This window comes from Lygodium microphyllum, chromosome 7, assembly GCF_053477565.2.
Source record: "Lygodium microphyllum isolate KBCC chromosome 7, Lygodium_microphyllum_v1.1.10, whole genome shotgun sequence".
Lineage (NCBI taxonomy): Eukaryota > Viridiplantae > Streptophyta > Polypodiopsida > Schizaeales > Lygodiaceae > Lygodium > Lygodium microphyllum.
The window spans coordinates 38209313-38353491 of record NC_141141.1 but is presented as its reverse complement, the minus strand read 5'-3'; the positions used below and the strand labels follow the sequence as shown (position 1 = coordinate 38353491).

The window sequence follows — 144179 nt, the reverse complement described above, 5'->3', positions numbered from 1 at the left end:
GTTAAAGCCAAGGTCCAACTGACCTAGTCTTAAGGGATGAGAGTGCAAAGAGGGTGTAGCTTACACCTAATGCAAGTGATTGGGATCCTACGGTGATTGTGAGCAGTGAATGTCTTAAGGTGTAGAAGCCTGGGGCGTAAACCTAACAAGAATCATACAGTGGAGGGGCTTGCTTGAGCTGCTGTCCAAACACACACTGTACACACAACAGGAAGCTCATTCAAGAACACAAGAAGAGATATGGAGGCCAAAACATTTTCTTGTTGGTTTTTTATTCTTCTTCTACACACTATACAATATACACAAAGTATAGATAAGATACAACATAAAGGAACGTGGCCTACTAAGTCAGAAAATGCATACCTAACTATATTAATTGACTGGCACTATAACTATGCCAATTGTAGGTAGGTGCAACAAACTAAATATAATAAGTGATAAGCAGTGGCCATGTGAGGATCATAATGACCACCGATGTGCTAAGTGTAGATGTATAGACCCATCTAGCCAGGTGGTCCATCATCAATATCCATACAGGTTGAGCTTGCCATCTCCACACTCCCCCTCAAGGTCAACTCTATCTCTACAACTCCAAGTAAGCTTCAAAACTTTCAAAGATTCTCTATACCCAATGCCTTTGTGAAAATGTTAGCTATCTAATCTTGTGTGCTGACATATACTAAGTTAATCTCTCCTGCAAGTACCTTCTCTCTCACAAAGTAGCGGTGCATCTCAATGTCTTTTGTCCTAGCATAGAACATAGGGTTCCTAGCTAGTTGTATGCTACTCATGTTGTCATAGTGAATGACAATTGGACCATCTTTTTGCACATCCAAATCACTCAATAGCATTTGCAGTCATACCACCTCACATGCTACCATAGCAACACCTCTATACTCAGCCTTTGTACTCAATAAAGTAACTATAAGTTGCTTTTTGTTGCTCCATGTAACTACTATACTACCAAGGAAAAACATTAATTTACTAGTAGATCTTTTGTTGGACAAGCTACTAGCCCAATTTGCATCTGTGTAACCAAATACATGTACATTCTTACCTACCTCATAAAAATTTCCATAATGCAAAGTGGACTTCACATACCTCAATATGCGTCTAACTGCATCCAAATGAGGCTTTCTAGGCATTTGCATATACTAACAAACAAGGACAACAACATAGCTCAAGTATGGCCTTGTGATAGTCATGTAAATCAAACTCTCTACTATCCTCTTGAACGTAGTAGGATATATTATACTTGGATAACATATCTAAGCCATATTGCCTTTGGGATAGCTATATACCATCATTATATCTGATCACCTCAATACCAAGAAAGTATCTTAGCTCACTCAAATCCTTCATCTCAAACTTCTTCTTCAAAAAGTCCTTCGCTTGAGCAATCCCACTATCACTATCACTTGTAATAATCAAGTCATCCACACAGATGACTATGATGACCAAACTTGCATCTCCCCTTCTCACATAAAGTGAGTGATTAGCATTGGAAATATAAAAGCCAATATTGACAAGATACTCTCCAATCTTGTTAGATCATGCTCTAGGTGCTTGCTTCAGCCCATAATAGAGTGCCTTCTTTAACCTACATACATACATGGGATGCTCTAAATCCCCATAACCTACTGGTTGCTCCATATACACCTCTTCTTGCAATTCACCATGCAAGAAGGCATTCTTAACATCCATTTGCTGCAAACTCCAACCTTTGGCTACTTCCAAGGCAATCACACATCTAACAATTTCCATCCTAGCAATTGGAGTGAATGTCTCTTCATAATCTATGCCATACATGCAAGAAGGCATTCTTAACATCCATTGCCTGCAAACTCCAACCTTTGGCTATTTTCAAGGCAATCACACATCTAACAATTGCCATCCTAGAAATTGGACTAAATGTCTCTTCATAATCTATGCCATATTTTTAAGCATAGCCTTTTGCAACCAGCCTAGCCTTATACATGTGCCAACCTAACCATCTGCATTATGCTTGACTTTGTAAACCCACTTACAGCCAATAGCTTTCTTACCCTTAGGTAAGGGTACAAAATCCCAAGTCTAATAAGACTTCTAATGCAACCATCTTCTCATTCATTGTTGCATTCCAATTAGCATGACCAACAACATCCTCAAAGCAAGTAGGCTCAACATCATCAACTTCCTTCACCATATAAGCATAATGGTGAGCTGCATAAACTTCAAAACCAAAACTTTTAATAGGTATCTGACCCTACTAGACCTGTATACCACTCGATCACTCAGGAGCCTTTACATTACTATATGCTCTTTGTATACTTGGTATCTTGACTGAAGGAATACTAAGGCTATGTGATTCTTGCTTTTCTTTCTGCACATAGCTATCATGATCATGATCATAATCTAATACATCACCAATAGATGCATACCAACTACTAATCTCATAAAAAATAACATCCGTGCTCACTATGAACTCACCTATGATAGGGTTATAAAATGATACTCTTTCTACTCTAAAGAGTATCCAATAAAAATACATTTTTTAGTCTTCAGATCAAGCTTCTTTCATAGCTCATTTGGCACATGAACATATGCAATACAACCAAATAGTTTTAAGTGCGATACATTGGGCTTCTTGCCTATAAAGTATTCTTCGAGGGCTATCTCACGAACTACAGTTGTGGGAGTTCTATTCATAATATAGATAGTAGTATAAACAACTTTAGACAAAAAATGCTTTGGCATATTCTTTTCAGCCACCATCAATGCTCGTGCAACTTCTACAATATGCTTATTTTTTCTTTTTGCAACCCCATTTCGCTGTAGGGTATACCTACAAGTAAATTGTCTCTTTATCCCATGAGATCTCAAGAAGCCACTAAACACATTAGAGAGGTACTCTCCCTCTCTATCTACTCTCAAGCACTTAACTTTCAAGCCAATTTCTATTTCAATAGCTGGCTTGAAAGATTTGAAGTGCTCAAATACATTATTCTTTTCCTTCATAAAGTATACCCATAGCTCCTTGAAAAATCATCAATAAATGTGACAAAGTATTTGTTGCCACCAAGAGATATATTTTGTATAGGTCCCAAACATCTATATGCACAATATCAAGTATATTTTTGCTCACATCTCTATCATGTAAAAAGGGCTGTCTTGCTTGCTTAACAAACTGGAATGCTTCATACACTTTTCAAAATTTTGCAACTTTAAAAGCATGCAACTTTGTAACCAATCCTTTGGACTTCATTAATTTCATCCTTTGTATATTTGCATGTCCAATACGTTTATGTGATATTTCAATGTTTGCAACCACTCCTTTTTTTTAGCATACATTGCAAGAATTCCAACATCTAAAGTGAGTATGCGGCCAACTACTCTACTTCCTTTTGTGAACAACTTACACGTATCATTAAAGTCTCATACAAAATAACCTTTTGCATTAAATTGAACTTGCAACCCTTGCTTTACCATTTAGCTAACAAACACTATATTCTTTATGATTGATAGCACATGTAATACATCTAACAGACTCTATGTTTGGCTATCATGCGAAGACAAGGAAACCTTTCCAATGTGTGAAATTGGGTGGTATGAATCATCACATGTCTGCACATAACTTGGATTTTGCAAGTCCTACATCTCTCCAAACCATTCAAAGGACGGGTCATATGATTAGATGTGCTTGAATCAACATACCATACATCAACATGTGTCCCTTTTCCTGTAACAACATTCATCATATGCTGCATAACAAATAGACACTCATTTTTGTCTTCATTCTGTCGTGAAGACAATGCATAATTTCCTTGCTACAATTTGCCATTGCGGATTTCATCCTTCTTAGCATAACAATGGGCTACAATATAACCTGTTTTGCCACAAAATTGGCAAACGATAGTAGATTTTCTAGAACCTCTGCTCTACCATCAAGCTCTTCCTCTAGAACTCCCCTTGTCTCTCTAAAGTTTCCACGGCTTCTTGAAACTTGCATTTTACCAAATTTTTGATTTAACTTGTTTTGCTGGTTATTACTAGCACATCCCATACCATGACCTCTCAAATAGGATCTACCACGTCCCCTTCCTGAACTTGAGTAAAATGCTTGGACTTGTTCACCATTTCTTTTAGATGAGTCACCCAGGATATTGATCTCTTCGGTAATCCCATGAGAGAGACTAACTCATCATAATCTGAAAATGGCTTCCGTACATATATAGAAGTGACATATGATTTCCAATCATTATTAAGGCTACCCAAAGTAGATGAAACCAAATCATCATCATTAGGGATTGCATCAATCATTGTTAAAGAATCTGTAATGCTCATCACCTTCAAAACATACTCATTGACATACATTTTTCCTTTCTTCAAGGTATTCAACTCTTGCTTGAGTTAAATCTTTCGTGCCTTTGTATTTATTGAAAACATGTTCTCAAAAATTATCAAAGCTGCATGAAAAGTTTCTGCTTTCCTGGTAAATCCCAGTATAGTATTATCAATGACTGCAGATAGCTAATAAAACCTTTTTGTCTTTTACATTCCATTCTTTCCATGCCTTTAATTCATTTGAAGTTGCAGGGATACTCACCTCTGGCTCCTTTTCTTCACATGAAATGAACTCATAAAGGCTCTTTCTAATGAGAAAGTTCGTTACACGGAACTTCCACGAAGGGTAATTGTTCTTTCCAACTTCTCAATGATGGGATTTCCACTATTCTCTACCATTATCACAAAAATGATACAAAATAGTAAGCAAGCCTTCTGCAACCTTTCACAACTAGTGCACAATGATACACTAAGCAACTTTTTCATTGATTACTCAACAATACATGTAATCTACAACCTGTTTGTAGATAAAACTTATGTTTGCTTCTTGGCAAACACCTCAAAAATTACAGATTTGAAATCTACAACTTGTGTACCCATGTTTAATTGATACAATCAAAATCATAATATACTTTGAAACAATTGTCCGCAACCTTACGGCTCTAAAACTCGGCTCAAAACGGCCTCAAAGGCTCAAAAAAGCAGCGGGCAAGCCTTAAAGGGCTTATTTGCAGAGTATACAATGCTTTTCTCACACAACAAATCTCATAGCAATCTAAGATTTTCACTTTGCCCTGCTTTCGGTAAATCCACAGGCACTATCCAAGAGAGAGAGTGGAAGAATGGGAGAGAAAAATTTTGAATTTTCATTGAAAAAGGGCTTATTATCTTTTCTTGGGTTTCGAGAATCAATATTTGTATTTTTGGGCAGCACCCATTGAATTTGCCATTGATCCTCAAACCATGCTGGCTTCTATCAGTCCTTATCATCCATATGATCCGGTCACAATACAATTGGTCTCCATTCCAATCTCTTCCCATTAACTTTGTAGGTAGGTGCAACAAACTAAATATAATAAGTGATAAGTCAATGGCCATGTGAGGATCATAATGACTATCGACGTGCTAAATGTAGACATGCGGACCCATCTAGCTAGGTGGTTCATCATCAATGTCCACACATGTTGAGCTTGCCATCTCAACAAAACCTTGTGTCTTATGCCTACATGCAATGAAGATTATTTCGTGAAGACAAAAAAGGTTGGTGCTCTCAGCAAAAGGCTAATGCACCTCAAGTAAGAGGCTTGGAATGTATCATAAGAAGGACTTAGTGCACTTAGAATGGTGTTTTGTATCGCCCTATCTTAGCATAAGAAGTAATAAGACCTAAACTAAACAGTGTAGACATGCTTAAGTGAAACTCCTATTTGCCTAAATATGTTAGTGATACATGTCTATCTATCATTAGGAGAAATATGGACTCTCTTTTTTGCCCCTTAAGGGGTTCCTCTCACTCTTTCTCTCTAAAAAGAGATTCCAAAATAATATTAGAATAAGAGATCTACAATCAAGCAAATCTCATATTTGTATTTTCAATAGATTTCAACTATTATTTTATTCTCAAACTGTAAGATAAGGTCACTTTTTCTCAAAATCCTCATAACTAAAAAAATACAATTCGATTTTTTGTAAAAATTGAGTGAATCATTAACATACGACTCTTTAATGCCCTCGTGACTTTTCAACATGAAAAGAGAGAGAGAGAGAGAGAGAGAGAGAGAGAGAGAGAGAGAGAGAGAGAGAGAGAGAGAGAGAGAGAGAGAGAGAGAGAGAGAGAGAGAGAGAGAGAGAGAGAGAGAGAGGGGGGGGAAAGAGAGAGGACTGTGTGAGATGAACTAAGAAAATAAGTGATAGAGTGACAGAGAGTAAATCAGGGTAGAAGATAAAATGATGTTATTGTTCTCCACTAGCTAAGCTTCTGTATAAATGTGTTTAAATATCTTTGATCAATTGAGAGAGAGAGAGAGAGAGAGAGAGAGAGAGAGAGAGAGAGAGAGTATTTTGGATAGAACAGAAGATAAGATTGGATGTTGATTAGAGGTAGATCAAAAGCTAAGATTACAGGCAGATTAGGGGTTGATTAGGGTCTATCATGACTGAAATTAAGAGAAAGAGACAAGATCCAACTGGGTAAAAAAGAACACAGATATAGTGAATCAAAGGGGTATAATTGTATAGCTACATGTTGTTGGATTCATGCTGACATGCAGCTCCCAGATATTTAGACATTCTTGCTATTGATCAGAAAATTGGCATCGGCTCCTTAGCTTACTATTAATAAAAGGGGTGTAATTTCCAAAAGAACTATAGAAAGAGATGATGCAATAAGATACATGATGCAACAAGAAAGAAATGTAGGAAAAAAAAATGTGGACATTTGGATTGATGGGTGCATTTATCCACCCGATCTAGTCACTCAAAGGCCATCGCAATTTGAAGGGCTTACATCATTTGTAAAGTTCGTTTGTGAAGGCAATGAAGGATTGTATGGATACACATGCAGACTTGTCACACAAGGATTAGTAGGGGTTCATCAAGCCTTGACAAATATGCAAACAAGATTACAAGGGAATATGCAATCTTTGATGGAAAATGATAGATTATTGACTGAGAAGGATAGGGAGAACTAGAGCCTACAACAAGAAATGTCTATCATTGAAGATGTTATGCAAGCTACACACATGCAAAATATGGAGTTACAGTCTAAAGTTATGGACTTGGAGAAGGAGAATCGAAACATACAGAGGAAACTCACAAAAACTTTGGAGATTAGGCCTACTTTAGAAACCAAAGAAGCACGTCGGCACATCTGATTAGTTAAACTAATTCACCAATTAACCAAAGGAAGTGGACAATATCATAGACAGATATATGCTCAATCTACTACAATGAGAAATATGTTCCCTCATGTAGAGAATGATACTATTGCCAAAGTTCTAATAAGCAAGGATATGGTCAAAAATGCATTGGAAAATCGTAAATTCAGGGACATTGTAGATGGTGTCGCAAGTGAACATCTTAGGGACGTGAGCAACTTGTTTACTGCTACAAATGATCAGGGATTATGTGACAAGGTGGAAATGAGTTCTGAGTCATATAGTATGCTTAATCAACAATTGGATACAGGATTTAAGCAAGTCTTCAAAACTAAGCAAGTAATGCGTCTGCTAAAACCATTTCACATGAAGAAGGCTTGAAAACAACTAAATGAGAAAGCTTTAGAACTAATTGGTGAGCCAATGGATTTGGAAAATACACACGTATTGAAGTATGGTTCCAAAGAAGTTGCATTTGTATTGAATGCATCCAACAACTTTGTATTGGATATATGTAGGGTTCAGATTGCTATGGTCAAGTTCTACAATATGTCTATGGAAGAATGTAGAGGCAAGCTTAAGTTTGTCCTCAAACTTGATGAGAGTGAGATTATTAAGGGGAAAAAACTTAAACATGTGAGTATAACACTTATGAATCGATCATTTGATCCCAACATCAATGAAAACCATCTTTTATACTTCAATGTATGAAAGATAGTTAGAAAATGAAATATGGTAGCTTGCAGCATTTGAAGTACCAAAGGAGGACCATGAAGTACTTAAAGTTTTTTTAAACCTCACTAATATACCCAATGTTATTCAATAGCAAAATAATGGAGCAATTTTACACTCGAGGGGTTGGGGGACTATCAAATTGAATGGCATCTTGCAAGTGATTTAAAAATATTGAAGTGTATGCTTGGTTTATCAAATGCAGTGAATGCAAAATTTCCATGCATATACTATATGCAAACTAAGAAGAAAGAGAAAGATGGAAAGAAAGAACGGCTTGCTAAGGCAGGACAACAAGGTGCTTCAACACGTGATCAAAAAGTCATGAGAAACGGAATGCTAGTTTCAATGGATCCAAACTGGCACCCTATTTTGGAAATACCACTAGCAAGGGTTCACTTTTGCACATTGCACTGCTTGGTTAGAATAATTCAGAAGCTACTATATGAACATATATGATTTGCATACAAGATGCAACTTGTGTCAGAATCTGATGCTACATGCAAGAAGGTAGCACAAGTCCTCTCTGAAGCTGGATTGCATAGGGGCCAAGTAGAAATAAAAAAGAATGAGAAAAAAATCAAGAAAGAGAGGAAATATCCCTTGTAAACCATGCTTTGGTGGACCCAAGGCTAGGAAGTTTATATCTCCACCTCGAGATGAGGAAGGCAATATACTTGTAAAACAACCAAAGAAGCATGAAGCCTGGAAAAATTTGCACCTTGTTGTTCCGGATTGGAACAATGGGGGACGAACAAGGATTGCAAAGGTAGAGGTGTGGATACACCTAGATAGATTAGCAACTCTCTTACAAAAGTTGAGGTTTAGGGATGATGATACCAATACGTTTAAAGAGACAGTTGCTAAATTTCATAAGTCCATGGTGGAGGCATGGACTACAAAAAGTATAACACATTACATGGTCACTATTGTCATCATTACAAAAAAATATCATCATTTTGAATTAGTTTGTGTTTCTAATCTCTCTTATTGTGCAGCATATACTTGAAGCACATGGTCTATACTTTGTAGATCAAGGAAGTTTGGCAGTATGGTCAACTCAAGGTATGGAATGATCTCATTGGCAAGCTTGCTGTGCTTTTCAAAAGGCAATTGATCATGGAGGTGGCATCAATGATTCCAATTCTATGAGGAAATTATTACAATGGTGGTATAGGAGATTAGAGATACGATATGAGGAAAAAGAAAAGAAGTCCAAAACCTCTCAAGAAGAATTTATAAGTAGGGTAATATATGAAGTGAGAAAAGCAAGATATGAAAACAGCACAGCTAGACAACATCACATAGAATGGTTGGCAACCCAAGAGAGAGATGGCAAGAAATGGAGACCTAGATAAAGATAATACTTTTGATGCATTTAGAGTCCACGAGAGAGCATAGGTACCCAGGCTATGACACATCAATACTCCTATCTTTAACATGAGATGTCTTGAAAATTTTGTTTAAAATTTTGAAGGTTTGTCACTATGTTTTTCAGAGTTGATTCCGAACTATGTTTTTTAATTTTAAAGTTCATTTACACCACAGTAAGTTTAAAAGTTTTGCACTTAAGTCAAGTCTCTCCTTTCATTTTTTCCTAGTACTCTTCACTCTACCCTCCACCTTTCTATCCTTCATCATCACAACCATGGCACGTTCTAAGCTTCCTATTAAGAAGGCACCTGTAAGAGCAAGAGCTCAACACTCTTCTGAATCTAGTGAGCGTACTATGAGTGACAAAGGTTCCATGGTGGCCGACAATGGTGGCCCTATTGCAGCTAATAATGGTGGTGCTACTATGTCCAAAAATGTTGGCCCTAGTGTGGTCAATAATGATGCTTTGCCATTGTCTAGAAATGGTGGTCCACATGCTCTAGTTGCTCCACCTCCCACTACTGCTCCAGCTGGTAATACATGTCATTCAACACATAAGAAGCAAAGATGGAGACCAAGCACAATTGCGCTACGTGAGATAAGGAAATTCCAAAAGAGTGACAACTTGATTATTCCTAAGGCACCATTCTCTAGGTTGGTGCGAGAAATACTGCAAGATCTGCAGTTAGGGCATCATCACAAGTTCTTTTCAAGGAACCATGCAAGGAATGTGGGGCGATGGTCAAGCCAATCCTTGCTTGCTCTCTAAGAAGCAGTTGAAAGTTACTTGATTGATTTAATGGGTGATTCTCAACTTTTAGCCATTCATGCCCGACGTATCATTATTAAGCCCATAGATATGATTCTTTTTTGTAGGATCGGCAACAACAAGGATGCATTTAAGCTTAATGTCAACAATATGCTTTGAGAAGCTACCTTGTAATTGGATCTATGTTTTTAGCTCAGGTTTGGTTGTAAATTGTAAGGAGCTTAATTTTGGTTTATCTTTCCAGTAGACCTTCAAGTGTTTGATAGCAGTGGTCTACAAAATGGAGCTAAATTTTACCTAGCTCTAGTTGTACTTGGTGTAATACACTATCTACCATGTATTTTATGGTTTCGTAATGCCAAATCTGATATTTGATATTCTATTTTTCCATGATTTGCATTGTGCGCATTTCCAAGTTTCTAATTTTGAAAGTAGTTTTATTGAGAATAAATTCAATTCACAATCACGCACACATCACTGATCAGTTGTATATGGACTGATGCACTATATCTTTACTATATTTAGTGTTTTGGCAACACTATATCCGATATGTAATATTCCATTTGACCCATTACTTATTTTTTATGAATTTTTAAGTTTCCAATATTTCATGTAGTTTGGTTGACAACACATTTAATATGCAGTTGCACACACTCAGTGTGGTGGTGAGTTTTTCTGTTAATCAATGAAGTATAATCTAGTTAATGCATTTTCAAAAAATGATTGAATTGTCAGCACCAAGCAAGCGGCCTGAAGACACCCCCTAGAAATCCTATGCAGAGGCCACCTCCCCCAACTCCACCACCACCACACCAGCATCACAAGCGTCGATGGAAGCCATGCACAGTGGCTCTTTGTGAGGTCTGCCATTACTAGAAGACCACGCACCTTCTGATACCAACAGCTCCATTCCAGAGGCTAGTGCGTGAGATTATGGATGACATACTCAATAACAACAGAAGGAGGCAAAATCTATAAAATCATTAGGCGCATCACGCACCATGATACAATATAACTCTTCTTCCCTTAGCTCCAAAATTTCTAGTACATCATGCATAAGTAAATATTCCACCTCCTTGATGATGATAGCATGAAGAGAAGCGAGGAGTGGCTCATCGCTTGTCGGCATCTCAACATGGCAAGGAGATGGGTGCATAATGGCTAAGCTGCCTCTACTCTCGGATCGAGTATGATCTCCTCAGATTTCCTCTCAAAATACTCCAGTTGTGGCCAAGAGGGTGTGTCGATGTCTTCCTCACTATCCTCTTGCACATCAATGCACAAAACATATATGGCAAATGTTGCATCGTGCTCGATGAGATCCATCATGGCATGGTCCTGGGATGAGGTGGCCACTACTCTGGCACAGAGATGCTGCCCCACATGTACGAGGGCTTGATTTATTACCTTTGCATGGCTTGATCCAGCACGTAAACTATATAATAAATCTATGGGGACCCATCTGAGAGCAGAGTCGGGAATAGAGCAGGTGAGAGGGTTTGCCGCATCACAAAACGATGCCAGTATACTAGAGCTAGGGTCTATGGCAGAAAGCGAGCTCTTTAGATTCAAGGTCATGCAAAACCTAGGGTATATATGGTCTCCTATGTGTGTGTAGTGTGTGGAGCTAATCCATGCAGCGAAGGCGGGAGTGGTAGCCATGGCACACAAAGAGAGAAGAAAGGAGAGCACAAGTATAGGGAAGTAGAGAATGAAAGTGAAAATGAGTTTGGAGTTATAGCTTTTATGTATTTAGGGTTTTAAATAAAGGTTTTGTTAAAACCCTAAAGTTTCAAATTAAAACTCTTACCTTAGTTTATTTATTTCAATACTTTAAAGTAACTTTTAAAATTTCTCATACAAACAAATGCTTTGTTCTACATTATTATATCCTCGAATATACTTGGATCGATGAGTATATTCAAGTCCAACTACAGAAAATATAAAAGATATTTAAGAAAAGAAATATAAAAAACCTTCAAAATTCCTTGGATCCAATTTAATATTTAACTTTAAAAAATAATTAAAAGAGATGGGCTACAATATATCATTATGCAAAGACAATATTGCATAAATTATAGAACTCCAGCTTGCAATTTAATTATGATTTTAACCAGCACGATTGATTAATTACAGTATGTACTATCGCACGCTTGGATCATAGTAAACTAAGATTATCTAAATTGAAAGTACTTAGAAGTTTTAAAAAATTTATATTCATTCTTTATAAAAAAAATTACATGGATTCCACTATCTCAAGGATATGTGGATAAGCACATTATTTACATGTCATGGATTGCTCACTATGAATTCTGACTTTTCTATTAATTAACTTGAAATAGAAGTTGCAGAGGGTCTCATTGGAGATTAATTGAATTTCTTGTCTCAGAAAAGAAATGGGCCAATGGCTCTCTACGCTGACCACAAAAGGATTATGACCATTCCACAAGATAACCACATCTATGAGAGTTGTATGTGTCTCATCTCGGGTATCTTGATCCAAGCTGATCCACTCTCCTCACAAAAGTCGCCATCTTCTATATTGAAAGCAAATGTACAGAGTTTGTCTAGCGATGAAATACCTATAATAATAAATAATAATGATAAGTAAATGCGAATAACACAACAATTCATCTAAGCAAGACCTATTCCAATTAAATAAAGGCATTCAAAGTAGTAAAAAAGATTTACCTGAATGTGAGATCAGATTGGTTAACCTTGCACTCAAATGTCTCATCAAAATGTGTTCTTTTGACTTGCCAAGACTCACCCAATAGCTCACTCATCCATTCCTCGAATGGACACTTGCATTGATAAGTAATCTTTGTTTTCTTCAGAACATCACATGAACCAAACAAATGTGCAAACAATGAGAATGGAATAAACCAACTAAGATGCACATCTTTGGAGCTTGTGGTGGGTTTCATAACACTATTGATGTCAGATTTTATCTTGGACTTACATGCTCCTGACAACTCCAAGCTACCAATCAACCATTCACCACTAGATAGTGGCAGCAATGGGACATGCTACAATCTCTAGCTTTCGACTACATATAATGAATTATAAAAAAGGATATTTTGAGTGCAAGTTGACTTTTAGAGTTATTATCATAGATCAAAGAACCTATGTCTTCATGCCAAACATGTATCTTGTTGCTCAAACATTCCACATTCTGCCATTCATGCAAAGTTGATGGATATAGAGATGTCAGTAAAACAAGATTGAATTAGAACATTGCAAAGATTTTTAAAAACAACTTTGATGTAAAAGAATAAATAATGATAAAATTTAAAAACTTACTGTTTTGTTTATAATTTGCAACGTAGTTCTTGTCGTGTGCAAAGATTTGTTTGTGCGTATAAACATGTTGGATCAACACTTTTGTTACTGTACTTGTTTCATTAAACACTTTTCTGAACTCTAAAATTCTACCTTTTCAATGTTTGCTAGGGTTTGTAGTATCCTTATGCCTAACCTTGAAACTCCCTCGAGTACTTGGGTGCATCAAAATCCAATTCAACTTATAGTACTTATCACAAATCCAATTACCGCCACTATCTTTCCTATTGAAGATCTCCACTGCAAGTATGTTACTGATGTTTTTTCTTTTGTGAAGACATCTATGATAACCAAATAGAAAAGTTACCTATCAACATGTGTATAATTTGCAAATTTTCTCTCCAAATGAAATGAAATTTAAATGGAGTAATTTAAAAAAAAACATTGTACTTGTAATTCTTCTCACAAAGAAGCCCAGAGATGTTGAATAAGAAGTTGACTTATAACAAGATCATTGTTCCTTCAATAGACAAATTCCTAGAGTACAAAGACAAAAGAAATATTGAGTCAAAGCATACATATAACTTACATAGGCTTTGTCCAAATGAGTTGAAACTTAACCATGGAGCAACAGAAAAAAGTGCCAATATACCTAAAGAAGCCCAAAGATGTTAAAGAAGTTGAGTTTTTACAAAATCATTGTTCTCCACCCTCAAAGACTCTTGGAGTGAAAAAACAAAGGAAAACTTAGTATGTGTATAGCTTGCATACATTTTGTCCAAACGAGATAAAATTTAACTTTGGAGCAGTAAAAAAACAAGACAACATACCTGTAACTTTGTTTACAAAGAAATCATAAGATGTTGAAGAAGAAGTTGAGTATTCAAAAGATCATTGTTCTTGACTGTAAGAGACTCCTAGAGTACCAAAACAAAAGAAATTACATGTTAGAGAATGCACCTGTAAAGTTTTGTGAAGAAAATCTTAGGGCTTTGGTAGAACAAGCTTTGCTCTCATAAAACACGTGAAACTCACTCTGTGTTTGTGTAGAGGAAATGAAATTTCATAGGGTTACAGATAGGACAAGCAACAATGAGACTGTAAAATTTTGTCAGGAAAAAAGAAGCAGGAAAAGAGATATGATAAATTTGAGTTCCACCTAAGAAAGAGGGGGAAACTAAAAAGGGGAGAAATGAAAAGTCAAACATAAAAAAAATAAGAAAATGAAAATTCGAGTCACAAACTTTCAGAAAGTGTCAGCATTGTATTCCTCACATTTCCCATGATTTTATTATTGAGGGAAGATTTGGGCCAAGATATGGCTAGAAGATTCATGTTACATGAATTTGGAATCCCAGCTCTCTCATTGGTTAGGCCTATAGTTGTTTATTCACTCCTTAAGGGGCAAAAAAGAGAGTCCATATTTCTCTTAATGGTAGTTCTTATGTGTGGAAAGAAGCATGCTTTTGTGTAGAATGTATCCTTGGAGAAGTGATGAGAATAAACTCATAATCCTAAGGTAATGTGTTGCTGTCTTTTGTGCCTAGTGCAAGGGTGAGGGTGCTGTAAGTAGGCTAAGTGGTTTTCTCAACAAAAGGCCTTATTTGAAAGTATAAACTTTAATGTGCATTTGGCTACCCTATTGTGCTAAGAATGCTCTAAGATGACTATATGCAACATGCCTTAGTAATTAACTGTGTGTGGGAAACTACTTTATGATAGTGCATGTGGTGCCTTAGACTACTTTTGGTACAAGGGGGTGTTCCTATGCACCAAAGATAGTTGTGTCATATACCTAAGTGCACCTAAGGGTTCCTAGCAACTTGTGAAATATTTGAGTTTCTTCATATGTGTGTGAGGGGTGTGCTCGTGCACATAGGGTGAGTCCTAAGAGGTTAAATGTCTCCTAGGAGGTTAAAGGCCCTATCCTAAAGTCATGGTTGCCTCCTCAAGCCTTGTGACCTACATGCACTTATGAGGTATGGTGCTTCGTAACACAAGAATGTGCCCCAAGTGGAATCCATGCCCCTTTTGTGCACTCGGATGGCCTTAGCCTTAGATCTTATCTAGTGATGTGTGCCTATAGGTTTGCAAGGATGAGCTTAAATGTATCTACTTTGTGAGGTCCAAAGTGTCCTTCCCTTGTGTCATAGAAGGGATATTCCTACGTGTGTGACTATCCTATGACTTACAAGACTAACTTACAAATACGTATGTGACTAATGTACTAATGATGATAGGCATGGGCTAGTTGATGATGTGCCATACACGATGACTTCTAGCCATCTGATAAGACCATGTGGATGGTCATGCAGAGGGGGAGCGAGTGATGACCAAATGACTCTTATAAGGTGGAGGGCCTAATGTCGATAGGACCACGTCACATGAAGGGACGCATTGTCCATTCGTTGTTGAGGACACAGATCCCAAGCTTCTCATTTTGTCATTTAGTGGACCCCTTGCAAGCTTTCTACAAACCAAATTCGATCATTCCAATCTCAATCTGATGAATAAGTTCCCCCTAATTGAGCCTTCCTAAACTATCCACATGTGTTTCCAAGCATGTACATCACTAGTACACATGATCGATATCCTACTGATTCCATCCACACTCAACCAGACGAGCCTCCAATTCTACTACACATTAGGAAGGCCAATATTTGGAAGTCTTTAAAGATAATCTTTAAGTTCTGTGATATGCAAGTATGGAATACATATAACTAGCATGTTTTTGAAACAATGTCACACGAGTTCAAAAAGTCAATGGTTAGTGCATGGATAGATCAACATATTACCTACTATATGGTATGTTGTATTTATAAAATTTGATAAAGTTCGATTGTTTAATTGTAAGTGGAGTAATAATCCATCCATTTTTATTGTTTGACAATACACTATATATATAATCACATCCCTTGGTTTGCCAAGGATTATGGTAGTCTATTTGTGTAGTCAACTCAAGGAATGGAGAAAAATCATTATTAAGCTCATACTAGTTTCTACCATATAAGACATGGTGGAGGAGCAAAGAAAGCTAACAATATAGAATAATTACACCAATGAACCTACAAAAAGCTTGTCCCCATGGAGCTAATAAGAAATAAGCACTAAGAACATTTGAGATTAACAAAGAAATACAACATGGGTGCAACGTTTAGAGAGACAAAGAAGAAAGGAATCTTGACAAAATTCTAATGCAAAAATGAAGTATACAATGTGCTAACAAACCAAACAAAGATAAGAAAAGACTTGGACACTTGTAACCAACAGTTCCTTACGAGTCTATGCACACTAAAATACTTGATGAGTTCTGTAGATATCTTGACACAATGGAACACTTAAATTTTCTAAACATCTCTCTATAAAATACATATTTAAAAAAAAACATTGTTCTTGAGTAATGCAACAATACAATGATCAAGCTCATTTCTTACTCTTAGCCTCTTTGAAGATGGCCTAGCTTTATTATGCGATTGTTTTAATAATTATTACTTTAGTTTTTCTGATCATAGTACTCAATTACTAAAATTGATCTACATCTATGTAGGCCTATTTTTCTATATTTGGCAAGCAAATTTGGATCCATAGTTTCCCACATTGATTGAAAAGGTGCATATGCTAAATGATATCTACCTTGTTATACATGAAAACCAAGGCCTTAATGAAAATTTGTAGAGTTTCTTGCTTTTATAAGAATGCTATCTTCTCTAATTCCATCTAATAAGATACCCTCCAAGATATCTTAATGGAGTCTTTAATGTAAAAAGAGAGAACTCTGCAATGTCCCTTAAGAACTTGTAATGAAAAACAATAAATTTGGAAAGATGAACTTTTTGATATAATGTTCTAATGTAGAGTCCTTGCCTAAACCTCCCTTGCAATTACCAATTGCACATCCAATGAATCTATCCTTAAATACAACAAGCTCGAAAGTAGCAATATACTTAGTGAATTATAGCAAAGTTCTTATAATAATTAATATGCTGTCCAAATGAACATAGCTTGAAACAACATATTGGGCCTATAACGAGGTGTTTAGCGATGCTTATAGTCTAGGACCCCCCCCCCCCCCATCATCGTTATTAGCATCACCATAGAATTGTCACCATAGCATCACTATTAGTGACATGAATAGAGATATTGATAGTAATGCCAATAGCAATGGTTGTAGCATATTAGCGATACAAATAGTGAGAGTTACAGTAAACTTAATGACTGTTGCAACAAAAAAAGAAGAAGGTGGCAAGCCTCATTTGGCTAAGAACCATAGTAAAGAATTGTTTTATACTCATCATTGTATGAGATTGTGCATTTATATGAACATATCTAATCCATTTCATATCGGCATATATACGAAATAATATATTTCTTGATACAACAAAAAGTTCAATGGAAAAGTGATTGATGAAATAATATTTTTTTGGGTATTATAACTAGAAGATTAGTTTATAAAAGCCCAATTTGGCTTATACACAATATTTTTGGATTGAAAGCTACCAAATCCTAACGTGTATGCCTTATTGGTGTATGTGGGGCTTGCTTCGTAGGAAGTGCTTATTTTGGATAAGGATTTAGATCTCCTTGTGGATGATGTATACATTGTACGTGGGATGGGCGTAATGTTTTGCTCCTTATTATACCCCTCCATCTTTGCTTGTAATATTTGCTAAATATATAAGTCATCCATGTCACAAAGCAAAATAGCCCCTATAATAAGATAAACAAGAATATGTCCCTCCATTTGTATATACAAACATAATGAGATAATCAAAAGTTTAACAAATAGGAAAATTAATTAAAAACTTAAGCACACTAAATATTAAAATAAGGACCTTTGGATAAAAGACCTTAAACATGACCAAATACAAGTCTACATTCTGCCATAGTAAAGAAAGAGAAAACAAGTTAATACCACTTTTGGAAAGGCTTGCTCATGTTGTTCTATGCTTTCCTTCCTTTCTTGTACACATCTTTCTAATTTCTTGAAAGCTCTCTCAACCACATCTCTCATACTAGTCCATATCTCTCAAGCATATCTCTCAACCAAGACATGAGATAGTACATAAACAATGTGAGTCATTGGTTGTGTGGGCACTTGCATTGGCCCCCCCTTCCCATTGGTATACTTGCTATGGATGTATGCATATGAATGATTGACCAAAGGGAAGGGAGCAAAGGTATAGACATAAAATAATACCAAATATAAATTATGAGGTCAATTAGTGGAATAAAATAGTAATAATTAAATTGACTTATATCAAATGACCAAAATCTCATAAATGAGACACCATCTCCCTCTCCTCTCACAGCAACGAGTACCGAACAGTCGTTCCCATGGCTCTCTCTCTCTCTCCCCCCTCTCTCTCACTCTTTCCATCACTTTATCGTAATCTCCCTCCTTACTCTCTTACCCATGCTCTTTCCCTTTTACTTATTCTCTTTCTCCCCCTTACCCTATTCCATTCTCAAGTATAAGAACTTGATAGTGGTAATTATAGCTACAAACATAATATCCCGGTACCTAGGATTATTATCCAAGTGAATCATAAATACTCAAAGTGACAAGTATGTACAATCGCTTCCTTGTGCAATCATCTTACCATTGATGGTCTTAGGCTATATCTACTAGAAGAGGATGAGTCTATACAAAGGTCAATCAAAATGTAAGTCCGTAATGCCCTTCAAATCCACGCTATAACTGTTGTTAATGATAGAAAAATGTCACAAGTTATCTTGTATTTTTTGCAAAGAAGCTATAATAATGTTCAAGAAGGGCCTTGCATTTAGATGAGTAATTGTAACATTTACTATCTTGTTTAGCCATATATAACTATCCTCTAATGAGAGAGGACCTCCCATAAGGAAATTATTGCACACATGTGCTAAAATGAGTGTCCAAGAATATATAGATGAAAATCTTATCTACAAGTTGAGTATTGAGAGAAGGTACTAGCCTTTGACTACTAAAATATGTTTCCAACCTTATTTAGATGACAACCTTATCTACAAGCTGAGTATTGAGAGAATGTACTAGCCTTCAAGAATTGTGATGAGAGCCTTGAAGGAAGGCACAAATGCTGCTTGTATTGCATTATCATTACATTTTCAAACTCTACATGTGTAGACATTTTGGAAATTTCTATATGATAGTTTTGATCTATAACAAGTAATGATCATTTATCAAAATGGTTCCATATGTTTAATAAACTTTGAACACATGGTATAGTTTTAATAAAATATTAGTTTCCATTTTAGATTGGAATTGCCTAATAAAAATTGTAGTAAAACCTCTTTAGATGGAGTCCTCTCTTAAACATTGTAATTTTGAGCAATCTCCATCATATTCCCACAGTGAAAACTTGTATAGTCTTCAAAAGATAGGGTTTTGTCTTTAATAAGGGATCATAAGAATAACTTCTTGTTCCAATAGGGAAAGAAAGATGATCCCATCATGTAGCTTCAAAGTTACTTCAAGTTTTGTTAGCATTTTTATCAATGAGGATAAAATTATTTTAGCTAGTGATCCCCTTGCAAAAGGATTTGCATTGTGATTGCTAGTGATAGGTATCACAAGGGTGTGTTTTATTCCTTTGTAGTGAAATAAACCTTTTGATTTTCATCTTAAACTCGAAACTCCTTACTCGAGAGTGAAGTCCTTGTTTAATCTCTCCAAGAGAAATTCAAAATTTTTTATGTTGCTTCAAATTGTTGTTGACATATCGAGCTCCACTCGTGATACGCCAGGGTGACCGTTGTGCATTTATGTCACCGACGTGTTAGTTGCAGACGCGGTTGGTACACCGCCCATGAATAATAGCTACATGATAGCTATCCTTATCTACTCTAGTTCGTGGCTCAGTTAGTATGTCACCTTAGTTAGTTGAGTTTGGTTTTGAGACCCATATATAGGGTTCTTCTATTTCCTTGTACTTGAGTTCTTTTGGCTTACACAACTAAGAAGAGGAAAACTGTTTTTCAGCCTCCACCCTTGTGTGTCTTCCCCCATTGTGCAAGCAAGAAAGCTTCAAGCGAGACTCCTTCCTTCTCTCCCACAATCTTGACATGGTATCAGAGCCTTGTTCGTGGTAAGGAGCTCAAGAAAGCAAGCCAAGCTCGCGGTGGTCTGGTAAGAGGAGCAGTGTTGCTTTCATTTCCTGTTTTGGGAGCAGATCTCTGCAGGTAGTACAGCCGGAAATTGCAGGAGTGCATTGTCTCAGGTTGAGACGCCCTTCGCGGTGAAGCAAGAGGGCAGTATATGCTGCGGGACAGGGCTTTAGCCCTTGGCGACCTTGTTTTTTTGATTTGAGGCCATTTCGGGGCCTGTTTTGCAGACGGAAGTTTTCTGCACGCACTCAAGAAAAGGCTCAGTTTTATGCTGTGCGACCACTGTTCTACAGGTCGGTGAAAAGTTACTGTAGAAATTGCATCGTATGCTTGTGCGCAGAGACATTGGGAGTTTCAGAATCATCCTTGGTTCCTGTTTATGCAAAATCGTCACTAGGAAGTGACTGTGTGGTCAAATACCACTTTCGCCAGTTTTGCAGATTTGCCCTTGTGAGGGTGAAGCTGTGTTTTTTGCAGTGACAGAATTTCTTGCAGTATTCTGTAATGGCGTCTGATTCTCTTTCACAGATTGTCACTGAAAAGCTTGACAAGAACAACTTCCAGGCATGGAAGTTTAGAATGACGAATTTCCTTATGGGAAAAGGATATTGGGAATTTGTTGCAGGAAATGAAGAAGAACCAGTTCTTCCTGATGTTCCCAATCAACAACAAATGCAGGCATTTAAAACATGGCATGAGAGAGCCAGGAAAGTTATGTATTGGCTGTCTATCAGTATTTCAGACTCTATGATTGTGCATATTCAGGATGCAAGTACGCCAAAGGAGGCATGGGATACTCTGTCAAAGATGTATAGCACAAATACGCAAGCCAGGAAAATGCAGCTCAAGCAAGAGTTGCATAATGTGCAAAGAGAAAGTATGAGCATCAACGACTACCACATGAAGGTGAAGAAGATTGCAGATGCACTTGCTTCCATTGGGTCGCCAGTGGAAGATGATGATTTAGTTTCCGTGACCTTGAATGGTCTAGGAAAGGATTATGCACAGTTTCGGACATCCATTTCAGTTCGCGAAAGATTTCCTGATTTTGAGGAGTTGATTGCTCTTCTAATTTCTGAGGAACAGAGAAATGGTGGTGCATCTTCTTCAGGAGGAACTTCAAAAGAAGCTGTCTTCTACTCAAATGCTGGAAGAGGTAGAGGCAGAGGTAGAGGAGGCCGATTTGGAGGCCGTGGCAGAAATCAGAATATGCAGCAAACTCAAGAAAACCAGTCCTATGGAGGAGGACGTGGTAACTCTAGAGGCAGGGGGAGCCAAAGAGGTCGTGGTGGATGGCAAAGAGGCCAAAATGCAAACAGTAATGTTGAATGCTACTATTGTGGTAAAATGGGTCATATGGCTAAAGACTGCTATAAAAAGCAGAATGACATCATGAATGGAAAACTGCAACAAGGGAATTATGCATCTTCTAGTAGACAGGGTGATGACAGAAATGAGCATTTGTTCATGGTGCAGCACATGAACAATTCTATGACAAGTGCAGAAGAAAGCAATGATGTATGGTATGTTGACTCAGGTGCATCAAACCACATGACAGGTCATGCAGAATGGATGGAGGATGCAAAGAAAATGGAAAAACCAGGATTTGTGGAGACTGGTGATGATACTGCACATCCTATTGTGCAGATTGGAAAAATTCCCTTGTCTATGCAGGGTGGGAAAAAGAAATACCTGTCCGATGTATTTCATGTCCCGAATATCACCAAGAATCTGGTTTCAGTCGGTCAAATGGTTGAACAGGGCTTGCAGGTCAGATTTAATCCTCATGGATGCTTTGTTGAAGATATGAAAAATAAAGGTCGCTTGATAGCAAAAGGAAAGAAGAAGGGCAGAATGTTTACATTGGATGCAGACATGTCTGAATTGAGTGCAGCAATGTTTGCACATGGGACCGGTGTAGTTGCAGATATTGATATCTGGCATAAACGCATTGGTCATGTTAATGTACAGCGACTTAAATCAATGCAGGCCCAAAATATTGTTGCAGGATTGCCCAAATTCAAGGTTGCAGAAATGCATAAGGTATGTGAAGCCTGTCAGTTTGGAAAACAGGCAAGGAAACCATTTCCTAGACATGTTCAAGAGAGTGAGAAGCCATTGGAATTAATTCACTCTGATGTGTGGACAACTAAAGCTGCATCTCTTGGAGGCTGTCATTATTTTGTCAGTTTTATTGATGACTATAGCAGAAAAGTTTGGGTGTATTTTATGAAAAAGAAAAGTGAAGTTTTTGGGCATTTCAAAACTCTTAAAGCTATGGTTGAAAAAGAAACAGGCTTGCAGATAAAATGCCTAAGGTCAGATGGAGGGGGAGAGTACCTCTCAAATGAGTTTGCAAAGTTCTTGCAGGAGCATGGCATAAAGCAACAATATTCATGCAGTTATACCCCACAACAAAATGGAATTGCAGAAAGGAAAAACAGGCATATTGGAGAGGTATCTCGTGCCATGCTCAATGAAAAAGACTTGCCAGATTTTTATTGGGCTGAAGCAGTTGCTACAGCAGTCTACATAATGAACAGGACTCCCACTGCAGCAATACATGGAATGACTCCAGAGGAGAGGTATACTGGTAGGAAACCAGATATTTCTCATTTGAAAATTTTTGGTTGCATTGCCTATGTACATGTGCCAGATGAGCTGAGATCCAAGTTGGATCCAAAAGCTGAGAAGTGCATCTTTATTGGTTACTCTCTGCAGCAAAAAGGGTATAGATGCTATAACCCTTCTACTCGTAAGTTTACAGTGAGCAGAGATGTTGTTTTTGATGAGATGAGTAGCTGGTATAAACCAGTAAATGTGATTGATGATGAAGATGCACAAAATGGTAATGCTACACAGAATTCACAGCAGCAGTCACAAAATATTAGTGGACCTGGAGCGTCCTCTAGCAGTGGTTCACATTCTTCGCCATGGACAGGCAGATTGAGATCAGGAGAATCTTCTCAAAGCAATGCAGATAGTGGTATGCAGGTATCACGAAAAGGAAAAGAGAAGGTTGATCAGCCCATGTTTGATGTGAATGCAGGTCACTCTTATGTGGATGGTGAATCCAGTGGCTCAGAACAGAGCATTGATGATGAGTTGGGTATTCCTTCTATTGTTACACCTGGAGTAAGGAAGACCAGGGATGTTTTGAGAGCACCTGGGAGTGAACCTACTTTGCGCAGGTCTACGAGAGCTAGGTATCCTGTGGATAGGCTGAAATATGATGGATTTACAGCCATTCACTATGCATATATGGTCAAGGTGATACAGGAACCAGAACCCACTTCTTTTGAGCAAGCCATGGGAAAAGAAAAATGGGAGAAAGCCATGGATGAAGAAATGGATGCCTTGGAAGCAAATACTACATGGGAATTGGTACCTTTGCCTAAAGGTAAGAATGCAATTGGCTGTAAGTGGGTTTATAAGGTGAAGCACAATGCTGATGGTTCTGTGAACAGATACAAGGCAAGATTAGTAGTCAAGGGGTATGCACAAACATATGGCATTGACTATGAAGAAACATTTAGTCCGGTTGCAAGGATGGCAACCGTAAGAGCAGTCATTGCTATGGCTGCATCAAAGGGATGGTCTTTACATCAGATGGATGTAAAGAATGCCTTCTTGCATGGTGATTTCCAAGAAGAGGTCTATATGGAGCAGCCACCAGGTTATGTGCATGCTGTTCATCCTGAGTTTGTTTGCAGGTTGAAGAAAGCCTTGTATGGCTTGAAGCAAGCACCTAGAGCATGGTCTGACAAGATAGGACAGTATCTTGTCACTATTGGCTTTCAGATTTCCAAGGCAGATTTCTCACTTTATGTGAGAAAAACAGAGAAAGGTATTATGCTGCTTGTCATTTATGTTGATGATTTGATTATGACAGGTGACAGTGATGAAGATATCCTTCATGTGAAAATGCTATTGAAGCAGAAGTTTGAGATGAAGGATTTGGGAGAGCTGCGTTATTTCTTGGGCATTGAGGTGATTAGATCACCAAGTGGGATACAGCTCTTGCAGAGGCAGTATGGATTGGACATGCTGTCCAAATATGGGATGACAGGCTGTAAGCCTATTTCAGTTCCTTTGGAGCAGAATGTGAAGCTGAGCACAGATGCAGGTGAGCTTCTAGAAGACCCTACTATGTACAGACGCATAGTAGGAAGCTTGATTTATATGACTATTACCAGGCCAGATTTGAGCTATGCTGTTGGATTGGTAAGTCAGTTTATGCAGGCTCCAAGGAAACCGCATTTGGATGCGGCTAGACGCATACTTAGGTATGTGAAGTCCACATTGCAGTATGGACTATTTTATGAGACTGGGGTTCAGATACAGTTGCATGGATACACTGATGCTGATTGGGCTGGTAGTATTTCTGATAGACGATCTACCAGTGGATATGTATTCTCTTTTGGGAGTGCTGCAGTCACTTGGAGCAGCAAGAAACAGCCTACAGTTGCCTTGTCGAGCACAGAGGCTGAGTACAGGGGTGCAGCAATGGCTGCATGTGAGGTAGCTTGGTTGCATAAGCTACTTTATGATATGCATCAGTCTACAGATGGGCCAGTTGTCATTTATTGTGACAACATGAGTAGTATACACTTGGCAAATAACCCAGTCTATCATGCTAGAACAAAGCACATTGAGGTGCATTATCACTATGTGCGAGAGAGGGTTTTACTAGGTCTTATTGATCTAGTTTATGTCAGCACAGAGGATCAGGTAGCTGATATATTCACGAAGGCATTGGGCGCAGAGAAGCTGCGCAAGTTCAGAGACCTGCTTGGTGTGCAGGAATTGGGATTGAGCTCGAGGGGGAGTGTTGACATATCGAGCTCCACTCGTGATACGCCAGGGTGACCGTTGTGCATTTATGTCACCGACGTGTTAGTTGCAGACGCGGTTGGTACACCGCCCATGAATAATAGCTACATGATAGCTATCCTTATCTACTCTAGTTCGTGGCTCAGTTAGTATGCCACCTTAGTTAGTTGAGTTTGGTTTTGAGACCCATATATAGGGTTCTTCTATTTCCTTGTACTTGAGTTCTTTTGGCTTACACAACTAAGAAGAGGAAAACTGTTTTTCAGCCTCCACCCTTGTGTGTCTTCCCCCATTGTGCAAGCAAGAAAGCTTCAAGCGAGACTCCTTCCTTCTCTCCCACAATCTTGACAATTGTTCCTTTGAAGGAATCATTGAGTCATATTGGAGCACATCCTTATAAATCATGGTCAAAGTCTTTGCTGCAAAGTAGTATTCTATATCCTTGATATTTGAATCCATAATAAATAATTATCCCATTTTGGAGCAACATAGTTAGAATCTTCTTCAAAATTCCATGCTATAATAGCTAGACAATGGTCCTCCTTGATGTCAAAAAGAGGTTGGATATTAGTGAAGACAACATATTGCCTTTTGCCCAATAGGAAAGATGGGATAGAGCTATAGGAACTTCACCCTTGTCCACCTCAACTACTTGTGTATTAACAAAGTCCACCTTTGTGTTTTCCCTTCTCAAAGCATCAATATCTAGTTGAGCACTTTGCTCTATCTTGTTGGACACATCTAATAGTTGGGAGAACTCTTGAATCTCATCAATTTCTACTTCAATAGACAATTCTATATCTCTTGCATCATGGATAGACTCTTTCCCTTCATCCCCTAGTAACACATATAAAAAATAAACAATCTTGGGAAAATACTCCAAGACATGACACTTTTCATTGTCTTTAGGGCATTGCAACTCTATCTCCTTCATGCCTTCTAGAACCCTCAAAATTTCTTGATTGAACTTCTTCCTTAGGGGCTTTTCAATGAGGACATTTTTGATATGCACATATTTGATTTGAATGTCTCCAATAGGTGTGTGCTTTAAGGATGTGGGAGCTTTCGCTCAACCGCCAAGACCCACAGACTGCTTATTGTTTCAAGCATTCCAAGCGAGCTCTAATGGCTATCTCTCACCTAGCCGACGCATCGTCGATCCTACAAATGCAATGAACTTACCTTGATGCTCGATCGAGTACCCTCCTCTTTCTTGCACTCTGGTAGCTCCACGATTCTAGATGCTAGCTCAAGCATCCTCAAGCCTCCTCCATCTCCAAGCTCCATCCTCCATAGCCGTGCGCGCAAGAGAAGAGAAGAGAAGAGAAGTAGAGGAGAGGGGATGGTGAAGAGCTTCACCCTCTTGATCCCTCACTCTCACACACACTCACTCCCTCACACTCTCACACTCCCTCTCTCAAGAGTACACACAAGCAAGAAGGAGAGAAGAAGAGAGGAAGAAGAAGACTAGTTTTGCCACACACCAAAGAATGAGCTCTTCATTCACTTTTCAACCTTATATACAAAACCCTACTTCCCTTTTGGGCGGTCATCCCCTTTTCCCTTTTTTACATGGCCGGTCATAGCCTAGGCCATGTTTTCCATTGTCCTTTCCCATGGCACTCATTGTCGTAGGTAGCAGGTGGTAGCATGCACCGAAGACTTGGGGGACAAGGACGCCTGGGGCGTGTACTGGTGACTGGTACACGTGGTGGTTTGTTGGGGATGCTGCCTAGGACGATTCGTGCCGGGCTTGTCACATGTTGAGGGGGCAATTAGCGTTGGGGGTTGATGAAGAATGAATGCCACTTGCGTTGTGGTCGGCAACACCTGCAATTGAAAACCTCTCAGGTGGTCTCTCCCTAAGGGTAGTGCTAGTCTTCTGTATTGTGCACAAGACATATTTTATTAGTTTGGGAGACAGGTCGAACTCTAACCAAGCTGAGAGTATTGTCCTGCACTTGAGGACCCAAACTGTGAATATAGTTCAGTGTAGGCATTATGTGAGTGCGGTGCTTGTGCATACTTAGATATTACTTAGTTAGAAGACGGGTCGGCGTGGGGCCTTGTAGAGCAAGGAGCTATGTTGGTGAAAAAATGTGTTAATGAGATGGAGTATACTTTTGACGACTGCTTGGAGACGTCGTTATGGGTTTTCCATTGTCGTCGAAGCTTTTTCTTTTTCTTCCTTTCTTTTTTTTTTTTTTTTTTTGCCATGATGAGGCATGTACATGGAGGTAGCGGTACAAGGCATAACGAGAGTTCTACTCCTCATCATCCGAATGGTGGGTAAGGGTGGGTGGGGGGCGGGGGGCCTTGTTAAGGAATTTTCGGCTTAGCAAGTAGCCCTTAATGTGGAGGCGGGTTTTGAGGGTGGTGGTAGAGAGAAAAGGGTGGTTGCACTGGGTGAATTTGCTGTCATTCATGTCTTCCAGCAGTGCACCACAGAAGGATGGCAAAAGAGCAGCACGCATAATGAGACGAGTCATGGTGGTGCTGTCTATGGCATTGGGGTCAAAATAGAGGGGTGGAAGGTGGCGTTCTTGGGGTGCGGGTTCTTGGTGTACTAGGATCCTAATTAACCTAAGATAGTTACAAGTGGTGATGAATGCTAGGTCGGGGCAAGACGTGAATTCGTTAAGGAATTTATCTATAGAGTTGTACAAGTCGGGAAGGGTGAAGAGAAGAGCGTTCCTATGGGAAGTGGTATTGGCATTATAAATGACGGGGAAGTCGAACCTGCCGTGGATGGACGGATTGAAGTCCACTCCTACCCTTCGAGGATACGGCATAAAGGTGGGGTCGTTCCTCTCTGAAGGGAGGGTGTTGCAAAATGCCATCCACGCTTCCAGGTTGACGTAAAAAATGCACCTCCTCCAGGCGGATTGGCAATTATAGCCTTCCACTGTGCGAGGTACCTGGAGGACTTTGTCTTGCCAAAACTCGCGGTCCTCGGCTCCTCAAGCAATTGGGTGGGCCTCACGCTCTACTAACCATTTGGCCTTGAGCCTGGTCCCCATGGCAATGACATCCTCTACCAACTAAATGGGCACCACCCTATTCAAGGTGGTGGGAAACTCGAAGTGCAGATCGAAGGGGTCTCGGCTATACTCCCGCTGTTCCCAAATAATCATTTTGGTGCGGTATTCAGCCGGGGAGTCTTGGGTGCGCAGTGGAAGAGGGGCAGGCTGTTTCTGGACAGGTTTGGCCTTCAACTTTCTCCTTGCCTTCACCATCTCCTTTCTTCGGTTGGTGTGGGCCACTCTTCGCTCGGCAGATGTGTCAGGGGGTGGCACTTCGATTTGTTGTGGTTGAGGGGGTGGTGGGACATATTCCTCTTCCTGAGGCCCCAAGTCAAGCTCCAGTTCACCCCCTTCTGCTTGCTCGTCTTCTTGTGTTTTCTCCTCAGTAAACCCAAGGTCGTCCATCTCCTGTGCCGTCAGTCCTACTTGTGCCATATATTTTCTCTGTTCTTCCAAGCTCTGCGGCGGGCCTCCTAGCTGTAGCGGTACGTGCACGCCTGCTGTGAGGGCTCTGCGCGTAATGGTTAGCTTTCTCTGCAGCTGATCATTGGCTTCATCTACTTCTGATTGGGTGGCGTGGAGCAGCGTGTTGATAAAAGTGCGCTGCTGAGCTATCATAGAGAGCTGGGTTGCCTCTGCCTGGTTTTCAGCCAGCACCCTGTCCCCTTTGGCCTTGGCTAGCTGGCATGCTAAATCCTGTACTCTCTGCTCGTTATGATTGGCCCATTCTTTTGCCCTTCTCTCCATATCTTCTAGGCTTTCCCCCTGATGGAGGGTCATTGCCATAAATTGTTGTTGTCGGGCTTCGAGCTCATGGTGCAGGCGGGACTGCTTTTGATGTTCCTCTGCGATCTGCGCATTGAGTTGGTCCAGCTTTGCCTACAACCTGCGCACCTGTTCTGCCCTTAACTGATCCAGCTCTGCAGCCTCCTGTCTAATTTTCTCAAGCTGACTTTGCACCTCCAGGTTGGCTGCAGATAATTGGTCATTCTTGTGTTGAAGGTGGGCAGTTGTCTCCCTCTCCCTAGTGAGACGCTCCATTAGGATTTTCCTTCTTCCCTCCCAGGTAGCGTCGTGCTCCTTCAGGGCTCTTAGCTCCTCTGCCTCCTTAGTGCTGGCCTCCTCCTTAAGCACATCGATTTCCTTTTGATATTCAGTTATCTGCTTCACTCTGTCCAGCTGGAGAGCGGCTTGTGATTCGCGTTCCGCTGCCAGCTCCTCCACTGCTATCCTCCTTTCTTACCTGGCTGTTTGCAATTGTGCAAGCAGCTCCTTCACGTAGTCATCGTAGTGGCCTGCTGGAGGTAGGGAGTGGGACATGGTTGTAGTGGTGGCAATCTCTTCCACTTTTTGTCTTTTCACTTCCGGCCCTGGCTCCAGCTCGGCCATTGCTGCCCTTTTGGCACCTAAAAGTAGGGTGGCCCCGGCCGCTTCCCTTGCCAACTCCCTTTCCACCAAAAATTGCAACCAGGCGACCACGTTGCTTTCATCGATTTTTGGGGTGTGCCCCTAGGTGGCGGTGGTAGGGGGTGTCACCATGAGGGGGGTGGCTTGCATGGGTGGCACGAGGAGAGGGGAGACTGGCCTGACTGGGTCTTTTCCTTTCCCTTCCGCAGGAGGCAGGTGCATAGTTTTCGGCACACCAGTGCTGGGACCGGGTGCTTCAGGTTGGTATGGACTTCCTGCTCCTTCCATGTCTTTTCTTCGATGTTCCTCGATGGAGCGACGGGTCGCCAGCTCCAAATCTTTTTCTTCCCTCCTTCTCAGCTCCTCCTCAGCCCTCTTTCTTCTTTCCTCCTCTTCCTTTACCGACTCTCTTTGGGCCCATTTGAGCTCTTCCTTCTCTTTTCTCCTTCGCTCCTCCTCTCTTTTTCCGTGCAGGGCTTTAGGCCGTTGCTCCGCCTTCCTTTTTGGTGCAGCCTGGGATTCTCCCTCCTCGTAGGTGTCCGTTTCCATTTCATCAAACTGCTCTTCCGCCTGAGGTTGGGACTACGACGGCGATTCGCCACCTTTCTCATCATCTCCCTGTTTGTCTTCTCCCGCTCGTCCCTGCCCTATTTCCTCGTGGATGATCGCGGTGAGGGCACCTCCAAAATCTATGGTGGAGGCATTGGAGGATGAGGCTTTGCGGGTTGATCGGGGTGAAGGGGATTCTCATGCTACGGCCCTTCCTCCTGTTGCCAGGGCCTTTGCCAAGGCCTCAATGGTCTTTCTTACAAACCCGTTGAGGTTCACCTCATCCAGTGCTTGAGCAGCGATGCTTTCGAGTAGAGGCACATTGATTCTGGACATGATGCTATTGTACCGCTGACTCGAAAATAGGGTATGCATCATCTTCGCCTGCAGTTGAATCTCTTGATCAAGGATGTCTGCCCTACTGACTCCATCATTGGTGTGGACCTTCACTTTGTCCATTCCCAACATGGCATAGACGTCCCTTTTTGGTTTCTTCTCCACCTTGTTCGGAAGCCCTAGTGCCCTTTCTATCAGTTCGGGGGTCAGTTCGACCTGCACTTGTCTGGTGGCTTCCCTATCTCGCACCGTGACGGTGCCCCTATTTTTGTTGAAGGTGCATAGGAACTCGGCGCACAGGGTATAGTTTATCCTCTAGCCCATTGCATCCAGGTACCTTTGTAAGTGGCATTGCTCTATAATCCGTCGTACCGCTGGTTCCTCAATAGCCACGTCTTCCAAGTTGAATATGTGGTGGAACTTCAACTGATTGAACGCTCTGGTTTCCACAGTGAGGCCGTACCGCACCTGTTCTTCCTCTGAGAAGGGGAGTTTGCCATCTTTGTCTTGACCTAACATGGTCGCCACCGGTACATTCAGTCAATTAACTTTTTAGTATTTTTGGCAACCAATTTGCTGGACGACCATGATCATAGCAGATTTTAACGTTCATAACTGTAATTTTTCCTTTCAAACTTCTATCACCTATTTTTGTATGGCATTTCAATTTTGAGCCTTTTCATACTTGGTTTACTTTTTAGTTTTAACTTTCATGCTTGGTTTACTTTTTAGTTTTAACCCCGTTTACTGCCCCATCCCCCTCCTGGAAAAGGAAAATCCGTCCCAGGATTGGAGGTTGTGGGCCCAAGGTGTTCATGTTTATTTGTGGAGGAGCCAATCGTAGAAGTTGGGGTTATATTCCAAGTGTGCAGCGCAGTCCACGTCACAGGGTCGGATGCCTACATGGGTGATGTATGTGAGGACATCTGTGAGCAAATCACTGGAGTTGACCTGACTTGCGATGTGGAGCTCTTCTTCTGTCAAGATGCGGTCGAGATAGGGGTGCCCTAAGATATGATCGTCCATGGTCGACCTCGAAGAGTGGTTAACACTTGATACGAGGTAGGCGTGACGTATGTGGGATCATACTCGGCCGTTTTGATGGCTCGGCGTTGGTCATTATGCGGCATCCATCAACTTCCCATTTCAATCTAAGAGCATACCACTGCTTCAAGGAGGGTGATTTCGTGTCCGCCAGGTGGGACAACCTTGCTTTCTCTTGGCTAGTGATGTCGGACGTCGTGCGTGGGTCAAATGATGGGATGAGGCATTGCCTCACGGCTTGCTCTTTGGAGACTTCGCGAGCGAGCAGCTCAGCGGTAGAGCGAGAAGCTTGTGCAAAGGCAAATTCAAAAGTCTCCCAAGAGCAAGGCACATTGCGCACGTCAGTCGTCGCAAGGGGTTCTGCTAATAGTCCCAAGTCCAGGCAGTCATAGTTGAGGGCCAATGCAACAAATGTGGCATGGAGCTGTTTGATGCAATCCACCACATCATCCCCCGTGTCTTCTGCGAGGTTAGCGGCCAGCATTAGCAATGACTTCCGTTCATAGGAAGGCTTAAGGCCGGCGGGTGGTTGGGGTTTGCTGGAGCTGGAGGTTCTGATAGTATAGAGCTGCACAGCTAGGGGCTTGTTTGAGTCGGCGACCCGAGCGTTGGTTGGACGGATGGGTCGGGTTTGATCTTAGGGGCTATTCTACTGCGGTCAGTGGGGTTGCTGAGCTGCGGGTTGGGTTGGTTGGGTAATGCCTCCTGTGGTGATGGCCGTTGCTTGGGTCGTTGGGCGTGTGTGACGCCCGTGGGTTGGCTTGCAGAGGAGTCGAATGACTGGGGTGAGCCCTGCGATTCGTGGTCTTGAGGTGTTAGGGGACAAGGCCTTGAGGTTGACATAGAACTAGGGCCTGTGACAGTTGGGATTTTGGGGATCCACAGCGAGGCATTCCCCTCATAGTAGCCTTGTGCACATAGGAGGACTTTAGGGACCCATATTTGTTTAATCACGTGGCGCTTGCGATGATGGCGTCTTGGTTTCCTAGGTTTAGGTTCGTAGGTGTTTTGCGGACACGCGCGTCTGGTTCTAGGCAGGTCTCGAGGCTTCTTAGGCACCCATTGCAAGCGAGTCTGTTGGGGTTTTGCTTTGGGTGCGGCGGGCCGTGGTGCGTGGGGATCTGGGTGTGGTAGATATGCACGGCCCTCCTCCTTAGTCCTAGGTGCGACTGTTTCTATCGGTGGCCCCGTGAGCGGTGATGGGGTTACGAGGCCCTTGCTGAAAGTCGTGACAATAGGCACGCTCCCGATTGTTAGGTGGATGCGTTGCAACTCATAATCAACATTGCAACGGGTCTGCTTTTTAAAAGTTCGCTCGAGCAATGACTCTGTGCTTGCATTCCTGGCATTGGGTAAGACATAAAATAGCATGGGAATAGTTTCAGTCTCGATAAAAATGGCAACTCTACACGTGCCGAGGATCGGGTAGGATTGGGCCCCATATGGGTTCAATCTGGCTGTTGTGGGATGAAGTATTGGTGCGCCAAGTTGGGTCCAATGCTCATGCGTCAAAATGTTAAAATCCGCCCCCTCGTCAATCAAGGCGTTGAAGGAGCACGTCTGCTTGGCCGTGACCATGATGTGGAGGTAGGCGGGTTCTACAGGCTCCTCCTCATTCTCGCAGATTTCCGTAAGTGTGGCTACTCGTATTCTGACGAGTGGTTCCACCATTGGTGGTTCATGCAGCGGATGAGTGGGCGGATAGTACTTCTTGATACGACTGCCATTGAAGAAGCCCATTCCCTCACCATCCAGTGTTTCCAGCTCGACATTACCAGTTCGGCTGATTGTGCGGACCTTAAAGGGTCTGAGACCTCTGAATTTCATCTTTTGCGTATGTCCTTTAACTGATTAGAGGAGCACTAGGTCACCCTGCTCAAACTCTCGTTGCTTGACATGTTTGTCAAACCAGCTTTTGCGTCTGGCTTTCTCACAGATAAGTGCGTGGGTGGCTAGGAGACGAACCTCTGATAGGCATTCTAGCTCAACCAAGCATTGCGTCCATGCTTCCTTCCCTTCCCATCGTTCTTGGAGTGCTATCCTCAGGCTAGGGACGAAGAATTCTAATGGGAGAATAGCTTCAGTCCCGTAGGTTAGCCTAAAAGGCATTTGACCGACGGCCGTCTTATAAGCTGTTCGGTAGGCCCACAAGGCTGCCATCAACTTGTTATCCCAGTCACTTCGTGAGGTTGAGACTACTTTGGTTAGGACAGTGATGAGAATTTTGTTGGTTGATTCAGCCTGGCCATTAGCCTGAGGGTAGTATGGTGAGGATTTGCGATGGATGATGAGGAAGGTGGATAGGAGATGGGCTATCACTTCGTTGATGAAGTGCATTCCCTGGTCGCTAACTAGTTCGATGGGGCAACCAAAATGCGAGATTACTTGCTCCCATAAAAACTTGGCAATTGTCCTAGCGTCGTTTTTCCGCGTGGCTCTCGCCTCCGCCCATTTGGTGAGGTAATCCGTGGCCACCACGATGTAACTAGCTTGTGAATATTGTGCCGCGGGGCTGATAGGTCCTATGAAGTCAATCCCCCATTTTTTGAAGGGTTGGCGAGCGATAACAGGGGTTAACTCCATCTGGTCTTTACGAACCGGGACCTTTGTCCGTTGGCACTCGTCACAATGCTTGACAAATTGTGTGGCATCGCGGAAGAGTGTGGGCCACCATAGCTGGGACTGCAACACCTTTCGTGCTGTAGTGTCCCCGCTGAAGTGTCCTCTTGCAATACCGTTGTGCGCCTCTGAGAGTACATCGTGCATCTCATGCTCACACACGCATCTACGTAGCAATCCGTCTTGCCCCAGCCTATAGAGCTGGCCTGCAATCAGCTGATAGGGCTGGATTTTTAGGATTAAGCGCCTAAGCCGTGCCTGTTCTATTGGTCGTTCGAGCAGCCCATGCTCGAGCACTTGGACTATGTCGTCTGCCCAATATGGTGTCAGATCGGCCCTGAATAGGTCTCTTTCGCTGGATACATGGAATAAGTGGCTGTCTGGTAACTCGTCCACGATGCCTTGTCCAGCAGCTTCTCCTGTGGGTATACGGGACAGATGGTCAGCCATGTAATGTTGTTTTCCCTTCCGCACCACCACTGAGAAGTCAAACTCTAGGAGTAGGAGAAGCCATCGAGCTATACATCCTGTAGCACAAGGTTTGTTGACTAAATAGAGCAGGGCTTGATGGTCTACGAAGAAGGTGAAGGGGGTGGCCAGTAGGTAATGCCGAAACTTCTTCACGGCGAATACCATGGCTAATCCCTCCCTTTCCGTTGTCGAATAATTCATCTCTATCTCAGTGAGTTGCCTGCTAGCAAAACTCACTGGGTAATCTAAGTTATGCTCACCAGGTTGGCACAGCACTGCCCCCGTGGCAAACTTAGAGGCATCGATGTGTACGTGAAAAGTCATAGTCCAATCTGGGGCTCATAGGATAGGTGCCGTTGTTAGGGCTTTTTTTAGTTCCTCATAGGCTCGTTGGCATGCTTCAGTCCACTTGAAGACAATTAGCAGTTTATACAATGGCCTAGCGATTAGTGTGTAGTTCAATACAAACCGCTGATAGTATCCTGTGTGACCTAAGAAGCATTGAACTCCCCTGTAATTACTTGGGGATGGAAGGTCCACGATGACCTTGACCTTCGAGAAGTCCGTGGCAATGCCGTTCTTGGACACCACGTGTCCCAAGATGCATCCGTGCTTCACCCAAAACTGACATTTCAGGGGGTTGAGGGAGAGACGGTATAAGCGACACCATTCAAAGACCGCGCGGAGTTTTTCGAGATGTTGGGTCCAGGCCGAATGGACACACAGGTCATTGACAAAGACCTCTAACTCCTTGCGAAGCATGTCCTTGAATATGGTGCACATGAGGCATTGAAAGGTGGCGGGGGCATTGGTTAGCCCGAAGGGCATGACTACGTATGCAAAGACGCCCCACTCAGTGGCAAAGGCGGTCTTGTGCCTATCTGCAGGATGCACTTGCACCTGATTGTACCCCGAGAAGCCGTCCAAGAAACTGTAGGCTTCCTTACCTGCCACCCTCTCAAGCATGTGCTCGGTGTACGGTAAGGGGTAGTTGTCTCTCTTTGTAGCGGCGTTCACTTTCTTGTAATTGACGCACACTCGAATCTTGCCATTTTTCTTCATCACAATGACTATGGGCGACACCCAGTCTGTGTGCTCAATTTCGTAAATGAATCCGGCTCTCATCAGCTTGTCAATTTTCTCCTTGACAGCATGAGCGTGCTTTGGATTCAAGGGGTATGGTCGTTGCTTGACCGGCGTTGCATCCGTTGTCATGGGTATGTTATGAGTCACAACACTCAGATCTACCCCTCGTAGCTCATCTAAAGACCAAGCAAATACGTCCTGGTACTCCCGCAAAAGAGTGACAAGACTAGACTCTTCTTCCATGGTCAAGTCCTCGGCAATGAACACTGGTCGGGGTACTTCCCCTTCCAGGGCTAGGTTTACCTCCTTGACCTTGGCTGGCTCGCCCTTCAGTGTCATATTCTACGATGTCCACCTCACCCTCACTTCCTTCATCGAAGGATTGGCAATCTTCGTACTTGTCACAGGAATCTGCATCGCTAGACTGCTCATCGTCCCCCAAGGCCTGCTCTGCCTCGTCCTGTTGGTCGGGAACCAACGCCCAGTTGTACCTGAGGTTCAGTTCATGTACCCTGGTCCACTTCCACTTGGGTTCTTCCAAGAGGTCTTGGAGAGGCTTGAGATTGGCGGCTGCGTTGCGTGCCAGTCGGTCCGTTAAGTGCCCCAGTATTCCCTGGAGTTCTCTCCTATTGGTAGGCACTTGGAAAGCGACAGGCTTAGGCCCTTCATGGAGGCTTGTTGCCATCATGTAGATAGGTGTAGGAAGTGTTTCTTTTGGCTTGCCAATTGTTTTGACAGCCTGCTCGTACGCCTCATGATCTGAGAACGGCAGGTTGAGTGTAGCGAGAACATGCATCCAATCCTGCTCGTCTTCTGGGCATGGGATATACTTAGTTAAGGACCCATAGGGTTCCTTGTCCTGGGTGTTTCCCTTGAGTAGAGTAGAGATGGCATCTAGGTCGACTAGCGAGGTCTTCCAAGTGTCCATCTCTATTCTCACAACGTTTGTTCGGTTGCCCTGGAAGATCAGGCTGTTACCCCAGTCTTCGATAACTCTAGCATTACGCATCCAGGGTCGACCCAATAAGATATCATAGTCCACTCCCTTCATGACGATAAAGTCGACAGAGAACTGGACTCCTGCAATCTTCACTAGCCAATTCTTCAAGACCCCGAATGGTTTCACTCGCATACCGTTTGCTAATGTGACGTTAAACCGAGCAGCTTCGACAGGCGGGTTTCCCCACTTCTGTAACACTGTGTGGCTAAGCACACTAACCCCGGCTCCTGTGTCTACAATCCCCTTTCTCGTGGCGTCTCCCAGGGCTAGGACTGGCAGGACTGCGTGCATCTCCGAGCCCTCCCAGAAGGCGTTGATGTGCAAGGATTTAGGCCCGAAGTGTAGCGTCAAACTTGGCAAGTGCGTTTCCGCATCCTAGTCTTGAGTATCTTCCGGAGCTTGCTTTTGTGGTCTCTCGACCCAATGCTTGAGGTCCTGCCATAGGCCAAAGTGCTGCTTAAGCAAATCTCCTAGGCCAATCGTTACAGGGGTGGTCACTAGTGTGGTCAGGAGATTGCTAAACACTCGTCCTTCCCTTAGTTCAGACTGTCCGGGCCAATGGCCGCGGCTGACCTGCGGGTCTATTATGTCTAGGCTTGGCCTTGACGGCACTGCTTGTGGCATAGCAGCCTCGGCAGACTTAGGTTGGGGCAGTGATAGTGGCGTGCTCATACTGGAGAGATCATCAATCTCGTCCTCCGTGATGGGTTCGACATCCTTGAGGTGCTGTTGAGCCTCCCTCACCCATTCCTTCACCTTTTCTATGGCTTCCAATTGCCGCTTGGGGTGTGGGTATTCCCCTACCTTAGCGCTTCCCTTTTGGGCTGTTTTAGGGGCTGAAGTCTCTGCTTCTACGTCCGAGACTTTCTTCCCCTGGGGTAAGGTTGTAACGCTGTCGGTTTTTAGTGCGACCTTAGCCTCTGATCTCTTCTTTTTTCGCCTATGGCTCTTCTTTCCTACTAAGGTCGCGTCAAGATTGCTAGGTCCTGGCAGAGAGACGCCGGCCTGCTTCGTTTGTGCTCGGGTCATAACTCGCAAGGGAATAGGTGTGGCCTCCCCATCGGGGTTTTCAACACCAAATAGCCCCAGCGGGACGGATGGCAAATTAGCTGAACCAGAAGGCGACTTCCGTTTTGGGCAGTCTATGAAAAGATGGGTGATTCCACACTCTGCGCACCTTTGGTCAGCTTTGTCCCTACTTTGCTGCTCTCTTTCTGGGCAGCATGATGAGACGTGATCGGGATGTCCACAAGTCCAACAAGTGATCGGATCCTGTGACTGCCCTCCTAGGCCTCTACCCCGTCCTCGTCCTAATGCCATCACCGGCACAGATCGGTAATCCATGAGGATTGCATTGCCCTCGTCGTCATGCGAGACGTAAGGGTATATGTAGGTTTCTTCGTCATTGGGCTCCTCTACATAGTGCACGGGAGCATCGCTCGGTGGGTGGGTCACATAGGGACCAAGCGGTCTAGGAATACCGGTAGGATTTATGTCCAGCCTAGGGACCGCTGGTTTCATATCGTTAGGCGCTGGTAGGGCTAGCAGGGCTCCCCTTCCGAAGAATGGCTGTGGCTTGTTTGCCGGGTGAAGCTGGCCGTAGGGTTGCGTGTATGGTAGTCTTCGTGGTAGTCTACAGTGTGTGGCATCGTGACTGAACCTACCGCAGTTAGCGCAGGGTCTTGACCTAGGGTCCTGACACTCCGCTGGCAGGTGGTTTCCTCCACAATACATGCACTGGACGTGCAGACGCGTCGGTCGCCTCAATATGTCTTGTATTTTGGCCAACTCCGTCTTGACCTCGGCCAAGTCGTGGTCCGTCTCGGTCGCCTTTCCCTTATCTTGGGATGATGCGTTTGATCGCTCGCTAGAGGTTGGCATTCGCTCTAAACTCCGTGGGTTGATTTCTTCTAGGTTTGAGCTCCTGGAGCTCCGCTCTTTCAGCTGGTCATCAACCCTAATGGCTTCCTAAAAAACCCTAGCCACCACGTCTCCGAATGCGATGTCCTCTGTGCTCTGGTCGATCGGACGGCTGCCAAGCTCGCTCACTCTCTATCTCTCTCGCTCTCCGTCGGTTGGAAATGGGGTTCTCTTGCCCTTCCAGAGTTTATACCCTGCTAGTTCTGCCTTGAACACTACAGATTCCTTCCCTGGCGTTTCCTATGCAGTTACCTTTGCATTTACTCCATTTTTCCTTTCGTTTCCTGTGGTTTTCCCCCTATTTTACAACAGCAGCCCTCTGCCTCTTCGTGTGTGATTTCCTACTGCTAATCTATCCTAAACACAACCTGAATCGAAAGCAAAACACTGAACTAGTTTCTCCATGTTTTCCAATCATTAATAACCAGATTATTCCAAAATACTTACATGTTCTGAAGATCGAAAACACCGGACTTCCTACCTATCTCAAGCTCCGTTTCGGGGATGAATACCCTACTTCGATGCTCGATATGAGGCGCGCAAGTGCTCAAGCTTGAATCCGTGGTCCCGGCAATGGAACCAAAAGTAGGAACTTTCGCTCAACTGCCAAGACCCACAGATCGCTTATTGTTTCAAGCGTTCCAAGCGAGCTCTAATGGCTATCTCTCACCTAGCCCACGCACCGTCGATCCTACAAATGCAGTGAACTTACCTTGATGCTCGATCGAGTACCCTCCTCTCTCTTGCACTGCCGTGCGCGCAAGAGAAGAGAAGAGAAGAGAAGTAGAGGCGAGGGGATGGTGAAGAGCTTCACCCTCTTGATCCCTCACTCTCACACACACTCACTCCCTCACACTCACACTCCCTCTCTCAAGAGCACACACAAGAAAGAAGGAGAGAAGAAGAGAGGAAGAAGAAGACTAGTTTTGCCACACACCAAAGAATGAGCTCTTCATTCACTTTTCAACCTTATATACAAAACCCTACTTCCCTTTTGGGCGGTCATCCCCTTTTCCCTTTTTTACATGGTCGGTCATAGCCTAGGCCCTGTTTTCCATTGTCCTTTTATCTTCCTCGTTTCCTTTTCACCGCCCTTCTACATTCACAAGTTGCATGGGTGAGAGCCCGGCACTCTTTTACAAGATTTTAGGGTGAGCTTTTTTATTCAAAAATGTGCCTTTTCCTTTTTGTGTTTGCCTTGGACTTTTAAGGTTGTCCTTGCGCTTTTGGCCTTTTCTCCTTTTCTTTCTTCAGTCGGGCTACCTTTTTTCCGCCTTTGCCCTGCGTCTTTTCCACTTTCTTTTGCTTTCTTCGTGTTGGGGTTAACAAAGGAAGTGGCCTCTTTCTACTTCATGAAGTCCTGAACCATTCCTCAAGATAGTGGCAAAAGACACTTGGGAGGAGGGGCTTCTGCATCGTCTATCTCCTGGACCTCTGATCTTATTTTTGGGACTGTCTCTGTGACTCTCTATGGCACTATAGTGCTTTGTAGGTTGAACTTCATAGTCTTGGTAGGAGAATTACTTTCGTTCGGAACAACTAGTTCCTTCTTCTTGGCCCACATGACAGTGGCAACTTCCAACTCTACCAAATTGGAGGCAGGCTCTTGTACCTTTTGTTGGCTATCAGTGGCATTGGCCTTGACAGGGGCTGGACTTAGACACTCCTTTGCAGTGTGGCCTTCTCCTTTGCATCGGCTGCATAAGGGCTTGTAATCCACAGATTGTCAAGGGTTTGGACAATTTGGGGAGATATGACCCTTTTCTCCACACCTGTAACATTCCACCTCTGATCTCTGACCATCGCCAGACTGTTGTCCTCTGTAACTTTGAGAGAGAAACCTCCTTGGACCGAAATTAGGACCAAATTCCCTAGACTTTGGTCCAATATCCTGTGTTGTCATTTTGGATTCTAGCAAGTTGAATCTTACATTTTCATCCTTTTGTCTTCATTCGTGCATCTCTTTCAGAGAGCAAATATCCTCTGTATGGTTCTTCCGCAAACAGTAGGAACAGAAAGCTCCAGGAATGGTTGGTTTTCGAGTACATTCAGTGGCTAAATGTCCCACTTGATGACACTTTCCGTACCATGTATTAGAATGCATCACATCTCTTCTAGCTCCCACAGGAGTGGATATATTGGCAATATTCACCTTCAGCATCTGTAGCTACTCTATAATCACAGGGGGAGAGGGCCAATATAATGTGAGGGAGGACCCTTGAGAATTTTATAGGATCTCCCTCTCACATTGACCCACACAATGGAGGAAGGATCCTTGTGAATTTTGAGATTCACCCCTAGGAGTGAGATTGTAATTGCCTTGAAAGGTCTCAAAGTGGTAGACAATGTATTCAAAGTTTTTCTAAAGGGTATGTATTGGCATAAGACTATGTGGTCTTGAAGATGGCCTTTGAGAGTAGATCTTATAAATATTTCCCTTTATTCATAATGCTATTAGCTACATTAATTTTATAAACATGGCCGTTTTTAGACTATGATGGATTTATTCCTTAATTTCTCCCCCTTGTGCCTATTATTAAGCCTTACACTGGCTTAAAAGTTTCAAAGCATGATAGCATTATTCCTTAATTCACAAGTCATTTCAAAACAAAAATGAAGGGGTTTGATAAGCCCATCACCCCCTCTTAAATCTTAACCTTGACTCTTATCAAGGCTTCCCTTTGAAACTTCCAAGTCTCGTGCTACGCGTGTAGCCTCTAGAATACACAATGGGCTTATCAAATACATTGCACACCTAAAATGATGAAAGAGGAGCATATCCACTAAGCCAACTCAATTTTAGGGTCTGAAAGAAATGTTAAAATATTCTTGAAGAGAATTCCAATAGTTTAGGGTTAAGGTCATGTTCCAATAGTTTAAGAGAATTCCAATAATATAAGCCTTAGGGTTAAGGTCATGTTCCAAATCATTAATTTCCATTTGTCCATACTTAACAATGGAGCAAGGTGATAGGAAGTTGGATTGATAAATCCCAAGAGCTTGATAGCCCCACAAAAGTGCATGGAAACACCCACATCCTCGAAAAGGGAAAATGATATATCGACCAATCCTTCTATTCCGAACAAAATCCAAGTTTGAATAAGGTTTTGAAATCAATAATGGTTGAAATAGTAACACAAAAGATATTATAAATAGGTCTCAAGTTGTTAAGTTCATAAATTCAACAAAATTATGATTTCCATGCTAAGATATTAAGGGTTTTATAAGTTAATCAAAATTGTAATGTCAAGGTAGGGAATTAAATAAAAATAAGTGTAAAGATGACTCATAAGCTTAACAATTGGTGTGACTTTTAATGTAATTAGGGAAATTAAACCCTTGAAACATAAGACAAGGATATATTGTCAAGTCTTGTATTGAGCTAAGATGCATTGTTAAGCCATGTCTTATTAGTGGAGGAAAACTTTGGATATTAGGATAACCCTAGATCTCTTTAAAGGAATAGAAGAGAAATTATTGACTTTAAAAGAAGTATGTAAGTTGGACCATTTTCAAACAAGCAATTACCCTTCCCTATTCTAGTTGACTTGTAAGAGAACTTATATGGGCTTAGATTAAGTAAGATCCATAAATCCTCATGATCCTTAACAAAGAGAGCCCCACCTCTAACTTTCTTACGGGGGAGGTATCAAATAGATTCTAAAATCTTAAAAGTATAAATATGATAGATTGATTAAGGACCAAATTGTTTTCCAACTAATTCCAAGAGGACTACCAATTAATGCTTAAAAAGGACTTACTAATCGAGGATGAGTAGATTAGAAGAAGTCACTACTAATAATATCAAACAATTTCAAGTTAGATATGTTGCACAAGTCAACAAGAAATGTAAGGCTATGACATTGAAACAAAAAGAATTTAGTATGGCTCCAAATTGAAAAGGGAGTATCAAAATGCATTGAAAGGCATCCAAATTTCAAATTGGCCCTAAAAATTAGATATTATTTATTGGACTTATTGTGTGGATTTCATTATTATTGTTAGTTGTCTCATAATATTGATTTGTTGCATTTTGTACACATGTAGCAGCACCAGTTTCATTATGCTAGGTGGATAGGTAGGAAATCAATGTGTTTTGTGTTTTTGGTGAGTAGATTATTAAGAGTTAGAGTAATGTTGATGCAATGATTTTTATACTAGCAATGAAGCACCTTTCATATGAGGGATTGTTTTTTAAGTGCCATTGGTGTACATATTTATTTATGTGCTCTCATAGATTTTTAGTACAAAAACAAAGCAACGTAATTCACTACAAACCTTCCTCATGCATGGGGGAATTGTACCCATTCTCTTATTATCATGCCTTGTTGTCTCTCTTATTCCCCAAGTCTCTTGTATTTTCTCTCTTTTGGGTTAATTCAATAATTGTTAATGTATAGCAAAGGTAGATATCACAAAATCAAAAGGTGTCTAATGATCAATGTTGAACAAAGACAAGCCATAAAAGACTTTTGAGTGTGATGCAACATATGCGACTCCCACTTGCCTATAATACAATCTAGACTTCTACAAATGTGATAAAGCTAGGTGAGATTGCTGTATAATACCCCAAATTATTGTGTATAAAAATGAACATCCATTCTTTCCCTTATACATGAATAAACAAAAAACACACATTTGCATATAATGAAACTATATACTTAAGCAGTATATCCTGCAATGCCATGAAACATTGCATACTTTGATGATTGGGGGTACCAATTAAGGCCATGCTAAAAATAATTGAAATTTTTTTGCATATACAAAAATTTCAAGGCATAAATGAGATGCAAATACATGTAGCATGTAACACTAACAAACCAAATTGTAGAAGAGGTATTAGATATAAAGAGGAAAATAAAACCACATGAAAGAATCCACAAGGCTTTTAAAGTTACCATGAGGTGGAGATATCTTCCTTTGCTCAATCAGTGATAGAACATACCATGTTCTTCTACATGCACTAGAATACTCACATGGCCAAGATACCAAAAAGTCTCATGGAACACATAAAGAACAATTGTACGGAAAAAAATAAATCAGTACTAACTAGAGACTATACATCATGGGATTACAAGGCTAAAAGGGCATTCTAGTAGATATATATAGTGCATCATAAAAGCAGAGGGGCGACTAAAGCCAAGGTTTCTGAGATTAGCTTCAAGAGTGCACTCACCTAGATTATCATGCAACACTAGCCTAAAGTCCCATCTTCATAACTGAACTACACCTTTCATTAAACTAGATACTAGCCTGCTAATCAAGATGATTAGAATGTATGTTATGTTCTAAGGTAACCATGAAAAGTTTCATGCCCAAAACTTTTCACCCTTGAAATGTCAAATCTTGAAACATTTCACCTTTGCATAGGTCCCAAGTGAAATGATTGAATAACACATATGAGACAGTTTGACTCATCTCAAAGGTTCCAAATCAAGTTAATAGAATAGTTTTAAAGGTTTGAATGCAAAGCATTAGTTTACACTCACAACTTACATAAGATCAATAGGGATAATATCATATACATTTCATGCAAAATCCCTAAAAAATCAAGAAAACTTGATTTATTTGATTTGCAAATCATGTTTTAGTCAATCATTTTACAAAGGGCGTTTCATGTTTAGTGAAATGTTTTAGGCATTTTAGGTGTTTCACATTTAAGACTAGTGAAATACATTTCCTAATTACCATAATGTTACCACCTCAATCCTTGAAAACACCTATCAAGAGTTGCAATAAGATAATGACAAGACCATTGAGGGTCATTAAGGAGTCCAAAGGCTCCTTGATGAGGAGAGAGGGTTGCACCAAGCAAACAAGGAAAAAGCAACCAAAGAGATGTTGGGGGTAAAGGCGCCTCTGCCTAGCCGCCCGTGTATTACTACACTGACAGTCATCACCACTGCACACTGCAAGTGGCGGACGCATGTCACTATCACTTTATTCTTTATTCTTTTAGTGATAGTTTGAATAAAGGAAGGCCCGGTCACACATTGTGACTATTGGAGTTCCCATTTCTAGTCTCTCCCTTTCTTGCTCTTGCTCTCCCGCCATAGCTCTCGAGTCCAACCTTTGATTTCTCACTCCCTTTCAACTAGTATCAGAGCTTTGCTTTTCGACTCTTGAGCCTGGTTCGTGGCATTCTCAGCATTCCATCGACTCCCTACTTGCATTGGGTCTCCTTCTCGGCAGCCATATCCGACTCCTTCTCACTCCCGTCACTCCTCGGCTTCTCGAGCACCTTCCCAGCATTATTGGGCACCTTTAGGGCATTATGTCAGATGTCTTTGATCATTTTCTTCAAGGTTTACTTCAGTTCTCAGGTCTCATAGGCTGTAAACAAGTTGTGGGCAGCCATAGCTCACACCTCTTGGAGCTTCCTTCACTTGGATCTTGCTTCCAGCCTATCAAGGCTTGCTGAGGCTTAGTGTAGGCCTTCTTTGGCCCTCATTTGTGCCCCCTTTGGGCCCCATTGTTGACACGTGGGACAGCAGACCCCCCCAACTAGCTCATGTTTTTTTTGCGCCTGTTTCAAAATCTGGCCCAAAAATCACTCTTTTTGTCATATCTCGGGCATTCGGAACCCGATTCAAGAGAATTTGGATGCCTCTCGTGTATCTCATGCTATGACAGTTAGAGGCAGGAATGATGGATATGGAAAGCATGGCAGTAGTAATGGCCATGGACGGGATTCTCAAAAATCTCGATCCAAGTCTCGTGGGAAGTCACGTAGCAAATCCCGTGGCAAGAATGCAGATGTTACTTGTCACCATTGTGGGAAAAAGGGCCATATTAGGCCACAATGCCATGAATTGCGCAATGAAAGGCGCAAAGATAAAGGAAAAGACAAAGTGCAGGATAAGTCTTCTGATCGCAACATAGTACCTGCAAAGTCCAGTGTTAAAATTGAAGAGATCAATGTTATGCAGCTTGAGGATGTTGATGATGATGATTATATCCTAGCAGCTTCTTCTAGTGCTTCACAGATGATAGAGATACACTCTATGTATGCACAGTGTTGGCTCTTGGACTCAGGTGCGTCCTTTCATGTGACACCTTGCTGAGAGTGGTTTCATTCATACCGTACTGTTTTGGGTTCTGTGTGCTTGGGTGATGAAAGCTCTCTTGATATTGTGGGCATTGGTGATGTTAGGCTGCAGTTTCCTTTTGGCAGTAGTTTTGTTATGCAGGATGTACGTCATATACCTGCTTTGACATGCAGTCTCATGTCAGCTGGACAGCTTGATGACGCAGGTTATCATGTATCTTTTGGAGACTCTGCATGGAAGATTACTCGTGGCAAACTTGTGATTGCGAGAGGTGCCAAGGCTGGCAATCTCTACCCCTTGATTGTATCAGCTTCTTCCCTTGATCATGTTTTGTCTGTAGGTTCTATCCCACATGTATCTCTTTGGCATGCCCGTTTGGGCCATATGTCTTTGAAGGGAATGAAAATGCTTTCTGGTTTGTAGTACTTACCGCCCCTTGATTATGCATGTTTTGATTCATGTGAGCATTGTCTTTATGGCAGGTAGACTAGGTCTACGCATAAGAAGTCTGGTAGGCCACGCATGAGTGAGCCCTTGGCATTGGTACATTCGGATGTCTGTGGGCCCATGCCTTGTTAGTCTATAGGTGGTGCAAAGTATTTTGTTACGTTCATAGATGATTTTTCACGAAAAGTTTGGGCTTATCCCATTAAGTTGAAATCCGATGTCTTGGCTATGTTTCAGAGATGGCTTGCACTGGTTGAGAACTAGTCTGGGTATAGGCTGAAATGCCTAAGGACAGATAATGGGGGTGAGTATGTCTCACATGCTTTTGAGAAATTATGTGATGAGAGGGGTATTAAGCGTTAGTTGATCGCCCCCCTACCCCCCCCCCCAGAATGGTTTGGTTGAGCAGATGAATAGAACCATCTAGGAGCATGTACGCAGTATGCTTAGCCATGCAGGCCTACCACAGAGCTTTTGGACTAAGACAGTTAGTACAGCAGTGCTTGTCATAAACAGATCACCTTCTAGTGGTTTGGATTTCTAGGTTGCAGAGGAGGTATGGACTAGAAAACCCCCCTCTTATGCGCATCTCCGATTCTTTGGATGTGAGGCATTTTGTCATGTGCCCAGGGACAAGAGAAGTAAGCCGAATCCCAAGAGTGTCAAATGCATTTTCCTTGGTTATGGGGATGCAGGCGAGATGGGTTACCATCTCTAGGATCCGCAGGTGTGAAAAGTCATCCGCAGTCATGATGTAGTCTTCCATGAAGACAAGATGCATAGGCAGCCTAAGAGAGTTGTTGAGATCCGCAGGGTCATATTTCAGGAGGAGCCTAGAGCTCTTGCATAGCCAGTTGGACAGCCTACAGCTGTAGTAGATGCTCATGGTCAGGGCATTGGACAAGCAGCTAGGCAAGCAGCAGAGCCTGCCGTGAGACGATCTACTAGAGACAGACACCCACCTGATAGATTTCAGCCCTCGATGCATTATGTCTTGGTTACAGATGCAGGAGAGCCTTTCACATATGATGAGGCTATGCGCAGGGGTGACAGTCACTCTTGGGAGAGGGCTATGCAGTCTGAGATAGACTCTCTGCATAATAATGACACTTGGGATTTGGTTTCCTTGCCTACGGGCAAGAAGGCTTTGCCATGCAAGTGGGTGTACAAGCTAAAAAGTACCCCTGGACACCCCAAGTCGGCATACAAGGCTAGATTGGTAGCAAAGGGTTTTAAGCAGGAGCATGGTGTGGACTTTGATGAGGTCTTTTCTCATGTGGTTAAGATGACCACCCTGCGCTTAGTCTTGGCTTTGGTTGCTCAGCTTGACTTGGATTTATACTAGATGGATGTCAAGATGGCTTTCTTACATGGGGACTTGCATGATGAGATTTATATGGAGCAGCCTAAGGGCTTTGCAGAACCTGGCAGGGAGCACCTAGTGTGCAAATTTAAGAAAAGTCTTTATGGCTTGAAACAGGCACCTAGGGAGTGGTATCATAAGTTTGATGCCTTTATGTAGTCACAGGGCTACAGCCGGAGTGCTATGGATCCGTGTCTTTACACGAAGAAAGCTCGTGATGGTTCTTTATTGATTTTGGTACTCTATGTGGATGATATGTTGATAGCAAGGAAAGCTCATGATGAGCTAGATGCTCTTAAGGCTCAGCTCAAGAAGAGCTTTGAGATGAAAGATCTGGGACAGGCCGCTCATATACTTGGTATGCGCATTACACGCGACAAGCATCAGGGACTCCTCTACTTGTCACAGAGGGAGTACATTCATAAAGTCCTTGAGTGGTTCTGCATGTAGGATGTAAAGCCTATTGGCTGTCCATTGCCTTTTTATGTGAAGGTATCACAGGTTGATTGTCCGCAGACAGAAGAGCAGGAGGCTGAGATGGCCAAGATTCCCTATGCATCCGTAGTGTGGGCAGTCTTATGTATGCCATGATAGCCACTTGTCCAGATATTGCCTTTGCAGTTGGTGTTGTGGTACACTATATGGCTACACCTGGCAAGAAGCATTGGGATGCCGTGAAGGGTATCATGAGGTACCTGAAGGGCATTGCAAATATGTGTATATGCTATGGCAACTAGGATACAAGAGTCGTGGGGTACACTAGCTCTGATTATGTAGGACATGCAAATAGTAGGAAGTCCACTTCCAGTTATGTATTCACATATACTGGAGGTGTTGTTTCTTAGATATCCAGGGTGCAGAAATGCACGGCCCTTTCTACTACAGAGGCCGAGTATGTTGCAGCCAATGAGGCTTGCAAGGAGGCCATTTGGTTGGGTCGTTTAGTTGCTGACCTTGGTATTGATGCTATCTCTACACTGCATTTGGATTCTATGAGTGCTATTCAACTAGCCAAGAATCCAATCTTCCATGCGAAGACGAAACACATTGAGGTGAGGTATCACTTCATATGTGGGGTCGTTGAGGACAAGTCTGTTGATCTTGTCAAGATCTCGACTAACCAGAATCCTGCCGATCTGCTCACGAAAAGCCCTCTCTACAGAGTGCTTTGCCTTCCTCGGGAGGTTGATGGGCGTGGGATGAGATGACATCTTTCCTCATCCTGTTGTACATGTGTACATGTTGTACTATCTTTTTTCTTTTTCTTTTCACTCCTCACTGGGGCAGATTTGCCTTTAAGTGGGAGGTTGTTGGGGGTAAAGGCGCCTCTGCCTAGCCGCTTGTGTATTACTACACTGACAATCACCACCACTGCACACAGCAGGTGGCGGGTGCCCGTCACCATCACTTTATTCTTTATTCTTTTAGTGATAGTTTGAATAAAGAAAGGACCGGTCACACATTGTGACTGTTGGAGTTCCCATTTCTAGTCTCTCCCTTTCTTGCTCTTGCTCTCCCGCCATAGCTCTTGATTCCAACCTTCGATTCGTCGCTCCCTTTCAAGAGACCCTTGAAGCCACTCAAAATATCAATGCAAGAAGAAGAACTAGAAAGCTCGAAAGAGACCTTAGAGAGCACATTAACCCAATGTAAACAAGATGGAATCTAGCTCAAGAGAAAGCCAAGACTACTCTACTATCCCAAAGATATAAACACTATGCAATCTCATGAACAATTTAAGAGAGCCTTCAAGGACTCTAATAGAATATCTAAGAATCCCTATTACATAGCACAAAGACCTTGGAAGCAAAGACTAAGCAAGTGCGTTAGAAGAGGAAAAAACTATTACAAAAGATAGTCTCTAAGCTTACTCAAGTGATGTTAGAGAGATTTAATTAAGGATTAAGATCCAATCACATCAATCACCTATACTTAAGCCAACCAAGGAGAAGGAGGATGTGGAGAGCCTAAAGAAGAAGCTAGCCACCACAATATAAGCAACTCTTTGATATAAATTTGGTATTGTACTACCAAGGCATGAAGTTGATAATGCTAGAGAGGATCTAATAAGCACCTAGAGAGATATTGGCTATATGGACACAATCTTCATAATGTCAACCATATCGAGAGAGCCATCCAGTTCTAGTGTTAGACCACATGAACTAGAGGGGGAACCAATTGTGACATCAGAACTATCCTAAATGGCCTCCCCAATGGTAGCGTATGATGATAATTGGAACATGGAGCCAAGACTAGTGCTAAGAGCAAACTGTTGCAAGGCACCCCAGAAAGAGCCCAATTTAGAAATAAAAAGTTGCATCTAGATATAGTCAACAAAATGATATGGGTATGCCACCTACATGCATTGATGTCTAGCCTTGACACATAGCCCTAGATATGATGGTGGGGATAGCTTTACTACTTGGATTTGAGCTACATTGGATGATTTGGAGCTTTGGCTTTATGCTTCAGTTTCTTTAGCCATTGACATTAGGAGTTTGAGGACTTACTTGGGGTTTCATGCTCCCTAATGTATCTTGGATTTTGATTGGTCATGTACTTGATGTCTTGATCTTGTATTGCTCATTTGGCATTCAGATTTGCTTCAGTGGGAGCTACTTGCTACTTGCATTAGAACTTTGGATTCTTTATGCAATTCAGCTTGTTTCTTTGAGGCATTGGGAATCTTGGTTCAATTATATACTCTCTTGTATGCTATTGGATGAAATTATCTCCTCTTGTGGGGTGATTTGATTCAGTATACCTTGTACATCGACACTTTCCTCTACTAGTAGTTTATTAGTGATGTATATGCTTATGGGATGTATGGTTTACTGATAATGTGAGTTTGTGACAGTCTTTGGTATACCATGGTCTATGCTTAGTCATTGCTAGTTGCATTCTTTGTATCCACATTGCTACTTGGATATCCCTATTAGTGGGAGCTTTCTTTCTTGGCTATTTTTCCATAATTGGATCGACATATATTGCTGTCTTTATTTTAGCATTGTTGTAATTATAATTTTCAGCATTGTCTTGGACAGCATACATTGTACTTTGATAGTCTATTGCTTGTAGTTGGTGAATTGCTCTATACTTTGGTATTCTCTCCTATTTTGTCCTTGTTTTGGCTAAGTTTTGGGGGACTGATTTGCAAATAGCCCATTCTCTTGGATTTTACATTGGTATACTATCATTATGGTTGGTTCTTCAAATAATAGTGCTATTTTCAATATCAAAAAGCTTGATGGCATAAATTTCACCTATTATATGGCAAGTATTGGTTCAAAAGGAGCAGGTTAGGTCTTTAAAAACCAAGAGTGTAGAGCTTAAAGGTATTGATTAGGATACTTGGGATGAGTTGGATGGGCTATGTAAATCCACTCTTATATTGTTATAGTCAGACCAGGTTTATTTCAATTTTGTGGCATTGAGGACAATGCTTGGTAGTTATGGGAATATATATGTAATCTTTATGACAATCAAATTCATGCTTCATAGATGTGCTAGTTGAAATAGCTCTTGGGTATTGAATTCAAGGATAATCTCCCTCCCTTGTTCTTGGTTGTGACACTCCTTGAGTCGTGGGATTCTTTTGCATACTACCATGTGTGTTAATATGCCTAAGGATGGTTTGAAACTCCAAGATATTGAGGGTGCCTTATTCACAAAGGAGATAAATGGAAAGAATGTGGATGTAGCCCGTACTTCTCATGCATTGATGGTTAGGGGTAGATATGATGGTAAAATTGGCAATGATCATTGTGGTAGAGACTTGCAGATGTCTCAGTCTCACAAGTGGTCTCACAATAAGCCTCGTAGTTGTAAGGTCTCTCTTACATGCCATTATTGTGGAAAAGCAAGGTCATCTTTGGTTGTAGTGCCATAAGATGCATGATGATAAGCACAAAGAGAAAGGCAAGGGCAAAGTGCAGGATACATTATTCCTAGTAAGTCCATAATGAAAATTGAGGAGATAAATGCCTTAGAGCCTAAGTTTGATAACAATTATATCTTGACAATTCTTCTCTTGATGCTAGTAAGCCAGCTAATACCTCGTCCACTTTTTCTTAGTGTTGGCTACTTGATTCAAGGGCTTCTTTTCATGTTACCCCGCATACGAATTGGTTTCATTCCTATCATAGCATGATAGGTTCTTTTGTAAGACTAAGAAATGACTTTGCATTTTATATTATTGGTATTGGTGATGTTAGATTGTAGTTTGAGACTAGGAAATAACTTTGTAGTGGATATTATTAGCATTGGTGATGTTAGATTGCAGTTTTCTTTAGAAAACACTTTTGTTTGCATGATGATGTACTCAATGTTTTGGCTTTGACTAAAAGCCTACTCTTTGTTGGATAGTTGCATGATGTAGGATATCATGTATCTTTTGGTTATTGTATGTGGAACCATGGGAATCTTGTCTTCAATTGAGATGCCAAGTTTGGCGGCCTCTATCCGTTGCTTGTATCTAGGTCTATTGTCTGTGTTCTAGCTGACTGATATACCACGTGTATTTTCATGGCATCATCACCTTGGGCACATGTTCTTAAAGGGAATGAAAATGCTTACTCATTTGCAATATTTTCTACCTCTTGATTACAAAAATTTTGATTCTTGTCCATTGTCTTTATGGTAGGTAGGTAGACATATAGTTCTCATAAGAATTCTGGAATTATGCACATGGGTGAGCCTCTTGTTCTTGTTCATTCTAACATATATGGTCCCATTCCCTATCAGTCACAATAGGTCGCACGAAGTATTTTGTGACTTCATTGATGATTATTCGCACAAGATGTAGATATATTCCATAGAACAAAAATTGGATATATTGGCTAACTTTCAGCATTGGCTTGCTCTTCCTGAGAACCAGTATGGGTATAGGTTGAAATACCTAAGGCCAGAAAATGGGGATGAATATGTCTCTAAAGCACTTGAGTAGTTTCCAATGAGTGGAGTATTTAGCATTAGTTGACTACCCCTTACACCCCACCCTAGAATGGTATTGTAGAGTGCATGAACAAGACAAGAGAGAGTCCATAGTATGCTTAGTCAAGTAGGCTTACCACAGTATTTTTGGGTTGAGGTAGTTACTACCATCATACATTTGATTAAAAATTTTCCATTGCATTGCCATTGGTTACTAGGTTGTAGAGGAGGCATGGTCTAGAAATCCTCTCTCATATGTGTATATTAGAGTCTTTGAATATGTGGCTTTTTGGCATGTACCCAAGGACAAGTGCAATAAGCTAGATCCAAGTCAATGAAATGCATTTTTCTTAGTTATGGGGAGGGAAATGAGATAGGCTATTACCTATGGATACATAGGCTTGAAAGGTTATTTGCAGCCATAATTTTGTTTTTCATGAGGAGAAGATGCATAAGTAGCCTAAGCATGTAGTTGATGTACACTGGGTGATATTTCAAGAGGAGCCTCCTATTATTGTGCAACTGACTAGACAGCTTACAATTGATATTCCAACACCCATGATCATGATATTGGACAGAATGTACATGTTCTATAGTGTGTTTTGGAATGATCTACTAGAGATAGACATTAGCCTAATCGATTTGAGCCCTCCATGGACTATGCTATGGTGATGGATTTTGGTGAGTCCCTTATGAGAAGGCCATGCGTAGAGATGATGGTCACTCTTGGGAGAGGGCCATGTAGTCAAAGTATGACTCATTGTAGAAAAACAATACAGGGGATTTAGTTCCTTTACCCAACCAATGGAAAACATACATTGCCATGCAAGTGGGTGTACAAGTTGAAGAGTACCCCATGGATGCCCTAAGCTAGCATTTAAGCCCAAATTGATTACTAAGGGTTTTAAGTAGGATCATGGCGTTGATTTTGATAAGGTATTTTCTATTATTGTCAAGGTGACTACCCTATACTTGGTGTTGGCCTTAGTTGCTCAATTAGCTCTAGATCTCTATCAAATGGATGTTAAGACAACTTTCTTATATAGGGACTTGCATGATGAGATTTATATGTAGCAGCCTAAGGACTTTTAGGAAAAGGGAAAGGAACATGTAGTATGCAAGTTGAGCCTTCATGGGCTTAAGAAGACACCTAGGGAATGGTATCATAAGTTTGATGCATTTATGAAATTGTAGTCTTACTCTCAAAGGTGATATGGATACATGCCTCTACATGAAGAAGGCTTGTGATGGTAGTCTTATTATCTTGGTACTTTATGCAGATGATATGTGATTGTGGGAGAGCTCATGATGAGCTAGATGATTCAAAAACTCAACTCAAGAAGAGCTTTGAGATGAAGGACATGGGGTAAGCCTCACATATTCTTGGGATGTGCATTATGCATAATTGCTCTTAGGGGCTCCTTTACTTGTCACAAGAGTATATATAGAAGGTCCTTCAGTACTTTCATATGTAGGATGTTAAGCTTATTAGCTATCCTTTACCTTCCCATGTGAAGGTCAATCAAGTAGATTATCCCCCAGTTAGATGAGCAAAAGGTTAAGATGGCCAAGATTCCTTATGCATCTGCAATGGGGAATTTGATGTATGCCATGATCACCACTCGCCTTGACATAGCATTTGTAATGGGAGTTGTGGTACACTATACAGGTACACGTGGTTGATGATATTGTGATGTCATGAGTACTTGAAAGGCACTATACATATAAGCGTTTGCTATGGCGATTAGGATACTACAGTCATGGGTTACACTAACTCCAACTATGCAAGACATGTAGATGGTAGGAAGTCCACCTCTAGATATGTCTTCACTTTTGCTAGAGGTGCTATTTCTTAGATGCCCATGGTGCAAAAATGCATGGCCTTATCTACTGCTAAGGTAAAGTATGTTGCAACAACAATCGAGGTTTGCAAGGAGGCTCTATGGTTAGGCTATTAGGTGATAGACCTTAATATTACTATTACTCCTAAGACTGCATTCGGATTCTATGAGTGCTAGTAAATTGGCCAAGAATATGATCTTCTATGTGAAGATAAAGCACATTGAGATACGTTATCACTTCATTAGGAAGGTGGTAGAGGACAAGTCTATTGAGCTTGTTAAGATCTCAACTGCCAAGAATCATGTAAATCTTCTCACTTAAAGTCTCTCAACACAATGTTTTACCTTTCTTAGAAAGATGATGGACATAGGATGAGATGACATCTATTCCTCATCTTATTGTACTTTGTGTACATTTATACTTTGTCGCTTTTTCTTCTCTCCTTACTCAAGACATATTCGGCTTTAAGTGAGGTTGTTGGGGGCAAATGTGCATGTGCTTACATTGCCTTATATTTAGTTCACACACCATGACCCCACACTTGTACACTACAGTGGCAAGCACCCATTATTGTCACTTTATTCTTTATTCTTTATGTGACTATTGAATAAGGAAAGGTTGATCACACATTGTAATTGCTGGAGTTTCCACATACAATATCTCTCTATCTTGCTCTCTTTCTCCATCTGCCATAGCTCTTACTTTTCTCTTACTTCCACTTATGTGCTTTCACCCAGACTCTTCCTTTCAAGTTGCAGATTAGTAGCTTGAGATCTTGATGAGGCATCACTCAAATCATGTGACCGTCAAGATTCCTTTTGGCGGTGAGATTCCCACATGAGAAATGTAAGGTTGATGAATTTACTACAAAATTTGATCTATTTGTGATTTCATTCATTCATGGATTGAGTGTAAAGACATGTATAGTTTTAAACGGGCTGGCTTAGCAGCAACTCTTGTTTCAAAGCTAGATTACAAACTTATTGTATGAGAGGCAGCCTAAAACCATTGAGAAGAAAGGAAACTCTTGAAATAATAAGAATTTGTCTAAGTCCCATTCATTGCACATAAGAAATACAAGGGAGGTAGGTAGGTAGCACAAGCAACGAGATGTGAAAGGAACACACCTTAAGAGAGAGAAGGCAACATGAAAATAAGAAGGGAGGGTTACCACTTAGGGTGCAACCTTGGAAATTCAAAAAGACGAATCCTACATTGAGAATAGCTAGAATATTCATTTTACATTTTCTTTATCTAAAGGGGGTGATAATTATGTAGTCATAGTTAATAATGGCTTCACATTTGATGATATCTTAGATCTTCCCTTAAAAGTATTATAGCATTCAACTCCCAAAAAGATTGACTTTAGGAAATCCATATTTAATGTAAATCTTGGTCTCTCAAATTACTAAGGTTTTGTAATTTTTATATATGTGTCTTCATGATGAATTTTTACCCCATTTAGGATCTCCCCGCATAATGATTGTTGGCCTGTGTGGAGTAATTGTTAGAGAGAGAGAGAGAGAGAGAGAGAGTTGTAGCACAATGATTCTCAATCACAAATCAAGGTATATGTTCTCAATCAATGAATGGAAGTATAATGATCAAATGGCCACACTAAATAATGAGCATATTGATGTGATAAAATGCACAAATTGGGTTTTCATAAAAAACCCTAGCCCTAAAATTACTAGGTGTCTTGACTATTATAAGTCTCATAGGTAACAACTTAGGCTAGTGGGAGGCCCGCAATGTGTGTGTGTGTGTGTGTGTGTGTGTGTGTGTGTGTGTGTGTGTGTGTGTGTGTGTGTGTGTGTGTGTGTGTGTGTGTGTGTGTGTGTGTGTGTGTGTGTGTGTGTGTGTGTGTGTGTGTGTGTGTGTGTGTGTGTGTGTGTGTGTGTGTGTGTGTGTGTGTGTGTGTGTGTGTGTGTGTGTGTGTGTGTGTGTGTGTGTGTTTATAGAGAATGATAGATCGCATTTTAAAAGGTGTATAAAGAATGCAAGGTTTGCATGAATAACCTAGGACTTTGGTCAAGGAAGAGTCTTCATAAAACAATGTCAAACTATCTTCTAAGCTAAAAATCCATGCATTAGATTGGACTACTCCAATGATGCAACTCACATATGACATTTAGTGATGTCATGCCATAGTTTTTTGTAGTAGTTGCATCCCTTTCCCTTATTAAAGAAGTATCTTTTTGGCCACTAGTTGAAGTTGGACTAGCACATGAAGTGGCTGATCTAGAAGCAGCACGTGAAGAAAAGGTGTAGTGACTAGCATATGCAAGTACTAATTCTTTGCCATCACTCCTAGATCTTCCACGAGAATTCCCTTTTTCTCAATACTAGTTGGAAAAGGCTTGATAAAATGCCATGGTAGCATTGCAATTGAGATAGCTTCCTCTTTCTACAAAAATAAATATACAAGCTAGTAAAAGGTATAAGTGACTTGGTTGCCCATATGGTCACTAAACTTTAGGGTAGTAGCAAAGCCTTGATAAGACTCACTCAAACTAGTAAGAGTAATGGATACAAGCTACTTATCAAGCATCACCTCATCAATATTGAGTAACTTGTCTCTAAGATCTTTAATACTTATTAAACTAAATTCATGTTACCACCTCCATCCAAATATAAATCTTTTGGTTGATTGTTGCAAAGATAAGCAACTCTGGCTCATAGGGGGTGCACTATATGAATACCTTATATTTCACATGTGTTAAATCCTTATTTGTAAATACTCTCATATGTGAGTTTTCCTTAAATAAAACACACACCTTTTCTATTCAATCTATAAATGACACCTTTATATGGCATCTTTTTGTATGTTAGAAAAATAAAAAATGGTATTTGAAAAATACCTTATGTTGAATCCATGTGATATAACCTATATTTATGAGTGATCCCCCCAAACTCTAGCTTCATTGTGCACCTAATAAAGTGAAGTAAGCTAATCCTAATCTTGCTTTGCTATCTTGCACATGTAGATATGGGGAATAAGACCTCTCTTCACTGATAGATAAATAAAGGCATGCACTTGGGTGTCACGACCATTCCATCAAGTTTGTGCTTGAGTGGGGGCTATGGAAATATATATAGAAGATTTGGCATCATGAGAGCCACCTCACAATGTAAAGCTTCAGGATGGTGCCAGCATTGAGAAGTCAACATTTGCTCAAAAGTTCCTTTTGAATCATTCTCATCCCCTTAGGAGATACAAATAGCAAAGAAATGAAAAGGAGGATTGTAGAAGATGACACCTCTTTGAGTGTATTGGATAGTTCAAGTCTGCAAAAAACTTCATCAAGTTTTTGTGAGTGTAATGCCCTTGAGCTGTACACATAAAATTCACCCATAAACACCCGCAACGATTTCCTAATGAAAGGGGAAAATACCCAACTAACCCATCTTGAAAGGCTGGCATATGCATTCATCAAACCAAAATGCATCACTCTATAATAGAAGCATCCCCATGGGGTGATGCACATTGTTTTCTTCTGATCTTCTTCCGCTCTTCTGATTTGAAAATATCCAGAGTATCCATCGCACACACTGTAAAATTCATGACCAGCTACTTGATCCAAGATATCATCCTAAAATGGAAGAGAATAATAGTCCCTCTTAGTAGCTGCATTAATAGGCTTAAAATTAACACATACTCTCCACTTTCCATTCTTCTTTGGTCTGATTACAATAGGAGACACCCACTTTGCATCATCAACAGGATAGATACATTTAGCGTCAAGAAACTTCGGAATTTTAGCTTTAAGTACATTTTCATGAATTGTATCAAGTTTTCTAAGTTTTTTAGCCACTGGTTATACCCTTCTTTCAATTTGATATGGCGCATAATGCTGTTAGTACCCCTCAGTTATTGGTGATATTTTGTAGAAAACATTTTTGGTTATTTTTGAAAAATGGTTGAATATTCATCTCTTTCATCATTAATCAAGTCAATTTCCCAGCATATTCATAAGCTTAGGCAGTCCAACATTCATTTCAAGTTGCTAATCATATGTTTCCAGCATGAAGTTTATACTTCTTGTACCAATATTTACCACTTTTCCTCTTTTTTTGAACCATGGATTGACAACCCAAAGAGGTCAACATCCCTAGAGAGTAGGCTAGCTTCTCATTCTCTATCTTCCTCATCAAGGTTGGAATTTTTTTGAATCACTACTTTCATCACCTCCAACATCACTTTCATGTCCATTTTGAATGATGGACCCTGTTTTCATGTCAAAGATCACCCTCTTATGAACTGGCTTCTCTAGATAGATTTCCAATTGACCTCTGTACTAATCTTGTCTGGATCTCTTACCAATCAACCATGGTCGTCCCAAAATGAAAGGATATATCACAAAGTGATATAGGGGCCCTTCACCCTTGGGAGGAGCCCCTCTCACTTGACCCATGTAGGGTTCACCCGCAAAAAGGAGAGTCACGAACAAGTGATATGGAGGCTCTTGACCCCTGGGGGAGGGGCCTCTCTTGCTTCATGGGGACATATTCAAGGTTCACCACACATGATAGTCACCACCAAGCAATACAGGAGCCCTCCTCCCTTAGGAGAGGCCTCTTTTGCTTTGTGGAAGTAACACATTTAAGATTCACTACACATGGTGATCACCAAGCAATATGGAGCCCTCTGCCCTTGGGAGGGGCCTATCTCGCTTAATACTAACCCTTTGTGGGTTTACACTATATAAGGGTCATGATTAAGTGATAAAGGACTCACCACACATGGGAGGAGGCTCTCTCTTAATTGTGAACCCTTGTAAGTTTTGACCATAGTAGGGTTATTGCCAAATTATAAAAGGCCCTGCCACCCATGGGAAGGGCCTCTCTAGCTTGGTGGTGACCAATTTAGGGTTCAACCCACACGAAGGTCATTGGAGGGTGATATGATGACTCTCCACTTGGTATTGGAGATACCTCTCACTTGGTGGTGATCCATTATGGGTTTACACCACACAATGGTCCTCATCGAGTCTATCCTAAATTACCGCCAAGGGCATTGCCTTTAGGTATGTTGAGATGGCAAGGTCAACATGTGTGGACATTGATGATGGACCGCCTAGTTAGATGGATCCGCACATCTACACTTAGCACGTCAATGATCATTATGATCGTCACATGGCCACCACTAACTTATCACTTATTATATTTAGTTTGTTGTACCTACCTACAACTAGCATTGTTATAGCGCCATTTGATTAGTATAGTCAATTATGCATTGTTTGACTTATTAGGCCACTTTCCTTTATTTATATTATCTATACTCTATGTATATTGTATTGTGTGAGGAAGAAGAAGAAAAAACCAGTAAGAAAATGTTTTGCCCTTCGTCTCTCTCCTTGTATTTTTGAGTGAGCTTCCTCTTGTGTGTGGTGTGTATTTGGCGCAGTAGCTTAAGAAAGTCCCCCAACCACGCAATTCTTGATATGATATCAAAGTGACGCCCCTGAGAGAGGTTGGTTTTAAAGGCTAAAGTGAAGGAGAAGAAGAAAGGATTCAAACAACCAAGCAATGGGTAAGAAGCTCTTCGATTCTTCTACTCTTTCTCTTGGATAGTACCTATGGAGGTAGAGAAAGTAGGGTAGAGCAAAAGTCTCAAATTACTGAGATTTGGTGTGCGAGTAGAGCACTGTATATTTTGCATATAAGCCCTTTAGTCCTTTTCCATTGTTTTTTTGGCTATTTGAGGCTGTTTCGAGCCCTGTCTTAGACAAACAAGGTTACGCACAATAGTTTTAGGGCATACTACAAGTTCAATTGTGTCAGTCGAAAGTGGGTGCATAGGTTACATATTTCAAATCTATAGGTTTTGAGGTGTTTGACAAGAAGTAAACATAATTTTTATCTGTAAACACATTGCAAATTACATATACTATTGAGCAGTTCAGTGAAAAAGGCTACTTAGTATATTGCTACGCACTTATTGTGAAAGGTTATAGAAGACTTGCTTGTTGTTTTGTATCATTTTTGTGATAATGGCAGAGAACAAGGGAAACCCCATCATTGAGAAACTGGATAAGAACAACTATCCATCATAGAAGTTCCATGTGATGAACTTACTTTATTGGAAAAGGCCTTTACAAGTTCATTTTAGATTTTAAAAATGAGCTAGAGCTAAGTAACCATGCGATTATAGATGAATTAAAGGTATGGAAAGAATTGAATGCAAAGGACAAAAGATGATGTATTGACTATCTGCAGTCATTGATAATACTATGCTACGGCATATAAAAAATGCAAAAAAATTTCATATAGCTTGGATAATTTTTTAGAACATGTTTTCAATAAATACAAAGGTACAAAAGATTTAACTCAAGTAAGAGTTAAATACTTTGAAGAAATGAAAAATATCTATCAATGAGCATGTTTTGAATATGAGGAGCATTGTAGATGCTTTGGCAATGATTGATGCAATGCGTGATATTGTAGCCCATTGTTATGCTAAGAAGGATGATATCTGCAATGGTAAATTGTAGCAAGAAAAGTATTCATCATCTTTATGATAAAATGAAGATAAAAATAAGTGTATATTTATTATGCAACATATAATGAATGTTGTTACAGGAAAGGAGACACATGATAATGTATGGTATGTCAATTCAGGTGCACCTAATCATATGACCAATCATGTTGAATGGTTTGGAGAGATTTAGGATTTGCAAAATTGAGGTTATATGCAGACAGGTGATGATTCATGCCACCCAATTTCATACATTAGAAAGGTTCCCTTGTCCTTGCATGATGACTAAACAAAGAGTCTGTCAAATGTATTACATGTGCCATCAATCACAAAGAATTTAGCATCTATTGGCCAAATGATAGAGCAAAGATTGCATGTTTGATTTAAGGCAAAAGGTTATTTTGTAGAAGACTTTAAGGATAAGTGTAAGTTAGTCGCAAGCAAGTAGAGTTGGGCGTATGTTCACTTTAGATGTTGGAAATCCTGCTATAAATGTTGCTATGTATGCTTAAAGAAAAAAGAGTGATAAACATTGAAATATAGCATAAACCTATTGGACATGAAAATATGCGAATGTTGAAATTAATGCAATCCAAAGGATTGGTTACAGGGTTGCCTGCTTTTAGAGTCGCAGAATTTCATAAAGTGTGTAAAGCATGTCAATTTGGTAAGCAAGCAAGACAACTTTATTTGCATGACACAGATGTGAGTAGAAACATACTTAATGTTGTGCAACAGATGTTTGGGGCCTACACCAAACATATCTCTTGGTGGCGTCAAATACTTTGTCATGCTTATTAATGATTATTAAGATTCAAGCTATGGGCATATTTCATGAAGGAAAAGAGTGATGTATTTGAGCACTTCAAAACTGTCAAGGCTGCTGTTGAAATAGAAACATGCTTGAAGTTAAATGCTTGAGATCAAGTGAAGGGGAAGAGTACCTCTCTAATGAGTTTAGTGAATTTTTAAGATCTCATGAGATAAAGAGATAGTTTACTTACAGGTATACCCCATAACAAAATGGGGTTGTAGAAAGGAAACATAGACATATTATAGAAGTTGCACGGGCATTGATGGCTAAAAAGAATATGCCACAATACTTTTGGTCTAAAGATGTTCCTATTGCTATCTATATTATGAATAGAACTTTCATAGCTATAATTCATGGGATGGCCCTCGAAGAATGCTTTACAAGCAAGAAGCCCGATGTGTCACACTTGAAAGTATTTGGATGTATTGCATATGTTCACGTGCAAAATGAGCTACAAAAGAAGCTTGACCCAAAGGCTGAAAAATGTATCTTTATTGGATACTCTTTAGACCAAAAAGAGTATTGTTATTATAACCTCGTCACAAGTGAGTTCAGAGTAGGGATGTTATTTTTTATGAGATGAGAAATTGGTATGAATCTATTGGTGATGCGTTGGATGATGATGATGATTATGATAGTCATAGAAAAGAAAGAATTATGGAGCCTTAGTGAACCAAAAACATCATCTGGTACTACATCTACAAGTAGCCCTTAGTCTAGGAGATTAAGGAGTAGCTCTACATCTTCAAGTGCATCTACAAGTTTTGCAAGTGTAAAGACAAAGGAAAGAAGAAAGTATCAGATGGTAATGATGCATCTACTAGTCATTTGGGATTTTATGGAGATTCCAGTGGTTCGAAGATTTTGGATGATGAGCTTGGTATTCCTTTAGTCAGGATACTAGGTGTACAAAGAGCACATGGTAATATAAAGGCTCCACCATGTAATTCAATGATACATAGGTCTAACAGGATCAAATACCATATTAAAAGAATTGGTTTTGAAGGTTATGAAGCTCACCATTATGCTTATATAGTAAAGGTGGTTGAGGATGTTGAGCCCACTTTTTTTAAGGATATTGTTGGTCATGCTCATTGGGATGTAGCAATGGATGAGGAGGTGGCTACATTAGAAGCTAATAAGACTTGGAATCTAGTACGATTGCCTCAGGGCAAGAAATCAATTGGTCGTAAGTGGGTTTACAAAATCAAGCATAATGCAAATGGCTCGGTTAGCATGTATAAGGCTAGGTTGGTTGCAAAAGGCTATGCTCAATGATATGGCATAGATGATGAAGAGACATTCGTTTCAATTGCTAGAATGACAACTGCTAGATATGTGATTGCTTTGGCAACATCCAAAGGTTGGATTTTGTAGCAAATGGAGATAAAAAATACCTTTTTGCATGGTAAAATGCAAGAAGAGCTGTATATGAAACAACTGACAATTTATGAGGATTTAGAGTATCCCACAATGTATACAAGTTAAAGAAGGTGCTTTATGGGTTGAAGCAAGCACCTAGAGCATGGTTTGACAAGATCAAAGAGTATCTTGTTAATATTGACTTTTATATTTCTGATGCTAATAACTCACTTAATGTGAGAAAAAGAGATGCAAGTTTGGTCATCATTGTCATCTATGTGGATGACTTGATTATTACAAGTAATAGTGACAGTGGGATTATTAAAGTTAAGGACTTTTTGAAGTAAAAGTTTGAGATGAAGGATTTGGGTGAGTTGAGGTACTTTCTTGGTATTAAGGTGATCAAATGTGATGATACTATATGGCTATTCCAAAGAGGATATGGCTTGGATATGTTGTCCAAGTATGGTATGATAACATGTAATACTCTTTAATGCCATTGGAGTAAAATGTGGAGTTTTGATGTTGGGGATGAGATAGAAGACCCTACTATGTTTAGAAGAATAGTAAAATTTTTGATTTACATGACTATCACAAGGCTATACTTTAGCTATGTTATTGGCCTCATTAGTTAGTTTATGCAAATTCCTAGAAAGCCTCACTTGGATGCAATTAGACGTATATTGAGGTAAGTGAAGTCCACTTTGAATTATGAACTTTTTTATGAGGCAAGTAAGGATATACAAGTGTTTGGATACACAAATGCAGATTGTGTTGGTAGCATGTCTCACAAAAGATCTACTAGCATATTCATGTTTTTCCTCATGGTACAGTAGTTATGTGGAGCAGCAAAAGCAACCTACAATTGATTTATTGAGTACAAAGGTTGAGTGCACAGAGGTGTTGCTATGGCAGTATGCAAGGTGGTATGACTGCAAAAGTTATTTAGTGATTTGGATGTGCATAGAAATGGTCCAATTATCATTCACTATGATAACATGAGCAGCATACAGTTAGCTAGGAACCCAGTGTTCTAGATTAGGACAAAACACATTGAGGTGGTGCATTACCACTTTGTGAGAGAGAAGATACTTATAGGAGAAATCGACTTGGTATATGTTAGCACACAAGATCACATAGTTGAAATTTTTACAAAGGCATTGGGTGTAGAGAAGCTTCAAAAATTTTGAAGCTTACTTGGAATTGCAGAGATACAATTGAGCTTGAGAGGGAGTATTGAGATGGCAAGTTCAACATGTGCGGACATCGATGATGAACCGCTTGGTTAGATGGATTTGCACATTTACACTTAGCACATTCGTGGTCATTATGATCCTCACATGGCCACTGACTTATCATTTATTATATTTAGTTTATTGTACCTAGCTATCGCTACATAGTTATAGTGCTAGTCAATTTGTATAGTCAGTTATGCATTGTTTGACTTACTAGGCCACATTACTTTATGTTGTATCTTAGCTATACTTTGTGTACATTGTATTGTGTAAGAAAGAATAAGAAAAAACCAGCAAGAAAATGTTTTGGCCTCCATCTCTCTTCTTATATTCTTGAGTGAGCTTCCTCTTGTGTGTATGGTGTGTGTTTGGCATTACAACTTAAGAAAGTCCCCCAACCATGTGATTCTTGACAAGGGAAACTACACATGTTCCTTTAAAGAGCATCTAGATGTATGAAGTTTCTATTCAGTTTGGTTAGAAATAGCATGAAGTCAGAAATAGCCCACATCTATTACATTGTTGAATGGCACCTCGCACGAAGAGCCAATGTCCATTGCTAGATGGACTCATTGATTTGCCACATCAAGGGAGCAACGGCAAGAGATTAAGGTGATGCAAGAGCCAAACGAGAATAGATGCACTAGAGAACAAGAGAGCCAACATGATTGAAGGAGATCAAGAGAGATAGGTGTAGTAAATCAATTATTCCTAGCGGTGTAAGGTACACATGTATGGTCAGTGATCCCTCCGTGGAGTTAATGGGTGATTCCCTTTTACTTACACTACTAGCTCTAAGGTCCTATTTTGCACTCCTTAGAATTAATGGAAGGGGTACTTTTTTAGGATTCTCTCCTTTTTTGGTGGAAGGGAAGGTTACATTGCTAGTCACAAGGTTCCATTTGCACTTTTTAGAATTAGCTAAATGGGTTTTTAAAGGATTCTCTTCTTTTTTGGGGGGGGGGACTTGAAAGATATGTTAAAAGTGTTAAAAACATATAGCTATTTTTTAAGGGATTATTGGCACATGTAATACTTTTTGTTCCCCACCATGTGGCCAATCCACATGCTCTCATCCTCCCATCACATCACCATATTGGCTACTGTTGCCACTCTCAATTGTATCCTCGAAGGGTCTTTAAGCCTCCCATCATTCCCCTCTCATGTAAGCCTAATATTTGAAGGTTGTAATGCAGCTCAAAGGGGGTTTTAGCTTTCTAAAGAAGACAAAACAATATATTACCCTTCAAATTAAATATTCAAAATTTAGAAAAATAGTTATGTGCCTTTCAAGTCTCTTTGAAACCACATATTCAGGAATTTGGGAATTTTCATAAAATTTGGAAATTTCTAATGTGATTAATATTTAGAGATATGATCAAATCTTATCCCCTTACTTGAAGGTGAATTTTTTCCTAAATAGTATATCCCCCAAGTCCCACTCTCAAATATGGGGTTAAGATTTAGCCACTTGGTTAAATCTTTACTCCTTATTTGAAAGTGGAACTTGGGAGATTCCCAAATTTTCCAATATGGCATTTTGAGAAGAAAATGGGAGTTCTTTTAAGACCTTCTAAATGAAAAGTTGGGGAAACCTTCAAATTTGAGGCCTACTCAATCTCATGACCAAGGCCTAAATTTGACAGCTCTTTTTTCTATTTTGGCTATTTTTCCTATAAAGACAAGCTTTTAAAAATTTGTCAATGATATGCCTTTTTGGAGATGACACATGTCATTTTTTACCATCATTACATATATTAGTCTTAGATTTCTAGATAGTGTGAGATCTAGTCTATTTGCCCTATGCCCCCCAACAATCTCTCATGCTCATCATTTACCAGTTGATCTTTCTTTCATTTCATCAAGGATTGTTGGCTTGCTCTAAGATTCTAGACAAAGGTGTGTTGCATGAAAGCCTACTTAGATCTCCCCTATATTGATACCTTAGTGGCTCTATAGGGGTTCCCAAACACCCTTACATTTGGGTTGTAGCAACCTCTTTTCCCTGCCCATATCTCAGGCCTTGTCACCTACAATGGATACCATGTCCCTTTCTTGCATGGAAGCCATGTGTCTTCATCAATGGTGCAAAATTACAGCCCCTTACTTATCCACCAACATCAAAATGAAGAGACTCCAAATATTATGCAAGTTTTGTGAAGTTAAACTCACCAAATATTTTGTACTTTATAACTTCAAATGGAATCATATGCCTAATCCTCTTGCTTCAGCTTTAGGCCCAACCCCCAATCCAACAAGCTGGTGCCCAAGATGCTAGTACATGTCTAGCTTATGTGTGCCCCCCTTAGCATATGCATCTTGGATTCTCCCAAAATGGATGTGTGTCCCCTCAACATATACATTCTATATTTCCCCGAAATGGATGTAGCCCCTCAAAATATAAACCGAATTCCTATCCTTGTTTCTCTAAAGCTAATCCAACTCCTAGATTGAATTTTCGTTGCCCCTTTTTGTAAAACGTCTAAATCATGTTATGATATGGAATAGCCTTCTACACTAGCCAAGCACATATGCCCCCACAATGGGAATTTGATACCAAATTCAACAAACTATTAGCATGTAGCATGGGAACCCCTCTCAAATGTACTTGCAACAATATATTTCATATGTTTTAATACATATTACCACTTTTATCGATAGAAATACTTTTTATTGTGAAACCAAGAGAACCAAGCATGTGTTTCATAAATCCTTAGTGGTGGCACCTTGAATTTAGTCCCAAGAAGGGCTCATCAAAACATGCAAATAATTTTTTCCTATTAATGTAAAAGCACTCAATACTCAATCTTTATGACCTAGACCAATTAATTAAAAAGTATTAAGTACTTGATCCCCAAACCCAAAATCGATTACTACAAAAGCACTTAGTACTCGATCCCCACATCCTAAACCAATTAATGCAAAAGCACTTCATACTCAATATCCACACTCTAAACCAATTAATGCAAAAGCTCTTCCATTAAACTATACTTTGTATGTGTTTTTCCATTTTCTTACTCTAGCCTTCACTTGGCCCTCTATTCTACCTCTCCCCTAGCCAATCGGCTATTGAGTTCTCATGCTCTCCATTGAGCCCACACCTAGAAGGATCATATCTCTAACCTTTCCATCACTAGGAGTCTGCCCCAAAAGAAGTACATCTATGACCACAACACCAATCTCGTTGTGACCTATGTTTTGTTTCATGAAAATCTCAACCACTACATGCACCTTAAGAGTTTTTCCTTAGCAATGGTCCTCCCACTAGGGGTTCACTTTTGTGAAGGGTCTTTGAGGATCACCATTAGGTGTTTCGTGGCAATCCATTGCCATGTGGCACCCTCTACCCCTTGTTAGTAGTGGTGGCCCTCATTTAATGTATTTCCATGGGGTAGCACCTATCACTTGGTGGTGACCCTCATTTAGTATTCTTGTCTTCGAGGGTCACCACCAAGCCGTTCACAATTCACAAAGTGTAACATGACAACCTCTATCACATGGTAGTGACTCTCTAGGTGCTTTTGTAGTAATCGAGTACTAAGTGCTTGTGTAGTAATCGATTACTACAAAAGCACTTAGCACTTACTACAATTCAAAAATGTTGGCATTTTCTCACCCTAATCAAGAGGAGTTGACCAACTCCATTATTCCTACCCTCCATTAGTAAGTTTTTATTGTTTGTTGTTTGGGCATCTTAATCCTTGATCTCATTAGGTATGTTACTTTAATACTATTTTTAATCCTCCTAGTTTTTGATAGTTTAGTATATCTTTGCCGCCATCAAAGCTACAAAGTACCATAAATTCTCTAGACTCATGATTATCAAGGCCTCTATGAGACGATGACACCTCATATCCTCAAATTTTGAGAATACTTCCTTACATGATGATTGATGATCTGTGAATTATTTTCATTTCCTACTATTGGTAGTAAGTGCTTGATTAAGAGCATTACTTTTTTGTGTACACTAGCTTCTTCTACCCTAGTTTTAGTACTAGTGCTTTTTGGGATTATTATCTAGTTTAATGATTGAATAAGGATCGCTTGAGTTAGATAATGTACAATATTCTTACAAACACACATTATTTTACAAATGCTGGCAGATACTATAGAAGAGATTGATATTAAGTATCTATGGCTCTCTTTTAAGGTTAGTTTATGCTCTTTGAAGGTGTCAGCATAAGAGAATTAAATTGGCATGTGTCTCTAAAGTTGCATGCAAACTTGTAAGTTGCATAGTGAGCATTGTAGTTCATCAAGATGACCTTTTTCGTACCATGACTACACTGATTGAGCAAATCCCACAACAACCCAATCAAGCATTAGTTGTTGATGGAGAATGTGCCTTAATTTATTTCTTCTCCTAAAAATTATATATAAGCTTTCAAATGTGAGTGGTTTTTATAATGCAAGATTTTTTTGCCAATCAAAGCTCACATTTTGTAACTTTATTTTTAATGAAAGTTATTGATATACAAAGGTACTTCAATTTTGAAGTTAAATTCAAAATCTCCATCCTTTAGCATTTTGTATCTTCAATTGTCAACTGCTATAGGAAGAAGGTGGTGCAAAGAGATGAATGAGAGAGAGAGAGAGAGAGAGAGAGAGAGAGAGAGAACAGCCCAAGTAAGGGATGTGCAAGGATAGAAAGAGGTCACGCAACTGTATGACGCTAATATGACATATATGAATGAATGGATTCAATTTATGATAGCTTTGGAGAGTGGGTCACAAGTAGTGGATAATGCATCATAAGGGGTGGAGACAAGGCCACTAAAATTGGAATTTTTGTGGCGTGATATGGAGGAGACAACATGTAAATCCTCCCAATCCAAGCCACAACCTCATTGCCAATCCCAAGGTCAACCTCGCCGCCCATGCAACCACTCCCATCCTTGAGGTTTTGGCCCCTTCCCTCAGGGAAACTATTGACCTTGGCCTTCAAGGCCTTTACACTATGTAATTTTGCAATGACTCATCCATCACTTTGTCTACAAAAGTTCAGTGTGCGACCAAACATCAACATCTTTGTACAAAAATTTCATGATGAAGTTTTGAGTGGCAAACATATACTTGTAAATGACAAAATCTAGTTGCACCCTTTTAAGCGATTCCATCTTATATCTTCATATCCCATCTTGCATCCACAACTTGGCTACCTTATATTGTCTTTTTCTCTTCTTTATTGAAATTGGATGTATCAAAGGTTTCTTATGAAACTTGATATAGGCATTTCACTAGAAACATGGTTCTTCAGGTTCGAACTTCAATGCTGGAAGAGAAATCACAAAAATGGTTGTAGACATAAAAGTAGATATTTTTCTTTTCTTAATTAAAATGAGAGGCTTCATTTCATTCTACACCTCATGAAAAATTTTACACCTATAGCCCTCCCTTATTATTGAATATGGCAATGGCCACTCTCTACTCTTAAAATCTAGAAGGGGAAGGCTAGACAAACTTTCCCATTTCTCACTAGAGGAAGGTGGTATGTAAAAATGATCATAAAATAATATGCCCCTTTTAGCTAGTGTTGCTTTAGTCATCCCCTTGTAAAGCTCTTCACCAATGAAGGTGTGAATGACATCTAACATCTACCATAGATTCCACTAGTTGCCACCTATTGACACTTGATGGATACAAGTTTGTTAACATCAAATGGTCTTATCAATACAAGATGAATAAGAAACAAAGACCTTTATTCATACAAGAAAGTATATGCAACTGAAATGCACTAACAGTTGGGTCTATGGAGAGGAAGATCAGAGGCATTGGGCTCAAGTTGTGAAGCTCCTTGTACATGAAAACATGCTACACATACACGTCTTTGATTGTCTTCTTGGAGCCACCAAGCCTAAAATTAGTTGCCCTGCCCTTGCAACATATAAGATTAGTTGGCTAATGAGGACCTCTTTCACTTTCTTTACTACATGATTATCCAACTTTTCTTCTCTTTTTTTTTTTTGGGTCAAGGGAACCTGCTTGTCTTACTCATCACACATATTGTAAATGACTATGGACTCGATGGAAGCACTAGGTCTTTTACACCGAGAAGACGCATCCATGAAGTAGGAAGATGAAGAGCAAAAACATGCGGCGAGTGGAGAGAAAACAAAGAGGAACTCCAAGGGGTGTGGAGTAGAGGAAGAGAGAAGGAGACGAACAGGAAAATATTTCAAACAAGAGAATTCCACTACCTTTTTTTTTCTTGATAAGAGAAAGGGCTAAAATGTGATGGCAATCACTCCAACCCATCTTAGCAAGACTAACAATTAATCCACTTAAGTGTTGGAAAGTGACAATTACTCTAGCCATTTCAATAAAACTAACAATGAAAAAAATGCCAAAATTATTATTTTTAATAACAAAATGATTTTTTTTAAAAAGTTCCATAATGAAAGCCTTCTTCTCTTGGTAAAGTACACACACTCTCTTTACGTGCTAAAAGACTGAAAAGTGACCTCAAACTCCCATTAATGCTCCAAATGCTAGGAGTAGCATTGAACATGCAATAATTTAGCATCTAGGACTATGTTATCTCCTGCAAACCCAAGTGGATCTCCTAGAATGTCTCGATACTAGTTGAGGGAGGACTTGGTGGGTATATTTTTTGCCTTTGGGTGGAGTCCTAATATGGATTGGAACAACTATTGGGATGAAAATAAAGATAATAAATGTAAATAAATATTTTATTTTTCAAAAGATTTAATTTCTTTTATATTCATGTGTACGCTTAATTTATGAGAATGAATATTATTTAATGGACTAATTAATGAAAATCACTTTATATGTCAATCTAAAATGCATTAGAATAATTAGAAAACTAAAAATACTCCGCAAGGAAAGCAAGTGGTTAGATCCTCGATAGATTTTTCCTATGGCAAGGTGGTCTTAGTTACCTTATGGGTAGAGGAGTCGATGTGCATTCCTCCCCCTTGTTCTCACTCTCTTTGAACCAAGTGCAACAATGGTTTGCTTTAGTTTTAGGGATGATGGCAAAGCAAGTATAATTTCCATAGATTTTCAAGTCTATGCTTTGATAAGAGCTAAACCACTTATTCTCCAAGAAAAATCAAGGAGCAAAAGATATTGAGGTCAAGGATCACCCAATAAAGAATCCCTTGCCTTCATAAAAAGAGCACAAGGGCAACATCAATTTGATGCAAGCAACAACGCCAAGGTTAATACAACCAATACCTTTGTTTCATCAAACTAAAATAATGGTGCTCAAAGGTATCTCTACTACAATGAACCATGCCATTATAATAGACAGTATCCCAAGCTAAACCAACCTCCCCAACAAGGGCAATTTTGTGGCCAAAATAGAGATGCAACAAAAAGAGGAAGAGGAAGGAATGCTTCAGAATGATTCTCATAAGAGAATAAGAAGTAGAAGAAGAGCCCACAATGGAGACCAAAAATGAATAGAGGAAATGGCCCAAGAAAATCAAGGAATGAAAGATATTGTGGTCAAGGATCACTCACCCAATAAAGAATCATGTGCCTCATAAAAAGAGTGCAAGGGCAACAACAATTTGATGCAAGCAACAAGACCAAGGTTAATACAACCAATACCTTTTCAATCAAACTAAAATAATGGTGCTCAAAGGTGTCTCTACTACAATGAACTAGGCCATTATAAAAGACAATATCCCAAGCTAAACCAACCTCCTCGACAAATACAATTTCTTGGGCAAAATAGAGATGCTACAGAATGAGGAAGAGGAATGATTGCTTTAGTATAACTCTCATAGGAGAAGAAGAAGAAGAAGAAGAAGAAAAGGAGACCAAAAATGGAAAGAGAAATGGACCATGATGCCTTGGACAAGAAGAACCACTAGTTCTTGATTATTCAAACATTGACGAACATTCAATTGTGTAATTATGCAAGAGCTTGTGTACTTTAAGAAAAGATTATGCATTTTTTTTACCTACAAACTAAGGAAGAAGATACTCTGGGAAGTGCATGACTCACCATTTTTAGGACATCATGGATATACCAATGCAATTAGGAAAAGCTATCATTGGAAAAAGCTTAGAGGTGATATACTTAAGTATATCATTAAATGCCTAACCTATCAAAGAATGAAAGCGAAGCATGTTAAAATGCTAGGTAAACTTCAATCTCTTGATATTCCACAAATGAAGTGAGAATTCATTCGCATGGATTTCATGGTAGGGTTGCCTTTAATCCAAGGAGGATATAACTATATCATGGTGATTACGGATATGCTAACAAAGTTTTGTCATCTCATTTCTGTCAAGCAAACTACAAGACCTAAATATTGCAAGAATGTATCAAAGAATTCTTTAAGCTTCAAGGTTGCCAAAAAGAATTGTTAGTGAATTGAGATTCTCTTTACTTCTCAATATTCTAGAAGAGCTTATTTGAAGCTATTAATGCACAACTATGCGTTAGTGTAGCATATCACCAAAAAACTTATGGCCAAATAGAGCAATGCAATCAAGTCATAAAAGACATCCTAAGAGCATATTGTTACAGAGAACCTAAGTGTTGGATGTAATATCGATTCTTAGTGGAATTTACTTACAATGACTCTAACCACCAAAGCATCAAGAGATGACTCCATTACATGCCTTACATAGACAATACTATCTCACTTATCTAATCCAACACTAAAGGTAGAAGCTTCCAAGAAGATGCTAGAGGAGATGGATGAGCAAGTTAAATATATAAGATAGGATTTTCAAGCGACTAAGGATTTTCAAAAAGCCTATAGTGATCTTAGAATATGAGCTGATCCTTAAAGAGGAAGACATGATATCACTTTGTATTTGCCCAAAGAAGAGCTTGTTGTCATTGGATGGATTCAAGAAACTAAATCTGAGGTATTGTGGACCTTACAAAATCCTCAAGTGCCTAGGGACCAATGCATATGATTTGCAACTTTTTGAACACTTAAAGATCCACAATGCTTTTTATGTTTGTTTGTTTAAGGCTTATATATCTAATCCCTATCGTGTATTAGATGATTACATTGTAATATTGAGCTAAGGAGTCCTTGAACTCCAGCTTGAGAAAATAATTGATTTAAAGTATAAAACTTCAAGGGGATACCTCATCTAGTGGGACGACCATCTTGAAGAGGATGCCACTTGGATCAATTAAGAAGCTCTATGTAAACAATATCATCTAAATTTCTCTAATGGGGAGAGGATATAATAATCTTAATTGGCTATAAATAAATAAGGCTTTCATGAGCGGCTCTCAGTTCCACATGGTTAATGTTGCCTCCATCTCATTGATATCCACAACCCCACCATCATCAATGTCAACGTCATCACCGTCGTCAATCTCATCATCGCATCAATGTTATCCTCATAGTCTAATGTCACCAACCTTGACATCATCCTCACCAGTGTCCTCAACAATATCAAAAAGAAAGAAGTAGTAGCTCATGATCACGAAAAGGCTAAAAGAAATATTTTGAATCGACAAAATGAAACACTCCACCATAAGACACAATGAGAGAGGGGGAGGCAAAGGCTATATAGGCCTATCATGCTTAAGGCTACACTCAAACACACATTATTTTTAAAATGTGCTCTAACACACACACACACACACAAATTTTGTGTGTGTGTGTGTGTGTGTGTGTGTGTGTGTGTGTGTGTAATTAGGAAGAGAGAGAGAGAACTTAGAAAAGGAGAGTGAGAGATAGAGAAAGAGGGGAGATAGAGAGGAATTGTAGGAAAGAGAGAGTGAGAGATTGTAAAAGAAAAGGGTCATGATTTAAGATTCAAGCCTCAAGTTGCTTCATCTCATCCTCCTTTTGCAAATTTCTTTGTCACTCTCCTTGCTCCATTCACTCACTCCAAAAATCAATCACAACTTATACTAACCCCTCTCCATTCCCTATCATTATTACCTTTACCCTTGTTGCATCTCTTGGTCTTTATTTGAAATTTACCCAAAAATTACAACAAAACCCTCCAAATCCATCATATTTCCTCTTATCTTACTAGCAACCTTACTCCTCATCCATGAGCCAAAACTTCTTACTCGACCAAACCCTATAATTTCTTAGAACTTGACATTCTCGCTTGACGAGCCTTGGCTCCATAAAGCAAAAGCCTAACAAAGACCAAAGGAGAAACAAAATAAGGAATGTGATAGCAAGATGGTCCCAAATGAAGAAACATTGGAGCCAAAATAGAGAGCATATACAATCAATGTTCCCATCATGCAAACTCAAGCCCCAAGTGTTTCCCTTGTAATTTTGGAAAATATTTTGACGCAATAATAATAGAATTCTTGGATGTATAATGGTAGTAACATAGATAGAAACTACTTAAGGCCCAAGTTCCTTGTGGGTACCCCGATATTCCTTATGGATATCTTGAGAATCAAGTAGATGGACGAAAAATATATGTACTTAGGAGAAATTTCCAATAGAAATAATTCCTCCCATGATGGTATCTAGTCTGTGTTTTGAACTTTCTAAAGTATCAAATATTTATAATTGTGATGACAAAATAATTGACTTGTTGAATATCGAAATTAGCTTACGCTTTTTGGAAAAAAATATTTTAAGTTAACTAGGAACATTGGTTAGGAACTCTCCTAGTTATCTTATAAAAATCAAATGTTAGTAAAGAAAGATTAATCTCTTAAACTAGCAAGGGTTAGGAAAACATCAACTCTTTTACTGGAGAATTATCTAGTAAGGTACCCCAATGGAATTGAAACAAAAAGATAATTTAGTTATACTTAAATTCTTGATCTAGGAAATCCTTCAATGCTTAAAATAGAAGCATAATCTTATTAGATAAGTTGAGGATAAGATAAGCCAATGAAAGGCATCTCAACAATAGTGCCTGAGACCCAAGATTCAAAATCATGACTTAAATCAAGCAAAACCTATGCTTATAAGCTCAAAACTTAGACAAATACTTATACACAAGTGTATTTGTCATGCTACTTGTCGTATTGAAACAAATGCTTACATTGTTTGTGGATTCTAAGAAATAATTTATCCAAAATAAGTCAACTCTTGGATATATGTTCTAAACCTCCCCCAAGGTTAGTTGCACTGGCTTTTAATAAGAAAAACTAGAGTATTGCTCTAGATGCTAGGGACTAGCATTGGATACAAGAGCTCTCTACATAAGAATGACTTGTTTAGCTAGGAGGCACAAAGGAGCCACTTGGGCTCTCGCCGTAATTCCTTGGGCGTTCTAGGGCTACCTAGGTCTTAATACTAGTTGAGGGCAAACTTTGTGGACTAAAATAGCTATTGAAATAAGAATAAAGACAGTAGATTTAAAAAAATATCTTGTTTTCCAAAAGAACTATTTTCACTTGTATTTGCATCCATGCCTAGCTTATGCGAAGGGATATGGTTTAATAGGCTACTTAACAAATATGGCTTTATATGTCAAACTAAATTGTACTAAGATAATTTAAAAACTAAAAATACTCATCGAGGGAAGCGAGTGGCTAGATCCTTGACGAATCTTTCCTACGAGGGTAAGGTGATCTTATTTAGCCAAGAGCTTCCACAAGAAAATCAAAACGCTAGATTAAGACAAGTTAGGCAGAACCACCGTCCTAGTGCACCTAGTGCATTGTATTAGACCCCAACAAGTACGATTTTAGCATACCAAACTCGAGACTACACCTTACAAGTAGAGGGGTTAACGTGCATCACTCCCCCTCATTTCTCCTCTTTGAACCAACTACAACATGATTCACTTCAGTTTGAGGGATGATACCAAAGCAACCACCTCAAAACTAAGGCTAGATAATGTTGATAGGAAACCATAGTACTAATTTAGGCCCTGTTTGAGGTTGATCTTTATGGGGTTAAGGTAGAGCTTCCCCTGCAACATAGACTTGAGCAATAGAAGATTTTGAAACAACAATTACCTTAATTATCCCTTGATGGAGTATCAAAGATACATGCAATCAAGACTCGTTATGTAAGCACATTACGTGTATAATCTTAGGCATCACACACCTACAGTGCTTTTCTATTAAGGTAGCTACAACTGGGCTTCATAGCAAGTCATAGCATCCTAAATTGAGCAAAGACAACAAGGCATTGGACAATGCTATCTAGCGAAGGTGGTAGCATTTAAGAAGCCCAACAGTGAAACAATGAAGCTCTAGAAAAAGGAGCAATTTTAAAGCTACAAGAATGCATCAACATGTACAAGCTAGCAAATAAGGAAACTATTCTTAGTGGTGCTAGAAGCTTTGCTAGTCACAATAGCTACTAAAGCTACAAGGTGATCACCTTTGTCTATTGATGATAGGCGCTCCAAGTAACAATGGTAACAACTCCAAGTTGATGGCTCTTCTCTTAGCAATTCTACAATAAAAGATGATATGATTGCAATAGCTTAGGGTGGCAACCATCCCAAATATGGCTCTCAATATCGATGGTTGCAACATGGCTGGTCAAGAGCAATAGCCATGATGGTAGCCAATTCTAATACCATTGTAGGTCCAAATGCAGAGTAATTGTGTGAGTGTGTTTGTGTGTAACAATGATGATCACAAATGGAAATGAATGTAATCAATTAATAAATGAAAGTACAAGATTTAGGGCATACTCTACAATGATACTCTATACCATTAATTGATGTAAAGTTAAGCCCTAGCAATTGTTCCCCTCCCCAAAAGAAGAGGGGAGGGGGGGCCAATGATATGTATTAAACATTAGATTGTCCTCTCTCTCGTGATCAGCTTGCAAGAAGACCATCACAAGGAGCAATCCTACAGAATTACCTCACAGTATGCACATGGTGACTCGGGTGACTCCCTACTCACCTCACTACAATTTGATTGAAAAACCTATGAATTTACTATGCTTCAAAGTTTTCCAAGTCCTCATGAGTCTAGACACGCAAACTTTCTACATGTGTAAAGTTTTGGTCTCACCCAAAATGCTTGATTTGCCAGACAAGTGCCATCTATAATCAATTCTACAATCGAGTTGAAGGACGGTACAAGATCTCGTGATTCTTAGCTAGTCTTGAGTTTACTCCCATTGTCTTCACCAAAACTTTAGGGTATCCTAGGAGCTATAGATTGATATTTGACCAGATTGAAGGAACAGACGGGGCGATAATTTTCTTGCTCTCAGATAATGGAGGAAAATAGACGAGTGACTGAAAAAGAAAACAGAGTCCGGTCATGGAGGTTAAAGCTAAGCGGTGAGACAGACTTCTTCAACTGTGGAAATGGAAGATTCCCTATCAAGCATAAGAATAAGGCTTTTGTCAGAGGGTTCTAATAGGTAGTCACCTGACAAGTGATATGTTGCAGTGTCGCATCTCCCCTGGCAGATGTATTTTTCCTCACCGCCACCTAATATCTTTCCCATGGCCAAACATGTTGGAGGCTTTATTTCCCACCTATGGTCGTCTGCGACACATCACCACATCACCATTTTTTCCTGGGACTTGGGTAAAATTCCATCAACAACCAGCTTGCAGCCAAGAACATCCCATCTCTTTCCATTTCTGCATTAAACCCCAATTCTGCTTCCTCCATAAAATGTCATGTTTCTGACAGTAGTAGCCTTGAGGCTTCTTGGGTTATTTCCTAGATGGTTTAGCTGGTTGGCCCAAAGTATTTTTTGAATTCATCAATCTTCAAAGGGAGAAAAAGAGCTGGCCTGATGTACATGTATCAATCGTAGTGAATATACTCTTACAGAACCCCAAAGGTTACAGGCAGCATAACTGCCTCGCTTCAGAATAGTATTTTTGCGGATCAAAAATGCTCAGTTAATCAGTGTATACAGCAACGCTCTGAGCAAGTTATACATCCTGCAAGCTTCTTATGGTTGATCGAGCATTATGCAGATGCTTGATTTTCCACCATGCTACAGTTCAATATTAGTTCACCTTGACAGCTGCAGTCAACTTGACATGATTGGCAAGCCCCTGGCTTTAATGGCCAAAGAACAAACTACTTACAGCTTCCTGGACAAGTATGGGACACAGTTGCAGTTTTCATGCTTTCCCTTCTTTAAGAGCATGCCATATTCAATCCTTACCCTTCGTTAAGAGCATGCCATTTTCAATAACTTTTAAGCAAGTCAGACACGACGATCAGCATGTGGTTCTGCTCCTCCCCTGCCAAGGCCAGTATGCCTTTGCTCTTTGAAAAGGCGAAGAAGAGATGATGCCTGGTGTCCAAAAAATCAACCATTCAATCAAAACAACACAGCCTGAAAAAGTATTTTCGATGTACAAATAGATGTGTATGTACCTTCTCCTTCGCCCGAGATGTTCCAGACTTCGTCAATGCAACCAAGGGAGGAATGGCACCTTCTTGTAAGACCTTTGCCTTGAACCTATTACTATTTGTACAAAGATGTAGAAGAGCTGCAGCTGCATTTTCTTTGCCTCGCTGAGAGCCCAGCTCCAAAGCTTCTACTAACGCTGGAATTCCCCCTTCTTCACCAATTGACCGCCTGCCCTCTTCGATGGATGCTAGATTGGCTAACACAGTTACAGCTTTATCAACCATTCCGGCAGCAGGATCAGACATCAGTTTTACCAAGGGTCTGATGGCATTTGCCCTTACAATTCTTGCTTTGTTTTCATGAAATATTGAAAGACTGAACAAAGCTGTGGCTGCATCTTTTTTCCCTCGTGGTGTGCCCTGGATGAGAAGATCTACTAGAGATGCAATCGCACCAGATTGGCCAATAGACACCTTATTCTCACCCAACACAGATAAGCTGTATAATGTTGCAGCAGCGTTCTCCTTAGCCTCAGTTGTACCTACATTGAGAACATGGACTAGAGGGTCTATAGCACCAGCTGCAGCAATCTCAGATTTGTTATTATCATTTATTGAAAGATTAAGTAACGAGGTTACTGCATTCTCCTGTATATGTAAGTCTGTTGACATTAACAAATCGACTAAAGCTGGAATGGCTCCACAATTTGCAATAATTATTCTGTTCTCCATGTTGAACTTGGCAAGGAGCCTCAGTTCTATTGCAGCATTCCTCTGTTGATCTTCTGAGGAATGGAGATCATTCATTAAGGCCTTGACTCTCAGCTGTATGGTATTTGCAGCATCTGTTTGAATACTTCTACTGGATGAAGAAATGGACCCAGCGTTTTGTATGTTGTTATCTGCAGCTCCTCTTTTCAAGGACTCCGAATTCCAATCAAACCTCTTAGAGTGACAGCTACTGTCCTCGGTACTTGCAGCAACAGTTGAAGGTGATGTCCCCAACTCACCTGATACATCACTGACATAAGGAGAGGAGTCATAAAGTGAGAGAGACTGTTGCATGTTATCTTCAATAGCATTGGCCATTGGTGAGTCATCAAGGTTAAATCTGATGCTTGAAGTTGATGCGTTTCGACAGTGATTCTGTGAACCATCCATAAGCTCTGCCTCTCTCGAGCAGGTGGCACTAGCATCTACAACACTCACGGCTCTGGAATTAGATTGTAGATAATCTCTTCCCTCCTCGAGACTTCCCACAGGTGACCGAGCTTCTCTCCTGGTAGCACCAGTACCTTGATACAATCTAGTCCTTACTGACCTCACACTAGGTCTGTTACCTATAGTAGCACCAACAGCACTGCCAGCACCAATACGATCCATGTACGCATGGTCAGAATACATCCTTGGTGACTTGTGGTGCAAGTTTTCATGATTACCAATATTACACTTTGAGGATGGTGGTATGTCCATTGCCAGTGTCTGAATCTTTGCTGGCCCAGGAAGTGGTACTTTATTTGACTCACACCAATGTCTGATCAGCGCCTTCACAGTATAGTTGGGAATCAAGTTTAAATGTCTCAGGACCTGTCTGGTCTTAGGGCAGGTTGTAATTCCTTGATCAATCCACTTTTGAATGTACCCTCTTTCATAAGTCTGGCCTGAAGAAACAATTACAGGATCTGACATAAGCTCCAAAGACAGGGGGCATCTGAAATCAGCAGGAATTGAAATTCCTCCAATGACCACCTGTGACTGTTCTGCAAGATGATCTGCCATCTCTGTAAATAAAATAATCAAAGTGTCAATTACTTCCTTGGATTGTTTATCTTGGCTTAGAACACAATTCCCCTTCTCCTTCTCCAAATATGCTACTTCCATTAGAATTTCCTGGTTGGACTTCAGATTGAGCTTATCTGCAAGTTTTACAAGCACTGCACAATTCAAATTCACTCCCTTCTGCAGCAGTTTCAAAGCAGAACCAAGCTCTTCTGAAATCTGCTCTTCTAAAACATCCACATAATACTCTGTTTCTGGAAGGTTTTTAATGCACTGTTGCACCTGTGATTGGACATTGGAACTGTCAGAGATATGCATGTAAAAGAACAAAGGCAAAAGACAACTTCAAGTGATTGGACATAGAAACTACAGAGATGTGCAAATAAAAGAATGTAGGCAAAATATGACTTCAAATTAACCGTGTTTTCATTCAACTGACATACAATTGCTGCCCAAAGTAAGCCAAAGAAAAGGCAAGCCTGCCATTACCAATTGATAAGGGTGCAAATCAAGTGAACACATAGCTAATTGGATAAACTGGAGTGAAACAAAATTTTGGGAATGATCAAGCTGTGGTGAAATAAATACATTAGGTGAGCTATCTTAGAAAAAGGTGAAGTGTCAGCAGCCAGAAAAATTAAAGAGAACTGGACTTTTCTGGATTGTGAGTGAAATTCAGAAGGCAATTTACTCAGCCAGCATAGAGTATTACCTGATCTTGTGTGCAATTTGACAATCGAAGAGACTTCAGTGGCAGGCACTCTAAACAAGACTTCAGTTCCACTGAAATGTCATGAAATTTCTTTAAAGTTTGTACCTTCTGCACAATCTGCAACATAATGTGAACAAACTGTCGGCAAGTGATGCAATTAGGTAGACTGCAGGCCTCTACTAATAGGCTGACACTATTAAATGTACTGTATCAATATCAAAAACGCTGGTTACCCATTAGATGAGCACAGATCTTTAGTGTAAAAGAGCAATGAATAATGAAGACAAGTGTGCGCGAGAATCAAGACAGAGTACAGCTGCTGAGATAAGCACAGTGAGAGTGGGAGTGAGTGCAGAGTTCAAAGTAGAGAGTGAGAGCACAACACTGAAAAGTTTTTGGTACAAATGTTAGAATTTGCCGATTCTATGGGCAGCGGCCAATGTAATTTGTGTGGTGTGGACACTTATTAAAGTGTCAATGTAAGGTGTCTACACCTAGTGTCTTAGAAACTTAAAGTCACTAGGCTCTAGACTAAAATAAACCTAACCCTAGTTAGTTGGTGAAAGGCTGATTAGGTCAACCGTTGACCTAAACATAAGTTGTACTTTCACTGTATCTTTCATTCTAGCAAGTACACACTCTTTTTGCTTCAGCTCACTCTCTTGCTATCATTGTCTCTCCTCTCTCTCTCCGTAGCTGGCTGCCATTTTCCAACATTTGGTATCAGAGCAGCTCGTACACACGGATCCGTTCAGCCACCGTTAGCCGGTGCCATCCCGCCCAGGGTCCTACTACTACCAGCTTGGTTCTCAACTCGAGGAAGAGTTTTCAGCTGCTGTGAGGTGCTGCTGAAGTGGAGGAGGAGCTGTAGCTGAGCCGTCTCTTGTCTACTCCAGATTTGTCCATCTGCTCCAGATCTCTCCAGTTTAGCCATCAGCTCCAAATCTGTCCATTTGCTCCAGATCTGTCCAGCTCAGTCATCTGCTCCAGATTTGCTGTTTTCAGCCTACACGCAGCCCGAGGAGCTGCTATTTTGGAAGAGCTGCTGCTGTTTTCAGCTCTGCCCACCATTTTCTCAGTCCTGCCCGCCAATTTCTGCAAACCCTAAAAAGTGCAAAAACCCTAATTTTCAGATTTGGGGTTTTCTCGAAATTTCTGGAATTTCCAGTCTATTTCAACCATCTCTTCTCGAATCTCAGCTCATGCTGCCCAAAAATTTGGGGCTTTTGCTAATTTTTGCTCCCAGAGTTCGAATTGACAACCAATTCCAAGAAATTTCTCAATTTCTAGCTTTTGCCCGATTGGAGGCCCTTTTCACAAATTGTTACCAAACTCATAGACAATGCGCAATTTCTTTCATATTGGCTCAAGAAAATTTGGGGCTTTTCAGTTTTTTGGATCCGACACACATCACGATGCAAATTTCAGCTATTGTTCACTGTGCTGACACGCATCCCAATGTGACATTTCTAAAGAACTTCCAACTATAAGGTACAAAATTCTTCAATTTCCTTGAAATTTTAGAAATAAATTTGGGACTCGACACGCACTCCAAGGCAAGCAGTACATCACCATTTAATTGCTGTTAAAGTCAGATTAGGCAAAGAATTTTGGAAAAATTCAATAAATTTTTATAAGAAATAGCATTAAGTTGTTGTATTTTGTACTTTGGTGGACACACATTTCGAGGCGGGTGTGGTACAGCAGTATACTACTGTAAATTATTGGCCAAGTGCTAATTTGGGTGGCATTGTGCACACTTTGGCATTTGTGTGACAGTTTGGTACTTGTTTCTTAATCTCGTAGGGGATTTTGGTACGCTGAGGAGTATACTCTATACTTCAACATTGAAGTATTTGGTTGCAAATATTTGTCTATCATTGACAGCATGGCACATCAGGGGAATAATGATCAAAGCAACATCCTTGGTGTCCTCACTCGGAAGGACAAACTTGATGGCTCAAACTACCCACTGTGGAGTTTTACGATCCGTAACCTTCTTGTGGCGAAGGACTTGTGGAACTATGTTACAAGTGATTTGCAGGGACCAGGAGGTCTTGCACCTCAAACACCTCAACGTAACGCTCGAGAACAGGTTGCTGGTGTTGCTACTGTTACTGCCCCTCCTCCCCCTCCTACCGAGGATCAGAGCAAATGGGACTCAAAAGATTCACAGGCACTTTCTTTGATTGCCTTGTCAATGAAAAGGGCAATTATTCTGTACATTCGGTCTTGTAAGACCTAGGGATGACTTGAGTGTATGTTTGCAGCACGCAATGAGGCCAGGATATTCTATCTCCGCAGAGAGTTTGCCAATGTGACTATGGATGAAGGTGATAGCATGACAGAGCACCTTACTCACATACAGGATTTATGTGAGCAGCTACTCAATGTTGATGAGGTCATTCAAGATGCTGAATTGGTAAACATCACACTGAACTCTCTTCCAGAGTCATATCTTGGTTTCCACACCTCTTTGATGTCGTCTTTGGGGGGGGGACAGCAGCCCCTTACATTTGTGGAGTTGAAAGGCCTCCTGCAAGAGGAACAGACTCAGAAGAATGTGACATTGCATTCAAGTGATCTGGCTATGCTTTCCAAGTTCAAAGGCAAAGGAAAAGTCAAGCAAAATGTAGAAAATCAGCAAAAGGGTGATGTTGGAAAGCCATCAAATAAGGTTGTCCAAGACACAGAAAAGACTAAAAAGAAGGGGAAATGCCATTATTACAAGAATCCCGGTTACTATATCAATGAATGCAAAAAGAGATTGACCAAAGAGAAGAAAAAGAACTCCGGTTTGGTTGTCCAAGAAACATCAGCCAGCAAATCTACTGATGATGATACTTCAGCCAACTTTGTAGAGGAGGATTATGCATTTCTCACATGCAGTTATGATTCTTCAATGGTTGATTCAGCATCTAATGCTACTGAAATGCAGCAAACATGGTATTTTGACAGTGGGGCATCAAAGCACATCACGTCGAGGAAGTGTTTGTTTACATCTTTGCATTCAGCCCCTACTGGGAAGCGTGTTATATGTGCGAATAACAGTAGTTATGATGTATGTGGCATTGCGACAGTCACTATTACTATTGCAGATGGATGTGATTTCATACTTCTAGATGTCTTGTTTGTACTTGGCATTACAAAGAACTTATTGTCTATCTCTGCTTTTAATAAGCATGGCTTTCAGGTCATCTTTGAGGATAACAAATGCATTGTTAGAGACAGAGAGATGGATTATGCACTTAGGTTGTCTGGCACCCTGCATAAGGGTCGATTTTTGTTGGACACATATGACAGACAGTCTCATCATGCTTTAGCAATCACTACTCTTTCGCCTACTATGCAAAATGCGGAGCTATGGCATGCTTGCTATGGACACATGAGCTTTGGGAGTTTGATGACCCTTCAGAGGTGTCATATGGTAGATGCATTGCCTCCAGTGGAGACTCCACCTCCTCATTCATGCGAGGGATGTATTTTGGGCAAGATACATAGGTTTGCCTTCAAAAAGGATGGTGCAGTGCTTGTTGTCCGAAAAATGCAGCTTATTCACTCTGATGTTTATGGTCCCATGAGAACACATGCACTTGGAGGTCATCAGTACTTTGTTACATTTATTGATAACTACTCTCGGTATACATGGGTGTATGGACTGAAGGTAAAATCCGACGTGTTCATGCATTTCAAACATCTTGTTGCAAAGCTTGAAGCTAAAACTGACTTAATAGTGCAGACACTTCGCACAGATAGAGGGGGGGAGTACATGTCTCGTGCTTTTGAGATACATTTGCTTTATCATGGCATTACACATCAAGCCATTGTTAGAATGACTCCTCAGCAAAATGGTGTTGCTGAAAGGAAGATTCGGACTCTTACGGAGATGGCTTGTTGTATGCTAAAAAGCAAGGGGCTACCTCATAAATCATGTGTGCAAATAATGTGTTGAATCGTGCACCCACTAAGGCACTTAAGACGATCACACCGTTTGAAGCTTGGCATGGTAAGAAACCCAAAGTAGACTACTTTCGGGTGTTTGGTTGCATAGCCTATGTACATGTTCCGAAAGAGCTTCGTGGGAAGCTTGATGATAAGGCTATAAAATGCATATTTATTGGCTACAATCCAAAAAGCAAGGGCTATCGCTTGTATGACCCATGCACAAAGAAAGTTTTTGTCAGTAGGGATGTCCTCTTTGCTGAAAATGCTGCATTTTCACATGATCAGTTTCAAATGCTAGCCACCCATGACATTGGTGATGTCTTTGAGGGTCTTTTGCCACTTACTTTGGAGCCTGTGCCTGCTGTAAATGGCAAGACAGACTTAATACAGCAAGCTGTTGCTGCACCATATGCACCCAAACAGTAGGGTATCGATGATGGTTTGCCACATGCAGTGGAAGAAGTAGTACAGCATGAAAGGGCTGCTGTAAATGCAGCCAAAACAGTCCCAATATGACTATTACTGACTCTCCAGGAGAGTAAAATGGATGCTCCTATACCTCAACGCACTAGAACGGCTGCCAGAAATGCAGCAAATGATACAAGGGGGGCACGTTTGATTGATTTACGGAAGTAGATGATTGTGATGAGCATGTGTTTATGAGCTTACTATTGGATGATGATGAGCCTATTTCCTTGGACGAACCTCAGCAAGATGTACATTGGATGCAGGCCATGCAAGATGAGTTAGACTCTATTGCCACTAACTCTACATGGGATCTTGTGGATTTACCACCTGGCAAGAAGGCCATTGGCACAAAATGGGTTTTTAAACTCAAACGCAAGGTTAATGGTACAATTGACAGGTACAAAGCAAGGTTGGTAGCAAAAGGCTATGCACAAGAAAAGGGCATAGATTATGAAGAAACTTTTGCTCATACATCCTGTATGAGTACAGTGAGATGTGTGATTGCTATGGCTGCAAATTATGGCTGGAAAGTACATCAGTTGGACATTAAGACAACATTCTTGAATAGGAATTTGCATGAGGATATCTATGTGTCACAACCTCCAAGGTTTGTGGTTAAAGGGAAAGAGCACATGGTATGCAAGCTGCATAAAGCTCTTTATGGTCTCAAACAAGCTCCTTGTGCATGGTACTCCAAAATTGATGCTTATTTGGCTAGCAAAGGGTTCAAAAATAGTCCAGCTACTTCCACTCTATACATTGGGGGGGGGGGGGGGGGGGGGGGGCGCGGGGGGCGGGGCTTGCTGATTATCATTCTTTATGTAGATGACATGCTGCTCACTGGACCTGCAGAAGAAAAAATTGCAGGTTTTAAGGCTGAATTAAAACATGCATTTGCTATGTCAGATATGGGCTTCCTACACTATTATTTGGGGATTCAATCACCCAAAATCAGCATGGTATCATCATGTCACAGTCACAATATGTGGATAAGCTGTTACATAGGTTTAGTATGCAAGATTGCAAACCTATGTGCACTCCTACGGAGCCAGGCTTAAAGCTGTCTATGCATGATGGTGAAGAGATGTCTAATGTTGCAATTTACAGCCAGGCTGTTGGCTGTCTTATTCATCTTTGCAACACACGCCCTAACATTCAGTATACAGTATCTCAAGTGAGCACGTATATGCATAGCCCACGGACCATATATTGGCAAGCTATTAAGCGGATCTTCAAATTTTTGCAAGATACTCAGTCACATGCATTATTATTTCCTAGGGGGGGAGACTTGCACTTAGAGGCTTACAATGATTCAGATTGGGTTGGTGATGCAAACACTAGGTAGTTTACTAGTGGATACTATTTCTTTCTAGGCCGTTCATGCATTTCATGGCTAAGCAAGAAACAGCCTACAATGGCTACCTCATCTTGTGAGGCTGAGTACAAGGCAGCCTTCACAACAACAATGGAATGTATATGGTTGCCCAGATTGTTGGCTAATCTACATTTACCATTGGAGGGTCCTACACCCATTCTTTCTGATAGTCAGAGTGCTATTGCAGTAGTACGAAATCTTGTGTTTCTTGCGAGAGAGGTGCATTACCATTATATCAGAGAGAGATGTTATGCAGGAGAAATCGACTTGATGTATGTACCCACACAAAAAAATGTTGTAGACATTTTCACCAAGGCACTACCACGCGAGAAGTTTGAGGCTTTTCGAAAGTCCTTAAACTTGTTACCCTTTGGTGATTGATCATCCTTGTACTTCATCACCTTGGCACTATAGGGGCGTGTTAGAATTTGCGGATTCTATGGGCAGTGCCCAATGTAATTTGTGTGGTGTGGACACTTATTAAAGTGTCAATGTAAGGTGTGTACACCTAGTGTCTTAGAAACTTAAAGTAGAAACACTAGGCTCTAGAGTAAAATAAATCTAACTCTAGTTAGTTGGTGAAAGACTGGTTAGGTCAACCCTTGACCTAAACATAAGTTGTACTTTCACTCTATCTTTCATTCTAGCAAGTACACTCTTCTTTTTTTGCTTCAGCTCACTCTCTTGCTGTCAATCTCTCCTCTCTCTCTCCATAGCTAGCTGCCATTTTCCAACAACAAAGACGAAGTGTACCACTTTAGGTTTTGATAATATATATAAAGTACAAGTGTAAGGGTGCATGCATACCCAAACACTGTAAAAGGCACGATAAGCCTTTATTCCCAACAACCTCCCACCTAAAGCCAATGTGCCTAAAGGTAAAGGAAAGAATCATGTAATTCTATGCATGTACAAAGCTGAAATATGCATATACTATCCAACCCCCATCATCTAGCAGCAATGCAAACCGCTATGTTAAAAGACCTTTCACGAGAAGGTCTGCAAGATTATCATTTGTATGTACCTAGACAAGATCAATGCTCTTGCTATCAAGTACATCCCTGATAAAATGATACTTCACTTGTATGTGCTTTGTGTTTACATGAAAGAGAGAATTCCGTGCTAGCATGATAGCACTCTGACTATCACAGTGGAGGATAAGAACCTCTATAATGCCAAGCTCTCTCACCACACGTGAAAGCCATAAAGCCTCTTTGTATGCCTCAGTAGCAACCACATACTTTGCCTTTGTAGTAGACAATGCAACATACTTTTACAGCCTAGATATTCAAGAGATTGCTTCCCCTATGAACATGAACACATATCTTGAAGTAGACTTCCTGCAGTCAAGATGACCGGCATAGTCTGCATCCATGAAGCCAACAATAGATGACTTCTGCTTCCCAAAGCAGATACACAAATCCTTTGTGCCCTTGAGGTATCTCATGATACCCTTCACTGCTTCCAAATGCTTTTTGCTAGGATATGCCATGTGCCTACTAACCACTCCCATCGCAATGTCAAGACGTGTATCCATAGCATACATCAAGCTACCAACAACTGGAGCATAAGAAATCTTGGCCATCTAAGTCTTTCCATCATCCGATGTAGGCCTATCATATGCACTAAGTTTCACATATGGAGGCACCGGTACACCAATGGCTTCCCCCTCTCCATATTAAAACTTTGCAAAACCTTAGTAACACTCTTGCTGTGACAAATAGAGAAGACCCTTCAATCTATCCCTAAGTATACGCATGCCAAGAATATGATTAGCCTCACCAAGTTCCTTCATATCAAAGCTATTGTGTAAGCTTTGCTTCAAGGAGTCCAAGGCATGAACATCCTTGGCTGCAATCAACATGTCATCCACATACAAGACCAAGAGAATAAGGCTATCATCTGCTGCATTCTTGGTGTATAAGCAATGATCAACTTGAGATCTATGGAATCCCTAAGATTGCATAAACGTATCAAATTTATTATAGCATTCTTGTGTTGCCTATTTTAACCCATACAAACTCTTGTTGAATTTGCATACCATGTGTTATTTCCCCTTTGCAACAAAACCCTCAGACTGTTGCATATAGATCTCCTCATGCACATCACCATGTAAGAAGGCTATCTTGACATCCATCTATATGAGTTCCATACCTTCAAATACAACCAAGCCCAAAATGGTTCGCAAAGTAGTCATTTTGACTACAAGAGAAAAGATTTCATCAAAATCAATTCCATGTTTTTGCTTGTACCCTTTAGCAACCAATCGTACCTTGTACTTTGACAAAGAACCAGAAGTGACTTTCATTTTGTAAAACCATTTGCATGGTAGCACTTTCTACCCTCTAGGCAAATGCACCAAACCCCAAGTGTCATTTTTCATGAGAGATTCCATCTATGACGGCATAGCCTTATGCCATTTCTTGTTGTCTTTTCTATCCATTGCTTCTTGTGAGCAAGATGGCTCACCACAATCTGTCAACATGACATAATCAGCCACATAGTTGACACCAGAAACAAATCTATCTGACTGTCTTTGTCGACCTACGGACCCAATGGTCAAGATTTGCTAGCTATTCAACCTACAAATCTGCATTAACAGCTTACTGTTCCACAAGTTCAGCATGTTGTACATCTAGTTCTGTTTGTTCCAAAGGCATCTGTTCTTGCTGAATTTGTGGTACATCATAGGCGATATCTTACTAATCATTTTCAGCATTATTCCCTAGATTTTCAAGGACATTTACAACAGGTATTTGCTACTACCTAGTTGGCATTCTTTGCTATTCTATCAGTACATCCTCCCAGAATACAACCCTTCTGACCTCCTATATCTTTTCGGGCTGTTTGTGCATGTGATCTTCCCGAAAGATAACACCATTGCTGCGTAATACTTTCCTTTTCTCGGGATCCCATAGTCGATACCCCATTCCACCCTCATCACCATATCCTAGGAAAATACATTTATAGGACTTTGCCTCAAGTTTGTTGTATTCTTCATTGCGAATGTGCACAAATGCCTCACAGCCAAACACTCTCAAGTGAGCATACGAAGGTGGCTTGCCCAACCACGCTTCTTGAGGGATCCCCCCAAAAAAGACATGTTTGGTGACCGATTAATCAATTGTGTGGCTGTCATAACAGCCTCTGTCGAAAATCCACGAGGTAAAGCAACATGTGACAACATTGTACGGACCCTATCTTAAATGGCCATGTTCATACGCTCTGCAACACCATTTTGGGGTGGATTGTGAGAGGCCGTGAACTCCCATTTAATCCCTTTGCTGTCACAAAAGTCCCGAAAGGCTTTGGACATGTATTCCCCACCATTGTCAGAGCGAAGACATTTTAATGTCTTACTGGCCTCATTTTCAGCAAGTGCCATGAATTTTTTAAATTTATCCCAGGCCTCATCCTTACAACGGATTGGATAAACCCATACTTTGCATATGGCATCATCAACAAAAGTAACGAGATATTTCTTTTCCACTAGAGATAACCCTCGCATCTAACATACATTTGAGTGTACCATCTTTTCATGTTACACCACATCATGAGTGGTTTTCTAATTATAATGGTGGTACACGTGGTGTTATCAACTTGGGGGATAACTATGCATGCACAATTGCAAATAGTGGCAATGTGAAATTGGAATTTCAACATGGATTCGTGTTTGTTTTGCATAATGTGAAGCATGTACCTTAACTCAAGAAAAGCTTGATAAGCACAGGGCAGCTAGATGACGAAGGCTATCACACCACCTAGTCACCATAATCGAGCAACTAAGTGTTTCTTTGTGGCATAGCCGGGTGGGACATATGAGTCAAACTGGAATGAAAGTGCTTTCTCGTTTGGATTATTTGCCGTCATTGAGATATGCTGATTTTAAACAATGTGATCATTGTATTTATGGTAAGCATGCTCAAATGTCACATAAAAAATCTCTCTCAAGTCTTTACCCTTAGAGGTCCAAGTGTGCATGTCATCCCCAGAATCTGCAATCAATGCGTACGCACTCAAAAAAGAAGCAAGAAGTATATCCCCATCACTGTCATTCTCATGAGTGACTACATTTACCTCCGCTATCTTCACACTACTCTTCTTCACAAGCTAGCTATCCTTTTTCTCAGCCTTGTTGTCTTCAATGTTTTTGTTTTTGCCTTTCTCTTTCTTCAATTGAAAACAATCCCGTTTGTAGTGTCCTTTTTTGCCACAATGATGACACTCCACATTTTTGCCACGAGACTTGCTGCATGCTCTATTTTTAGAGTTACCCTTTCACTGAAATCTGCTCCTAGTATGCAATGCAGTAGAAGACTTTGTTTGCTGAATTATTTTGCATATTGAGTTTTTCCATCAGCAAATAACTCTCCACATCACAATATAACAATGAGCATTTGAGTTACTCAAAGCTATCCTGAAAGTATCCCAACTTTCAAGCAAAGTGCATAGCAAGAAAGTAGCCTTAAACTCATCATCAATATGAAAGTCCAAAGGAATCAGCTAACTGAAAATTGAGTTGAGCTCATTCAAATGTACAAACATGGCTATACCTTCCTTCATGCCGAAGTCCATCTACAATTCTTACAATTCTTCAAGTCTTTGCCACATTGCACATGTTGAATTCAGCTTCTCAACGTTAAAGAGCAAGTTGTCTGACACTGAGAGCTCAATGGTAGAGCGTGCAAGCTCATCTAAATCATCCCACTCTTCTTGTTCCATACCTGCTAGTTTTATTTCCTTCACTTTGATGGGCTTCACCTGTTTCTTCTGCACCAAGACATTGCAGCATTGTTTTTGCCATATTGCAAAATTGTGTGCACCTTCAAGCTTCTTGATGTGCAAAAGGCGGTTGTTGTCACTGTTTCCAACCATGATTTGCAGCGCTAAATTGACTCAAAAGTCAACAAATGCAAGCCCAAATGTCATACAAGTGACCATGATACACTGCAAGTACCAACCAGCAATGAAAATCAAAAAATTGCAAAAACCTCAAATCTGCAAATTGATTTCTAGAATTAGAGAATGTTTGCTACTGCACTCCACGGGCAATTCCAATCACATTTAGAGGCCAATGCACCAATTACATGTGAAATCCCCAAAATTCGATTGCAATTTCTGCTGCGAAGGCATTCTCAAGCACAAATTTGACAATTTCGATCAAAAGCCCCAAATTTTCAAAAGGAAATCTGTCTAGATTGCATCAATACATGTACCCAACTGCATATACCAAGCAATTCTTGCACAAATTGATGAAATTCTACAAAAGCCCCAATTTTCTCAGGTCCGGTGTGCACAAACTTCAATGAAATTTAAAAGAAACTCACTAAAATGTGAAAAGCTCCAAAATTTCCCAAGTAACTGTGCATCGATTTTGCAATTTCTAAGTCAAATTGTCCAGTTCTGCATCATCAAAGTCCCCAAATCTGGGAAAAGCCCCAATTTTTCAGGTCAAGCTTGCACATTGTGCGTGTGCACGCAAACACCCGGTAGTGGGAGAGGAACAAATTTGAAATTTTTTTTAAAAAAGACAGAGAATTGACTGCAGACGTGTGACTCATGGCACAGTTGACCTGTTGCGTTACTTGCAGCCCGTCACAGCCTGTCCCATCAGAGCTTTTCGCAGCCCCTATCGCCTACGCTGACCTGTCGTCCATCTAACGTCACCTGCTCGTCACGTGCCGCCTGGTCACCTGCTCGATGCGCCTGTCAACCGCTGAATCTGTGCCCACTGGTCCAACTGCCTCCATCAGGCAGTCAACTGCTGACTCTAACCTGCACCTGCTAAACACTGACTACTGCTGCCGACACCTCTCACTTGAGGTCGCCTGACCAACCTGTCCAGCTTCAAGAAGGGTGCACTCCTTGTGCTCTGATACCAGTTTGAAGACAAGTGTGAGCAAGGAATGAAACAAAGTACAGCCGCTGAGATAAGCACAGTGAGAGTGGGAGTGAGTGCAGAGTTCAGAATAGAGTGAGAAGAGATAGTGAGAGCACAACACTTGAAAGTTTTTGGTACAAAGACGAAGTGTACCACTTTAGGTTTTGATAAAATATATAAAGTACAAGTGTAAGGGTGCATGCACATCCGAACACCATAAAAGGCACGGTGAGCCTTTATTCCCAACAATTAATGTATGCTATTCTAAACCACCACAATGTTTGTTCTTACGTGTGACTCCTGGCAATATACACATGTATACAACTTTGCCCAGAGACTATTGGAAGTTCTACTGAGCTCCTTGGTTACTCTTCAGATAAGTACTTTCTCAGAGAAAGGTTTCATGATGCACATGTCTTGACACTGCAAACAAGATCTCTTAAATGCACAAATCATGCCGGAAATTATTATCAACATGATGCTATACAAATAGATTTAGGCAATTTCAGGCCTCCACTAATTGGCTGACTACAAACTGTACTCCAAACCATAACAAGACTTGGATTACCCCACTCTAGGGCACTACTCGGTTCTGCTTGAATGGAGCCGCCAGCAGTGCGTACACCTCTAGAACTTTGACCAAAAACTAAAGAGAATTTCTCATGGCATCATATATTGATAGAAATTTTTACCACTGCTAAACCTGAACAAGTATCAAATGGCATTCCAACGATCACAGGCACAATCAGCCAACACATCTGAAAACAGTATACAGTCTCTTAAGTCACACAGATCGTGCCAGGAGTAACAGAAGATCAACCCTTCCCCCACAACCCCCACCTCTATATCTTGCTATTCATCATTGAACTCGTGCACCTTGCCTGAAAAAATGAGTGGTTAGTCCCCCATCATTGAAATAGGTTGCATCACTGCAATATATTCATTCTGATTACAATAACTACCAGAGCAGCACCTGATACATTCAGCACATGGAAGGGTAATCTTCTCTGACTGACTCATGCCCCTTGGCAAAAGCAACAGTGACAGTTGGTGCCCTTTTGCAGAACTACTCAGTTCTTGTGCTTTTCTAGACGAATGAAATCAACACGGTAGTCGACCTACAACAGTTGCACAATTGGTCACCCCACCAAAAAAGATGCCACAACCACCTGTCCAGTCATGGATGGACCAGGATGCTCCACTAGGGGTGTCAACAAAAATCCCTTTGCAGCTCCATTCATGGATTCACTACCAAAATGTTAATAGCGTATCAACTTTACAGAGGAGAAGGCTAATTGCATTGTAAAGGTACTTGTGTCCTCCGTGAAAGTCATTCAAATATATCCCCAAGATCAACCACTTGTATGTTTTGAGTCATCTATTTCAAATTCAACTTTATGAAGCTGTACCTTGCAACTCATCAAACGGTTACAGCACAAATTGAAATGCTAATGTGACATCATGCAAATGCACTAACAATACAGAAATTCACAACGATTTCAGTACTGTTTGAAAAATAATAGCAGCACTGCCATCTCATTTCACACAACAGTGTTTGCATACAACTCTCCAGATATGATCAAAGACTCTACTTTCAATTGTAATAGAGCTCAAATTGCAGAAACACACAATTCATGAAGAGAAGAATACCATAAAAGACTTGCTTGTCTGCCCAGCACATTTCTTCAAAAGATCCCTAGCTTTTAGAAAGATCTTCTCAATACATTCTAGAGCATATAAATTGATACCCACAAGGACTGAGTTGTCCTCCTTCAGCTCTTCAAACAAGGGTTTGAGATCTGTAATGTATGCAGCCAAAGTCTGGCAATCCTTCTTGTAGTAAAAAGCTTTCTCAGACAATGCTAATATGACCTGAATCAGCTGACTAACCTTCAGCAGCATTGGCATGGGATCCATAGTCCTGCAAAGAACAAAAACAGTTCCATATAGGCTTGTGTGAAGAACATAATGCCCAATATGATACACTAGTGCAGTTTTATCAGTATAGCAACCAACTGAAATGTACATAGATGAGCAGACTCAGAGTTCATTACATTGTACAAGCACCAGTCTGTGTGTGTCCCTTGGAAAAATTGAGCTAGCTCACGCAATTTGCAGTTACATGCAGAATACCTTTGAAGTGATGATGAAAACACTGTTTTTTTTTAGTGTTACCATCCGTCACCGAGGGGAAAACCCCAAAAGGGGGTGAAAACCCACCACGTAAGTACAAAAGGTGAAAACGAGAGAAAACTGCCCACATCAAAGGGCAAGGATGGACCCCTGGGGCGGGGAGGGGAGGGTGCACTATGTGTATGTGAAGTAAGCTCCAGCCATTTGTTGATGCTACTAGTCAAAGAGTGCTTAGGGATCATTATAGATAATCCTAGTTAATGGTGAACTAAATGTATGCCTAGCATGTGCGGGGAGGGGGAGGGGGAGGGTGCACTATGTGTATGTGAAGTAAGCTCCAGCCATTTGTTGATGCTAATAGTCAAAGAGTGCTTAGGGATCATTATAGATAATCCTAGTTAATGGTGAACTAAATGTATGCCTAGCATGCCTCTATGTATATGTGAAGTAAGCTCCAGCCATTTGCTGAGTGCTTGAGGATCATTATACAGATAATCCTAGTTAATGGTAAACTCAATGTATTCCTATCCCTTTTTGAGGGGGACAATATCGATGATGCGGCTGTGGATTACCCAGCCCCTTGTTTTTCAGAGGGGGATTCCCAAGATCATGAGAAGCTTCTTCACCGACAAACTCCATCAATGGGTTTCAATAGCATTAGCACTTCTTCTATCACCCTTGGATCCATTCTGTCTTCTTTGGCCTCCAACCACATCTAAGATCTGAGAGGGGGTGTTAGAAGTCATGCATGTCTTGCACAATCATCTACCTATGAGCCTTAAGAGCTCTGACACTTAGTTTCTCATGTGTTTTAATGGAGGAGACAGCCCTGTTTAGATCTTGCACTTCTTTTTCAATCAGTTTTAGGTGTGTTCACAATGGCTGGTTAGGCTGCTTAGTTTCCAGCTTGTGCATTTCTTTTTCAGAGGTTTGTACTTCATTCACAATAGCCAATATTAGCTGATCAAAATTTTTTGTAGTAACTGCATTTCCTGGATTAAATAATGCAGGCTGGTCAGCATTTTTGGCCCTAGGCTCATTCAATCGGCCAGTTTTTAGCAAATTTAGCTATTTGTAGCTACACCTCTGCTTGGTTGGTTATTATCTTCTACAAGTTTCCAGCACACCCCGACATTCAGGACAACACACCATCTTCTAGTGCTGTTGTTTATCATCAACATGATCTGGCGCCCTTGCTCACACTTTAGGCTGGGTGCAAGGATTGATGAATCCACATTTTGTATTCAGCCTTCATTCAGATCCAGTGCAGATTTCTTCTTCCATTCTCTTTTCACTGCAGACTTTCTCTTCCCTTCTCTCTCTTTATTCTTTGTTCGTGTTCTTCTTTCATTGCGCACTCTCACACAAATTACTCTCTTTGGTCCCGCAAAATAGATGTATCCTTGGTACCTTTGATTTACGGGTATTTGTTACTACCCCAATCCCTCCTCCATTGGAGGATCCCCACATTGGTTCTACTTTTGGACCAAGTAGCTCTTTGGGATCTAAGGGGTGTGTTAGCCTTCTTGGCCTTTCACCACATCCAAGATCTGAGAGGGGGAGTCAGCAGATGTGTGACTTGTACTATTATCTCTTGCCTACAAGCCTCAATTTGAGTCAGCAAACAAGGGCATTAGGACCTCTAACATTGTCTTTGTCTGTCTGATGTCATTTTATGTGCTTTAGGCACTTCAAATGGAAGGTACATTAGTGCATTTCTTTTTGGGCATTGTAGGCTATCCTAGGTGCCCACTTTGTGGATTGGCAACTTGATTACCAATTGTGGCCTCAGTTTGTCTATTTATAGGTGGTATGCCCTCTCATTCATTCATCACACCATTGTGATCTTTCAGCCAGCCCTTCTGATTCTCTTTCATCCCCTTGCTACTGTCTAGTGCCCACATAGATGCTTAGTACTGCATGTTGGGGCTGACTGTTGCAGCCTTGTATCTTTCAACCGTTACATTCAATGTTGCATGTTGCGGCTGACCGTTGCAGCCTTGTATCTTTCAACCATTGCATTCAGTTTGTTCCTTCTCTTGCGCATTCAATCAGTCTCCTCTCAATGTTTGCTTTCCCTTTCCTTTCCACAACGCACTCTCACATGGTATCAGAGCCTCACCTAGGGGCCAACGAGTTCACGAAAAGATGCAACCTGTCCAAGGTACCAGCCAGCTGGACGCCATCTTGGGAGGGTTTCAGACCTGTGTTTTCAGATCAAGGCAGCCTGTCTCTTCATCTGCCACAGCAGAACACCTTGTGTTTGATCAAGACGAGGCCTCTACAGTGCTGGGCGGTGTTCATCCCTATCCAGCAGCTATTGTTTCTACAGGGGGCAGGCCTCTATCTACCTGCATTTTGTGCAAGCAGCTCATCTATGTGTTTCATTTTTTATACTAGGCAAGTTAATTCACTGCTGGGCACCTCCTGTGCACTACCTGGCGACCCTTTTTTACAGGGATAGACCTGTGTTTTCCACAAGACAGCACTTTCCTACCTAGGCAACATCCAATCTAGACTGGCAGCCTATTTTTTAGGACAAAAGCATGACAGATCTGCGTTTACAGCAAGCACTGCACTTCCAGGCACCACTGGTGTTAAGTTAAAATGTATTATTAACCAGTTAGCTCTTTAAAATAGCCCCAAAACATGTAAATTACCTAAAGTTTTATTAAAAAGTGGGCGGTCCTAGAGAGTGTCTATGTCCCATAAGCTAAACCCTGATTTGGGAGGATCCACTCATCCATAAATAGACAAGCTGCCCAGCATTCAGCCTGTCCCTTGTCTTGCATGTCATCGTCCTTACTTGCGAATTTCAGCCATTAGCTCCCCTTCTACCAGCTGTCCAGCCCTTGCTGACTACAGCCACATCAAGCGACCTGTTCCCAGCTCACTTCGTGCCTCCCATCAGGCTACATTTGCTGCAGATTTGTTGACACCATCAGTTGTCACCAGTTCTTCTCCATTATTGCTTGCATGTTTAGTCACTGCAGGTTGCTCCGAATCAGCACACACTTAGACTGTTGTCGCCCAACTTTCTTCAGCATACAATGATTAGTTGCCTCCGTCTTTGAGTGGTACACTGCTGCGTTTACCAGTTCCAGCCAGCTCTAACTGGTGATTACAAACTTCAGGATCCACCTCTGGTGGAAGCCACTCTCCGATTACCACCATCGCTCTGCGTTCGCACATTTTGTACATTTTTGCATTCATTTACAACATTGATTGATTCACTTCAAAGCTCTCTCTCTTCTCTGTTTGTGTTTTATATTTTTGCATTTATTGCATTCTTGTCAAGTGCTTGTGTTTCAATCATGTTCGTACATTCTATGTTTTCTCAATGTAAACCCTAGCATCACTTCACATGGTATCATAGTCGATGCTCTTCTAAAAAGTATCTTGCAATTATCATCGAGAGCTTGGTTTGTGTCAGATACACAGGCAACACATAACCAATTCACAACATCTTAGACACCTTTTGGGGATCTCACAATGTCTTTTCAAGCTTCTTAATGATTGGCCAGGAGAAGGTATTATAGACTCAACAAGGAAGACAATGCACCATCACTTTCTTTTTCTTGGCCAAATGTCTACACTGGGACGTTTGTGATGGATGTAGACATACATCTACACATATACCTGGAAATTGTATCCTCTATTTCTTTCAAGTATGAAGTTGGCATTTTTGGTTTACAATTCCCTCCCATCCCACCCTCTTCCGTCAATTCTCTCTCGTTTAATTTCAATAGCTAAGGATTAAATTCCACCACTACATCAAGTACACTAGAATTAAGAACCTATGTTTTTGTTCCTAGCACTTTTTCTTTTTCAGCACCACATGTTAGCTACCCACAAGTGAATGCCACTATGCACCCTAGGACATCATTAGAGGGAATCCCACCCATTAACACTATCCCTTATCCACACCCACAAGTGAGCACACATACTACACCAGGGTTGTCACATTCAATGGCGTCCAATTAGTACCGTCCAATACTAGTATGGTACTAATCGGACTAATAAATCTTGGACCTACGTCCGATGCTACATCCAATGAAAAAAATTGTACATGTAAATTTAATACCTAAACTGAATGTTGGGACTCAAAGTAATACGCTTTAAACATTTAGAGACTTTATACTAGAAGTTTACATATTAAGCGCTTGAGGATAGAGAGGATGGCGGATGGAGAGCTTGAAAGTGGAGGTAGGGTGGAGATATGGCAAAGGAGAGCTTGAGGGAGTGGGATTAGAGAGCTTGAGGGTAGAGAGTTTGAGAATAGAGAGCTTAAAAGTTGACCTTGAAATTTGAATTTGAAATTAGACAAGAAAAGAGAGGAAGAGAGTATATTGCTAGAAGAGAGAGAGAGAGAGAGAGAGAGAGAGAGAGAGAGAAAGAAAGAAAGATTTACGAAAAAAAAAAAAAAAGAAAGAAAGATATATTAATGTCTACATAAGGCCAATGTGGCCTATGAGACAAAATCCAGAGTACATCCATGTCTAATGTCATCTCATCAGTAAGGTAAAGATAACATTACAAATAAGTGGGTGGCCTATGAAACAATACTGAGAATAACTATATGATGGGACTATACTAGGGTTGAACCATCTCTAGTGTTTGTGAGATGGAAGGATCGAGGTGCAGCTAAGAGTGGAGTAGACAGTGTGAGAGTGAGAGAAACAAAGTAAAGCACGACACCCAATCCAATTGACTGAAAGAGTGTAACTAGAAAGTACAAAGTACAACCCTTAAACCTTAGGGTTGTAGGGGTGTTCACACCCGACACACACTAAGTGCCCATAAGTGTGTAACATAAGCACATAAGCACATACGACAATAAGGCTATAAGTCTGGGGGAAAAAACCTCTCCTACCGAGAGTAAAAAGTGCCCCAGTGTCCTACTGATCACCGACACTCCCATATGAGCGTAGGCGTAAGTGAGGCGTGAGTCAAATACCCAGCAAACCCCCTGGAGTGAAGAGTGATCAAGAGTACAAGAATCATCCGCCACCAAAGGATATCAAATTTAAAGCATCGCGAAATGCTTCAAATTTATCACGAGGAAGAGCTTTGGTGAAGATGTCTGCCACATTACTGGTGGTAGGACAATAGACAAGGCTGATATCACCTGCATGTAGCCTCTCTCTGACAAAGTGATAATGGATCTCAATGTGTTTCGTGCGGGCATGAAACACTGGGTTCCGTGCCACTGCAATGGGACTGTGACTGTCAGTAAACAAAGGAGTAGGCTCCGTAACAGATACATCTAGATCAGCTAGCAAGTGTCTAAGCCATACGCATTCAACTGTGGTAGTGAAAGCTGCCTTGTATTCAGCTTCACATGACGATGTGGCAACAATGGATTGTTTCTTGCTAAGCCAAAAAATGCAAGAAGAGCCAAGAAAGAAACAATTGCCACTAGTGGAGTGATGTGTATCATAATCACCAGCCCAATCAAAATCACTGCAAGCATGTAACTGTAGTGGTCCCCCCTTGGCATAAAGCAACCCAAGAAATCGAGTACCCTGCAAGTAACGAAAAAAACACTTGACAGCTTGCCAATGTGACATACGTGGCTAATGCATATACCTGCTCAAAGCTGAAACTGCAAATTGTATGTCCGGCCTAGTGTTGCATAGGTAGATAAGACATCCAACTGCATGAGCATATGTATGTATATCAAACAAATCACTGTCATCATGTAATGACAGTTTTAGTCCAGGTTCCATGGGGGTACAAACTGGCTTGCAATCCTGTAAGCCAAACTTCTCAAGAAGCTGCCCAATATACCTTGACTGTGATAGCCCAATACCTCGAGCATCATATATGAACTAGATACCCAAGTAGTAATGCAAAACTCCCAAGTCTGACCTGTCAAAAGTTTGCTGCAAATTTTGTTTGAATGCTGAAATCTGATCAGCATGTGTTCCAGTGAGCAAAAGGTCATCAACATAAAGACGTATAATCAGCATAGATCCCCCTTCTTTACATACGTAAAAGGGTAGACTCGGATGAGCTGTTTAGAAACCCCTGACCAAGCAAGAAAGCATCTATTTTTGCATACCAAGCTCTAGAAGCTTGTTTCAAACCATATAGTGCCTTTTTGAGCTTGCATACCAAATGTTCTAAGCCTTCAACTGCAAAACCAATGGGCTGCTATACATAAACTTCCTCCTGGAGTTCCCCATGTAAAAATGCAGTCTTGATATCCAGCTGATGCACTGTCCAACCATAATGTGCAGCCAAAGCAATCATAGACCTAATGGTCGTCATACGAGAAGTAGAAGCAAATGTCTCCTCATAGTCAATGCCCTTTTTCTATGCGTAGCCTTTAGCTACAAGCCGTGCCTTGTATTTATAAATGGATCCATCTACTTTCCTTTTCAGTTTGTAGACCCATTTCGTTCCAATGGCTTTCTTCCCAAATGGCAAGGACACCAAATCCCAAGTTTGATTCTTAGTAATAGAATCTAATTCAGGTTGCATTGCTGCCATCCAATGCACACTGTGTTGTGCATCCTCAAAACATTCAGGCTCTTCATTATCAAAAGTACTTGCTGCCATAACAAACTCCATGGTATGTGCTGAATCATGCAAACGAGTTTGCCTTCTAGTATGACCAGCCATGGGTGCATCCAAAGGACTATCTTGCATAGTCTGCAAATACCATCTAGGTAACTGTCTAGCTTCCTCACTGTGTGCAAGCTCTTGCTGAATTTCGGTTTCAGCATTATGCTGAATATTCCGATCAGCCAATGGCTGAATTTCTGCACTTTCCATAGGAGCAGTTGGCTGAACATTAGGTTCATTTTCTGAAGCTCCAGCTGAATTACCAAAAGTAATGGGCAGCAACCCTTCAAAAACATCACAAGCAGCCTGGTATGTGTCCAAACCAGCCAAGGATAATTCTGATTTTTCATCAAGAACAACATCCTTGCTGACAAAAACCTTCTTTGTAACGGGATCATAGAGTCTGTAGCCTTTGCTCTCATTGCTATATCCCATAAAAATGCACTTAACAACCTTGTTGTCCAACTTTTTTCTAAGTACCTGTGGAAGATGGGCATGGGCAAGACACCCAAAGGTACGAAAGTGACCAACAAAAGGTTTACGGCTGTTCCAAGCCTCAAAAGGTGTGATGGTCTTCAAGGCTTTGATAGGGCATCTGTTCAAAATATAGCAAGCACACATGACTGCTTCCATCTAAAAACTATGAGGCAAGCTCTTTGCCTTCAGCATACATCTGGCCATCTCCATGAGTGACCGATTCTTCCTCTCTGCTACCCCATTCTGTTGTGGAGTATAGGCAGTAGTGTACTGATGGACTATGCATTTCTGCTTCAAAAAAGAATTCAGTATAGAGGACATGTATTCCCCCCCTCGGTCCGAACAGAGAGTCTTAATTTTGCATCCAGATTGATTTTCAACAAGTGCACTGAAAGCCAAAAATGCATCATACACTTCTAACTTCTTTTTCAAACAGTAGACCCAGCAAAAACGTGTAAAGTCATCAATGAATGTCACAAAATAATAACCACCGCCCAATGACATTATTTGCATAGGTCCACAAACACCTGAATGCACCAACTGCAATCTGGTTGTTGATCTGAAAGCAATATCACGGGGAAATGAGAAACGATGTATTTTCCCCAAAATGCATCCCTCGCATAAGTGCTCAGGTGGTCTCTCCAAGAGAGATAAGCCATCCAGCATCTGAGTACGCTGCAAAAGCATCAAGCTGCCAAAGTTTACATGCCCCAAACGAGCATGCCATAACTCTGCTTGTATCATAGCAGGAGTAAGAGTGGATATCAAGTATGCCGACTGATCTACTGAAAGAGCATCCAACTCATATAAACCATGACACAAAGATCCTATCAAGACCAAAGTCATGCGTTCTTTATCTCTAACCATGCAACGGTCATCATCAAATGTGACCTGCAAACCACAACGTGCCAAAGAAGAAATAGAAAGCAAATTCTTCTTGATTCCAAGCACAAACAAAGCATCCTGTAGGCGGAGAATACAGCCATCAATGGCTGTGAGCTGAATCTCCCCAATACCACGAACAGGGTAGGATGCATTATTTGCACACTGTACAGATTTCCCAACGGGAGGTGCACTAATTGAAGCAAACAGATCTCTGCGAGATGTAATATGTCTAGAAGCACCACTGTCAAAGAACCAAGTGTCAGCATCCTCTGTAGAGCTAAGTGCTCTATTGGCCCAAGAGATGTCATAACTGCAAGTGTAAAAACAATAGTCCCTGTCCACAACAAAGGACGCGGACTCACTAGCAGTGGAAGGAGTAGTAGAAACAGACATTCCTGACTCCTTCTTCTTCTCTTTGGCAATGTGCTTCCTGCACTCAGTGATATAGTGACCTGGCTTCTTACAATAATGACATTTTCCCTTTTTAGCTTGCGTCCCCCCCTTGTGTCTGATTCTGTGATGTGCCCCAAGTGCCAGAACTCTGTGGAGCATTTTTCACCTTGCTATTTTTGCCTTTCTGTCTTGCCACAAAAGCCTGCTCAGAGACTATAGCATCCACACCACTATTTTTCCTTGTTTGCTCCTCCTCTAGAAGCAAACTAACCAGCTGAATAAAAGTGAGTGGGTGCTCGGCAATCCTCATGGTGAGGTTCAATGCAGTATGAAAAGACAAGTACGAAGGAGGTAAGGAATTCAAGGTGATGGATATCAACTGTGCATCCGAAAAGTACTCATCTACATTCATGCGCTGCTCCCTCAAGTCCTGAATCTTATTCAAATGATCCTGCATAGAATCACCCTCATTCATCTTCAAAGTCTCTAACTCTTTCTTCAGGAAAGAGATCCGAGTCTCATTCTTTCCTGCAAACATATGCTCCAAAGTCAACCATGCATCTCGTGAAGAAGATGCTGAACGAATGTGAGGGATGATGGACCGCTAAACTGCCAGAGCAATCAGCGACAAGGCCTGTGCATCACGTGTATCCCAAGCTTTTTGAGCTGCAGTTCTTGGAGGAAGTGGCTGAGGTGGAGCGGGCTGAGGTCCCCGTTGTCCACGTGCTCCTTGAGAAGGAGTAACGGGAGCTACAACTCCCGGTCGAGTTTCCTCTCCACTGACATAATCCTATAAATTCTTGGCCACTAATACATTCTTCATCATGAATGACCATAGCGAGTAATTGTTTCCGTCCAATCTGTCTTCCTTGGATACATACGTAAATACATCACCTCCCTGATTTGCCATGATGACAAATTTCCAAAGACAAATGAGCAATGTCAAAGCAGTAAGGATTGAAAATCTGCAAATTTCCAGAAATTGCAGCAAGCACACTTCTGCAATTAATGTGCAAGGGCGTACTCTGTCAAAAACTATCTTTTAATGCGCGCTTCCCAAGGTGCAAACAGTGCTCAGCAACACTGTAATATCAAAATCCCCAAAAAAATTCGCCAAAAATTTGTTCAAAACAGTCTTTCTGTGACTGTAACAGTAGTTCATATGCAACTATCCTCAAAATACATAAAAGCCCCAAAATTTCTGATGAACAAGTCCAAAAATTTGCATCAAATTTAGCCCACACTTGTATCCTGTTTGCGGTGCCTACAGCGTATGAACCTCCTCTGCCAGAAATTTATTCTGGAATAAAGTGATTTTTTTTTTGTTTAAAAAATACCTGACGTGGTCAGGGTGGACGATAGTCTAGTCGCTGGCCTTTGGAGCAATCGGGCGGGTAGCGTGGCTGACGTGGACTGGGCAGATGGTGAAACGACAGGTCGCAGTCTAACGGGGCAGTCAGGCGGCTGTTTGGAGCTGACGAACAGGATGGTGCTTCAGACAGACAGGTGGGCAGCGCTCAGCAGGCGAGCGGCTCTCTGACGACAGACGGGCGGTTCTCATGTGACGAGCGGGCATGGCCAAAGGCAGCGAGTTTGGCAAGTGGTACTGCCAAACTCGCTGCCTCTGGCCATGCCCGCTCATCACATGAGAACCGAGTCTAGCAAGTGGTGCTGCCAAGACAAGGCCAGGTAGGTGCAGGACGAAGTGCTGCAGGACAGGGGGCACTGGTCAAGCTCCTGTAGTACAGGACGCAGATCGACTGCTGCAGGACAGGGCGCATATGTGGTGGTCTTGGGGCTGTGGCGACAGGGAGTAGAATTGGACTTGAGCACAAGACTCAGCTGAGCTGAACAGAGACAATGCTCTGATACCAAATGTGAGATGGAAGGATCGAGGTGCAGCTAAGAGTGCAATAGACAGTGTGAGAGTGAGAGAGAGAGAGTGAAGCACGACACCCAATCCAATTGACTGAAAGAGTGTAACTAGAAAGTACAAAGTACAACCCTTAAACCTTAGGGTTGTAGGGGGTGTTCACACCCGACACACACTAAGTGCCCATAAGTGTGTAACATAAGCACATAAGCACATACGACAATAAGGCTATAAGTCTGGGGGAAAAAACCTCTCCTACTGAGAGTAAAAAGTGCCCTAGTGTCCTACTGATCATCACCGACACTCCCATATGAGCGTAGGCGTAAGTGAGGCGTGAATCAAATACCCAATTGTGTTGTTCCATTGATAGAAAGGAAAAGGAAAGGAAAGGAGAACCAGATCTGATAGAGCCGTGTACAAAAGTGTGGTGGAGACTATGGGCTGTAGCTAATCTCAAGGTCTGCACATGATCTCACCTATGATGCTATCCCTAGCTACTTCACTGATATGCCTAGTGGTGAGTCTTCGGTGTCTCGTGATAATGGCTCTAATCCGACTGTGATGTGGCCTCCTCGGATGTGGTCTTAGTAGACGGGGTCATTGTGCTCGATGAAGGGTAATGGCTCTATCCAATGTGACTCCACAGCGTGGCCTGTAAGGTGTCTGGCGGGGTGGCTCTGTCTTTGCCAGGCTGGTAGTGTCAGTAGGATCAGCTCTGTAGAAGAAGTCTCTCACTACTCTCTGTGTGTGTCCCTCTGGATGAGCTGGCCTCCTGTCTCATAGTAGTGCAATTTGACGCCTCTCAAGCTCCAAGAGGAAAAGACCTAGGCATCTCTGGTCCTCATACTCCATGACACGACGAAGGGGTCCAAATCCATCACAGAAGAGGTAGTGGTACCATCCTCGTATGTCATAGTATACTGTGCATCTGCATATGCAGTGCTCCTCCATCTCAGGCTCTCGACCACACAGCTGGCAAGCTCTATCCTCTGCTAGGATATTTGTCCATCTGCTTGTCTCCATCTGAAGCCTATGTGAGGAGGTGCAAATCTATCCAATAGCAACCCGTACGCTATGGGAGAGATGGGTGTCCATATATGCTGGCCGAATAGTGAAACTATCATCAAAGAGACACAAGAAATGACTCCTGTAGAACTCCATCCTCAATCCTAGAGGGAGTGGTGGATGGATCCATGTCCTTGCTGTCTCAATCCTCAAGATATCAGCTCTGATCACTTGGTTCAGCTCAGATCACCTGATTCAGCTCTGATCGGCTGAGAGAAAGTGTAGGGTAGTCAAGGCTGTAATCCAAAGGTGGAAGACAATCAATATCCAAACCATGTAGGCTCATCCAAATAGCAATTTGTGAAAACCAATAGTTCTTCTCGCCTCCAGTGTAATATTCCCACCCGTGAATATTGACGTCCCGCACACGACGTAAACCTTGTGCAAAGCTTATCTCTTGCATTGAAATTATTGGCAGTGTAATGTGTGACCGCACGCGAGAAATGGGGTCCTCCGCATTGGTAAATCAAAACCGAAAGTTCAAAACCGCAAGTCTCACAAAAACACCCTCTTGGGAGGGGCAATTTTGAATATTCAAGGTAAATTTTTTTACTTTAATCCCTTTTTTCCAGCCGATGCATGGCTGGAGGAGTGTGGGGGGATGGCCCATGGATGAGTCGTGGCCTGCATGGGAGGGGGGGAACCCATGCACTGGCCACGTGTGTGGAGGCTTTCTCTTCCCTCCCCCCCCTTGCCTATATGAACTCCCGTTAGGGAGAGAAGAGAAAGAAAAAGGGACTGTGCTGTGAGAGGGAGGAGGGGACGCTGCTGCCCCGCCGTTGGGGAAAGGAGGGAGACCAGGGTGCCGTCGCCGCCGTGCAAGAAGCCGCCAGCCGCCATAGTCCGCCGCCACGGTCCGCCAGGCCGCCACAGCCCGCCGCCACCTCACCTTGATCACGACCCCCCCCCCCCCCCCCCGACGTTGCTGCAGAAGCCTAGAAGCTTCTTAAGAAGCTTCTAAGGGGGCTTTCTTAAGCCCCCTTCCCACTAGATCCCCATAAGTCCATTCATACCCCCCCCCTGGGACTTTGAAGAGAAGAGGAAGAAGCTATAAAGCCTTCCGCAAGATCCTTCGTAAGAGGCTTCCCGTAATTAGACTTCAAAGGCCACAAGCCATCCGTGAACCCATTCCTAGCCACCCAGTTTTTCCTAAAGAACTCATAAAGCCCTCTTCCCCAAGCACCATTTATCCAAAGTCCCGCAAAGGAATCTCCTGCGTACGAGGGAAAAAGGCAAAGGTCTGGAGGCTGCATACCAAGGCAAGTCAATTCATAGACCGCAAAGGCAAACCAGAAGCCGAAACCACGCCTGCGATGGCCCCAAAAAAGTCACAAAGTGCGCCTGCGGGAGGTTCATCTCCAAGCATTCAAGTGGATATCTCCCCGAGCCCACAAGTCCAGGTTTTTTCGAGTTTATTCTCACACAAAGAAATGTTTAGGCAAGCTTAATTCCATAAGGGAGAATGCATTTTACGCTTATTTTTAATGCATGTGGCAGCGTTAAAAATACATTTGATAAATTATCTCTTTAAACATTAGACAAGGTTGATGCATGTCATGAAATTGAAACAGTTGCATATCCAAAGTTGTCTGCCTTAGAAGACTAGCTGCATGTTACTATTTTGGAACATTATCAAAGTAATGAGTCTAAACATATAGGGCAAAGAAATGAAATTGATAAGTGCATTTGGTTACTAGACATGGTGGGAATAAGCGTGTGCCGCATTTTAGGCAACATCTTCCTTGTAATGATTCATGAGGAAAAGTTAACACCCATAAGATATTATCCGAAAAGAAATAGAAGAGTACGAAAATGATCTTATGGACTTGCAAGTAGCATGTAACATGGAATAAGTTAACACTAGCTTTAGTTTGGTATGAACTTCATTAACTACATTGTAGCTAGGGGAAAGTTGCGTGTTGCATAGTCATCATGCAGAAATTTCATTCATCAGGAGCCGTATTTAGGAAAGGTCGCATGGTTTATCAAAGCATGAGATTCTAAAGTGTAGACAACAAGGTTGTAGGCATGGTTATTTGATGTAAGTCCTAGTAGGTCCTAGGAAAGTTAGTACCCAGATTATCATGCATTTTTACTATACCAAGGAAAGATAGAGTTATTGTGAACCATGTGATGCGTAGAAGCAATGAATCACATGTTTACATGTATTGCGGTAGTTGCAACTATTTTTCCTCCTTTAGATCTACTTTATTATCTCTAGGAAGGATTCATCCTTGTCGCGAGACAAGCATAGTGAATTACCCAAATCACCTAGTCACAAAGGATTCACATGGGTATGGTTCAGTCAATACGATAGATACCCCAAACATTAACTAGGGATTAGCACGTTAAGGATTCGGCCAAGTTTTCCCATTGTCGCTAAGTCGAAACCTTCAAACCCAATAGTCCTAACCATATTTCCAAAAATGTTGAGCTAATTGGATGCTCATGTAAACAATAATCTAGGATTCCTACCTTAAGGACCAAGCGTTCAAAATGATGAAACTCGAATTGAGTTGGATCCTTAGGACTAAACGTTGTCGATTTAGTGAAATTAAGGATGGGGTGGGTAAAAAGACACCCTAAATCCTCCTTCTCGTCTGAAGTTAATTCCGTGACCTGAATACGCCATTCATTAGGCGAAATGATCTCTTGGAATGGAGGCGACACTTGTGCAGTAAATTGCAACGTCACTTAGCCTTGCGGGTTGATCGTAAGAAGTTTTGCCATTCCATGGATTAAGGTTGGCAGGTTCTTGCGCGAGTTTAACTTGCAAGGGGAAAGGGTAGTCATCCTCTTACTCTATCCTCATTAGGGAAAATTTGTCAAGTTAAGGGAAGCTAGGTATTTGCTTGGACGCAAATGATTAGTCAATAAACTAAAGCGACATGGTCGCCGGAATTTACCATTAACAAAACCTAAAAGTATTGACAGGGTATGACCCTAACCCAAAGACGATAGGAATCTTGCTATGTTGCAATTGATTCCGGATCGAATGCGGGATGCATTCGGAGGGAAGGAGTCACTCCTTAACAGTTTGCCAGCTAAACGTCCACGGGAATTGATTGTGCTTGTAACAATTTAGAAAGCACTGTTTGCATTGTTTGTTCAAGGAACTAAAGGATGAAAGATATATAAATGCTTCAGGTTGAAGGCCTGAAGGGAGTGGCAGCTCAGTTACCCCCGACTGCCTGCCTGACCCTAACCAAGGGGGTTGTTGACAGCGCCGGGAACGTGGACCGAACCCGCCGTGTGAGGTCTTTCCGTTGAGCTCTACTTGGAGCAGGAGGACGCTTGGGTGCCAGGGGGGGCTCTGGCCGTAAATCCCTCGCCTTCCGGGTCCTGCACAAGAGGCTAACGTGACTCGGGATTGGATCTCGAGGCCCGCATACTAGTCTACGGGCAGAAGCTTGGAATACTGATCCCTGGTGGATTACTGGATCGCCTTCGGGCGGATTATGAACAAGCCTACGGGCGGAACTCCTTGTATTTCAAAGAAAAAAGGATAAAATGATAATAAAGAAGTTGTTTGACATTGTTTTCTTTATGTCCTGTGATAAGATTACGTGAAGGAACCAGTGCTTAACAGGATTAATCAAGGAAGCTGTTTGTTATATGTCAAATTAATGTGGTAGGTAATTACATAACTAAAGCAAACCGAGGAAAGTGCGGAGGATGGACCATGGGTCCGTCCTATGGATGGGTGGTCCCGGTTAGCCGGGAACTTTTCTCAAAATCTTCGACGAACAGAGGGATGATCATCATCGCCGAAACAAATAACAAGAACGATGACTTAGAATTACCTATTACCCGATTCACGCTGTTTTAGGGGAACGGAATGGGACTATGCCTTATGGCAGAGAGGTCGAGCCTTGCATCCCTCTCGTTTCCCATTCTCCTTGAACCAAGTGCAGCATGAATCCGCTTCGGACCTGGCGTTTCTGCGTAAAGTAGTTCGCTCGGGTCTGACGCTAGTTGCTGCTAGTTAACGACCAAATAGGAAAAACCTTAATTCCGGTCGATCCTAGGTGGGAAACGGCCAAGACACTTCCGCTACGTGGCAGACGCGGGGAGACCTAGATTGCAAAACCCGTAACATTCCATGGGAGTGCCGGGTGGAGTTCTCTAGACAGTCTTTCCGATGGACTGCCAAGACGTGTCCTAGAGGATTCTAGTGGACACGTTACATCCTGCACCTAGTTGTCTAGATGAGGTTAGTGCCAATCTAGAATATCTATGGCATGGAAGTTCCCATAGTCTATGCCAAAAGGTCACTGCCCTAAAGAGTGCCTCCGTAACTATAGGTGTTGCCCCTAGCTCTGATCTGACAATGGGATGTGGGATGGAGGGCTTACTCCTAATCGTGTGTGCTATCATCATGATCAATTGCCTTTCCATGCTATCCCAACCATCATAATAATCCCTCTCTACTCCAATCTGATCAGTAAGTGGGCTAAGACAGTTGTGGTACAAGCTGCAATCCCATACCTCTGCTCCATACAATAATGTAGGTGTGACTAGGGTGTCAAACAACCAGAGTTTGGTGTGGGGCTCCTCGAACTGTATATGAGCACATTGACTCTCGAGTGTCCCTTCACGACCACAATCGAGGTCCTAGACTCTCATAATAGTCTAGTGATTGCTTGAAAGGACACGACCTAATGGCCTTTACCATTTGATACATTTTCTTACCGAGCTGATTGCCGATGATTCGAAGTTCCATCGCTTTCAAGCCTTGGCCACCATGTTAGAGATCATAGCCTGTTTGGAGGGCAGGCAACTGCACAGTCGGACCAGCAGCAGTCGGACTGCCACGTGGCAGTCCGACTGTCTGCAGCCGACTTATTCAGGCTGCGCCCTATTTTCTGCCGCCCCAGTCCGTGGCAGCTTTCGACTATTTATAGTCGACGTCTCCAGCAGTCTGGCCACTCTTCTCTGTCGCAGATTACAGACCGGTGCCGTGCAGATTTCTGTCTCTGTTCACAGATTTCAGACAGTAGACAGTGCAGACTGCAACAGACTTCGAGGTGGACAGCAGGTCGCATCGTCGAGGTGGAGACACGCAGTCCAGCACACTGCGCCCGTGTATATCTTTGTATTCAGCATTCTTTATACAGCAGATCTTCATTGTCCACTGTCTCTTTCTCTCCCTTCTCTCTCTGCGTTCTCTCTCTCTCAGTCCTACGCTTCCGCACCGCTGCACTCTGACATGGTATCAGAGCAGTGTTTGAGGGCTGACTGAGCGCAGAATCAACCTGAAGGGGAGTTTCCATCGCGACACAAATTTGCGTTTTTTGCGTTTAAGGGCAGACAGGAGGGCTGCGCCTTGGAACAAGGCTGAAACGAGTGTGGGCGCACAGGAAAGGAGTACAGGTGGTGGATTTGCTGCTGTTTACTGCTGTTTGACGCGGAGGAAGTTTGAGTTTTCAACCTAAAAGTGCTGGTTTTGCTTTTTCATCGCCTCCGGCGGGTGAAGAAGCTTCGAGACGCGGAAGAGCCTTAGCAGGCTGAGTTTAGCCAGTCAGAGGGGGCTGCTTTTGCGTTTGAGAAGGCATTGCAGGTGAAGATGTCTACAGAGATGGACTTGGAGTTCCAGGCGATTATGGACCGGAAGGTGCCTGTCTTACCGGCTCTTCCTACAGATCAGAAGCTCGACGGCGACAACTACCGCATTTGGCGCGTTATGATGTTGGCCATCCTTGAGTCCTATGATTTGGCAGAGTTGGTACAGGAGGATATTGACCGGCCTTCGGTAAGAGATGAGTCCAAACTCTCTTCCGATGCTCGTGCGGAGTTGGCCAGGGCCCAGTCTCATTGGGACAAACTGAATGCCAGGATTCGATCCTTTCTCTTTCTATCATGCACTACAGCCGTGATCGCTCACATCGAGCACTTGACGGTGGCTCGTGAGATATGGCTGGAGCTTGATCAAATGTACAATCGGATGACCCTCATGAAGAGGGTTTCTTTGGAGGTACAGATGCGGACCTTGTCCGTCAATAAGTCTTCTTCGCTAAGGGAACACATTAACAAGCTAAGGCAGCTACAGATGCAGGTTCAGAATGCGGGGAAGCCAATTTCCTCCGAAGACATGGCGATCACACTATTGTCCCAGTTGCCGCCACGATTCGGTACATTTTACTCTGCCCTTATTGCTTCGGGGCGAGAGTCTACTCTTCGCTGGGAAGAGTTGGTTCCTATGGTCTTGGACCAAGAGGAACAGTTAAAGGGACAGAATGCTTCCAAGTCAGAGGCGTTGACAGGTCAAGCCTCTCAGAAGAAGGGGAAGGACCAAAAGAAGAAAAAGGGGGATAACAAGTCCAAGAAGGACAAGGAGAAGGACAAGGACAAAGACTCCACATGTCATATTTGTGGAAAGACTGGCCATTGGAAGAAGGATTGCCCTGACAAAGACTCGAAGGACACCAAGAAGGAAACCAAGGATTCTGGAGCAGTGGCTGCACCCTCATCAGCTGCATTTCTACATCTAGTTGTCATTGAGGACGCTTCACCGAATGCTTCTAATGCTGCGATGACGGCTCCCCAAGCTCGAGAGTGGATTGTTGATAGTGGTGCCTCACGGCACATGACTCCTTCATCAGATGGTGTTGCCCAGCTGCGACCTTCGCATGGGCAGGTTCTCATTGGAGACAGCTCTTCAGTTTCTGTTGCAGGTCGGGGTAAGATGCAGCTTATTCCGGATGGACGAGGTGGCACCCATACCTCAGAGGTTTTGCATGTACCAGGATTAGGGTACCATCTCCTTTCAGTCCATAAGATTTGCTCCCTTGGTCTTTTGGTGGAGTTTGATAGTTCTACAGTGCGAGTCCTTGATCGTGAATCGAGGAAGGTTCTATCATTTGGATATGAGGAGAACGGCATTTACAAACTGAAGTCTTCCACTGCCCTCTCTACTCTTCTTCTTACCTCACAGTCACAGTCTGAGTTATGGCATGCTCGGTTTGGTCACCTAAACTATGACTATCTTCGGAGGGCGTCACGTGGACAGCTTGTTCGAGGGTTGCCGGATATAGTGGTGAGCCAGCAGCCATGTGTCTCCTGCATACGGGGGAAGCAGCATAGGGATGCCATTCCCCACACAGCTTCGCGGCGGTCTACTTCACCGATGGAGCTAGTATCTACGGATCTATGTGGCCCTATGAGGAATGAGTCCCTGCGTGGGAGCTCATACTTCATGCTGATCGTGGATGACTACAGCAGGATGACATGGGCCTACTTTTTGGCACTAAAGTCAGAAGCTTTCTCGCACTTCAAGGATTGGCTTCTCTTTGAGGAGAACCGATCAGGCCGGAAGTTGAAGACCTTGCGATCCGACAAGGGAGGTGAATTTGTGTCTAATGAATTTGCTCGGTTTTGTGCAGATAGAGGAATTCACCAGGAGTTTGCCAATACCAATACTCCTCAAGAAAATGGTATTCTAGAACGGAAGAACCGCAGTGTGATCGAGATGGCGCGCACCATGATGGAGCACTGACAGACCCCTCAGGTTCTATGGGCCGAGGCTGTGGCTACTGCAGTCCACATTCTTAATCGATCCCCTACTTCGGCCGTGGAAGGGATGACTCCATTTGAGGCTTATTTTGGGACGAAGCCAGATGTTTCTTACTTTCGAGTCTTTGGGTGTGATGCCTATGTTCACATTCCCAAGGCTCACCGTGATAAATTTGAAGCGGCTTCCCGCAAACAGGTATTTGTTGGCTACAGCTCCCAGTCCCAAGGCTACCGACTGTATGATCCCGACAAGCGGGATGTGTACACTAGCCGTGATGTCCGGTTTGTAGAGGTTCTGGCTTCTTCAACGGGTGAGGAGCATCCCGTTCTTGGAGATCCAGGGGAGAGTTGGGCTCCTTTTACAGTTCCACTGGAGCCCGTACCTTTTGATTATGATTCTGTTTCTGACACAGAGTCTATTGTTCCACCGGACACCTCTGAGGAGTTACCACCGGTGGATATTCCAGAGTCTTCTGCTGATGGAGAACGACGAGGGGAGGTTCGGCCTCCTCCTCGCTGGGCCCGTGACACACTCCGTGATTCAGGGATCGAGGGGGTTCCTGAGGAGTGGGGACCGCAGGATGGTCCGCGGCGGTCACGGAGACACCAGACGCATTCTTCGGAGCTTGTTTGCTCCAATTATTGTTTGATGTCCCGTGTTATGCAGGATCGAGAGCCCACCTCCGTAAAGGAGGCTTTACAGTCCGCCCCATGGAAGAAAGCTATGGAAGCTGAGTTGGAGGCTATTGAGAGGAATGGCACTTGGTCACTTGTGCCACGCCCCCTGAAGAAGAAGGTGATTGGAGTCAAGTGGGTCTTCAAGACCAAATATCTCAGTGATGGTACTTTGGATAAGCACAAGGCTCGCCTTGTTGCTAAGGGTTTTGCCCAGTGCCCAGGGATTGACTGTCATGACACCTTTGCCCCCACAGCTCGTATGGCAACCATTAGAGCTGTTCTTGCTTTGACTGGCCATAGGAGATGGCCTGTTTATCAGTTGGATGTGAAGTCGGCCTTCCTGAATGGTGATTTGAAGGAGGAGATCTATGTTGAGCAGCCTCCTGGCTTTGGTTCTTCAGATGGGAAAGTCTACAGGTTGAAGAAGGCCCTGTATGGCCTCAAGCAGGCCCCGCGTGCATGGAACGAGAAGATTGATTCGTTCCTCCAGTCTCAGTTGGGATATTGGCGGTCCAAGGCCGATCCGCAGCTGTATGTTCACACTTCCGAGGATGGTTGTGTGCTGTTTGTATTATATGTTGATGATTTGATTGTCACAGGTGATGATGCACAGCAGGTCCAGGAGACAAAGTCAGCTTTACATCGGACGTTCGAGATGACGGATTTGGGGCTACTCCATTTCTTTTTAGGCCATGAGATTTATCAGTCTCAGAGGGGGATCTTTCTCTCCCAACAGAGATATGTACAGGAGCTCTTGGTGTCTTTTGAGATGGAAGATTGTCGGGCCCTCTCTACTCCTATGGATCCGAACTGGAAGGCCACTTCCCATTCAGCTTCTCCTTTGGCGGATGCGTCCCGCTATCGACAGTTGATAGGGTCCTTGATTTGGCTTCTCAACACCAGGGTTGATCTATGTTTTGCTGTTGGGCTCTTGGTAGGGTTCATGAGTGAACCTAAGACGGTGCATTGGCAGGCTGCTCAGAGGATACTTCGGTATCTGAGGGGGACGTCTGATTTGGGGATTCATTACCCCACGGGGACAGATGGGTCAGATCTCGTACTTGCAGGTTGGAGCGACTCGGATTGGGCCAGTGACGTGGACCACAGACGGTCTACAACAGGTTACTGCTTTACTTTGGGTGCAGGTGTTATTTCATGGAGTAGCAAGAAGCAGCCCACGGTAGCCCTTTCCTCTATTGAGGCGGAGTATCGGGCCGCGTCTTCCACCGCATGCGAGGTTGTGTGGCTTCAGAGATTGTTGGAGGAGCTTGGGTGCCCCCAGACTCGTCCTACATTGCTGCGATGTGACAATGAGAGTTGCATTGCCTTGGCGAGGAACCCTGTTTTTCATGCCCGGACGAAGCACATTGAGATTCAGTACCACTTCATCCGAGAAAAGCTTCTGGATGAGACCATCACTGTGGAGTATTGCAAGACGGAGGATAATCTTGCGGATTTGTTTACGAAGGCGCTTCCTCAGGCTCTCCTTCGGCAACATTCTCTGACACACCACATGGGTGTCCACGAACTCTGAGCGTCTTTGACATTTTCGCTTAGGACATCTTGGCTATGACTCTCTTTATGAGTTGTCGTATCAACAAATGGTTGAGGGCCTTCCACACCTAAAACCATCCTAAGAGGTTTGTAAAGCATGTCAGCTACATAAGCAGCATCGTACACCCTTCTCTCAGCAATCTATCACTCATACTATGGAATCCCTTAGGCTCATTCATGTAGATCTTTGTGGTCCCACATCCACTCCTGCCTTAAATGGCACGCTATACTTTTTTTTTATAGCGGATAATTTCTTTAGATAGATGTAGGTATACTTCCTAAAGCACAAGTTAGATGCCTTCACTTATTTTAGTGCTTGGATGCTACCGGTTCATAACGAGACTGGTCATTGTGTGGATACTATGATTGATTTTGGTGACGAATTTACCTCCCACAAGTTTTCTAAGTTTCTATAGGAGCACAGCATTGCATACCAACTCACCTCTACCAACTCTTCCACACAAAATGGAGTCAAAAAGTGTGGTAACCAGACAGTCCTAAATATGACACACTCTATGCTATTCGCAGCAAAGCTCCTTGATGAGCATCTTTTGGGTTGAGGCTGTTAACACTTTAGTGTACATCCTTAACTGATGTTTGACTACAACGGTCCCTAAAAAGACTCTGTACCAGGAATTTTTTGGCTCTCGACCTATTATTTCATACTTTAGAGTTTTTTGCAATTATGCTTATACGCACACTCCTAATGACAAGATAGGCAAGCTCACCCCTCCAACAAATATCTTGATCTTCGTGGGCTATTCTTCCAAAACAAAAGCCTACCATTTGTTCGATCCTCGGACAAACAAGGTGATCATTAGAAGAGATGTCATCTTTGATGAGAGAAATAGTGCAATCTTCTGTACCAAACTCTTCGTCCTCACCTTACTCACATCATTTGAGATCGTGCCTACTATGCCAGGTCTACTGCCCGACCAATCCAAACCTTCTTGCAGATATTTCTGTTAGACAGTCATTTCCTGAACAGACGGATGTATTTCTGTTAGACAGTCATTTCCTGGACAGACGGATGTCAGCAGCCATGTCAGCAACCACGTCAACAGCCACGTTAGCCATCTGCGCAAGTGCCACATGGCAGCCTGCAGTCGGACAGGACAGGCTGCAATCGGACAGTTTTTATATTATTTTCCTGCAGTCGACCTGGTGCTAGGCATTCTTTTCTTTTTGGCTATTTATAGCCAATTGGTGGCACACTCCAGTCATTATCATTATTCAGTGATTTCAGATTCTGATCTTGAGATCTGTTGGCTGAGACAGACTGTGCTCGGGCTGACGGAGATCAAGGTCATCAAGTCGGAGACATACGCAGAAAATTCCTCTGCCCCCTTGTGTATTTCTGCACTCTTATACAGCATACTACACCGCAAATTTTCTGCGTTTACAGTCTCCTTTTCTCTCTCTCTCTCTTCTCTCTCTGTGTTTACTCTCTCAGTCTTTGTCCTACGCTTCCGCATCGATGCACTCTAACATGGTATCAAAGCAGTGAAGATGGACTGACTGAGGGCTGAACCGATCTGAAGAGGAGATTTCAGTGTGACACAAGGCTGCATTTCCAGGTTTCGAGGGTGAGCGGGAGGGCTGCGCGTCGGATCAAGGCTGAAGTGAGCGTGGGCGTGCGGGAAAGGAGTCTAATCAGTGAATTTGCTGCAGGTAATTGCTGTTCGAAGGGGAGGACGGCTGCATTTGAGGCCTTCCATTGCAGATTTTACCTTTTCATCGCCTCCGGCGGGTGAAGAAGGTTTGGGCAGCAGAGGAATCAGTCCTAGAAGGCTGCGTTTTCACAATCAAAGGGGGCTACTTTTGCGTTTGTGCAGGCATTGCAGGTTAACGTGTCTACAGAGACTGATTTGGAGTTCCAAGCGATCATGGACAGGAAGGTGCCTGTCCTACCGGCTCTTCCAACGGATCAAAAGCTTGATGGTGACAATTACCGCATCTGGCGGGTGATGATGTTGGCCATTTTAGAGTCTCATGATTTGGCGGAACTGGTGATGGAGGAGATTAACAGGCCCTCGGTGAGGGATGAGTCCAAACTCTCTTCCAATGATCGTGCGGAGTTGATCAAGGCCCAGTCTCATTGGGACAAACTGAATGCCAAGATTCGATCTTTTCTGTTTCTGTCTTGCACCACAGCTGTGATAGCTCACATCGACCACTTGACGGTGGGTCGTGAGATATGGCTGGAGCTCGACTAGATGTACAACCGGATGACCCTGATGAAGAGGGTTTCTTTGGAGGTGCAGATGCGGACTTTGTTCATAAATAAGTCTTCTTCGCTTCGGGAACACATCAACAAGCTTCGGCAGCTTCAAATGCAGGTTCAAAATGCGGGGAAGCCTATTTCCTCCGAAGACATGGCGATCACTTTACTATCCCAGTTGCCGCCACGATTCAGTACTTTTTATTCTGCTCTTATTGCTTCAGGGCAGGAGTCGACTCTTCGATGGGAAGAGTTGGTTCCTATGGTCTTGGAGCAAGAGAAACAATTAAAGGAACAGAATGCTTCCAAATCGGAGGCATTGGTTGGTCAAGCCTCTCAGAAGAAGGGGAAGGACCAAAAGAGAAGGAGGACAACAAATCCAAGAAAAACAAGGAGAAGGAATCAACTTGCCATATTTGTGGAAAGACCGGTCACTGGAAGAAGGATTGCCCCGACAAAGACAAGAAGGATACCAAGAAGAAGGACATGAAGGACTCTCGAGCAATGGCTGCACCCTCATCAGCTGCTTTTCTATCCTTAGCAGTCATTGAGGACTCTACACCAACAACTTCTAATGTTGTGATGACAGCTCCCCAAGCTCGAGAGTGGATTGTGGACAGTGGTGCCTCACGGCACATGACTCCTTCCATTGGTGTTGCCCATTTGCGACCTTCGCGTTGGCAGATTCTCATTGGAGACAGCTCTTCTATGTCTATTGCTTCGCGGGGTGAGATGCAGCTTATTCCAGATGGACATGGTGGTACCCACACCTCTGAGCTGTTGCATGTGCCAAGATTGAGGTATCATTTACTTTCGGTTCATAAGATTTGTGCTCTTGGTCTCTTGGTGGAGTTTGACAGTGATACTGTTCGGGTTCTTAATCCTGGATCGAGAAAGGTTCTCTCTGCAGGGTATGAGGAGAATGGAGTCTACAAATTGAAGTCTTCTTCAGCTCTTACTCTCTTCTTCTTACTTCTCAGACACAGTCCGAGCTATGGCATGCTCGGTTTGGCCATTTGAACTACGAGTACCTTCGGAAGGCGTCACGAGGGTCGTTTGTCCAAAGCTTGCCGGACATAGTGGTCAGCCATCAACCATGTGTCTCCTGCATTCATGGGAAATTGCATCGGGATGCGATTCCCAACAAAGCTTCTAGGCGGTCTACTTCACCCATGGAGCTTGTATCTACGGATCTTTGTGGCTCGATAAGGACCGAGTCCCTGAAGGGGAGCTTGTACTTCATGTTGATTGTAGATGACTACAACAAGATGACTTGGGCCTATTTCTTGACTTTGAAATCGGAAGCTTTCTCTCATTTCAAGGATTGGCTTCTCTTTGAGGAGAACCGTTCTGGCCGGTGACTGAAGACCTTGCGTTCAAACAAGGGAGGTGAATTTATGTCTAATTAGGTTGCTCATTTTTGTGCAGATAGGAGCATTCACCAAAAGTTTACTAACACCAACACTCCCCAAGAGAATGGCATTTTGGAGCGGAAGAAACGAAGTGTGATCGAGATGGCACGCACCATGATGGAGCACCGACGGACATCTCAGTTTCTGTGGGCCGAGGCAGTGGCTACCGCAGTTCACATCCTTAATCGATCTCCCACTTCGGCCGTTAACAAGATGACACCTTTTGAGGCTTACTTCGGGACTAAGCCTGATGTCTCTTATTTCAGGATCTTTGGGTGTGACGCCTATGTGCACATTCCGAAGACGCAGCGTGATAAGTTCGAGGCGGCTTCCCGACGACAGGTTTTTGTTGGCTATAGCTCCCAATCCCAAGGTTATCTACACGATATCTACACGAGCTGAGATGTGCGGTTCGTGGAAGTAGCGGCCACAGAGGGGGATAAGGAGCACCCTGTCCTTGGAGATCCAGGGAAGAGTTGGGCTCCCGAGACAGTTTCTTTGGAGCCAGAGCCTCTTGACGGAGATTTTTCTTCGGATTCAGAGTCTTCTCTTCCACCGGCCATCCCCGAGGAGCTTCCGCTGGTGGATATTCCTGAGTCTTCAGCAGATGGAGAGCGACGGGGAGAGTTTCGGAGAGAGTTTCGTCCTCCTCCTCGTTGGGCCCGTGACACACTTCGAGATTCAAGGATGGAGGGGGTCCCTGAGGAGTGGGAACCGCAAGATAGACCGCATAGGTCACGGAGGAATCGGGTAAATTCTTCGGAGCTTGTCTGCTCCAACTATTGTTTACTAACTCGTATTATGCAGAATCGAGAGCCCACTTCAGTGAAGGAGGCTTTGCAGTCTGATCATTGGCAGAAGGCCATGGAAGCCGAGTTGGAGGCTATTGAGAGGAATGGCACTTGGTCTCTTATGCCTCGTCCCTCTCACAAGAAGGTGATTGGTGTCAAGTGGGTCTTCAAGACCATGTACCTTAGCGATGGTTCTTTGGACAAGCACAAGGCTCACTTTGTTGCTAAAGGTTTTGCTCAACGCCCAGGTATTGATTTCCATGATACTTTTTCCCCCGCTGCTCGTATGGTGACTATTCGAGTTGTTCTTGCCTTGGCTGGCTATAGGAGATGGCCTGTTTATCAATTGGATGTGAAGTCGACCTTTCTAAATGGTGACTTGCAGGAGGAGGTCTATGTTGAGCAGCCTCCTGGCTTTGGATCCTCGGATGGAAAAGTTTACAAGTTGAAGAAGGCCTTGTATGGCCTCAAGCAGGCTCCGCATGCATGGAACAAGAAGATTGACTCGTTTCTTCAGCCGAAGTTGGGATATCGGAGCTCCAAGGCCGATCCGCAACTTTATGTGCACACTTCCGAGCTTGGTCGTGTGTTGTTTGTGTTGTATGTTGATGATTTGATTTTGACAGGGGATCATGTACAGAAGGTCCGAGAGACCAAGACAGCTTTACATCAAGCATTCAAGATGACGGATTTGGGGTTTCTTCATTTCTTCTTGGGTCACAAGATTTATCACTCTCATAGGGGGATTTTCATCTCTCAGCAGAGGTACATTCAAAAGCTCTTCGTGACTTTTGAGATGGCGACTTGTCGGCCCATTACTACTCCTATGGATCCGAATTGAAAGGCCAATTCACACTCAGATTCTCCCGTGATGGATGCTTCACGCTACTGTCAGTTGATTGGATCCTTGATTTGGCTTTTCAACACTCGTGTTGATCTTTGTTTTGCTATGGGTCTTTTGGCAGGGTTCATGACGGAACCCAAACAAGTGCATTGGCAAGCTGCCCTAAGGATTCTTCGGTATTTGAGGGGGACCTCTAACTTAGGGGTTTCTTATCCCGCAAGTACAGATGCTTCCAATCTGGTTCTTGCAGGTTGGAGTGACTCGGATTGGGCTGGCGATGTGGACCATCGATGGTCTACTATAGGCTACTGTTTTAACTTAGGTACAAGTGTTATCTCTTGGAGTAGCAAGAAGCAAACCACAGTAGCCCTTTCTTCTACTAAGGCGGAGTATCGGGCTACATCTTCCACCACATGTGACGTTGTGTGGCTTTGGAATCTTGTATTCCATGCCCGGACAAAGCACATTAAGATCCAGTATCACTTCATTCGGGAGAAGCTTCTGGATGGGACCATTGATGTGGAGTATTGCAAGACGGAGGATAATCTTGCAAATTTGTTCACAAAGGCGCTTCCCCAAGCTCTTCTTCAACAGCATTCCAGATCCCTCAGTCTTGTGACCCGTCCAGGATCTGAGAGGGGGTGTTAGACAGTCATTTCCTGGACAGACGGATGTCATCAGCCACCTCAGCAACCACGTCAACAATCTGCACAGGTGCCACGTGTTGAGAAACCCTTCACCCGCACTTCGCGTTTTTGCGTTTCTGCGTTTTGCGTTTAGGGTTTATAGCCCCAAAAAGGGGCACCATCCTAGACTGACTGTGCCTATTTATAGGCCACTCTCTCATTCATTCCTTATGGCTGATTCATTCAGTCCATCACCTCTTCTCTCCAACCTCTCCACTACCCTCACACCCCTTCAAGAGGACATTGCGGTTCGTGGTTCGTGGCTATCTTCATCATCTTCCTTGTGCTACGGCACCCTTGTTCCCTTGTATCACATTCACTCCATGATTCGGAACTTCATCATTCCATTCATCAGAGTTTCTTCTCTCTTCTCTTCTCTTCTCCATGTTTGCCGAGTTTACTCCGTGTTCCTCCCCGCAAACCCTACTGTCTCGTCGGTACGTCATCTTTTGACATGGTATCAGAGCTGGATCTGATCAAACAATGGCAAAGATCCTCCACTCCAATGAAGGCAAAGACCGGTGGCGGGTTCGGCTTCCACTTCTCTTCTTCTTCCGCTGCATCAAAATCTTGTTTTTGCAGATTTCAAGAGTTTCCAGCTTGCCACCTACACCCCTTTCGCAGAGGACATTGCAGTCTTAGCTATCCCTTGCTGTCATCTACAGTCTAGCAACTGTTTCCAGCCTTCCACCCACAATTTGCAGCTGTTTATAGCAAAGCGACTATTGCTGATCACTCTCCATTCAAAAAACAATCTCGTTTTTGCAGATTTCAGGTATTTCAGCTTGCTGCCCACACCCCGGACGCAAAGGACATCGCGGTCCAAGCTGGCCATTGCTGTCTAGAAGAGTTTGGCGCCTGTTTCCAGCCTATCACACACTGTTCAGAGCTGATTTCAGCATATTGACTGCTGCTGCTGTTTTTTTTCTACGTTTTCAGTCTTTCTCTCTCCTACAGGCTGTCCTACCTGCATTTTCAGTCTTTCTCTCTCCTGCAGGCTCCGTTTCTAGCCTTTCTCTCTCCTGCTGCCTGTGTTTTTAGTCTTTCTCTCTCCTCACCTACGTTTTCCTACTGGTTGCAACCTCTTACTGCTGGTCACATCCTCCTCCCACTGGCAGCTCACTTCCAGCCCTTCCACTACCCTCCCACCCCTTGAGGCGGACATTGCGATTCGTGCTTCACACTGCCCTCACACCCCTTGAGGCGAATATTGCGCTTCGTGGTTCATGGTGGCTGATCTCTTCCTTCTTCAACAAGGCACACTTGAATCCATGGCTTCTTTACCAACAGATGACCAGACTCCTGGGTGCTCCTACTGTGGCATCACTGGCCACACCACTAATGCTTGCCGACTTGGACCTTTGCTCCCACCCCTCCGGAGTACATGCGTCTTCCACCAGGCACTCCTTGTGCCACCTCTCCTTTCTGGGCCACAGAGATCATTCTGCATCGGCTATCAGAGTACTATGCTCAAGGTAATAAGACACATCCGATACGCACTAAGTCCTTTCTAGCATATGGAGGATCGATTGGCACTACGACCTCCTGGAGATCGTCGCAATGCCAACAAGAGTCTTCTCCCACTTATTTTCACGTACTGTGGCTTCCACAACCTACGGATTTGCAGTCCGCTCCATCAAGAGACAGTTATTGTTTGATACCGTCTCATCGTCAGTCTGCTCCTTCGAGAGACAGTGGCTACTCGACTCCTTCGGCTACCCAGTCTGCTCCCCTGAGAGAGAGCGACTGTTGCCCACCTCTTGCTCATTCTGAGCCCCACCCTTCCCCACCCTCGACTACTCAGGTTCGAGAGGCTACCTCTGGGAGCTCTTCGGCACCCCAGATACCTTCTTCGGCCTGACCGGCTGCACTTTCTTCGTCATCTGACATTTCAAAGTCCGTGATCCATGAGTTTTTGGATTCCCTATCTACTTCAAAGGGGGATTCACACGGGGATGTTATTTCTTTGCCCTCAAAGGGGGCATCTACTTCTTCCTCGCCTTCAGCGGAGGGCCCCTCCACCTCCCATATCAGAGAGGGAACCTACTCCACATGTAGCTCTTCACCCATCCTCTACTTTCTTGGGGTGGCTGTCTTCAACCAGTCATCTCTTCTACTGATATCTAGGATCTTCAAGTACCACCCAGATCGGGACCTCGAAGGTTCCGCCGCGACTTGGTGACAAGGCCTTCGTATTCCTTCTAGCATGGATACACGGAGCTAGTGGCTTCTCTCCCGAGATTGAGTTTCGGGTTCTCCAGTTCACTCTGTCTACTGTTCTTTACTGCAAGTTCCCTTTCCGATGGAAATCTTGGACCTTAGGGATCCTCTACATCTTCTTCCTCCTCTTCTTCTTGCCTTGGTCACTTGGTCAGCATGGAGCCACCTCCCGAGATCGAATACGGTCATATTCTTATGGTTCTCGGCACCACACAAAGTCCAACATTCCTCCTATGCATTGCATGTTTTCATTATCTTTGTATTGGGGCGCTTGGGCAAGTGAACAATTTCCCCACGAGGGACACTGTCCAAGTGGCACCTGCAGCATGATCATTCTTCAGCATGCAGCATTGCATCTCCACCTCACTCTTCTCTTGTTTCCCTTTTTGGGCCTGAGAGGGGGTGTTGAGAAACCCTTCACCCGCAGTTTGCGTTTTTGCGTTTCTGCGTTTTGTGTTTAGGGTTGCAGCCCCAAAAAGAGGCGCCATCCTAGACTGACTGTGCCTATTTATAGACCACTCTCTCATTCATTCCTTACAGCTGATTCATTCAGTCCGTCACCTCTTCTCTCCAACCTCTCCACTACCCTCACACCCCTTCGGGAGGACATTGCGGTTCGTGGTTCGTGGCTGTCTTCATCATCTTCCTTGTGCTACGGCACCCTTGTTCCCTTATATCACATTCACTCCATGATTCGGAACTTCATCATTCCATTCATCAGAGTTTCTTCTCTCTTCTCTTCTCTTCTCCATGTTTGCCGAGTTTAATCCGTGTTCCTCCCTGCAAACCCTACTGTCTCGCTGGTATGTCATCTTTTGACATCACATGGCAACCTGCAGTCGGACAGAACACGTTGCAATTGTACAGTTTTTATATTATTTTCCTACAACTTTTTGGCTATTTATAGCCAGTTGATGGCACACTCCAGCCATTATCATTATTCAGTGATTTCAGATTTTGATTTTGAGATCTGTTGGCTGAGACAGACTGTGCTCGGGCTAACGAAGATCGAGGTCATCAAGTTGGAGACATACGCAAATATTTCCTTTGCCCCCTTGTGTATTTCTGCACTCTTATACAGCATACTACACCGCAGATTTTCTGTGTTTATGCTGTCTCCTTTTCTCTCTCTCTCTCTTCTCTCTCTGTGTTCACTCTCTCTCAGTCTTTGTCCTACGCTTCCGTATCGCTGCAGTCTAACAATTTCAGCTCCCAAGCCTCCTCTGCGAGACCCATTACCTCATTGATATCGAAAAACCATGTGGAATTTGGGGATTCTTCCACTGGATTCCACTCCGAACGGCCCTACAAGATCTGCTTGGCTCGCCCCTCAGGCTTCATGTGCATCGTTGTTTACAGCCGATTACATTGCACATTCTAAGCTGGTAAGAGGCTCTCCAAGTCCCTCTATGGCATAAGGCAACGAAGAAGGAACTGAATAATTTTGATAAAAATGGAACTTGAACATTGGTGGATCATCCTCATCACAAGCCAATCATCGGAACGAAGTGGATTCTTAGGACCAAGCTAAAGGCTGATGGTACTTTGGACAAATATAAGGCTCACCTTGTAGTGCGAGGTTTCAAGCAAAAGCATGGGATTGACTATGAGGAAACCTTCGCACCTACTCCTCAATTCACATCATTTCATTTGTTGGTTGTGCTCGCCACTCACTACAATTGGCCGATCTATCAGATGGACTTCAAAAGCGCCTTTCTAAACAGTTATTTGAGGGAGAAAGTCTATGTGGAGCGACCTCCCAGCTTTTCTTCCACTAACCAGAATGACAAGGTATTTCGCTTACAAAAAGTCTTTATTCGCTGAAGCAAGTGCCAAGGTCTTGGAACCATAGGATGGACGAGTTCTTACAGACTCATGGATACCAATCTACACCCGTATTATCCAAATCTATATATGTACACCACTAGTGCACGGATCAACTAGATTCTCCTATATGTTAATGATATGTTACTCACTGGCTGAAATTCTGCAGCCATCGCAAAAATTAAGACAAAGTTTTGTGCTACATTCAAGATGACCTATTCTCTTATTTCTTGGGATGGAGATTAAACCAACCTTTCTCCTCGGATAGGATGGTCAATATCCTAACTAAGTACTAATTACAGCAAGCATAAAATTCACATAAACTAAAAACGCAAACTTTACCACTTTAATCTTGGACATTGGACACCCTATTGACCCCAAAATTGGCACCCCTTGCAATATTTCTTTATCTTATATTGCAAATGAAAGGAGTACAACTGAGATCCTCTAATCTCCGCTATTCCAAGGGTAATCCAAGGGCTTCTTGCTGTCAAAATTGGCAAGCAAGTCTCCAAACCAATTTACCCCTTGGTTTGCTTGGAAATCACCCTTCACCCTTCTCTTTGAAAGACAAATTCAACCCCAAATCAAATATTGGCTAGTTGGCCTCCTGAATCTCCTTGAAATTTCTCCATTTCAACTACTAAAACTCAAGTCCTAAGCTCTCAATTCTAAGCATGCTGTTGGAGCGTTTGGGTTTGAAGATCTACCACAAGGATAAGAGACAGTAGGGTGAAGGGAGATTCAGGGAGAGCAATAGATGAAAGAGAAGGGGTTTGAAGAAATAGAAGATGTAAAAGAAAACTAATAGAGGTGAAGCCTATCAATTTATTTCAACATCCTATCATACATGAAAGATATCAGCTCATAACCAAATACGTCCAAATAAGGGTGGGTTGAAGCCAAAGACACACTGAGACAATAGCTCAGCTCATACACAAATACATAACATAATCCATGATCATAATCCATGATCCATGTTGCTGCCATCCATTGACTGCTATAGGTATTCACCTCAAAATTACATGTAAACTTCAAACTAGTAGTGGTAGAAGCCACTACAACCAAGACACATATCAAATGCTCTTGTCAAATCCCTATCAAAGCTAAAGAAGCACTTCAGCCCTGTCAATAACAATGTATTCCAACCCTCAATCAAGGCTCCAAAACGCATACAAATCCAATCATAAGCCTCTCTAATGAATGCCCAAGGTTGCCCTGTTGTTTAGGGACCGCATCCAATACATACATTCACTTAGATCACTTGCAAACTCCCCCAAATTGAGTGGACTGTGGGCTGCCCTGTTTATGACAGTTTTGAACAGTCCAAAACAGCCCATAGACCAAGAAAAATCACACCTTTGGTTGTCCCAAGTGGTACACTAGATCCCAGGAGCAAGGACCAAGCTCTAGGCATCAAGAAAAGCCCTAAGAATGAAGATGAAGCAAGAAGAGACCTCGCTGGTCATGGATTCCCTGTTTTTCCTTGTTCAAGACAGCACCATAGCTCTCTTCCTCTCCCCCCAAAATGCATGGCAAAATCACACTTTACCTTTATGGAATTAATCTTGACCATTCCCCTTGAGTTGAGCTTGAGCTGCATGCCTTGAAAGCTCCTCCTATGGTCCAGCTGTTCCAGCTCTCTCCCTACAGTCCACGCCCGTGAAATGCGCTGAAAAACACACTGAAGCCCTTGCTCTTCATCCACATAACCACTAAGTTTCATAAGGCACACTTAAGTTACCTAAGTCATTAACAAAGGCATATACCATGTCCCATGCTCAAACCAATTGGACTTGTCCAACTAAATGACATCCGAGCAAAATGAACTTAAAGAGTCACTGTTTTATGTCCTGTAACCTATCCTAAAGCTCATGTAGACCAAGTATGCAAACCTACATGATCCACAACATCTCCATTTTTCACACTGTAAACATAAAATCCCGTTACAATGCATCCCAAAGGCGGTTGTCCAAACCCTAATTTCTGCTATAAATTAGGATTTACAATAGCAAAAATTGATCAAAATCTTTTCCTGTGATTGCTCAAACTGTTGGATTGGGGGATGAAAGAGAATATTGTAGAGAGAAATTTCAGAGTTTCATCGCAAGAAATGTTGAAAAACTGCTACTACCCTACTCAAACAGCCATGGAAGATGTCACCTAAACTTAGGACCACCAAAAAGACTATTGTCCCCTCTTGTATGTTGTCACCTGCACTAGAGGGACCTTGGGTTGCTGTCACTTGCTTCTAGAGGGCTCCAAATTGCGGTCACTTGCTGTAGAACTGGTCCATGGTGGCTACAAATCACATCACAGCATCTCCTTACTCCCTAATAGCTGCGTTCTCTCTCACAATGGCTAGAATATACTTCCACCAACCCCTAAAAGTGTTTTTCCCACTTGCATGGGCAAGTTTTGCCAAGTAACAACCTTCTAATCCTATTTTTCAGTATTATCTAGATTATTAAATTAATTTTTAAAATATTAATTCTGAAAATTACTTTAATATTAGTGCTTAAAAATTTAATTTCGCTAGTCAATGATTAAATTGGCTAGCCAATTTGTCTTTCAAGTATCCGTGGGCAGTTATTGACCCTTAAACTAGCATTAATTAATTAATTAACATTTAGTCTCTAATGTCACCACACTGATATTAGTGGCCAATAAATTGGTCTAGGCCCAAATCTGACATCGAGTACTAGCTAGTACTTGTAGACATAACTTATTACAACTATTTCCTTTGACACCCACTGCATTGTCGAGATCCTTGGTCTATTACCATAAAATAACTGCCATGTGCATCACATGTGCTAAACAACCGTACACATTTGATTAATATATTAATCAAATGTTATCGGCAAGGTAAGAGCATCTCAAAATTTCATATCCCCATGTTAGAGATTTGTTAGATCCGAGGGAAGTGTCTTTCTATCACAGCAGAAGTACACCCTACAACTGGTGGAATGGTATTGCGCTAATCAGACATGGCCAATGGTCATGCCTCTTGATTCCACTGTCCATCTACATAAGGATATCTCGGGTCTGCCTTTTGATACTCACACCTATTGTTCTATTGTAGGGAAATTACTTTGGTTGATTCATACTAGGCCAAATCTTGCATACTCAATTAGTTTGCTTAGTCAATATTTTAATGCATCAAAAATGTCTCATTGGATTACTTATCTTCGTGTGTTAAGATATTTAAGGTGTACCTAGAATTACAGACTAACTTATGGTCATGGTTTATGCTTGCAAGGATACACTAATTCTAATTGGGGGAGAGATCCTGAGACTCGACATTCCCATGGCAGCTACTACAGCTTCAAGAAAGCAAACGGAAAAGAAAAAGAAGTAAGATATAGGCTCTTCCTACGAGTCATCCTCATCCTCCTCCAACTCCAACTCAAATCCCCCAACCAAGGTGTGAAAGGATTCATTTGTTTTAGAAAGGAGAAAGGGGCTACCTATCCCTCCCTCTGTTGCTTTCTAGTGCAAGTGATGAGATCATCCCTCGCAACTCTCCAATGCCCGAGAGGAAGTATGAGAGGGTGATGAGATGGGGCCGATGAGTCTCAACTATACAGGTATACAAGTGCACAAGATTCGAAGAGGGACTTCCCTTACACATCAATTAGAGTTCGATTGTTTGAAATCCTAGAGCTGGGATTGACATCCAAGTTCATGAGGGCTATTTCTTGACAACAAAGAGTGGGATTGGCTCCTAGTCCAAGCTCACATGAGCGGACACTTTGGTGGTTTGGCCGAAGGCGGGGAATCATTATTATGTAGACTTAGAGGCTTCAAGGCATTGTTGATAAACATAGAGAACTGCTATGATTCTTCTCTGTTCTCAAGAGCTAGTACAATCGATATCAACATAAGGTTCTCTCCAAGGACCTTGGTGGTGGGCTGGCCACTCATTGCTTGGAATCCATGGTCTATTGCATGGACGATGATGAGTTATTGCCATTGTATCATATTTTATTGTATCAAATCACCCATGATTTGATAGAGGGTCTTAGATTAGTCGACTCATGAGTGAGTTTAAATGTAATTTAGTGGACTGGGGACAAAAGCATATTTTATGCATTTTTCTAGTGTCTATTTTTGTGATTTTATGCCAATTTTTTTTTTAATGGCCAACTTTATCCAAATTTAGGCATATTTTTGCCTATTTATTGTTTTCTCCCTTTTCCACGATCATTCATCACTTGCAATCACCTAGAGTAGGTCATGTTGGAGAGAGGGAGCCTATGCTAGTGTCTATGTAGCCAATGACTCAGTGTTGTATACAACTACTTCATGTTTGGTATATGGATCCCACTTCCTAAGCATATATTTGAGTTCTCCCTTTGCAATGTTTCTCTATTCTTGTACTTTCTCTCTTCTCTCTTGTGTTGTACACTCTATTATAGCTGCTTTCTATGCTTCTATCACCACACCCACTAATAATAAATGTCATTTTTATCCTCTTTAAGCTACGATAAGGCCATGCTGTGAGTTAAAGCACTGTTGTTCTGTCCTAAATTCTAATTGCATGAGTACATTGCTCCTCTAGACATAAACAAGCTGAAATGGATTATGGAAGTACCAGCAAATGCAAAGAATTTTCTTGTGTGATCAATTTATTATTGACTCCATTATTAGAGATGAATCACTTGAAAGTGTAAAGTGAAATTACCGGATCAATCCAATATAACCTGTAATCACTGATACGTATGCACTATGCAGCGTGTTGAATTGGTAATAGGTTAACATTAGCAACTTGATAATAAGGTAATACTAATATCAGTCCTCACGTTGATCCACCAAACAGATGCTCCATCTAAAAAAGTCTAATGGCCAGTATAATTCACTCCTCACTGTGGTGCACCAATGGCTCCATTGTTGAGCTTATGATCAAATGGAACACAGATATAAGAATACCTTAAGAGCAGGTAAAATTAAACAGTTCTATATCAATCAATTTGCTTGTTGAGCATAATAAGTGGTTGAGAACGAACGAATGCTTGATAATTGAGCTCCCAAAACACCACTTCTATTCAGATTGGACCAAAGGGAACTAGGAGTAGCAGCTTCAGGCAAAATGGAAACAAAAAAGCAGGCTTACCGGGAGTTTGGACGCTCCAATCGCCGTTCCTTGGCAGTGATGCTAACACAGCGATCTTTCAGAGCCATCTTTGTTACATTTCCTAACAAGATGTGCTGGTCATCAATCTAAGCTGTGCTCGCTTCGTCGACTGAGAAGCAGAAAAGAGGGGTCTCTTCACGAGGGGAAAAAAATCTGCTTGATGAAAACAGGGGAGGGATGGAATTGCACACAATGACAAGACCTGTTGGGAACGAGGAAGGGAGGTGCCTCTCTGCAAGAAGTACCTGGTAGAAAGGACAAAGCGCTGGTGATGGTGATGGTGATGATTGATGGTGGAGGATGGTAACTTGTAACAAGGGAACTCCGGGTACCGGTAGGTGGTCTGAAATAAACGTGTCACACCTAGAGTCTTGGCTAGACTTTCAAGGTAAAGGCAGCCGTGCTTAAGGACGCAGGCACTACATCATGTTCTTTTCACATGCAAGACTTCCCACAAAGTCTAGTTCCAGCTAGGCATGGCATTACCCTCCCTCCATGTCAGATGGACAGGCTTAGTGGTGGGGCACACGCCTATCTATTCTTCTTCTATCAATTTCTATTTCTATTCTATACATTACATTACATTATTACATTATTATATTATATTTTACATTATTTAGAGCTTTGCCTTGGGGATCCCTCCCGAACCAACCACTCTGCTCCCAAGCCAATATGGCACAAGGACAAAGAGTTTGGTATTCAAGTCTCAAGAAAAAAAGATTGGGGGGTGCATTTGTTTTCTATCATATTCTCTACCCAATTGAACACACTTATACATACATACCCCCCTCCCCCTCTCTCTCTCTCTTTCTCTCTCTCTCTCTCTCTCAATTAAATACAGTATATGATCATGGAAAGGGAAAATCCAAATCTTTGAAAAATTATATGTGGCTAGAGAGAGAGAGATTAATTTCTTTTATAATTAGATATATGAAATGAAATATAAATCTTTTCTATATATTATTTAGAGGTTTACTTTGGGAATCTTAAACCGACAAGAAAGCTCCCAAGCCTATGTGGCACAAGGAGAAGAAGTTTAGAATTCAAGAAATCAAGAGAGTTTTTTCTTGATGGGTGAGTGGGGGACTATAATCACTTTTTATCATCTCTCTCTCTCTCTCTCTCTCTCTCTCTCTTTTAATTCAACACGGAAATGATCAAAGGGAAAAGGTCTTAGGTGAATCTTTGAAATTTTGTACGTAGCTCTTTCTCTCCTCTTTTCCTAGAGAGAGAGAGATGAATTTCTTTTTTAATTAAACATAGACATGATAAGACATTTTAATGGTTGAATGTGCACATACTATAAGAGTTGATTTTTTTTTAAATTGAACAAATGGAACAATATAATAATTTTAATAGTTAAACATGTTCATACAATGTATACATATTCTTAAATCACATACAAATGTACATATACTATAAAAACACATATGCACCTATGCATGCATACATGCTCATATACATATAAACATACATGAGTGAGAAAATTTTGAGTGAGAGAGAGAGAGAGAGTTTTGAAAAAACAAAATAGATACACACTTATAAAACATGCACTTACAAACATGCATACATGCATATCCACATGCAAATATATACATGTACGCATACATGCAATGCATACACACACTACAAGGATACGGAGGCATAGCAACAGCGCTTTCTAACGCAAAATAGCGGCCTCGCTATTTGTGACATAAATAGCGACAGTGCTCATACGAAAAAAAGCGGGCCGAAACCCGAGTGCATTATTTTGAGCGAACAAACAAAAGAGAGAGCGAAAGGGAGAGCGAACTCCATCTTGTATTTGAGAGGGAGAGGGAGAGAAAGAGAAAAAGAGGGAGAAGGAAAGCTTATCACCGCCGCCGCCGCCGTTCATGAAGAAGATGGGCAAGTGTACGGAGGGTGAAGAGGAGCCGCCGAATCTATCCTCGGGCCTTCACGATGAATGCATTGTTCCTTCTTGCTTTGTTTTTATTTTTTCTCTTTTTCTTTTACTTGTTTTTATTAAAAATCATGTGTATTGAGAGATGAGAGGAAATGAGAGAGAGAGAGGAAGAGAGAAAAGGAAAGAAGGAACGAGACACAGAGAGAGAGGGAGAAAACATTAAACATAATAGGGAAAGAGAGAAAGAGAGGGAGAGGGAAAGGGAGGAAGATGTTGTTGTTATTGTTGTTGTTGTATTATTTCTTCTTTTCTTTTTTTATTGTTTGTTGTTGTTGTGGTAGTTATAGTAGTAATAGTAGTAGTAGTAGTGGTAGTGGTAGTAGTAGTGGTAGCGGTAGCGGTAGTTGTTGTTTAATTTCTTATTTTCTTGTTTGTTGTTTTTGTGGTAGTAGTAGTAGTAGTAGTAGTAGTAGTAGTAGTAGTAGTCGTAGTCGTAGTCATAGTCGTAGTAGCGGTAGCAGTAGTGGTAGTTGTTATGTAATTTCTTATTTTCTTGTTTGTTGTTGTTGTGGTAGTCGTAGTAGTAATAGTGGTAGTGGTAGTGGTAGTGATAGTGATAGTAGTAGTTGTTGTTTAATTTCTTATCTTCCAGTTTGTTGTTGTTGTGGTAGTTGTAGTCGTCGTAGTCGTGATTATAGTAGTAGTACTAGTAGTAGTAATAGTAGTTTTCTTGTTTGTTGTTGTTGTTGTTGTAGTAGCAGTTTTTTTTTTTTCTTGTTTATTATTGTTTAGTTTTCTTGTTTATTGTTGTTGTTGCTATTGTTGTAGTAGTATTAGTAGTTTTTTCTTCTTTTATTGTTTGTTGTTGTTGTTGTTGTTTTTTCTTCTTTTATTGTTTATTGTAGTGGTAATGGTTTGTTGTTGTGGTAGTTGTAGTCGTAGTTGTAATCGTCGTAGTGGTGGTGGTGGTGGTGGCTTTCTTGTTTGTTGTTTTTTTTTCTTTTTTTCTTTTTTTCTTTTCTTGCTTATTGTTGTTTAGTTTTCTTGTTTGTTGTTGTTGTAGTAGTGGTAGTAGTAGTAGTTTTTTCTTCTTTTATTGTTTGTTCTTGTTGTTGTTGTTGTTGATTTTTCTTCTATTCTTGTTTATTGTAGTGGTAGTAGTAGTAGTAGTAGAGAGAAAGAGTTATTGTGGTAGTCGTAGTCATCGTAGTCGTGATTGTAGTAGTAACACTAGTAGTTTTCTTGTTTGTTTTTGTTGTAGTAGTAGTAGTTTTTTTTCTTTTCTTGTTTATTGTTGTTTAGTTTTCTTGTTTATTGTTGTAGTAGTAGTAGTAGTTTTTTCTTCTTTTCTTGTTTGTTGTTATTGTAGTAATAGTAGTAGTAGTTGTTGTTGTTTTTTCTTCTTTTCTTGTTTATTATAGTAGTAATGGTAGTGATAGTGGTAGTGGTTTGTCGTAGTCGTGGTCGTGGTCGTAGTCGTAGTCGTGGTTGTAGTAGTAAAAGTGGTTTTCTTATTTGTTGTTGTAGTAATAGTTTTTTTTGTTTTCTTGTTTATTATTGTTTAGTTTTCTTGTTTGTTGTTATTGTTGTTGTTGTGGTAGTAGTAATAGTTTTTTCTTATTTTCTTGTTTGTTGTTGTAGTAGTAGTTGTTGCTGTTGTTGTCGTTGTTTTTTCTTCTTTTCTTGTTTATTGTAGTGGTAGTGGTAGTGGTAGAGAGAGAGAGAGATGTTTTGTTAAAGGAAATTGGTAGTAGAGAGAGATATATGTTTTGTTAAAGAAAATGAGAGAGGGAGAGGGAGAGAAAAAGGAAGAAGGAACGAGAGAGAGAGAATAAACTTACAACATAATAAAGAAAGAGAAAAAGGGAGAGATGGAAGGAGAGGAGAGAATGAATGGATAAAAAACAAAGAGAGAGTGGTGGCGAGGTCCGGTGCAATACCACGTTCCTTATTTTCTTGTTTATTGTAGTGGTAATGGTAGTAGCAGAGAGAGAGAGAGATGTTTTGTTAAAGGAAATTGGTAGTAGGAGAGATATATGTTTTGTTAAAGAAAATGAGAGAGTGAGAGGAAGAGAAAAAGGAAGGAGGAACGAGAGAGAGAATAAGCATGCAACATAATAAAGAAAGAGAAAAAGAGAGAGAGATGGAAGGAGAGAAGAGATTGAATGGATAAAAAACAAAGAGAGAGTGGTGGCGAGGTCTGGTGCAATACCACGAGACGAGAAACACTCCGACATACGTTAATTTGTGCGTGGGTGGAGACTTTACATACGTTAATTTTTGCTGAGTTACAAGAGAAATTATCCCTTCTCAAATAATTTAAGAAAGAAAAAAAGAATGATAATAAAAACAAATTGTTTGTCGTAACGTAGACAAAATGAAAAACGATGAAAGTCGTGATATTCAAGATCGTGAGACATATCTTAATCAGCGTATCCCATATCCTTGCTCTCAATGTAAGCTGGCAATTAGACGAAAACATCAATTGTCTATAGAACACGTACGATGCTTCGGCGAGCTTCAATCTGAGATCATTGATCAGGCAATCTCAGATTTTGAACAAACGATAAGAAAAGTGTATATCAATCATACATTGTATTTGCAAGCTAATTGAATACCATATACAAAAACATTGGGTGTGGCTAGCAAATTTTCTATCCAAGAAGGTAACGTCTCGTCCCAAGGAGGAGTGCACCCTTTACGGCCAATTAGAAGAGTTCGTGGGTGTGAAATGGATGGAGTGCCTGAGCCAATCCACCACTTGGAAGATACTACCCAATCTATACCATCAATACCAGAGGAGACATACAGCCTTCAAGACTTTCCTACAATCTTGGAGCCTAAGATGGAGGTAATGATCGATGCATTAATGTCCATGGATGTTGAGACTTTTGATCCGCTTAGAGAGGAAGCATCCATACCATTATATGATGGGTGCCGAGTATCTCGCCTGAAGACACTGCTTGCACTCCTAAGTGTGCAAGCAAAATACGGGTGGAGCGATGCGAGTGTGATCGAGTTGTTTAGGTACCTTGTACGTGCACTTCATTGATTTCTTTTTGGCACTATCATTAAAAAGATTTGTGCTTTTTCAAGGTGTTTTATATTGATTTTTTTTCAGGTTATTGAAATATCATATATTACCACTTGCAAATACTATGCCTGAGTCTCATGATGATGTATGACATGTTTTACGAAAGCTTGGCATGGACTACAACAACATCCATGCATATATCAACGATTGCATATTATTTCGAGAAGAATACGAGACTATGGAGAAATGTCCAAAGTGTAGTGCTCACATGTATCGATAGGACTTGCAAGGGCAAACCATCCCTCAAAAAGTTCTTAGACACTTTCCGCTTATCTCCCACATAAACCACATGTTTCGTACGTTCGGCATGGCGAGCTTAATAATGCGGCATGCGTAGTATCGGTCCATAGATGGAGTTCAACAAATATCAGTGGATTTACACACATGGAGCCACATTGACTCTATCTTTCCAGGCTTTGCCCGAGAGCCAAGGAATCTTCGGCTCGGTCTTGCTATGGATGGTGTGAACCCATTCGGTCTGCGCTCAACTTCTTACAGTATGTGGCCTATAGTCCTTGTTAACTACAATATCCCTCCATGGCTTTCTACGAAGAATTTTCTACGAAGAAAGGATATCTCATCCTTAGCTTACTCGTTTCCGATCGCTACAAAGTCAAAAATATGGACGTGTATCTTCATCCATTAGTCAATGAGCTTAAGATTTTGTGGAAGGAGGGGACCACCGTACAAGATATAAGCAAGCGCGATGGTCAACGGTCCGCCAATATTCGAGCCATCTCATGTAGACGATGCATGACTTTCCGGGATTCGGAGAGTGCTCAAGTAAGTAGGCTTCCATTCTCATTGGTAATATCTATCATAGCTCATTCAAGTTTGTATTCACACTGGATAGAGATGTTGGGACAGGTCTAGTTACCTCAGGTTATCATGCATGTTCATTGTGCGGGCCACAGTTAGACTCTCGAAGGTCACGAACCATGAAGAAGATGGTATATCAAGGACACGCTGCTTTCTTTGCTAGAGGGTCACAAACTCAGGGAAGGTTTTCTTGGACGATCTCCAACACGTATGAATGCCCAAAGCTGGTATGAGATGAAAATGGTCCACATGGAGTCACATCCAAATGGAATGCGACGATTCTTAGTTTTCTATGAGTTGCCATATTGGACCCACTTACAGATTAACCACTTGTTAGATCCCATGTATATTTTCAAGAACGTGGACAGCTTGCTATGGAATCACATCATAGGAAAGAGAGACACTATAGGGGCACGAATGGATTTGAAGGAGGTAGGCAAGATGGAGGCGCTTTGGCTGCAGTCGAGTACTGATGGTCGCTTACAGCTACCTCGCGCTCCTTGGGTTTTGTGCACTAAAAAAGAGTGCATTGTGAAGCAAATAGTCAAGTCTATCAGCACTTTGACGAGTATGATGCGTTCTCTTAGGTCTGCGTTTTCTAAAGACGACCAATTATCATGGCTAAAATCCCATGATTGGCATAAGATATGTCAGGTTTGTACTACGAATGGATTGTAAGTGGCCTACATATTTTGCTATTTGGAGTGTAGTTGTTGTTCATAATGCTTTCTCGTTTGTGGTAGTTTGTACTACCGATCACGATCGCAGGATGCCTTACTCCAGAAATACGTGGGGCAATTTACAGGTTGTCAACTTTAGTACAATGGATTTGATAGAAGGAGATTAAGACGTCCTCTATTGAATCGTGAGACAGGGAGCAGTGGAGACGGTCTATCTCTTTGAGAAATACCTCCCTACCAGCATGCTCACGATACAAATCCACCTTCTTGTGCATCTTGTAGATGAAGTGGAGATTGTTGGACCTATCCATACGTGATGGATGTTCTTCTTGGAGCGCTTCATGAAAACCCTGAAAGGCTTTGTGCGATAACGAGCTCGGCCAGAAGGTAGCATGGCTGAAGGTTGGTTGATGTCTGAGGCGCTAGTGCATATTTCACAATGGCTACTAACGGTGGATTCGGACAACAATATGCTATGGTCACTGAAGGACGATGATAGATTGACCAGAGATGTGGTGGTTGGAAATGGGATAGAAAAAAGAATGGATGCTGCAATGGAGGAGAAAATGAATTGCTTTTGTATGTTGCACCATGCCTCTATGGAGACGTGGCTCACTAGGTACCAGCAAGCTAGGAAAGATAGAGAGGAAGCACGATCTGAATTTCGACGTAGTATACGTTATCGACTGATTCGATATCCAGAGGGCAAGGAGGAGATGCCATGGTTTATGTCAATGTGATGGTTGCATGGAGCTTTGATTGCACGTCTCGCAAAGGGACGAAGGTCTCAACCAAGGAGTGGGAATTCTCAAGGGGATATAGTCCAAAGGTGATTACATGTTTAGGATTTGTCGTATTTATATTTTATATGCGACAACTAATTGAGTGTTTCAATGTACAGTACAAAATATATAGTGTAGTGTGGTCGCGCGGACGACATTTTCACATGGAGCGTATTGACAAAATGCACTTCACAACAGATTGTGATATCATGGCAAGGTTCGAGCAGGAGAGCTGACGACGAGGAACAAATCCAAACACGGTCATAGATGAGATGGAGTATTTTGAGAACTTGCAAAGTATTGTCACGGTAGATTACCGTAGCTTATCCATGATCCTATTCGATATGCAGTGGTTCAAAGTGGTACTTGAAGGAGCTGGAGCAACAGTTCGATGAGGTCCATTTGGATTTCTCGAAATAGATTTCGAAAAAAAATGGATGGATTTGCACGACACGTTTGTGTTGCCAGCCCATTGTGAATAGGTGCATGAACTCATATATTTTTAATTGTATTACGACATGGTACATGTTACAATAGTTAAATCTCTCTTGTACGTGATTGTGAACATATAATTGTCTATTCAAACCCTTGACAACCTCGATGGTGGTATGTTATACCTTCAGCTCCTTGAAGTGCGAGAATATATGATCAAAGCGATGTTCTGAGCATAGATGATGACAATATGCAAATAGAGGGGTTGATATTGCAAGAGGTGGAGGCCATCGAAAGCTTGGAGCATGTAGAGGAGCCAGCATCGGATAACAATGATGGAAATACTGGAGTCCAAGAATTCTTTGAGAATGAGGTGGACTCATCCTTTTGTGGTGACATGTTTATCGACCTTCCAGTGTATGCGGAGTTGTATCAGGAGATTGACATGGGACCATAGGGTACTTTATACTTGGAGCATCCACCTACTCAATTCATTGACGAATTACTTATAAGAGTACATAAGATATGCATTTTAAGTAAGATCATTTTTTAAAGATTTATATTACCGTGCTTTGTATGATTTATATTGATTATGCTAACATCATTTTTGTCTGTGCAGGTGACCTTTGCGGATATTTAGATCATCATGATGAGTCAAGGGATGAGTGACGAGGAGCTGCAGGAGATCTTCATGCGTATGTCTCCAGATCAGATGGCGAGATTTAGAGATATAGCGGACCAGGAGCTGTCTCAGACACCGTCAAGCCGCTCTATTAGATCTACTTCGGCACGCTCTGATACTTTAGTTTCTAGCAAACGAGGTCGACGCTCCAGATGTGGGCCAAACGGAGGGAGTGGTCCAAGGGGATGCTGTAGAGATCCGGATACAGTGAGCCCATGGTCAGCTCGGGATACAGGTGCTACTCCTCGCTCTCGTGGCAGTTCGAGAGAGTGTAGCTCTGGTGGTTGTTGTGGAGGTACGGACACGGTGTCTCTGTCTCGTCGTTCTGGTGGAGTTGTGTCACCTCCGGGATTTGTTACACCTATGGGGACGTCTATTCCACTCACTCCGACTTTTGCTCAGTCGTCCGCAGGTGGCACCCCTATGGGTGCTACTGCGATAGATACTACCCTGGTAGGTACACCAGATGTACAGGGGTCTCTTGGATATACCCAGGAGCGTGGTCGCAGTTGGGAGAGGACCCATCTTAGGCATACCCTAGAGGGGTATGCCTACCTTGTAGATGATAGGTTAGAGCCATCATCATGAATGATGAGGGGAGGAGGGTGATGGCTCGCATGAGAGAGTTCTGCCAACAAGTTTTTCGGCACAATGTTTTGGATCATTGGAAGAACATACCAGAGGGGAGCAAGGACTACATAGTAGCATCCTTGCATGAGGAGTTTCCCACACCAGCTGCTGCTGATAGGTTTTCTATGGGCTAAATGATGAAGTGCATGCATGCATATATGTCATACAGACGATCAGACGCACGTGAGGCACTCAAGAGTAGGGCTTCAAAGCCCGAGTGGCTAGACGCGGACGACTGGCACCGACTCAAGGAGGAGGCTACAGATTCTCTAGGACGTTGGAGACAGCAGCGTGAGGCGGCGATGGCACGACTAGAGGCCGGAGTGGTCCATCATCTTGGGAGTGGCGCACATGACATTATATCTGGAGGACTTTGTAAGTTTTTCTTTTGTTTGCTTGCTTATTTTTTTGCAATATCCTTTGTACTAACAATTGTGTTTCTAACAATTGTATTTTGTTTTCTTTGCAGCACTCCATTAAAATCGTGATCCCACCAACCTTGAGACTCGATATGTAGAGAGGCACGGTCTCACTGCATTGATCGACCGATTGTATGGATGCAGTGGCCCTGTAAGTCACGCATCTTTATTGTTCGTAGTTACCATGTTTAATTAGAATGCATTATTGTCTGGTGGATTAATGTGTAGTTGTATCTTTTTTTACAGAGTCCGTTCGATGCTCCTTTGCGAGACGGGACGAGGTTTCGGATGGCGATGATCTATAGCTCGCCCTTAGATCCCTGGAGCTCATACACCCTTCTTTTTTGGTCACGTGATTTGTATAGACATTTTCTATGTAGTAGTAGTATCTTGCCATGATTGTACCAGTTGCTTTCATTATGCGATCATGTATTTATTTCATGTATTAGTGTTATGATTTAAGTATACTTTGTCTTTATTTAAACGAGCATTGTACACATTACTAAAACTATTTTATATAGCCCTGCCCTGTCACATTTTTTTTCCCTGTTACCGTCGCTATTAGCGTTGCAAATTTACTGCATGCGTCGCTCTTAACATCGCAAATCGTCGTTATTAGCGTCATTATTTGCGTCGGTATCAAATGCAACGCTGATACTGATGCAAATAGCGGCGTTGATAACGGCGCTGAAGAGGATAGGAGATAGAGAAAGAAGAGAGAGAGACCACGGAAGAGAGAGAGTAGGTAGTAGAGAGAGAAAGAAGAGAGGAGAGAGAAATGGCTGTCAGCAATGGAAGGACAAGGAAGAAGGTGAAAGGACAGATGTATATTCATAAAAATGGTACCATGCCAATGTCCTTCACACCTTTTATACCTAGGTTAGTGTGACACTAGGTATTTTCCTCCATTATAATCCATCCCTGCTTGGATGTTTTTGTCCCAAAAACAAAGAAAGGAGGGACTTATTACATGGGTAAGAAAATTGTAGTGGAGAGGATATGGGACTCTATGCAGGTGTACAAAGATATCACAATCTCCAAATCTTCATATGGTAGGTTATGTATATGGCTGCAAGCATACTATCAGATGCATACATCAATTGTGGAACCATAGGATGATGACTTGATGCATTCTTCTGCAATCATGAATTGCAACCTGATAGAATAACGGTGCTGTCCTGCAGACCCTGCGGTAGAAAAACTGCCATAAGTTTGGGTAGGTTTAACCAAACCAAGCGTTTAATAGCTCTATAGAAAGCTCTTTTAGTGTACTATCAGGTAATGTAAGTGGTACATATCTCTAAGCAATTCAAAATTTTAAAGAGCTCAAAACAAAGAGCTGGCAGGAAGCAGACTGCAGTGAAACGTGGCACTTAACTTGCATCCTTTGCATCCAAATATCATCATGAAGATATGAGGATTAGCCAAGATGCTTACTAACCTATATAGAGTTTTTAACACCCTTTTGTCCACCCGGATCAAAGGGAAAAGTGACATCACTGCCATGCATCGAGTCATTGTCCTCCAAGACATAGATGTCATCATCCATCAAATCATATGTATGTGCCCCTTGGGCCACAAAATCATAAGCAACTGAACCAAATATTGCATGATATGCGTAACCTTCCTCATGTTGATGATCTTCCTCATGCTGGTCATGATCTTCATGATCCACTATGTCATCCACTTGTTCATCTTCCCCTTCATTGTTCTCGTCATCTAAAAGCTCTAAAACAATTGCTAGTTTAGCATTCCTTTTTCTGCATGTATCCTTGTGATTGGAGGACATAGGTTCAACACATCGGTAGCATATCCCTTGAGCATGCAGTCGTCTTATATCAGCATGGGTGAGAAGCTTTCCTCGAGTAACATCATGCTGTCCACAATGATGCTCATGCTGCTCACATACATAAGCATGCTGCTCATAGGAACCATGTTGTTGTCCATAGGGACAATGTGGTTGAGCATTTGCATTTGCTTCCACTGATGTTTGCTGCTCATGTACATAAGCACGCTGCTCATGTACATAAGCACGCTGCTCATAGGAACCATGTTGTTGTCCATAGGGACAATGTGGTTGAGTATATGCATTTGCTTCCACTGATGTAAATATTGCTCTCTTCTCTAGTTCTGCTTCTTCAATTGCAAGTAATTGATTAAAATTGTCGAAAAGTGTGGCAAATTTGGCATTGAGATTTTTCCACCCCAATATGTCTTCATGGTATGTCTCAGCACAGGTAGTTGCATTGCAATTTGCATACATGCTGCCTACTAATGTTGCTCACTATTGCTTTAAACTTTAGACCACGTAAGCAACTGTTGCCCACTACTGCTTCAAGCCTCTGAACTGCTGCTCTGCTGAATTTGCTACTGCTGCTAGTATGTCTACAACTAGTGTTGATGGAACCAAGACTGAAATCTAGAGTATTCCACTGCTACCACTTGCATTCCACTGCATTCTCTGCCACTTGTGCTGCTATTGTTGCCCTTATATGATAGGTAAGCCATGACTTCGCAAAGAACCTGAAATCTGCCAAGCTAATGAGCTTCCCAATGTTTGTAAAACAGTACCATAAGCGTCTCCTCTGGAAGATACTATGGCAGATCAAGCAAATAAAGAAGGAACTGCAGTTCACATCCCAGTAAGTTCTGGAAAGGAGCCTGAAATCAGTTCTCACACTCTGGAACAATATTGCTATGATCAAGCCCTGAATTCAGTTGAGAGCAAGGCATTCGTCTCAATACAATCATCCAACCCCAACCTTCTAGACCAGTTCACATAATGTTTATATAAATGCTCCCTACCAAAAGGGGTTTGAAATCAACTCTTTATTCCAGTCTGCACTTTACAATGCACTAAATTGAAGTCCGCACCTTGGCTTGAGGCAACTGGCAAGTATCTGTACCTTCTTTGCAATCACTGGTAAATGGTTGTATCGTGTTGTTCCTGATTCAGTCGTCGGTGGATAGATTGACACAATGTCTGGGTGTGGTGTGGATCAGCTGAAGAAGATCAAACCTATACCAAAGGTACAATCATTTTAGTCTGATGATCTGGAGCAACCCATTGCTGGCTATCCGAAGGTGCTCATTCAGATGCCTATGTGCAACAAAAGGGAGGTATATCAACAATCAGTTGGAGCTGTTGCGCAGTTAGACTGGCCTAGAGATAGATTACTTGTCCAAGTACTGGACGATTCTGATGACAAAGACACACATCTGTTGATCAAAGATGAGGTGCAGAAGTGGCACCAGAAAGGTCTGAATATCGTGTACACACACCTTTTAGTCAGGACTGGATACAAGGCAGGCAATTGCAGCAGTCTGAACAGTGTTGTAGAGAGTAGATCTCTGGTTGTATTGCTGGCAAAGACAAAAGCAACCCCTGCATAGAGTTCAAGACTAGAAAACAAGAAGTACCATTTGCAGCTGTGCAATTCAAATTTTAGAAGTCTCCATCAGAAATCTTCTCTGCAAGGACTCAAAGTGTTCTTGTATCCAGAAACTTCCAAGGCAGGGGAAGATCTTGAAATATTTATGAATCGTGGTAACACTACTTTGGCTAAGTAGCCAAATATAAAATTGATGGGTGCATTTAATGCCAGGAGATGCCCTTCTATCCCATCCAGCAGGTAGAAGACATTTGCCAACTATAAAACCAGTGAAACCATAGAGCCTACTATGACCAACCCATTAGAGCTCCTTGACAAGAAAGAACCAAATTCGTTTGATAGGAGTTATTCCTTAGGACCAAGACATTGTATGTCCCGAAATTGGACCACTAAGAGGCCTTGTAGACTGCAATTGTCCCTTAATCACAGCAACAACCACTT

At 41.8% G+C, this 144179-nt stretch overlaps 1 protein-coding gene across 5 annotated transcripts; it reads right to left on the bottom strand.

Annotated features, from left to right (window-relative positions):
* Positions 1 to 76876: 76876 nt before the first annotated feature.
* On the bottom strand, positions 76877 to 131313 carry LOC148033358 (U-box domain-containing protein 4-like). 5 transcript variants are annotated; one of them, XR_015691302.1, is made up of 6 exons: positions 130903 to 131310; positions 94302 to 94572; positions 80983 to 81099; positions 78516 to 80552; positions 77544 to 78432; positions 76878 to 77407 (listed from the first exon to the last, which is right to left on the bottom strand). XR_015691302.1 is itself a non-coding variant. In XM_087681269.1 (6 exons), exons 2-6 carry the CDS (start codon positions 130968 to 130970, stop codon positions 78343 to 78345), a joined length of 2583 nt encoding a protein of 860 aa, XP_087537395.1. In that variant the 5' UTR covers positions 130971 to 131032; positions 131169 to 131313; the 3' UTR covers positions 76878 to 78342. The 5 variants fall into 5 exon arrangements, 4 of the variants coding, with proteins under 4 accessions (XP_087537396.1, XP_087537395.1, XP_087537397.1 ...); XM_087681269.1 differs by having other exon boundaries at positions 76878 to 78432; positions 130903 to 131032; positions 131169 to 131313; XM_087681271.1 differs by having other exon boundaries at positions 76878 to 78432; positions 94302 to 94450; positions 94542 to 94572; positions 130903 to 131309.
* Positions 131314 to 144179: the final 12866 nt, after the last annotated feature.

Excerpts from the sequence above, each read along its gene's own strand:
- LOC148033358 (XM_087681269.1), bottom strand. The coding sequence starts at position 130,970 with ATGGCTCTGAAAGATCGCTGTGTTAGCATCACTGCCAAGGAACGGCGA. Across the intron at positions 80,553-80,982 it reads CAAATTGCACACAAGATCAG|GTGCAACAGTGCATTAAAAA; the intron begins GTAATACTCTAT and ends GTCCAATCACAG. Across the intron at positions 78,433-78,515 it reads CATCTCGGGCGAAGGAGAAG|GCATCATCTCTTCTTCGCCT; the intron begins GTACATACACAT and ends TTTGGACACCAG.